Source organism: Semicossyphus pulcher, unplaced genomic scaffold (assembly GCF_022749685.1).
Source record: "Semicossyphus pulcher isolate SPU_LCO1_2020_fin unplaced genomic scaffold, fSemPul1.0.p SCAF_19, whole genome shotgun sequence".
NCBI classification, from domain to species: Eukaryota; Metazoa; Chordata; class Actinopteri; order Labriformes; family Labridae; genus Semicossyphus; species Semicossyphus pulcher.
Window position 1 is genome coordinate 18,241,535 of NW_027211692.1, and position 121,735 is coordinate 18,363,269.

A 121,735-nucleotide genomic window follows, 5' to 3' on the forward strand; every position below is an offset into this window, starting at 1 on the left:
GAACGAACTAAAACAATAGTTGCAAGAGACAACCATTATATATGCAGTATAATTGCTATGAAGGCTACTGCTTTGAATGAAACGAATGAAGTCAGTTATGGTATTGGCTTGGTGCGTTGACTGGCAGGGTCAGCAATGCCCAATGCCACATTTTAACACAAATACTGTTATCAGTAATGGAAAAGTCTTGCTAAGACATAAGCCATCCTCAACTACAACACAACAACATCCTATTGATCCATCCTCCTGAAACGCTTTTGAAAAAAACCTTATCTTCAACAAATGTTGAGTCAAAAAGATGTCATGTTTGTTAGTTCTACTGGACCTTGAAAACTGACAGTGATTGTTTGGATCAATAAAAAAGGCTCTGCTATCTGGATCAGTCGTAACTACAATATAAAAATGGGGTTTGATGTCATGTCCATTTAGGTAGTTAACAGCAGGAATGACAGCCACAAAAAAAAAAAACAATAATAAAAGCCAGCCCAGTAATCCAAATCACTGATAACAGGTTTTAGAAGTGACTGTCATAACATGGATTTCCCTGAAGGATTGATGCTCTTATTGCTTTTGAAAGTGATAAAAGATGCTGGCGTACATTAAACCAAGCATCAGTATATTATTGATTTGCACTCTGTGATGACAGTCATTCTCAAATCTGTAATTGAGGCACATAATGACAGTAATGAAACCTGCAGATCTGAAGGAATCTTTATATTTTAATACAAATATGAACTTTGTAATGTCAGCTATTTGTATATCAGCTTTATTTCATGACAGCAAATCCATCTGATCATCAGTGTGTGCTTTAAAAGTGAGAGTTGGTTTGTTAAGGTCGGTTCCTGAAGGAGACGTTGTTCCCATGAAGAAGTGCAGCGGGAGCGTCTGCCAGCCGCTGGCACTCCATCAAAGGTAACAAGGCGGGGACAGAGAGAGAAGAAGACATGAAAGACGGGGCATGCGGGCGAGAGAGGGCTTGTGTTACGAGGCATATGGCCTGTGTGAGGAGACAGATGTTTCTGTGTGGAAGGCAGAGGTGAGCGCACACACACTTCCTGTTGCGCCTGCTATTGCAATCCCCTCATGGGAAGAGCAGACAGATGTGCGGTGAGGCTGCGCTGGCATGCTGGGACTCTCGGAGCTCATCCTACCTCGCTCTAATCATACTCTCTCCTCTGCTTTCCACCATCATCACCTCCTCTTCATCTCCGCATCATGCCTCACTTTCACGAGTCCTCTTGTGTCTTGTTCAATCTTTAAAGGAAGTTTTACAATTTTTATCACGATTCTAAGTTGTGATAAACACCATTTATCCATCTGTTCAGGCTGTCTTTACATCGTCTCCAGTTACAGTGTGGGTTGCTCCATGTGGTTGGCCAGGTTTTAGCACAGGCCTCTGTGCAGACATTACGGTACCCTCACTCCCCTAACAATAAAGTGTTGTTTGTGTTTGCTGAACTATTCCTCTGTGTTTCATCTTTATGGCGTCTCCTATGTGGGAATCACTGGCCATTAAGTTTTTTCCCTCTAGACGAAAGCACCGAGCAGGTCCTAGCAAAGCTGTGTGATGCCTGCGATTATAAAATTCCTTCCCAACTGATGAAGAAAGTATAAAGTCAATTCCTCCACCTACTCCAATGATCCTACAACCAAACACTGCATGAGTAAGGCTTTCAAAGAGTACTTAACATATCATTTTTGTGTATCATAAGGATTTTTTTCACTACAGATTTAAAGACTTAAGTATAGATTTATTTCCTCTCCTCGTGTCGTCGTGTCCTTTCTCTCCTTCCTTTCTGTAAATGTGGACAGATGAGCACGGTGTCAGGTCTCAGGTGCTCGTCCTGTTTTTCCCTCACTCGCTCTCCCAGGGATAGAGGCTGTTGCTAACACAGCTATAAATCAAATTGCGTGTTGTTTTTCTCAGTGTGTGTGAGAGAGAGAGACAGAGAAAAAGAGAGAGAGTTAAATAAGGTGCAGCGAAAGTAAGGCAAAGAGACAGGGATGGTGAGGTAAGATAAGGCAGAACATTTAGTCTTTCTTACAGGAGATTTCAGAGAGGCTGCATTATGGATTATACAGTTTGGACACAGAGAGACAGAGAGTCCCATTGTCAAGAAAAAATTACATTTACGTTGGCTCTGATTTTGAAGACTTTTTATAAGGTTTCTTTTAAAATGCTAACAATTTCTGCAGTAAAGCTGCCATGACATCGTGTCAGTGTGTTGCAAACAGCAAGTCTTGAGGGGAGTATGTTTGTGTCATGTGGTTGAGAGATTTGCCCATTTCTTTTCGAGTTGGTAATGTGTCCACCAAACACCGCTCCCATAAGCATGTGCAGAAATTCCCTTTAGAAGTGAGCATGTAATAAATCAAAGCAATGTAAATTAAACTCATGTAGTGGTAAGGAATAAACTCCAGCACAGTTGAATAATCACAACACAGTGCTGCTTTTAAGAGGCTTATTTAAATGATACCATCTAACATTAATCAACTGATTAATAATCATCCAGTCTATTTAGCGCAGCTGTATATGGCTCACAGATAATGAACCTGACAAAGCCAGTCGAGGTTTAGAGACCAGAGATGCACAGTTCCCCCTCTGCGACAAAAAACAGGTATAATGAAAGATATAAACAGTCTTGAGTGCGATGAGCTCCATCGATGTATTAATCTATGAAAAGATCTGTGTATCATCAGCACCCTGGAGAGGACGTACTGCTGAGCACACAGTATGAATACATTATTGATATATTATAAGAGGTTACCTTTTACTGGAGAGGGATCTGAAAAAAGATCAGCTGACTGGATGTAACTGTTAACATGGCACCAGTGTGTTATGACAGACTGAAGCGTGGAAGAGATTAGGTGTTTAGGCTGGTGTAGGTCACATACCATGACCCTGCATGTGATGTGAAGCATTGAGAAAAATAACCTAATCTGCTCTCAGTGCTGCTGGTGTTACTATAACCACAAGAAGTGGGTCAGGGTTACACACCGCTTTTAGTCATGGGTTTAAAAAAAGCCCATCACACGCAACAACAATCAAACAACCTCTGATGTTAGCGTCATGGCTGCTTTGCTAGCTGATATTTTGACTGTCAGTAGCCCATGCGTAAGAGGTGAATTACTGGTACTTTCTTTAACCACTTGGGGGCAGCGCAGCATTCCGTGAAAGGAACGTCTGACGTTTTCACACATTAGCAAATATTTGGCTATTCACTTGTTAAGCTAGCAGCTGGAAATGAGGCTTCATATGGCTAATGTGTTAGCCGAGAGCAGCCTATTTTTTTCATCTAGCAGCCAAAAAAATTCATCAGGATTTATTTGGAGTAGTGATTCTGTCGACCTAATAAATGCTAGTCCAACATTCACTCATCTTTAAGCTCAGTTTTGGTCTCCACCAGCTCAACCTGAGGCAAATATTTAGCTATTTACTCGCTAAGATAGCTGCTGAAAATGATGCTAAGAGCAGAGGGACTGAGCTAACATTTTTGCTCGTAAAAAGCAAAAGAAAAAAGTAGCTGGGACGCATAACATCTCTGAACTTTTGAGAGGAACTATAAAGTTGTGTGTGTATTTTCTGTGGGTTCAACAACAACCATCACCTTTCACTTAAGGCTATGCATTACCCTTTAGATATTTTAGATATAAGTGCAGCTTTAAATCAATATCAAAAATGAGAATTTATCACACTATTCATTGCTCTTTTACAATGATTGGACAATGTCTTTATCTTTTATAATCATTCATTTAGCTATGAGGCAACTCCCAGCGCCGGTGGGATCCTACAAATGCCTGAGGGTCACAAGCCTGAAATAACAGTTTGTGTGTTTTGAAGCCAAAGCAGTAGAGCTGTGAGTTAATGGGCCGTTTGTGTGTGTAACATTTAATCCAGAGAGAGGAAAAAGAAGGGGAGGTATAGTGAGTTAAAGCCCCCTATGTAGGGATATCCCACCACTGAGGCTGCACAGGTCATTAAAGCGAGAATCCAAACACACGTACACACACATAAATATAAACCTTGGCGGCCTTGCTGCAATTTATTGCCTCTATTTATATCTGTTACAACTGCGGAGGAGTAAGTGAGAGAGGGAAGAGGAGAATGGGGAATTGGAGAATGCAGGGAAATGGGGCACGAGGTAAAAAAAAATGGAGGGAGGGGGGCGGGGTTGTGGTCTTTAGTAAGAAAACAGAATTTGACGAATGGAGAGATAGACCGAGAAAGGCAGAGACAGACGAGAGGAGAGGTCTGTAGGATTCTGGGATAGCTGAGATCTTGCGGAACAAGATGACATCCTCTGTTGCCATGACAACTGCCTCCACATGAGCGATCAGTTGGTCCCATGCTCGCTCGCCCACACAGAGAGGAAAAGGAGACACACACACACACACATATGCAGTAACTCACAGACACAACTCTCGAACATGCCCTCAAACTCCCACGCTGCCTGGAAACATACCTCTCATCCGCCCACCTCCCTCCCCTCCGTCCTCCCACTCTCCAGCCATCCATCCAACCGTCCAATCCATCCATGCAGTCTGCCTCCTAACCCACCAACATCTTTCCTTTGTAGTACTCCGTCTGCCACCCTTCTGTCCAGAGTCATTCCCTTTCTCTTGGGATGTCTTTTTAGTTAGAGTCAACAGCTCAGTCGTAAAAGTGAATAACGAGCTATGCTAATGTTGCTAATTATTATGGAACATTTTGGTATGCAGATGTGCAGAAGTTTTTACAGTCTTCAATCAATTTTTATAAAACTTCCATAGCATTGCTCTTTTTATATCTCCAGTGTAACTTGCAAACATGGTTTCCTATAGATGTCTATGTGCTTAATTATGTCCACTGAGTGTTGGGAGTGCATTTATTGGTATGCAGTGTTTGTGCAATGCTACAAATGCACTGCTACATCGCACTGCAAAGCCCTACAGGGCAGAGTACAGTCCTCTAACTGCATCCGCAGACACTCGACTAACAATGCGTGCACATTTTTAGCACGTGCGTTAAAAAGAACCATGGACACACACGAAACACACAGTGACACTCAGCACAAGGTCACATGAACATGGGTATTCTGCACACATGCTGCCCTGTACACATCCACTAGAGGAGACACAGTTGGCACAGAGGAGAAGGGCATTGCTTACCAATATTCCACAATACCTTTTCCCTGCCAAGTCAAAGAGAGCCAGCAAACAACCTGTCACACACACGCGCACACACACACACACACACACACAGAGCGAGAGAGAGAGAGAGAGAGAGGCTTGCAGTGGCCTTGGCCAAAGGACTCATCCCAGGGACAAACGTTGCAGCAGCAATCGACTTCTTGGGGCAGAGAGACTCTTGTTATAAAGTGGAAACCATTAAATCTATACTGACATAAATTATGCTGTCATCACCCAGCTTCTTTAGCCACAATGGAAAGAGGGTTAATCGCACAGATTGGGTGTAATTGTATGATAATGTGACACAAATAGGACCCTATTGTTTCCGCAGAGGACACAGTGGCATCATGAACATAGAGGATAATATCAGAGCATGAAAGCAGCAATTAACAGCACAATGAAACAGTGAAACAGACAGGTTTTTAACATTCTGGGGGGGAAGTGGGGCACAGTCGCTGTCCACGGTGCTGATCCTGCTGACAGGCAGGGATGCAGAGCCGTCCAGGTTAATCATTGTTATTGATGTATTGGCAGACGCTCAGGTAGCAAAATCTATTGAACCAAACTGATGAACAACATGGATAACTTGGAATATATCTGTCAAAGAAAATATAAAGACTCTGCGAATTTGTGTACAATTATATTGCCCTTAAAATGCAGTCAATGGAGTATTTGCGCTGTTTAATTCACATAGTTCAAACAGAGCATGAAACTGATGTGAGGCAAAATGAAGGTTAAGGTTACTTTATTATCACAGCAAGCAGGACAAACAGCAAGCACAACAAAAGTGGACAATACATTACAATAAAAGAGATAAAAAATAATAAATACATTACATATATTACACACACGTCTTTAAAAGGCTAATGACAAACGAGTTTTTGTGTCTGTTTGTCCTGCTTCTTGGTAAAGTGTATCTGTGGTGAGAGGAAAGCAATGAGAACTCTCTATGCAGGGGGTGACTAGGATCGGCCAGAGTTGACTTGGCCTGACCCTGTTGTGGTCAGGTCTCTTTCTGCTGTCAACGTTAAAACCATGGAGCTTAAGATAAAAGTGCATGCACTGATGAGCTGTCCACATGAGGCTCGAAAGTCATCAATGACTGTGCCCAAATATCCGACTGCTATACCACTTCCACAGCCTGACCATTTATCACCACGGGAGAGATGACATGGGATTCTTCCTAAAATCAATGACCATTTCTTTGGTCTTGGGCACATTCATCTCTAAAAAGGAGGACTTGCACCAGTCAGTAAAATCTGCCACTACGGGGCCATGATCAGGGTCATCAGTGCTTAAAAGAGAATCATCAGCAAACTTTAAAATGAGCCACCTCACATGCTGACTCTGGCATTCGTTTGTGCAGAGGACAAATAAAAGAAGTGAGAGAAATTAGCAGCGCAAGACACATCATATATTAATCCACTAGATGCACTTTCAGATGAAAAGGCCTTAAATGCTGAAAGGTTCGTTTATTTCCTTTGCTCACACCCTTCTTGTTTCCTGCATGCTTGAAGGCTGGCTCTCTCCCAGCAGGCACTGGGGTGAAAGGCAGAGAAACACCCTGAAAAGGTCAACAGTCTACAAGAGTAACACAGACGTACACCCGTGAGATTTTGATGTCAGGTAGAACAGCAGCAGAGGAAACCTGAGGAGAAACAACAAGACGAATGTTAATGTAACCCCTGCACAGAAAGAACAGTGAGTTTTTCTTGCTGGGAGTTGACATGTGTCCCATCATACGTAGTCGATGGCATATATGTGGATACGTTTGCTAAAAAGTGTTGTTTATCTTAAAAACTTGACCATCTTAAAGTTCACAGATGCAAAAGTCAAACTCTAGAAGGAAACTGTACACAAACAATACACCGAATTCTTCAGAGATGCTTCTGTCTTTTATCACAACATCAGATGACAGCATTCATCTCCTTTCCCTTTCATACAGCGCACTGCTCTAACACAAGGAGGCAGATCTTGTAGCTTTGGGATTGTAGCTTTGGGAAGATCTAAGAGAGGTTTTTCTCTCTAAAGCTCAGAGTATTTGTTTATCTGGTAGCTTTATTTGTGTCTTTTAACTGACAGTAATATTAATCAGTGAAAACTAACAATACACTGTTTGTTGTTCTAGATCTACAAAGTGATCTTAACCTTTCAAAGTTGCAAAGTCCCTTTTGTGACTCCTCTATAAAAAGGATTTGGCTACACTTTCTGCAAGAAAAACAACCTGTTTTGTTCTCTCTACCTTTTAGCGGTAGCATTACAAAGAAAGGACTTCTTGTTTTGGAGCTCAGTATGCTGACAGTACAGTGAGAACACTCTATTGATGTCAGGCACAGAGAGAGAGAGAGAAAGAGCGGTGTTCTCTTAAGCCCTCCCAGCACATGTTTTTTTGTGATGTAGACAAAAAGGCCCTGGTGGGCAGTTCTACTCTGTCCGAACAACCTTTCCTCATCAGCCGGGGACTGCTCAGGGAACGTTGTGGTGCTTGTTGGCCCAGCTGGAGGCGCATTACATCTTAAACAGGCTTTTACCATCATACAAAATAGAGATGATGGTTATCTTCATTTACAGCTCTGATTATGTGCATCGTCCTCTTACTGGAGCTTTCTGTTTGTCAAGGTAATCTTCCCATCATTGCACTGAACTTGCTGCCACTTGGTTCAGCAGTAAGTGCAGCAGTGTGTCTCATCGCCAATCGGAAACCTGTTACAGGCCGAGGCTGACTGTGTTTAAATGCTGTTTGAGCCTGTACACAAGCATCCTCCTGAAACGCTTAGTTTAATTATTTGTTTCAATCTAATTTAAAACTAATTAAATACTTGCTTTATTAACATTTTCTAAGGGAGTATCTCCTCGTTTTAATGTCAAATGCGTGACAGCCGTTTTCATCTGTCCCTTGGCAAGAAATTAAATTAGCAATTAAAACAAAAGTTTGCACTGACATATGAATGACCTTATGGGAAGCAAACAAAACACTCATCTCAACATCAAGCGTCTTACTGCCATCTTATCTGAAAGACCAGAGGCAGGTGTGGGTCGAAAAATGTACAAAGACCCACGTGAATTAAAAATACTTAAATAGTAACTGCTGGAAGTGTAAACAAATCTTCAAGTGCAATCAATACAACATTTGTTTGCATTCATGTGTGTGTGTGCGTGTGTGTGCGTGTGTGTGTGACCTGTGTCTGCTATTGAAGTGGGTCCTCTCCGATCTCGCTGGTTGAGAACAATGAGTCATCCCGAGCAGGCCTTTGATATTTCACATAGCACTCCATTTAAAACTCACTGAGACTTCTGCTGCTCTCACACACACACACACACACACATGCACACACACACATGCACACACAGACAAACACTCACACTTATCGATCAAAGTTGGCGGTGCAGCCGCTATTTTCATTCATCCCCTGGTCTCCCCTGGCTCCTGCTATCGATTCCATTTTAGCGGGTGTTTAATTCACAGCCAGAGTCGGCCCGCCTCAGCCTCCACTCCCAACACCTCTTTCGATGTTTATCGACCGTAATAGCACTACGACTCAGCTCAGTGTCTGTATTCTCACCGTTGGCTGTTTTATTGCATGACATTTTATTATTTATACTTAAAGTGAACATCCTTTATCTTCAAAGGGGACATTTTTTCTTTGAAAATGTGAGAACAAGTAGCTCAATTTAAAGTGGATGCACTTATTGGAACCCGAGGGGAAATACAGTATATTCCTCTTGTAAAGTTTGTCTGACTAATATTAAAAACATTTAAAACAACTCAACAATCGTGATGGCTCTGTAAGGTAAAGCTGTGTGCACACGTATTGGTGTGTGTGTGTGTGTGTGTGTGTGTGTGTGTGAGAAAGAGGCAGAGAAAGAAAGACTTTAAGTGTTTGTCCTGAAATCACGTGCAGCTTATTCCCTCCTTATCCTGTATGACTGAGAAGTCTTGTGATTACAGTCCCTTGTTATGGGTCCTCTCTCTCTCTCGCTCTCTCTCTCTCCTTTTTTTCTCCCTCTGTTACATGGAAAAGGAATCAAGGAGAAGTACAAGGACAGGGCCTGTAAGATGTAAAGAGAAACTATGCTCTCTCGCTCTCGCTTGTTGCTGTAGAGACCAGCAGAGAGCGAGCGATAAATCTGTGAAATCTTCTGATCATCTGTGTATGTTTGTGTGTCAGCGTGTGTGTGGGCGTACAGAGGCGGTCAGCTTCTGACACACAACACATGAGAACATTCCCACATTACTCCACAGTCGTATAGCCTCCTCCCCCTCCTCGCCCCCTCTGACCCGTGTGTTTTCACTCACAAATTGCTACATCGATGCAGAAAATCTGATCTAATTATTACAAATTAGAGGGTGACACTGTCTTTCTCCAGCGCGTGCCCTCACCTCTAAACCAATATCCGACTGAGACTCTGATGAACAAAAGATTGTGTCTTTGTCTTGCTCGGATGAAAAGAGAGCACGGTGTTAAACCAGGCACAAAGTGTTATCTTTAGAGGGCGATGAATAGACAGAGAGTTGGTCTAGGGCAGAGGAAATGAGAGGACGGGTGGAAAAGGGATTCACAGTGGCAGAGTAATGTTTTGGTACGGAGTTTGTAGACCTACAAGTAGTTTATTAACCCAAGCAACACCTTTAATTAGTGATTCTATGAGTTAAAAAGCAGGCACAACTAACACAAATGGCCCCGGCCTTGTTTTATTTTGTGTGTGACTGCTTTTATTTGGTTAAAAAAGATGGAGTTGGTGGCTCAAACTAGCTAGCCATCCATCACTATAAAGAAATTCTATGCACAGTATAAGTCGTGACCCTAATAGGTGTGTTTAAAGTTACAGTGCGTCTATAATAATATCCTGCAGTGGTGTCAAGTGTGAAGGTAAAGATGGCTAAAACATGGCTTGTCACAAGTAGGTCACTGAGGAGGGAAAAAACTAACAAGAACTATTCTGCTGGAAGCCGAACTTTTCCTCTGTGAAATCAGATTTTGTGCACATTAGTGGGAGGGAACAGCAAAACACACACACACACACACACACACACACACACACACACACACACACACACACACACACATACACAGAAAAACAGCAGAGAAAACAAAATGCTCCTCTCAGAAGAAGGAAAAAAGTTTTGCCCACAAGGCTGAAGTGTTTCAAAAAAAAGAGACACAGCAAATTAGAAATAGATTCTGTGGTTATGTTTTGACCAAATCTGTGACTTTTTTTATGTAGATTCAGTAAGAATGACGTAACTTTGATCACTAATGATGTTTTCAATGAAAATTGGATCATCTTTCTTTATATCACCTACAAGCTTGATAGTGGTTTAACCCAGAAATAACAGGGAGGTGTCAATCAAGTATCATCTGATCACAATCCAGAAACAAACCACTTGGATGGAGATTTGAAAACCCTCAAATGGATTTTCTTTGCACCAGGGATCCCTTTAAGAAACACTAGAGCCTAATATTTGTTGTTAAAACTGTGTATGGGACTTAAAAAACATCCATCAATTATCTATACTGCGTATCCTGTTCAGGATTGCAGGGGGGGCTGGAGCAATCTCAGCTGTCATTGGGCGAGAGGCGGGGTACACTCTGGACTGATTGCTAGTCAATCACAGGGCTGACACACAGAGACAGACAACCTTTCATGCTCACAAATTTAGAGTCACCAGTGAACCTAATGAGTCGATCGACTGTGGGAGGAAGCAGGAGAACCGGAGGGAACCCACGCATGCACGGGGATAACATGCAAACTCCACACGGCAAGGCCCATTTAGTCCGAAACGGGATTTAACCGAGGAATCGTCTAGCTGTGAGGCGACAGCACGAACCACTTCACCACCGTGCAGCAGGACTTAAAACAAATACACTGTATATAAGAGGACACAGATAAGATAGACGGTGAAACCCGCTTTCTTTCTTGACAAAAAAGTTAAAGAACAATCTAGTGCACTTTTTATGTTAGAAAATGACCACTGAAATGTTTGCCCTTAACAGCCAATGGGAGTGCTCCTCATTCCCTTTACTTGGTTCGTAGTAAAGTACTTCTTTGATGATGGTTAAATGGTCAAAGTTCACCTGTTAGCAGGGGGCATTACTTAATCAGAGTTGGATTACGTCACAGTAACTAAAACCACCCGAGTGTGCAGAGCATGAAAACACAGACTCACATCCAGGCACAGGTCAGTAAAGCTATGGTTTATTCATATGAACATGTTGAAAATTGGATACATCTTTGGTTCTATAATCTGTCACAATATACTGTAAATAATATGTACATGTTTGTATACATATACTGCATATATATATGCATTTATCCCATAATTACAAATATTACAAGTATTGAACGGTGGAGTATAAATTTAATATAAAACCATTGAATTAAGAGATATAAATGCGCTTTTTGCCCACCTAGAAGTCCAGAGTGACGTGTGAGAAACTAAAAGATGCTGTCGGGGAGGGAGGAGGAGAGCGAGAAAAAGGATAAAAGAGTGGGTAAGAGAATAAAGGAGGAGAAAGAGGGAGATGAAGGGACCAAAAGAAGGAGAAGAACAGAGAAAGACAGACAGATAACATGATTTGTTAACAGAGATTGCCTCCGCGGACTTTAGGTGGTTATACTGTGATTTGCTGCAATCTTTCTGAGCATGTGTTCATTAACTCTGGTCTCCATGGTAACAGAAGTGGCAGTGTCAAGGCTTGATGTCGCCCAGAGGGTGACCTTGCCTTTGACAAGCGCAACACAGCTGCATCCATCCCTCTTTCTCTCTTTCTGTCTCTGCTTCAATCAATCCATTTATGGGCAGGATGTCATCCACCTCCCCCCTACCCCCCCACCCCCCCACCCCACAGCAAAGACAACAGGAGAAGAGCCGGCACCCACACATCGGTTACAAAAACAGCAGAGGTGGTTCTCCCTCGGCCTCCTGCGCACAGACAATCTGGACTCTGTTGTAATGGGACATAAAAATAGGTGTTACTGGGCTCTGAAGCAGGAGGAGCATGTCCCGCCTTTGTCCTTCTCTAGCTGGGGGGTGATGGTGTCGGGCACCTCTGACTGGAGCATGTCGTTTTCGCTGGCGATGATGTGTTTCACCAGGCAGTTCGCTGCTTCATCGATGTTGATGTTTTCCTGGAGAAGAAAGGAAGCAAATAAAGAGGTGGAGAGGGAAAGAGACAAGGAGGGAGAAATCGATTAATGCAAACACTCTTATAGAAGAGACAACATAAGTGCAGAAAGAAAAGCATGTGAGAGCAGGTGAGTGAACCAGACAGAGCATTTCTAAAGTAAGTGGATGGATGAGGTCTCAGCCAGCAGCCATGATGTGAACACAAAGTGAGAAGGCACTTCTCATCCATTCTTTACACACACACAATACTAGAAATACTAGAAGAAAAACACAGAATGTGATGAGTGAGCAAACAAATGCAGTGAAATATCTGTATTAAAATGATTTTCATTTAAAATAAATGTCTGTTAAGTGGCAGCAGTGGCTGGTCTGGTCTCTGCAAGTGTTGTGATAGTAATCTACTATGGCTGAACAAACAAAGAAAAGATCAATAACTACAGATAAAACTTCAAAAATAAGTGGAAATCCAAAGAAAAAGAAACAAAGTCGATGCTCAGATGAAGGCAAACAGTCTTAAAAAGAATAGGACCGTCAGCAACCGTGGACGTCACACATGCAACACTGTTTGGATATCTGGGCAATTACCGTTTATGGCCATAGGTGCCGCCAAAGAGAACCAAACTAAGATCTTCGAGATTACCACTTTATCGTTTGTAGTCAGTAGTGAGTTTGCAAAAATGACGATGACGGTTACAGCTGGCTCGCGAAGTGGTTGCCATAGGTTACACATAATGATATGCATAGCGTCACCCCGTCCATTAACGGGATTGGCTCCTTAGGTTTGTGACATCTCAAACCTGCCAATCTGAAAACGTGTTGTTCAGCCTGTCCTTGGTACACTGCAGTTTATAAGCAGACAGGCCCAGCCATGGAGATGACTGCTTATGTTGTCCCTGATATGTCTTGTAGCACATGAAAAACACCACATGGAGATGTTTACAAGGTTAAAATCTTGATTTTCACTGGAGGGGGTCTTTAAATCTTCGATCTTTACAGGCTTTTGCAGACAGTAAAATATATTTATCCTCATTTTGGGCAGGGGTGGTTATAATCTATACCCCAAAGTGCTACGCTCAAAGACAAATACTCATGTTTACTCTTTACAGATTCAAATTGGAACCCAAATTAAATTTAATGATAAAATATTTTCAGTGATGTCCTCTGTAACTTAGATCAAGAGAAAAAAATATTTGTGCCTTTTCTGTGACAGATGAAAGCTTTGATTTGATATTAACAGGAGAGAATGAACGCCGTGCCAGTAAAATAGAGTTAATGTGATGTTTTAAATAAAAAGTACTCACAACAGAAAAGTTTTGTGAACAAAACAGAGGGGAAATGTTTCAAGTGCTGCTCATTTTGCTATAAAATAAATTTCTAATAAGGTGCACTGCTGCAAGTATTGTTTTTATCGTGTTTTTGAGAGCACTTTGCCTTCATTGGACACAGACAGGAAGTGAGCACAGAGACGGGGGATTACATGCAGCACAGGTCAGGAAACCAGGCATAGTTATATGGTTGTGCCTCTTACACAACTCTGACAAAATGAAAAGCTATCGTGTATTATGAAATTAACACATCCAGCATTATACAGCTGAGAGATAATCCTAAAAACACTTGTCCTGCCTGATTCACAGACCTATTCCACCCTTCAAAATAAAACCCAAAAGCAACCATTCTCTTCACCGCAGCCACACAAAGGATTTAGAGCCACTTGGACCAGAGCTGAAGGCTGAATAAACTTGATGAATGGCCCTGGGTGGTAAAGTCAGGTTCACATGAGGAGAGGAGCAGCACAGAGTACTGATAAGAGACATGCACACACTTTCTTTATATGTGAGGCGTGATGCAGGAGCAGCTGAAACACTGAATATTCATTAGATCTAACAATGTGCTCAGTGGGATGTTACACAGTGCTGTCTTCTCCACACACAAACCCTTCTGTGCCACGTCAGGATCTATCAGTATCTTAACCTAGGTATATGTGTAAGAACTGGAACAAAAGACTCTTTCAAAATAAAACAAACAAAACACATTTTCTACTATCTGCCAGCTTCATTTCTCTCCTTGTGTTTTCTTGTGCATGCAGAGCGTGCCCAGTGGATATTCTTCTGGCAGGTTATTTAGCAGCGGGCTCACAGTATGTCACATATATAACTAGCTGCGACTCTTGCTGTACAATAGCTGCACGGATGCTGCTGTATTTTGGCAGCTTTTCATAAACACAAAACAAAGGCCTTCTTGTGCTCACTTCAGAATCTGCAGTGTAAACCAGGTTGTTACACACATACCAGGTCAAGTTAAGTCTCAAAATACTTCCACTGGTTTACTGCCTTGATTTGAACAGCCTAAATCCTGAGGTAATCCTGGCCGCCTTAATTGTTCCTTCACTGCAGTTTGTTGGTCTGTTTATGAGTTTGTTATTCAGAAGGACACTTGGTTGATGTATTTCACGATAATTTTGGCGCAAAACTAGGGAATGAGCCAAGGAATAAATAAATAGATTGGGTTGTTCATCTTGGTTGTTTTGAATGTTTTCAATTTGTACATCCAATTGTCAAAGGAATCAAACAAAACAGGAGTGAGTAGAATACTATTTTGTGTCTCCCCTTCTCATCCAGCTGTGAGATTCCTGCTCCACATCAGCTGCTATAAACAGGCTTGTGCTGGTGCGTCTCTGTGTTAGTGTATAAGTGGGTGAGTCCTCACAGTCAGAATTCACCCACCACATTCTTCCGCTCCAGTCTGCATCACTGAGTCTTGAGTCACACTGAACTTTAAATTGTTAAAGTTTTGTAAAGTTTTCATCAAGTTTGTGTTTATGTTTCTGCTGCTGCTTTGGGTCCAATAAAGACTGTATATGTTACATGGTGTTTTTAGATTAACTGAAACACACTAAAACTGGCAACATACTGTAAGTTTAACATTAATATTGCGATGTTTCATTCATAAGTGGCATCCATCTCTTGTTACTTTATCCAATGTATTAATTAGGGGTGGGACAAAGCGATATTTTAATTTACAAACGTACAGCGCTCTCAACAGATTTCTCTGCCATTTTGACTCACCGTTTCACTACTTCACGACTCCTCGCTGTGCTCCTTATGACATGAATGAGGGTTACATGAACAGAAATTAATTGGCCGAATAAGAAGTTAATCAGATATCGTGAGCGTATCATATCGCGCATCGTATCGCGTATAGTAAGCTATCCTGCGATTCCCACCCCTAGTACTGATTCTCTTTTGTTCTTTGTCTTGTTTTTGCATCAAATACCAGCTAAACGTTTGTCAATATTATAACAAAAGCACTGGTGTGCTTATAACCTTAAGATAACGGCAAGCTAGCTGTCCCCGTTTTCTTTCTTTATGCTAAGCTAAGCTAACCGTCTCCTGGCTCAAGCTTCAAATTTACCACAAGGACATGAGAGTGGTATCACTCTTCTTATCTAACTCTCAGGAAAGGTTTGAATCATCTTTCCAAATATTTCACACTATTCCTTTAATATCTGTTTCAGTCAGAAAGAAAAAAGTTGACTGACATCTTCCCTGCACGTTCCTTGGCTTCCTGTCTGGATGAAGGAGCACCTGATGCAGATACAGCTGAAAATCACAGCAGCAAATCTGCGAAAAAGCAGCAGAGCGCACTGACTGAGGCCTCTTATTCATATGCAAATACAGAGCAGAGTGAGAGACAGTTAAACTCAGCACTTTAAAAAGATTTCAGAGTGTGCCTCTGTGGTGGCATCTCCACGGGGTAATAAGATGCCAGGTCGTATATAGTGGAGCTGCTAAGGAGTCAGCTGCTTCTCAAAGACATTTGAACAGGAAGTACACGCCCAGAGAGGCTCCTGCTGAAAGCTGCTCTTCACAGCATCATCCTGCTCGCTGAGTACCGCTTTATATGTGTTTGTGTGCGTTTCTCACCTTAGCTGACGTCTCGTACCATCCCACAAAGCCGTTCTCCTGGCAGAACTGCTCCATCTTTATTCCGTTATTGGTCAGTACTTCCCGACCCTGGTCACATTTGTTAGCCAAAAGCACAGTGGCTACATTTTTCCCATTGGCTAGTGTCAGTTTGGAATCCAAGTCCTCCTTCCATTTGGTGATGGCCTCAAAGGAGGCGGGCCTCGTGACGTCGAACACGATGAAGGCGCCCATGGCCTCGCGGTAGTACACACGGGTCATGTTGCCAAACCTCTCCTGACCTGGAAGACACACAGGGACAGGAAACATAGATGTATGAACACATAGAAACTGATTTGGAGCCAGTGTGGAAGTATGCTAATGTTAATTAATGCACACTTTAATTTGAATCGTCTGATTTATCCTAGTTATCACACTCGTCTCATATGTGCTACCATGCAAGCATTCCCAACAAACCTCTCCAGCTCTCTCAAACACACACTCAGATACACACACGCAGAATTAAATGCATGTTTGTAGCGGTAAGCGAGCTGAAAAGGGAGAGCGAAAAGATTTAGTCACCGATAAAGACAGGATTTGAGGAGGAGAAAGGTGTCTTTGGTATGCGTCTAGGCGCCTGCTTGTGAACTTGCCTGTAAAACATTCCTGAGGGTAAAATTAATTCGATAAGCTCTGCTGGAATGTTGTATCCACACTGATTTTCCCATCCATAGCTTCTGCTGGAGCACCATCAGTACCAGTCTCACACATACAGGATACAATCAGCAGGTCGGCAAGACATCCTCATACTGTGGGCTTATAACAAAAACTGATAATGTGATCCTAACAGAAGCAGTTTGCATTGTGGTGAAGATATCTGTGAATCTGCTGCTTTGCACAGGTGGATGAGAGCACAGGGTCAGCAGCAGAGCAGCTGGGAGGAGGTGTGACTTCTCCAAGGACATGCAGTATCAGAAGGACAAGCTTGCATCATATTAAGAAGTGTTATACTATAATTACTTTATCCCAAGTGTTTGTACCTCTGTGTGAAAGCCACCGCAAACATACTCTTGTTTCCGGGGCGCTGACTTTACAGCAGATGAATAACAGCCGATTAAAAAGATGGTTACACAACAAAAGTATATCTCCGAAATCAAAGTTAAGGTCTTGTGTATTATAAATCATGAGAGTTACAGTTAAAACTTGTGTTCATGTGCTTTATCAGGACTGCGTGGGGTTTTTGATTCAGATGTTGTCTTGGTGCCAGCTGCTCTTGACAGAAAAAAAGGAGATATAAGCCATACTTTGTGTATTAGGACCAAATGCTCACAGTAAGAAGTAGATAGAGAAAGTAGGTACATTAGTTTCCTAATGTAAAGAGTCATTGGGTTCATAAGCAGCGATTTAATGTGGCAAAAATGAGCTTTAATGAAGTAGAGCAGAGGCCCAAAACATCTGGAGTCAAACCTGGTTTGTAAGCACAGACTTCCACAGCCCAACATGTACATCTATACTATTTCAAAAGTCAGAGCAGCCCCCCAAATGAGCCCTCTATCAGCGTCATTCATCTTCTTGGGGTTAGCTTCAGCAGCTAACCTTGGCTGTAGAAAAATGGCAGCTAAATATAGAGCGGTTGATGTCATTATGTGTCTTGGGAAATGTCAACAGATTTATTACATCAGTGGCATGAGAAACTTTAGGCCATCACCAAACCCTCCAAACATAACTAAATGGAGAAGCCTGCATGATCCTGTAATGGACACAGCTCACCTAAACTATGCAGAACTAACATTAAAGTGTCTTTCCCACCTCGAGGCATCCACATCTAAAGGGCGAGCGAATTAGGCGCATACAGCGCAGACCAATGGCAGTTTTCCTCCGAGGGAGCCACTCATCTTTAGTTCACAATAAAAGCTTTCTGTATACACCAGCTCGGGCCTCAAATCTCCCTCACATGAGTTTGAGACACATGACTGCCTGCGCCTACTGGAGAGGGCGCACAGGAGGGGAGAGAGCAGCAGGTCAGAGGATTCCTCTAAACCTCAGCCGACACTCATGTGAGATGAGACCTCTGTAGCCTTTAGATCTGTTATCACACCCAGCAGCATCCCACTCAAAGGCCTGTATTATATCTGCTTTATGTGTTCGTATGAGGAAAGCACATCTTTAAATACTGGCTGAGAAAAAGATGTCAGAAGTTCCAATTTCCTTATACTTGTATTTTCCTTATCAAACAGCCAGTTTGACTAAATAAATGTTCATATAAAGAGCTGAAAATACAAAATATGAGCAGGAGAATTTAAAGATATCTAAGTATGTATGGATGTGTAATGTAATTACTCGGTTGTTTAGGTAGTGAGAGATCCTTTAAGGTGTATCAAAGGAGTTTTATAGCAGGAAAACTACAGTAGTTGTTGGTGAAGAGGTAACAGAAACTCTGGCAATGCTAGCTGCTAATCCAGAAGAAAAATGCCTTAAAAAAGATTCATGGTTTTGTGATAAGCTTGAATCTGTGTTACTATTGTGCTCTGGTTGTAGAGAAAAAACTAAATGTTTAGGCTCAACCTTCCAGCTGATAACTCGGTTCATAGAAACGACAAGAAACAATCCTAATGGCCAACAGTTGCCATGGTTTCCGTTGCATCACGTGGGCTCATGATGCCCTAAAAAGGTCATTGAGGTTTATTAATGCTCTAAATGGTGATTAAAGCTGCAGTAAAGCAGGCTAAGGTGTGTTATTATGAATTTAAATGAAGAGAAACATTTAATTGTACTTGTAATCTGTGATCTGAAGGTCAGCTGGTACACATGAGGAACATTAACCCTGAATAACCTTTTATATCATCCCTCCAACTGTGACGAAATGGTCTCATGCTCTAGTGTGGATCACTGTCTTTTTATGATTAACCCCCAAACTATCTGTACATCTTAAATCCTTTGAAAGGGCCTCAATTTCCTCTGAATAGAAGAAAAAGTATGGTCTAACCTTCAGGAAAACGGATTTAGTTCCCATTTAAACAGCTCATAAAAACTCTATTTATTACTTAGAAAGCTTTAACCGAAAATGACTGGACTTTTGATTCATTGTTACATATATAATTGCCACCACATTTGTGAATGTGAAGTAGCTTCATTAAACCAGTTAATGTTTGAAAAAGAAAACACATAATTATAAACTTAATTTCCGCATTCGTTGATCTCTAAAGTAGCCTGAAGCTAATTGGATTTAAAACGGAGTTCTCAATAGATGATGTGCATTTGTGCAATTGTCAAACAAATTATGTTCCATTTTCCACATTCCTCAATTAAAAAATGTAAATACAGCTTTCCTCCATCTTTTATTTTAACTACCTACAAATTTCGACTATTTTAATTCTTCCAAAATGCTCTCCCAGGACTCACTCCAAAAACGCTTGAAAAGTTTGTGTCAAAGAATGTAAGTCCCGTATAACTTAAGTGGGGAAGGTCTACTTTCTTTTTCAAGAAATTGGCACATTTCTCAACAATGTCCCATATCCGTTTGCCCACCTGCTCCTACTTCTTCATATGAGCCGTGCGTAAAAGTTGGAGCGTACCTGCGATGTCCCACAGCTGTAGGCGCACCGTCTCCTGGTCCCAGTTGAGCACTTTGAGAGCGAAGTCCACCCCGATGGTGGCTCGGTAGTTGGGGCTGAAGTTGTGATGGACATAGCGCTTGATGATGCTGGTCTTGCCGACTCCGAGGTCCCCTATCACAAGAATCTTATAGAGATGCTCCTTTTGGTGGTTGTTCTGCATGGCGACCGAGGAGGGCGAGAGCTGAGCATGAATCCTCCGTAATGGAAAGGACCGAAGGGGAGGAAAGGGGAGCAAGCACAGGACAGCGCACAGAGAACTACAGAGAGCTGGGAGAAGAGAGAAGGGGAGGTGAGGTACGCCCTGGTCCACGCAGGGAAGTGGAGCACAAACGTCTGGACCTTGTGACTGACGCAGGGCAGCTGAGTGCTGGTGTGTGACGGTAGATTTCCAACCTCCAAATCTGAGAGGAGAAAAACTTTTAGATAACTCCCTTAATAGTGATACTCCATTAAAAGTGATGCATTTTAAATTAACTGAAATAAAAGTTTTTGTCAAAATAAAAGAAGGAAAAGTAGTCATTATAAAACAGAAAGGATATCTTGTTAAAGCTTGTTTGTTTTTTTAGATAAATTAACGTCAAAATTTGGGCTTAGTTGGTTCTGAAGTTTTTTGAACAACTTGTAACACTCTAGTTAAATTCAGAAAAAGCACTTAAGATTGGTTTTTGTGTCAAATCTGAAGCGTTCAGAAGTGTGGGAGAAAAAATATTTTCCTCACAGATATACTCAAGTGTGCACACTTAGAATTAATGATAAATTTATTAAAACTAAGTTTACTCACGTAAATGTTCACACTTTTGGTTGGGAACTCTTCCTGTTCATTTTATGTCGTCGGAGAGACAACTACTAATAAGCACAAGTAAAGAAGAAAAGAAAAAAGATCCCAGGAAAGGCTTTTATTCTGTCACAAAAAGAGTGCAAATCTCACAACACAATAAAATAACATCCTTCTTACACTGAACAAGCAACAGAATAAAAGGCACTACTGTGAGTTTGATCCCTTTATTGATAAAGAAATCCCTTTAAATTGCTCCACAGAAAAACATGGCAGACGTGGATTCAAAATGATGCAATAATATCACAGCTGTGCTTCCCTGAGACAAAGAATCAAGGTGACAAACAAACTCTTCAGCTGTCAGTTCCCTTTAAATGTTACAATTTAAATTTACTACCCATCTTTTTGTGGCAGTATGTACCAATCCCTTTGCTTGTGTTGGCAGTTAAAGCTTCAAGAAAATCATTCAGAGGCAGCTAATGAGAGATAGTTTGCCTTCAATTTTAGGTGCTGTAGAAAAGTTGTGCCATCGGTTTTAGAGATTAAACAGTTTCCTGTGACATATGCCACTTGGTGTGAAAAATTACAGATTCTAGGTTCATTTCCATGCAGACATTGAAAACAGCAGAGCTACACAGGGATTCAATCCAAGTGTCACTATTGAGACTCATGGCGTCACCCTCTCCTCCCATACAGTTTCCTCTTCTACAGTTTGGGGATGGGGTTTGCTGCGACTGCGATGCTCTCAATGGCACACTCGTCACTGCCCCGGCGGATTCGGAAGAAGCCATCCTCGCCCCACTTGGTGCCCCAGCTGTTCTTGACAATCCAGTACTTCTGCCCGGTCACGTGGCAGCTGCCGTACCCGACCAGCAGCACGGCGTGGTTGGTCAGCTCGAAGGGATTGAAGGGGTCTGCGAGGCCGGTGTGGTGGTAGATGCCCTCCTTATAGTGCATGAAGTCAGGGTAGACCTGTGGAAAGATACAGACAGTTTACGATTAATGTTTCAACTGTGTCAAATTAAAGTTTAACCTATGACACAGAAAGCTTTACCAAGCTGCATGACTTTATTGTTCCTATTAAAAACAAGCACTACAATGCCAGTGAACACATGCTGGATGTAAAGAAAAAGCAGCCATTGTACCTCAAAGGCGACCCCCATGGGTCCATTTTTAACTAGATCCAGCATCATAGCCATCTCACTGCAGCCGCCATAAAACCCGCCGACGTAGTTGTATTGTGCCGTGTATACACGGACGCAGTTTTGAGGAACGCCACATGGGGAGTCCTTTCCAATATACGGAAAGCACGACTCGTCGACAATGCCGAAATCCTGTGCATACTTCCCTATCAGGTACGGGAACCCACCATCACAGCCTGGAAGAGGAGAGAAGAATGTTTACTTGGTTTGAATTTGAGGAAGTTTTTAGGAGGTAAAATGTCTCGTGTGGTCAAAGATGGAAAAAGTCAAACGAGGCATTTAACAGAACTCTTCAAAATAATTAGAGAAAATGCACTAATCAAGGGCAGTTCTAAAATGCTTGACTTTTTAAACAAAAAACAAAAAACACTTCAGCGCTACTTGTTCTGATTGGGGAGGAAGGCAGCTGTAGGTTTTTAATAAGATTTATTAAGCAGAATAAATAATGTAAGACATTATAATCATGGAATTCTACTCTACATATGCAATACTCTTATGGAACAATTTTCATGTAAAATAAATTGATACCGTCAGGAAGCAGAGATGGGTCTCAGATTGAGTGTTAGTTTACCTTGAGAGTACTCAGAGCAGGAGACCACCTGTTGCGGGCTGAGGATGGGGTTCTCTGTGTTGTTGGTGAGGATACGTATGCGGGCTTCCAGCATTCCCATGGAGGCGAAGGAGTAGCAGCTACCACATGATGCTGAAACACAACAGCACACAGTTCAATCAAACTGCTGCTCAGCACTGGAATAATTTAGCTCACGTAGTTTTTGTTTACAGTCAGAGTCAACTCTAGACCTTTCATAGTCAGTAGTTAGTGGTGATATTTTTCTAAAATAGTGTTGTATTACAAGGATCTTTTGGTACCGTCTTAAAAAAAAAGCAGAAAAAAAAGCAACAACTTTTAATATAATCCAATGATGCAAATAGACGTGAAAGGTTCCCCTGCACAACCTGATGCAGATAAGTAATTGGCAAATTGTAGATAAGTGTACTGCAGCAAGGGTATTACATAATTTTCATTAGTGCCTGAAATGGTATCGAACAGATGCTACTAAAGTGCATTAGTTGTAATGCATAGTGTCGAAGCAAGGCACAGAGGCAGTTACACTGATTAAAGCCACTGGTTGCCATCCACACTGTGAGACACCAGGCTCTTAGTAAAAGGCTCTGCAGAGACAAATTAGGTCAAAGAACAGAGGCTGTGGGGATTTGCAGGGACTTTAATTGTAGTAATGATTCAAGTCAGGGCGACTATGACCAGTTTTTTTTGGTTCCAGGACCTGAAGTCTCTTTACACAAAGATGGTGTATCCATCATGAATGTATTTTAAATTTATGCCTGTAAAAGATTTTGTAATAAGATGTCATGAGTGCGAGATGATTCTTGTAAAATAGGCGTGATGACTGATGGACTGATGAAGCTTCAGTGCCCTCCCCACTTTCATCCACTGGGCTGCATGCAAAGTAAAGAAACAGTCCTACCAGACCAACTTACCCTCCATCCTACCAATTTTTGTGGACTGAATTGGAACCTACCAAACCCACCTGCCTGGTAACATTGAAGGAAAATAAGCTGCACATCACTGCAGTGGCTTAGAGGACTCCTATTGAAACACTTCAGCCCTCTCCAGATCCTTAAACCCGGCCCTACAGAGGCCCTCTCAGACACTCAAACTACTCAGCACGAATAATCTCTCTACTCACACAGCAGGCTGTGCAGAAACACAGGAGCAGCAGAAAGCAGACCCAGGCCTGCCAAGAGGGAGCAAAGTAGCTGTGGAGCTGCTGTTCAGTGTCTGCTCTTACCAACAGCTGCTCCAGTGCAAAAGGTATGGATTTGTCTATTTCAGGTCCTGCAAGTCTTATATAGATTTATATTGTGTGCATTTTCTAATTCAAGTACTCATATCATATTTGTGTATAGGTAATGAGAACTCTTTGGCCCTTTAAAATAGATTCCTGGGTATAAAAAAAAAAGCAACAATGTTTCAAGTTTTTTGCAGTACAATCACTGCATGGTACCTTGGTTTCGCACAGGGCTGAGAAAGTTAACACCGTCAACATTTCTCCAGTCCCAGCGCTCAGGCAGAGCTGCCGCCATCTTGGCTACTTCTGCTGTTACAGGCATGGGACGAACACGCCTGGGGTAGAAAGAAAGAATCACAACAACAGTTTGCATGAACAGTTTAACAGAGATCCTGATACTATGGGAATGAAATGCACGAGTTTAGAGCAAACAGATGATTATGCAGAGGTGTGGTGCAAAACATTCAGCTGTACTCGGAGCCCTCACAGCCCATTAAAAGAAGGGGTCATATTATAATTTTGGTTTATGAAAAGAATCAAATCCGTTTAGGGACAGAGAAGCACTGGTACTCTGAAAACGAGCAGTTCAATGCACCTCCCAACCTAATGAATAACACATACCTGCAGGATTCAAAGAAAAATAGATTATGGTTATATGAAACCTTTCAGCACACTACTTATTAATTTAGAAAGATCCTATTTTCAATTTATGCCGAGTAATTTTCACCCTCCTTGACCCCTGAGGTGGTCTGTGACAGTGTGTTGGAAAATGCTAAATAAATGCTCACATGGGGATCCGGGAGGCAGGCCCCCCTGATCTGTAGTGCAGCTCCTGCAGAGTGTACATCTCGTGCTCGGGGTAGGCCACGGCCTTCCAGGATTTCTGAGCCAAGTTGATGGAATCAATGAAGTCCAGGTTGTGTTTGTACGGCTTCTGGAGCAGCCTGGAGGGTAAAAATAAATAAATGGAAAAGCTCGTCTGATCACAAACAGAGAAAAATTGCAACAAAATGTTGCTGGTGAGTTACAGAATTAAATCAATGTTAGTCGCTTAGCATGTACATTTTAGATGGAATACACACCTGACAGTTGTTGCTACAGTAAGAATGGTAATGCTTACTGCTAGTTAGTTAGATTTCTCTCCAAGGCTAAAGACAATTCCAGTCAGAAACTGCACCCTATTGTTAGTATATAGGAGTTAGTTAAACTCCCAACTCAATGCAATTGCTTCTTATCCAATTAAAGGCAGTGACCACACCAACAGCCACATAATGTGCAGACAGATCGTACTGCAGTTTGTAAAAGTCCAGATAAGAGACAACCAGCAACTCCAGTCTTAATGGGAGTGTTGCAGTTTTGAATCCACTTACTATGAAACTAAAGTGTAAATAATAACCATGGTTGCAAATGTTCACATTTCATAGTGGAGGAATGTGTTGCCTACAGATAAAAATAAGTATAAACTTTCAGTTGAAGTTGTGAGCTTCATGTATGCAAGTAAAATAGGGCGTGATAAAGTCTAAAGGTGTGAAGATGCAGAGTCACCATTTCCGACTTTGTGACTTTCACAGTTCTAAAGATAAAACTGACCGAGAAATACCTCTTTTGTTCTACTTAATGCACGCTAGTTATGTGGGGAAAATATTTTTCCAGCAGGATGTTGAGCATAAAAGCACACTAATTGTTTGCAATGGCTATCTGAAGAGCATGTACTAAAAACAAGGGTAATTTAATCCTTTCATCAATATAGTAACAAACACTGTAAATGTTAGGACACTGCAGCATACTCTGGAGAACTTGAAGAATATATATTCTTTTCAATTTAATCTGTGCTAAAGAGCAGCTGGGGCAAAGACTAAGAAAATTCTGAAAACCATTTACTTATCATACAACAGTGGGCGAAAAGAAACTCCATTTTGTCCAGACTTTTGTGTTTAAGACAACAAAAAAAATCAAATCTGCATAAACCTCTGATTATCCATTACAACAAACTGGTATAAATCAAGCTATGAGATTCCTCGGTTGTAAAATCTGGTTTGAGGGCCGTTTCCAAGCATCACTAGTGCAACTGAGGTCAATTCTGTTCATGTCAGAGGAGGAAAAACTGAGGAAAACTAAGTGTTGATTAAAGCAGAGATGTCAAGAGTGCACTGAAAGCAAGGATCAACACTGCCTGCAGCAAGATTCTGTGTGCAACAAGCTGTGCATTTGCCAAAGTCCACCAGTGTTTCGATCATTATTTTGTGTTTCTCAACTTTGCCTGTACCAGGCTATGGTTATCTACATACCTGCTGCTGAAGACTGGTTTGTAGTGCGTCTGGGGTGGTAGTGATTTCACTTTCTTCCCGACGAAGCAGGCCCAGTTGTTACCCAGGACATCGTGCACCCACCCTGGCATGGTCTGGTCACAGTAGCTCGTCACCTTAGGGCCATCCTGTGTGTACTGAAAGCGGACAGTTTGACCTTCAGGCTTGTTGTGGGTATGCAATTCAGTAATGTAATATTAAACAAACAACTACTAATTCATTAACCTTAAATTATAGACACTTTGGGCAGGGTGTTGTAGACTTATCTGGTTATTCTTTCTCAGTCTGCTAATAATGCTATGTTAAGCTAAATCAAGTCCACACAAGGGGGAAGTCCAACTAGACGTGGATAAGTCATAATGTAGTTTTGACAGACAGGCTACAGCACTTCCTTCAACTCAGTGTCATGTGAGTAACACATGACTTCTTGTTAACCTAGTACACAGCTGCCTTAAATAGTGCATATGGCCCGTACCTTTTAGCCTGGTGTTGGTATAAAGAAGACAATTTCCAGATAGCATCGTATCAGATAAAAGGCAAAGAAAGGAAATTGAGCAAAAGAAATACTTATCTAATGTCAAGGCAAATGTTAACCCACAGTGCTACTTCCTGGACACATTATTTCCAGTAAACAGACACGTATTGCTTAGAATGATGAGCGTTGACTAGATTATGTTTGTGGTCAGCTGCTACTTCAAGGAGTAACAAAAATGCATGACATAAGCTGAGTAAAAGATTTAAAAAATGGGAACTGAACTAAATTGAAGCAAACATTTTCAGTAAATTGCAGTGTAAGCTAAACTGGAAAGAAAATTCCTTTTGTGATTTAGAGCTTCGATGGCGAAATGCAGAAGTTATCATTCAGAAAGAATGAGCTGTGTGTGTGCATCTTTTACCTTGAAGAAGGCGAACCATTTGTATCCGTTAATGACCACCTCAAAGCCCTGGTTGTAGATGAGGGTGAAGAAGCCGGTGTTGCCCAGCTCGTCTGTGGCTACAGACAGTTTTTCGAGGGTCACAGTCACCGTGCTCTCACCCGTAGCTGAGGAGGAACATATAAAATGTCATTATAAAAGGAATGTACAACTTCTGTTTCTAGTAACTTGTTTTTATTTTCCCCCATTGAACATTTATAAATTTCAGAGTTTTTGAAGTTTTCTTTGAGTAAAATCAAACAGATTATAGGCCTAGATAATATGTTTTGATAGTTGAGGGAAACTTCAATAAATCAGCACTTGTATGTAACTATGGACACAGTGCCAACACAGCTGTCGACAATGCTGCAATTATGGGCTGTATTCAAGCACTGCCATTTCACTGTCAGGCCTCAAGAAATTTCCTTGTGACTGAAACTTGCACCTTTTTTAAACAAATCAATGAAAAGTGTGGTGAAATTGACCGTTTTCTATGGCAACATAATTTACACAAAAAGTACTTTTCATTCTTAGACCAGTGGCAGGGGGCAGTTAAGACACTGAAGTCCATTACACAAACACACCATGTCAGCAACGAGAGTGTCTTGGATACATTAAAAGTAGGAAATAGATTGATTATAAAGCTTCGAAGTTCTCATTCAAACCAGACCAGTGCTATTTTCACCAACAGGAAGTGATAAGTGAATCACCTGGTACATTCTGTCTCTGCTGCTGCTGAATAGGTACAGACTGTCACAGGCCCAAACATGTCACATGCTTTCCAAATTACGAAACTATTATTGTCGTCCCTTGTGTTGTGTGACCATGTGACCGTGTAGCAGTTTCAAACTACAATGGTGGGTGCTTCGCTTTACCTTGAGCAGAGCAGTTGATGGTCTTGTCCTGTCCTCCTTTGGACACCTGGAACACCCATGTCCCCAGCAGGTCCTCATAGGTGCAGTTGGCCGGTGTGTCACCCCACGACCCCTCAACCCAGAGCAGGAACACACACACTAGCACACCGCTCAGCCTCATCTTCAGACACAGCTAGCTTACCTGCTAACAACACCTGATGAATTATGAAGCCAGATCTGCGGTTTCTGAGAAAAGCCCAAAAGTTTAACCCTGTTTAGTTCCTGCCCCACTTTGTCTTCTCTGTTAACCCCTGTCCGCTATTTAAGCAAACTGAAACTTTTTACAAAGATCAATTTACAACCTCTACGGTCAAGATAGCTCACTGATGACCCACAGTACAACGCACATGCGCACAATTTACTATCAAAATAGCTCGCTAGCTAACTTTCCCGGCATTTAAAACAGAGAGTATTCCGACTGAAGTGTATTGATTAACTGAGAAAAAAATATACGAGGTCACAGCCCGTTAAAAGAAGCTCATCGTGACTTTTACACTCTTCCACTTCGACAATGTCTTCCGAGTTTTCAGCGAACAAGGAAGCACACACCGGCACCTCTCACTCTCGACTGTCCTTTGTTCCCCTTTTTGGTTTCGTTTTCCTGGTCATGTGACTTTCCAGCTGGGACGCATGCGCAGTACACTTTATTAAGGAAAGTGCAGCTGGGGACGCAGAGACAAATCAGGAAAAAACAAAAACAAAGGTTTTAATGGACATTTTTTACTGAAGCAAATTATGTTCGCTTTACTTATATTTGTAGTTTAATTTCAGGAAAAATGGAAATAATATATGTAAGATTCTTACACTGACATCACAAATATTTTTGAGCTAAACAAACAATAAAACATAAATATTAAAGGAAATTCTTGACCATTTATTTATTGTTACACTTATATGTATTAATATCCTTAAGGATATGTTCTGTGTTTTTAAAACTGGGTTTTACTTTTCTGGAAGAAATTTTCAACAGCACCCAATACAGTAATGAGGAGTCTCCAAAGCATAGAGTGTAAAGATTCAAGATGTTTATCGTCACTCCAGTTATACAAGTACAACTTGAGTGGAATTCTTAAGCTGGGAGAGCCTCAATTTGTGCCAGTCTCTTCAAAAATTCCCACAATGGAAACATGTTTTTCTTCATAAATCCCACAATGTAGTGTGTCATATTTTATTGATGGAGAAACTTGTAGTGTAGTGTAGTCAGTGGGTCCCCCTTAAAGACAAGTCCACATTAAGTGAACCTGATCTGGTTCCAATGGGCACCCAAGAAGGGCTAATTTTTCTTATTTAATCTTTCTTGCATGACTTCTGCTTTCCAGCTTGTACCTTTATTTATTTTTTCATATGAATAGTACATGTAGTAAACGTATCTATTTTCCATCTGCTCACTGTAAATATTTCTTCTGTGTACTAGTCCTGAAGTGAAAAGGGGGACTTGGGCCTGTTCGAGCCAGGGCCCCGTGCACAGAATAACTACTCCTTCTTGATGAAGATAAATGGGCCCAAATTTTTCTCTGTTTTCGGACAATGTCGAGGGGTTTAAGGAAGTATTTGCTTAAGTGGGGAGGGTATATTACTTTTATAAATACTCAAGAGTAGAGTAAGGTGGAAGCCATTGAATCACAAGTACTTTAAGGTGGATATGGTGTTTGTATGTTGTTGTTGTTGTTTTTTAAAGTCTTCACCTGTACTGATAATGTATTTATTTGCTATTTGAGTTTTTTTTTCTTTATATTTATAACTCCTATTACAATTTGCTGTCTTTTCACCTTGTTCCGTTTTTCTAGTGTTGTGTGCTCTTGTCAGGTTTTCCAAACCCCTGACTAGCAGTTTTCTCGTTTTTGATCTTTGGCTGCAGGTCCTCCCGACAGTGATTTAAATTATTTGTGCCATGTATAGTAATATTAGTGTAACAATTTTCTGTAAATACTATATATAAGTATAATTGTTGTTAACCTTGGAAACCTTGTGTCTGCAGTCTTGTTTGTGTTGTATCGATAACAAGCAGTGTGTATGGTTCCACTTGTACTGGCTGATTTTCAGGACCCTTATCCTAAATGCTTCTCAAAGTGGTTCATTCAGCCTTAGTGGTTTGTATAATAAATTCTTATTCATGCAGATGTGCTGTGCAGACGTTATAACCTTATAACTGACTTATATTGATAATCATGGTCATGCCAGTGCAGTAAGCTGTCGCAGTTGCCTCTACTGTCCAAGACTCCTCCTCCTGGTGTTTTGTTTTATTGATTTAACTATGATTTAGTGTTCATTAATGTGTTTACTTGCTCTCTCAAACAGCAGGGCTTATTCAATTACACCATAACAGTATCACTGAATATCAATCTTGAAGATTCTGTAACTAAAAAACTGTTTACACCTGGTATCAACATGCCTCCTGAGTGATCGAATCATAAGTGGGCAGCCTTTATTACAGGTGTAAACACACCCAGGGCCCACTGAGAATGCATTAATAACCAATCACTCACATTCAGAGGAGCTAAGTGACGTGCAACGTCTATACCTAAATAGGTATCAGTAAATAGGCAAAATGATGATTAATAAGGTTCAAGAACATCAATAATCTGCTAGCTATAGACAAGTCTAAGTCTGTTGGGGAGAAACAGTCAATCAGTAAAAAACAATGATTTCACACTCTGCTAAAATTTGTACAATAAAACAGGCATATTGGTTACATTTTTTTTTCTAGTTTCCTAGTTTTATTGCTGACATTTCAGGATGCACCATGTCTGCCCAACCATGTTATTTTCTATTCATACTTAAAAAAAAAACATTGTGTGACCTGAGCTGTGAAAAGGTTAGGGGTATCTACAGTAATAGTTGTTTTGAAAAGAGAGTTTGGTTATAAAGATCAGTATTAGTAATTTGGTCATGCACCAAATTTGAAAAAACAAAGGGTCTGTAGTTTTGTGTGATGAGCTACAAAGACCAAAGGACATCACATCAGGAGGTAGCGCTGAGTGGAGCAGCAGGGGCAAATTGCCCGACACATTGAGGTGATTACCCAGGGGTGATATGAGGTTGATCTTCGAACACGTTGAGCCCTAAAAGTGACCTTTTCTGTTAGTTAGTGTAAAAAGGGCACTAAGGTCGTATTGATCTCTCTTTTGCTGTTTAGTGATTGTTTTCAATTTGTTACTTTGTGGGAGAATTTCTTTTCATTTGTCTCCTTTTTGGGGTGTGTGTGTGTGTGTGTGTGTGTGTGTGTGTCATTATATCCTGATAGGTCTGTAGTTAGAGGGGTTAAAGAGCTTATTTTAGCCAGCGGGCACTTAAGGGAAGTGCTGGTGGCTTTGATCACCATAGTAACCATGACATAGACTGACTCATCTCCTTGACAGACCATAATAAGCACTCATCTGAAGAAGGGGCTGAAGAGGTATTAGTCATGCAGTCTCATTAGTGCCATTACATTGTGTTTGTGTGGAAGTGTGTGTGTACGCATTAGTGTGGGCACATGTGTATGTAACTGCCTTTATGTGACTGTGTGTGCGCATGTGCGCATGTGTGTGTGCAATAATGCAAAGTCGAGGATCCAGGGAGCAGAGAGACGAAGATGGAGGGGTGATGTTATGAATGTTAACAGCCTAAGCCCACTGAGCTCCCTGTAAGAGTGACTCATTGAAACTCGTGTTTCAATCTTGATATTGTTCTCGCTTCCACTGGCAGGAAATTAAAACTCAAGTGACTTTCAGTTCTGCTATATTAGCACCCACAGATTTGTTCCCTGCTTGCCTGGTTTCCTAACTTTCTCTTCATCACACTTTCTTTGTCTCTTTTTCTGCTTTTTTGGTTCCTTTCCTCTCTGCTTAGTCTATTGTTCTCTTGGCTTTACCGCTCTCCATACTTCCAACTGTCAATTTATGGAGCATAACTCCCCAACACACACCAACAGTGACACACATGCTGAGATGCTGCTTCTTTTGCGCACTAACAGACATTATACAACACACAACCTGTCTGTGAATCTGTGTGCAGGTCCATTTAATTATTGTGAGTGCTAAAGGATTGTCTTGGTCTATAAATGTCTTAGAAATGTAAAGCAATGTCCATCACAGTCCAAACAACAAATGATGAAGAGAAAATGAGTAAATCCTCACATTTAAAAAGATTGAACTTAAATATTTGTTAATTCTGCTTGAAAATTGTTAATAAAGTGTAATGTGTAAGATATTTAAGTTCAGATTGGTTTATTCATTATCAAAGCCTTTTAATCCCAACATCTGGGACAAAAAGTTAATTTGTATTCATTATACTTTAAGTATCAACATAAATCCATTATTATTCGTCAGCCTATAGCAGTGTTACTCATTGCGCGGCTCATGCGGCTCGTCAGGCCTCAATTGGTGGCTCGCATGGCAGGAAAAATAATAGTTATGATAGTGCATCTAATACAAACAAGTCATCAAAGTACTATGAACAGCTATGATTTCATTACACTAGATGGCAGTATTGCCAAAACCTGCTCAGACCTAGCTACTCTACACTGCAGTGTTGCCAGTTTTGGTGGCCTTTGGCAACTAAGTAAATAAATCGGGGGCTCGTATGGCCACTTTTATGTTGCCAAAAGGTGGGTATTGTCACTAATCTGGCAACACTACAAACTTGTGGAGTGACGTCAGTCTGGCAAGCTCATTATCCCGTTATCACTCTACGGCCCGTCGGCGGGCCGTCATGGCGATTACTGCAACATATGCCCTGCAACGACGATGATAACTATATGTCGCCACTCATGTGTCACATCGTTGGAAAGCTACGATTCTCAAGATTCTATTGGTATAAACCATTAAAAGGTCCAATGACCACAGCGGGTGCAATCAACGGCAACAGTACATAAACAAACATTTACAAAATTGATGATGCATATTATTTTCATAAATTCACTCCTGGCACATTGCTTCAGGTCCAGATGATATAATCCAAAAAAAGTATTTAGTCAAAAAGCATTATTCCATCAATACGTGTCCATGGATCGCCGTTCGTCGTTACTAATCGGCCGTCTGAAATGCTGCATTTCCTCGTGTGTTTACTGTAATAAATTCATATTCCCTTTGAATTACCGCTCCGTTCCAACGAGAGTCGGCGTTGAAGGAAGGTGCCTGTCCCTTTTGAGTGAAGGCAGAGTCGGCCAATAGCAACCGAACAAAGTGTGATTGAATTCAGCTGAAAGCCAATGAAATTCTGAACACGGCAATATATGCTGTGTCTGGGTAACTCTAGATGCTAGCCAAGGAGGGGGGAGCGTAAAGGGAACAGTGGTCAGGCTGAGCTGGCTGCGTCTTTGCGCATTAGCTGCGTAAACAGAGAGACCGGTCTTAGAGCCGTTGTTTTGGACTCTATGCACAAGTTTAGTTTGAAAAGGATAAAAGTGCACTAAAAAGTTCCTTATGCTTCAATAATTCTGTGGTAGAAGTACTGACAGTGAATCTAGGGTACCTCTAGGTGTCACCTTTCATTAGAGCCCTGAACCATGTCTGTAGCTTGAAGCATTCAAAAATTATAACCGTTTTATCCTCAGTATGTGGCCTTGGTTACCATGGGTCCTTTGGGGTCTCCAAATGGTCCATTTTGGAAAATGCATGGAAATACCTTTAGAAAAACAGGTGTAATAAATTATTTTTTTGTGTTATTCTCATCTTCTTTGGACTGAGACAAGTTTATAACTTTTGCGAAAATAAAAATATCATTTCTGTGGAGTTCCAAATTAAATAACTCAATGCTAGAAGCACTGACAGTGTTACTGACTGCTTGCGGAAGATATTCAGAGTCTTACCTTTTAAATAAGCCCTACACCATGCATATACTCCAAATGGTTCAAAAACAGACCTTTATTTTTTTAAATGCGATTTCTAGGCCTTTTAGGCGAAAATAACAGGAGTGGTAAGGGGTCATCTCATGCTAGCTAGCTGTGGTACACGGACGTTTAAAATGGAACGATTTCTTGTCAAACAAAGTCACAAATCAGTTGAACAGAAAAAAAGTGTTGGAAATGAGGAAAATGACGACTCAGAGCACGCAAATCAAAATGAAGACGCACTCCTTGGCCAGACGAGAGGTGAGGACATAATGAATGCACTTCTGATATTTTTTGATTTTTTTTGAGGGCAAGCACGAACCAGAGTTGGAAGAGCCACACTGGATATTACAGCTGGCCTTTCTGACTGACATCACCAGTCACATGAACACTCTGAACTTGCAGCTTCGAGGAAGAGATAAACTACCAAGCAACATGCTCAACGCAATCAGAGCATTCCAGAACAAAATAACTGCTCTGTATATACCTGACAGAGAATTCATTCACTTCCCAAAACTTAGAGCTGTCACCACAGATGACCCATCCCTGCAACAGCACTTTAGCCACAGAGGTTTTGTTGATGTTTTGGAGGAGCTGAGGGGGGAAGTTGAATCCAGATGTATTGATGTGAATGAGCACCAGGAGATATTCAACTTTATTGAAAGCCCCTTCCATGTGGATGTATCCTCTCTCACTCCATCTATCACACAGCTCTGCCCTTCTAACCGTGCTGTTCTGGAAAGTGAAATAGAAGAGTTGCAGACAAACAACATTCTCAAAGCTGAACTCAAAGCAGGTACTGCTCACTTTTGGAGTTTGGTGTCTGAAGCAGATTTTCCAACTTTGAAACCATGTAAAAAAAAAAGTGATGTCCTTCTTTGTGAGCACATACACATGTGAGTCAACATTCTCAAGCATGCACACTATCAAGGGGAAACAGAGAAACAAACTCACCAATGCACATCTTGAGTGCCTCACAAGGATTGCAACAACAAACTACAAATATAACATAAAGAAAGTCAAGGAAATGCATGCCTGCTTCCGCTCATCCCAGTATTAAGGTAAGCCTGATTTAAATTAGGATTGTATTGGCTGCATTACTGTGTGTTAAGTGGGATGACAAATGAGTAGGCAGCAGGGGCGGATCCAGACTTTTTTGACTGGGGTGGTCCAACTGGGGCACTGACTTATGCAGGGGTGGCATGAAGTATGTATCCACACACACACACACAAATGAATAGCATTTAATTAATCCTTCCTTCTAAGCTTAATTCTTTAAGGACTCAAGCAGAAGACGTGTGGTCAGAGTAACAACTTAAAGTACTAAAGGAAAGGTGCCACATTGAAATGGAAAGAAAGCAGCCTGTTGCAACACAGCCCAAATAATTGATTTTAACACAAGTCCCGCCTCTGACAAGGCAAATAGCCAATCCTAGTTTAGGATTTTGGGGTGGCCAATCAGATTTCAAGGGGGGCCCAGGCCACCCATCTGGATCTGCCCCTGAACAGGAAGTCATGAGTTACAGTTTAACAAAGCCTACTTTCACTCGTCTAGGCTTTCAGGTGTCCTGTACTTTCAGGTTTGTGGAGGGTTAATGCAGGAAATGTTTGATTTTATTTCACAACCTTTATTATCACAGCAGACTCCAATATTTCACCGTCACCCCTGGAATCATTTCGTAAGATAAAAGACTTTCCATAACCGTTCATAACAGGTTTTTATTGAAATCACTTCAGAGTTTTTGAAGTATCTTTTGGGGGAAATTTGTCGCAGACCTTTACATCAGACTAACAGTGACTGTTTGTACGCAGGAAGCGTACAACCGATGAGGGAACCGTTCCACCTCCTACAGCCCCTCCATCCCGGGTGATCCAGGTCCGGCCTGCAGCAGCCGAGAACACGCTACAGCTGGAAGATGAGGAGAGAGCCGACAGGTAAGGCACTTTTACTTTCTTAACTGCTTCCACTTAAACATCAGAGAACTTCTACCATCTCTGTGTTTATGTGTTCATGACAATCACAGGAACAAAACTCTAACCGCGCACATGTGTGTTTAGTTTGCAGGACGGGCCCAATGAGACATTCGAGGTCTCATGTGACACATCACCAACTCACTCACCAGCGTGGGTTTCCACCGGGGGCTCCGGTTTCCTCCCACAGTCCAAAAACAAGCAGCTTGTAGGTCAATCGGACACTTTAAATTGCCCCTTAATCTGGTCAGAGAAGAAAAAATAGAAAGTGAATTAACAATTTAAAAAATAATTTAAACTCTGTGTTGTGACTTTGATTCAAAATAAGTGAAGAAATAAATGCTTTTGAACTGACTGACTGTGTGCTGGTCATTGTAACAAGTTATTTCACTGTTTGGTAATTGAATCAATAATAATGCATCATATTTAATAAAAAGCTGATATCATTTGTGTATATAAACTTCAGGTGTTTTTATGTTTCCTTGTTGGACCTCCTCTCAGGTCTGTGGGGGCGTGAACAAAACGTGCTTGACTGACAGCTCTCTCATCCTTCTGCTGACTTTGTTTTACTTTCTTTGTACAAATTGGTGAAGTCACATCCTGCCTTTAACCCCTGACCAGAGGCCTCTTTTGAAGACGCTTAACCTGCACAAATGAGACAACAGAAACTGACTGAAAAGAGATGCACCCCTGACTGTGATGCAGGTGAAACAGCATCTCTGTTGGATTTATAGTCACTTTGTCTTATTTAAGCATTTAATATTATTTTCTATTGAAATAACTCATCATGCAGACATTTGAGCATCATGGCAATAAAAAACCAAACACCAGCGCTAACAGCCGTCTGCAGAGAGCTGGTGGAAACTGCAGTGGCGTATTTATAAGAGGTGTCACGCTCAGACTTTCCAACCATCATGGGAACAATTCCACCTCTGTGTGACTTAGGAATCACAATCCTGTGTAAATAATAGTTTGACATTATTATATGTAAAATCAGGGGTTACACTCGCCCCGGACAGTCACACTTTGCCTGATGCTTGGAGCCAATATGGAGCCGTTACAAAGGAGCCGTTACAAAGAGTCCTAGTTTCCGACAGGCAGCCCCGCGTCCAGTGTCAAGGTGCAAGGAGGAGCGTCATGCCATCATCTTGTGTTGCATTTACTTGCACTCGGACATTGGAGTTTCACTCTTCTGAATTTCCAACCAGCCTCAAATACATGCATATATACATTTGTTTTGGATGATGTTTAATGTGACCATTCAAAATTGGGGTGGCAGCTGGGGTGGCAAGGCGTTTTTCAAGGGTGGCAGCTGCCACCCCATGCCACCTTGGTAGATCCGCCCCTGGTGGGCAGGTATGCTTAATAGTTGGAGATGGCTGTTGGTATTTTGCGGTCAGTGTGGCTCTCATGGAAAAAATAGTGAAGATGACTGCCCTATAGGCATGATTTAGTCCCTCTTGATTGAAACTGCTCAGGGTTTAACTGTTCACACTGTGTCCAAAAACAACGTCACTCACCTATACTGACTTCATTGCCTTTTACTGCCATTTCTGTCCTTTGTTTCATCCCCGATCAGTTGAAAAAACAGGATGCAAGAGTAGCATTTCATTAAGTTGGAAGTGTGGGTGAAGCCACTCCATCACGGAGTGGGGTTGGCCACTCCAGCCTTGTGGTGTTAATGTAACATCCTTCACATTTAAATTAAGTCCCCTGGAGTGGCTTCACGGTCAGTTACCTCAGCCGTATGCATATGGGGAAACACCTACACACATCAGAGCCGCATGCTGTGAAATGAAATGTTTTCACCTTCCTCATACATATGTCCAGGCCCACACATGCATACTATATATACACACGGCAAAATATATCCACACACATGCATGCACAGCCTGACATTCACTGTTAACTACATGTTACCATGACAGCCCTTTCCTACACAGTCTTTTTAAATAGGGTCCATCTGACTACACTGAAGTCACAACATGAATATTACATAAGAACAAACAACACTAAATACTGATTACAGTTAATGTTAGGTACACTGCAGGGCGATTACTTAATATGTTACCTAGTTTATTCTATTAGATATTTTTTTAGCCATGCTCTCAGGACAAAGTACACTCACTGATTTTCTTGCAGTAGCAAACACACAGAACAGTTCACAGCTGAATATACAAGGGTGAAGATGTAGGGGCTCTCATGGTACTATAATATTATATCATATCTGAAGCTTGGTTCTCTGGATCTTTATTTTTGAGATTGAAATCATCTTTATTGTTTTCTTGCCAGGAGTCAGATGAAAAGATTTCAGCCAGTTAGCTTAACTGAGAATAAAGATAGAAACAGAGAGAAACAGCTTGCTTCCTTTCTTGTTGCCAAAGAAACAGGGGCCTTCAAAAAGTCACTGCAACAACCCCCCCAAAAAGGTCCACATATCACCCATCTTAAAACAAGAGTTATCAATTGTGGATTTTGTACAAATTAAATGAAAGGTAAGTGTCAACTGCAGCAGCTGAAAGGCCACGGGTGGCTAGGAGTGCTGTGCCTTCTGTGGTTGCGGAAGCAAACACCCAGGAGTGAAAGGAGTTTGGGGAGGCTACGAAGACGGGACTCTACGTTGGCCTCAGGGAAGTTCTGGCCAACTGTTTGACGACTCAGAAGGGAAAAGCAAGGCTTGGCTCAGTCTTCAGCAGTGGAGGAGAACTGCTGATCCAGAATGGGGATATGGTTGAGTAGTGAAAGGAACACTTTCAGGAACTCATGAACCCAACAAACTCGTCCTCTCATGTGGAGGCAGAATTCAAAGATCCAGGGGAAGCCTTACCAATATCGTTGGCAGAGTTCGCTGAGGTAGTCAGGAAGCTCATCAGTGGCAGGGTGCCAGGTGTAAATGAGACTAGCCCTTGAGATGCTGAAGGCTTTGGACATTGTTGGGCTTCCTTGGCTGACATGCCCCTTCAATGTCACTTGGAGGTCTGGGGTAATGCCTGAAGAATTGCAGAGTGGGGATTCTCATTAATAAAAAAGGAGTCTAGAGATAGTTTTCCAGCAATCAGTCATATCATCAATCAATCATAATCCTGAGAAAAGTTTATTCATGGGTGCTGGAATAAATGCTGGTCAATAAATGCTTGTCAAACTTCAGATAGAAGAGAAATAATGCAGATTCCATCCTGGCTGTTGGAACAGTGGACCCAGGTATAGAGTGGTCACTACATCTGAATTGTGGACTTGGAGTTGGCCTACGATCATGTCCCCCACTGACGAAATATGGGGTATTGGGGCCATCTCAAGAAGCCATCAGATCCTTGTATAACCAAACTGAAAACTGTGTCTGTATCCTCTGCACAAAGCCAAACGCTCCTTCCTGGTGGGTGTTTGCCTATGCGAGCGTTTTCCCTTGTCACCAATTTTGTTTGGGATTTCCATGGAAAGGATCTCAAGGTCAAGCCAGGGGGAAGGAGAGTGTCCTGTTTGGCTCCCTAAGAATTGCAACTCTGCTTTTTGCAGATGATGTGGTTCTGCTGGCTTCAAGAAACTGTGACCTCTAGCAGGCACTGGGGCAGTTTGCAGCATAGTGCGTAACCATGGCCATGGAAAATGGTGGATGGCTCCCTCAGGGTCAGGAGAGAGTAACTGCCTCAAGGAAATGAATCCTAGTATCTTGGGGTCTTGTTCATGAGCGGGTGTAAATGGAACACGAGATAGACAGACAGGTTTGTGCATTGTTAGCGGTAATGGAGGCGTTGTACCGAACCATTGTGGTAAAGAGGGAGCTGACCCAGAGCTTTGGGTAGTGAGGTTTAAGAATATAAGCGGCCAAAATAAGTTTTCCCCACAGTATGGCTGGGATCCGTGTAAGAAATAGGGCAAGGAGTTCAGTCTGCTGGAGAGAGCTCGGAGTAGAGCCTCTGTTCCTTTACTTTGTAAGGAGCCAGTTGAGTTGGTCCGGGCAGTAAATTTGGATGCCTCCTGGGAGCGTCCCTCACTGGAGGGACTGTATATCCCAATTGGCCTGGAAACTCCTTGGGATCCCAAAGGAGGACCTTGAAAATGTTGCTGGGGAGAGGAATGTCCATGGTAAATTGGTGACAAGGTGAGGTATGATTATCTTTACCCATGAATTAATACATAACCAACGGAGACATACACACACTTTGGGTATATATTGATTCACCTACTGCACATTCTTGAAGAAACCCATCAATGAATGAGCAGAGTTCATGAATGTTTGTCAATATATTGAGTGGACTTACCGATGTCCATTTTGTCTCCTTTGTAATAACATAGCAGTTCCTGCCTGATTGTCTTTAATTTCTTTTTCTCCCTACTTCTTGTAGGCAATTTGGAGATATTATTTTGAAGAGAGTAATGATAGATGGAGAAATATAAAGAAAAGGACAGTAGAAATGAGTGGCAGCGGGAAGAAATAAAGGGTGAATACAGGAGACCAGGAGGAGACAAGGAGAGAGAGGAGAGAGAATGAAAGACGGCAGTAATTTTATTGTCTTGACCTTTATACCTTTGGTTAAATAAATGAAACGTTTTTAGCAGTGTCACTCTGTCATACTGGCCACAGTTTCACAGTGACACTGAAGGAGATACAGGAGGAAGAATATATCACAGGAGCTGCCAAGGTGCTGTCTAGCAGCTTCCACTGACTGGGTTCAGTGTGTAGGCCAGCGACTCACAGACTGTTGAGTTCATGTTCGTGGGCGATAAAACTGGGATTTTATCCAACTACGGGAGAAAATAAAACCAATTGAGACTGGAAGCGAAAGGTGTGAAAAAACCTTCTTTTGTCCAGACCTGAATGGAGGAGTAAGCTATACATGGTGCCATGTCCAATTTCTGAAATTGAATTTGAATTAACAAAGGAACATGGTGGCTTTAGGATCGTGGTTGCAGGCCAATCTGCTGATACAATAACCCATACCAGTGTGTCATTTTTTCCCCAAATCTCTGGTCAGACAATTCTTTACTTGTACCATCAGCCATGTTGAATTGTTCAGTGTTCTGTATACGCAGTTACATGTATAGCAAACATGAGTTAGCAGCATGTTCTTGATACTCCGTCTTTGTATCCTTTGATTGTGTTACAAGTTTGTGATAATCAACTAAAAAGATAGGAAAGACAAGGAGGTCAATCATAGTTTTTTTTAATAATGATTTCAATAATGATTCAAATGTACTTTGTAGTACACGTACACAATGATTTATCAATGGCAAACAACAAAAAAAACACTTTCTTTGTATGTCAGTTTTCCCCCACAGCCTATCTCCTGCTTTATGGTGGTCACACATACTGGAGGATCCCAGCATCACTGGGTACATCCCAGTAAGAAAAAAACATGAAGAGAACCATGTCATCATAAAGAGCTGTACGTTGGAGTTAATGATTGCCCTTTGACTTTTTATGTATATAAAGAAGGCTACCATAGCTCTTTTGTTGGTTCTTAGTGGGAGAGTCAAACCCCCTCTTAATGCCAAAGGTCTGTGGTAGCACAGTGTCTCTGAACTGACAAACAAAAGATTGAATTCACTACATCCCTCACCCAACACAGTTATAAAATCACAGAGTTAACTTGGTATGTTGTCATGCAGCAAGTTAGAGCTGCCCCGTGCTCAATTATCCGATCCCTTTGATGCACTTAAGCCTAACAGTTTAGCGTGTTTGATCTAGTATAAGCAGATTTCTAATTTTCTAACCTCTGAACAGACCGATCACCTTCATTATAAACATATTTATGGATATGTGCATCTGCAATTGTGCAAGATGGTTTTGGGAAATGTCATAAAAGATAAAATTGTTTTTTTTTTTGGCTGGTGCTTTAATCTTAACAGTGTTAAATTAGTTTTTATTGCTCCACAGAAGAAGTTAAAATAAAACACATCCACAAAGGATGTATCTGTGAACCTTGCTTTGATGAACAAAACACTGTAGGGTTATATTTAGAGTGCAGGGAGCATCCTGTTAATACTGCCCACTCTTTTGTGTTCCAAGTGGCCACGGATCAAACCACAGAGGTGCCTTCACAGGCATCACCGTGGGCCAATTTGCAGCAAGGAGATAAAGAATCATTAATTAGGAGATGAGAAGAGCTCCGTTTGGCCAAAACTGCTCTTGTTCTTACTGCCAGGTCTGTTGGGAGCCTCCGAAAAGCTTGTGAACGGTACCCAAGTGTCTGTGACAAACAATGTGGCCCGGCACAATCTGAAGCAATTCATTTAGATATCAAACACTTCTGGGAGTTAACCATCTTTTCTCGATTTGAAAAGACCCAGGCTAATCAAAAGCTTTTGTGGGGAAAAAGCAGTAATCGGACATAAACATCTGCCTGAAGTAGACACGGACAACCCCCGACTCACCCGTCATCAACCCCCACTAAAAAGCCACTTAGAAACAAACTGTATTTTCCGAACAGCTACAGCCATATATTCTCACATTGCACACTTCACAAAGCTGCGTGAAAATACTAAATAGAGAAATATCCAAATATAAAACCATCCCTTATTATCACACCATTATAAAGCATCGAATTACATTCTAAAGTTCTGAACATCAGAGGGAGAAAGAAAGCTAAACAACAAAGCTTTAAAAAGTCATATCAACTATCAAAAGTCCCCATGTGGATAAACACTACAAGGCGTCCTTAAGAAAATCATGGATTTAATCTTGTTTACAAAATGTTTGCATTGTTAAACAGCTCTTGGAAAAAATGAATGTTTCACCCCAGAATCTCATTCAGATTTAATTCCAGTTTAATTACATTTCTGTAGTGTTTATCCAACCGAGCTAAAAAATCCGGCAGCACTTGAAATAAAAAGATGAGAGAAAGTTGGCACTGAGTGGAGGAGCTTATGCTAACAACGGCGCGATGAAACACCACTGGAGTCTGGGGATACACTGCCTGACTTTGCAGATATTTTTGAAACAAATAACTAGTTTACATTTATCATAAACTTCCATTTCCAATATAGTCATTTTCTGCCTGAAGCGAATAAATACTACAAATCTAAAATATATATATTACATTCTACAATGAGTATGAAAAATCAGCTCATTTCACGTCCCTTCAGTTATATTTATAGCATCCCATCATCATTTTCTTTTATCAAACTGAAGCCCGAGCTTGCCGCTCCAATTAGCTTTTGATAAATCTGGGTTGTAAACACACTGGGACATGACACAGCACAATATTTTATATGCAGATGAGCTGCTTTTGTTATAAATAAATTAAATAAATTTGTCTTATAAGCATGTAAAATGTCTCAACAACTGAAGTGAGTGATTAAACATAAAAATCCTGATCATCTCAAGTGATCAGTAAGAATGTAAACATCGATTCTATAGGCAACATTCATCTCCTTATTGGTATCTCGAACACACTACTGTCATTGCTCCCATCAGAGTTTGAAGCAGGGGTATAATTGGGGATTTTGCTTGTATTTGTTCCCAAAGCAGAAAATGTTGATGTGTCTTTAACACCCATCACACTCTGCAGGGATACCTCTGTGTTACATGGTGATACCACAGCTCAGTTCTCTTAGTAATAGAAACACAGGATGAGTTTGTTTACCTGAATATATATCACAAACCATCAATACATAATACTTAAATTCTGCAACTTGCCAGCTTTGTATTCAAAACAATAATGCTCTACAGAAGCACACAGACCTGCTTAATACGTTATTTCTCTTCCCCCTGAACCCTGAAGCCAAATAAATGCAAACACAGAGTCCTCTCTTACTTCTAATCGATATAATACAGAACCTATTTCTTATCCCGCAACTCCATCTCCTCCGCACACTATAACTTAGACGTCATTTAACTCTATAGGCTGAGGAAACAACCACATATTAAAACACATGCTCTTTACTCTGTTATAAAAAGCAACATTCAAATCAGCAGCTTCAGACAAACGTACAAAAATACTGTTGATGATTTTTAAGACATCTACTTTTAACCCCCCACCATGCCATGGGTTTCATTAAACTGGCTGCAGCAAAAGTGGACTCATCCAAAGCAACTCAATATTTAGAGAATGGATACGCAGTCTTCTTAGAAATTCTCTGTACAACAAAGTTGAGAGTCTAAATGCCTTCTTTGTAAGTGGAAAAGCCTGTAGAGTCTGCACATGAAGTGCATCAGTTGATATGTATTTCAGTCTTATAAGGAATGTGTCTTTCACAAAAGGGATGGGTGTGCTTCCAAAATTATAAGTATTGATAAATCTTTTTTTCATATTTAATCCAATATAATAATCTGCCGTTCATTTAAATTAAGCGTTTTTACAAAATTGCATGATGCAATATTCTTAGGGACAGGTATTTTAAGCATTTTATCCATACTGCTTATCAGTATCTTTTGAATAATGTGCAACAAAATAACAAACAAATAGCAGATTTAAAGCTCCTGTGAGGAACTTTCGGTTTGTGTTGATTTTGGCGCCCCCTGTGGACAAAGTCGTACCTCTTATCTCTTTGCTGATTTTGTCCTGTACATGCTTAAGTGGTGATTTAAAAAAAAAATCTCATCCTGCTTTCTTAAACAGTCATATGTATCACTCACTTTAAATTTTTGCTCTGGAAAATGTAAACAAAGGCAGCGTGCAGTTAACCACTTCATCTGACACCTACCCCCCGCCAGCAGTTTCAGGCATTAAAAATAACTATATAGAAATAATCAATCTTGTTGCTGATGGTCTGGTTTGCTTTTGTAGCTCATATAGAGTAATTAGAATTAATTTCAGTCTGTTTCATAACCAGCGAAAAACTCTGTTTTGTAGATAAAAGGAAAATGATCTTAAAGAATTTCACTAGCCCCCCTTAAACAAAAAAGGTGTCCATCATAACACCATATTTTAAAATAACTATGTGAGAGCCTGCCCTGACAGTGTATATGACCATGTATCCATGTGGTGTTTACACAGTAAACATAGCTCTGGATTCTGTGTCAAATCAAACATAATAAACAGGCAGGGCAGCGGCAGAGGCTGCTCCATCACACAGCACTCTCACTGCCAGTCAGACTGATAGAGCCCTCAATTAATGTTTTTTGTGAAGGTTTTTCCATGAAACATCTACGTCAACAATCTGCCTCCAACTGGTGAAACTAAATGATATTGCAGCCTGAAAGTCCATGCCTGTTTAAAACAGTTATAAATAACACGGAGGACGTGGAGCCTCGTGATGACGTACATGTGATTCTGAGACATGGTTAAAGGATCGGGAGGCTTCAAGGATCTCGTGTGCTGTTTGAATATATTCATTCCAAAGGTATAAAATAAACGACCTTGTGTCTTTTTTTCTCTCTGATCAGCAGATGAGTGTGTCCAGATTAAAAGTATTTTTGAACGCAGGGATTATAGATCCAATTCTTTAGAGTGCTTTTATAAAATAAGTCAGCCAACACTATTTTGGGTAGAGACATCATCGGGAGATCATCTACCTGCCGAGCAACTCGAATATCTATAACTGAGATCAAACCAGATTAATATGCGCGTTAGCTCGGTGTGATCCTTGAGGTAGGGCTGAAACGTGGAGCAGTGGTATTAGTAGGAAGCGAGCGTTAAAATGTTCTCTCTGCACACTGTAGCTAATTTCCATACAGGGGGATAACTACCCATTTGTCATGGAAAATTGTGGGTAGAATTCTGCTGATTTTACTTCTGTACTTCTGCTGTATTCTTCCAACATATACCCCATTTAATGACTTGTTTTTGATTCTAATACGAGATGATGTCACAGAACTGAGCCCTTAAAGAGAATAAGACAGCAGCAGATGAAAGCGCTGATCCTGCCTTTTTCTGCAGAGGTAGCACAGAACTGTCGAGCCTCACCCGGGGGGCTGATAACACGCGGCTCAAGTGCTGAATCAAGCTCCCCGTTACTCTCTCAGCGTGTTTTAAACACTGTCAGTGACAGCAGCAGATAAACCAGCTCCTCCCCACTACAAGCAACAATAGCGCAGGTCAGGGCCCAGATTGTTCAGATTAGACGAGTTGATGTCGAGGTAATGATGCACAGACAGCGATTAGAGACAGGGACCGGTTATGTCAACACTTATGACCGACAGTTCTCATTAAATGCTTTATCGTTTTGTGCAAATGTTTATCCCTATGATAAGTACAAGTCTTATTCCAACCATCTCCTATGTGTGCATACCCACTACCCACAAACCAGACTAGGTTTGCAACTTAATTTAAAGCACAGCAAAATGGAAAAAAAAAAGATTAATGACTCACAAATGATCTCCCTTAATACTTCAAACTGCAGCTTTGTTATCAGTGGACTGACTACAAGTTTAAATAAGGGACTGAACCAGGACTACCAACACGTTCTCATCTCCTATCATCCAAGATCGTTAATTTTCACGGGCCGAAGCATCTCATAAGGTAAAGTGTGAAAAAGAAGAATGACAGGCCCAAATTCAGAAGATAAAACTGCAAAAATAGAGACTCAAACCTTTGATAATAGATAATACTAAATGTGTCCTTCCCATTATATTAAAGAAGGGGTATTATACTAATGTTAAGCTTCATATTTCACTCTGTGATACCTGTGGAGTAGCTTAGCATAATTGACACACTGGTGCTCTGTGCAGGCCCTCATACAGCCTCTGCCTGAAACAACTCAGTCAGGTCTGTACCTTTAAGAAACCCCGCCCCTACAAGCCAGCTTTCTTCTGATTGGCCAGCAAGTGCAGCGTGTAGAAAAAAACAGTGTGAAACCTGGCATTCACAGCAGCCTGCAGACTGAGCTGAGAAGCCTGGGGATTACTCCAACATACTTTTACCTACAGATTTGAAACTCATATATATGTCTTAAAATGTGAAACAGCATAATACCCCCTCTTTAAGATTTAGCAAAGAAAAATGTCAACTTATCTACCCACCATCCTCCTCATTGAATGGTCCACCAAACATTACAGAAAGATGGGAATTAACCCCTCAGATGTGCACCTTGTATACGTATGGATAATATTGCTTTAACACTGGAAAAATGTAGAATATTTATATAGAAAATATCCAAAACAATAGAAACAGTTTAACATTTACATTTTTTTCTTTTTTTATGAAACCACGGATTTACCCACGAGCTAGTAAGCTAAACCCTCCCTCACCCCTTTGGCACAATAATCATATTAATATCAATTCTTATTATATTGTTGAATTACAAGACATTTGAATAGGAATGCTCACTCACACATTCAGCGTAGTAACACAGTTTCTGTAGTCTTAACACATATTGGTACTTTATGATTTCATAACATAGTTCAAAAACATCTTTTTTTCTTTTTTTCACCTTTGTTGATATGTAAAGAAAATGACTCTCATCTGGAACGAAACAGAACTGTCTTTGCATGCCCTTAGTATTTACAGAATCACGTTGTCTGAGTTTTGTTCTTGCTGGCTACTGTAGAGCAGAAATACAACACTCACGAGGAGAAGTCAGACCGTGGACTGCATCGGCATCAGTCAGCTGTCACAGCAGACCGATGCATATGCTGCGGAAAATATGGAGACCGTTATGGACGATAATACACAGGCAACATTTTGAAGTACTGATTGTTGTTGTGACATTAACAGCCCAATTATCTGTAATAAGGTCAAATGTAGCATTTCCTGTTTTGATAAACATTCCTCATTTAAAATGTCTAAAAATGTGTGCGTTGTATTTCACAACCTTCTGACTCTGTCTTTCTCATCTCTTTGCTGAGTGTTTTCCTTTGGGGAGGGAGCTAACTCAAAGCCAAGGCCCCATTTCTCAAAAGCATCTTAGTGAATGCATCCATCGGCACATTTTACTCTTATACCAGTACTTCTGTAGGTACCCACAAGGTGTTGGCACATGTAAGGACAATACTTAATTCATAAGATATGTTTTTAAATAGCAGATTGAGATGTTTTTGCCTTCTCTTGCAGGTTTAGTTCTGCTTCTGTACACTCACAGTTATGACTGGAATATTAAGATGCACACACATCTTGTATTGATTTGACATTCATGCCTCTCTCTCCACATAAAATCTAATCCTGTCTCCTACAAAACTTGCCCTTGCAACATTTTCCCATTTCAGGACGCTTGACATTTGGGATTAGTCTCATGTGGCCAGACGTTACTTTAAAAGTAAAAGATTGACATTCTGACATTTCTGAAGAGAAGATCGATACGGCTCTCATGTCTGTCCACTTCAATATGAACTTCTTTTGTGGTTCTGCCCCTCTTTGTCTGAAGAGTGGCGAAGTTTGAAAAGGTCTGAGCACCTGTAACAGATGATCATGGTGGAGGCTTAGGAGGAGGAGGAGGAGGCTCTCTCCCAGCATGCATCAATCAATCTGTGTCCACTAACATGAGATTATTGTTATTCCAGTTAATCTAATTCAAAGCACTGTGTTTAATAAATCAGGGAGACACTTGTGTCCTGCTGACTCTCTGTATGAAGGAAATGTCATAACTGGCATCCAGCTAAGCCTCCCATATTTCTCTGTTGTCACTTTTTGCCAATGACTGTATATATAGATGGACGATACGAAGCCAAATTGAAGCCAAAAAAGCCCCCATGACGGGCGCTGCCATCTTGCGATGGTGACGTCATTTGGAGCCAGAACTGCGCAGTCGAGACCCCCCGCTGTAGCCACTTCCGCTAACCAAAACACAAAAATAAATTTACGAAAATAACGTCAAAGATCCCGAACGTCTGCGTATTAAACAGCAGAACAGCTCCATGTGTTGGTCTGAAGCAGACATTCACAGATATGGAAACTTCAATGACTGTAGTGACTCCTCTACTCTGCTAATCCTGAACAGATCGGCTGTCAATCATCCTTTTTACAGCATCAAATAACTAATTAAAAATAAACTTGTCAGAAAAATGAACACTTGGACGTGAATCAGCATGATAATAACTAGCTATAATGACAGAAACCATGTTTGAGAAAAATGTATCGGGTGTGTATTTTGATTTTATAGTTTGACTCATGTCCCATCTGTTAACATGGAGGAGGCGGGCTTTATGACCTATACTGCAGCCAGTCAGCAGGGGGCGCTCGAAATGTTTTGGCTTCACTTTGAGGGAGCTGTCATGTCGTCCATCTTTTTATACAGTCTATGGTTTCTGCCAGGAATCCACCTGAACTAAGATGTTTAAGGTAAAACAAGGCCCGGGTCTTGTCAATCCCTCCTTTCTCTGTTTCTCAGGTCTCAGACTGAGAGGTACAAAAGGTTTGGTCCCAACTACTTCAGGAATCATGTAGAAAATATACATTCAAACTTCTGAGAAAAAAAAACTGGAAGAATAGAAAATACTGGCAGGTAAAAGAAAGCAGCAAGAGAAAGAGGGACTGAGAAAAAGAAAGCCATGTGGAGGGAACAAAGAGGAGCGAATAAAAAGATTTCTTCGGAGTAACATACAGCGTGGTATGTTAACACAATGCACTTTAGTCAGAAGCATGATGGATTTCATCACAAAAGAAAAATCCAGAACCTCTCATATATTTACAGTTTGTTTGTTTGTGTGTGCTCACACCTAGGTGTGTATATGTGTGTAATCGAATATATATATGTGCCCTTGATAGCCTTTGTTTAGTCCGTACAGGCTTTAGGTCTTAGCTCTTCAATAATCTTCACTTTCATGTTGCCATTACTTTTCTTTAACTAAGCAAAACACATTCATGCACGCTAACACACACGCACACACGCACACAAACACGCACACACACGTTCACCATCTCTAATTAGTTGATAGCCATGTTACCTTAAGGCCACTACCCGAACCTAAATTATACACAGCTCTAGACCTCCGAGAACGATATCCGGCCTTACAGACACCAAAACACTGCAGTTAAAGTGGCATTTTTTTGCAGTCCGTCATGGTCCACTTGTGTGAAACAGCTCTAAGAAAACACAACGTGAGCAAGCTTCTTACACTTGCATCTCACTGCAAACATGTAAACACGAACACAGCAGACTGTTGCAGCTTGGCGTCTTCACCGACCCGCCCTCCATGACTCCATCATTTCAGGTTTTAACTCCACGCAGGGAGTCCTCCCATAACTCTTTTCTCATGTTGACCGAGTTGTTCTTAGGTGCTCTTCATTTCTGCATTTTCTGCCCTTCAGCTCACAGTGAGGATGAACTCTGGCTGTAGTTTCTGAGCGTCAGTCTGCTGTACCTGGGCGAAGGAGGGGAAGGGGGAGGATGGGAGGGGACAGGGGGGAGAAACAGACCCGTCTCTGAGACGGGTGAGCCACTACTGGACGCCAGGGAATCACGGAAAGGTGAGGGTGGAGTTAAAGCAATAAGTTCCTCCTCCAGCTCCCCCCTCCTCAGAGGGGAGGAGCTAATTAGGCCTCCTCGCATGGGGGAGAGAGAGGGGGAAGCTTGGGGGTGAGGAGGCGGCAGGGGGTAAGGCGAATGAGGAATAGAGTGAATTGGACAGCCACCTCGGCCTCCTAAGCTGGACTCTACAGGCGGAAGGGGCTGCACGTCGGCGTAGGTGGTGAGGGTGGGGGGCATTGGGATCTCACGTGGCAGCAGATACGGGTCGGGGGGGTGAGGAGAAGGAGGGCTGTGTTTGTGCGTGTGTGAGTGTGTCGGAGAGGGCGCCAACATCATGCTGTTGAGCTCGGAGATGTTTGCAGTGAAGCGGTTCACGACACAGCTTATCTGATCCATCAGCGAACTCGGCGGTACTCCTGGGTGATCGTCCACGGCAACTAAGTGACCGTCACTCCCTGCGACGAGAGAGCCGCTGCTGGCAGGACCACAACTGCTGCCGCTGCCGCCGCTGCAAATGCTGCTCGGGTACTTTGGGATACCAGTCATCTGAGGCTCCTCGACTAATCCCGCCCCCAGCCTCTGGCTGACCGTGCTGATTGGCGAAGGCGTCTGCGGCCGGTATGTGATGGAGTAGCGCTCCTCGGCTTCGGAGAGGTCGTACAGCGTTTTGTCTGTGACAGAGTCGGGGCGAGGCAGGGAGGACATGGAGGGGAGGGAGGGCAGAGGGACGTGTGGGGGCAGGTCCCCCCCTCCGCAGTAACGCTCCTCAGAGGTTTTGGAGAAGGGCTTGATGACGGCTGTCTGATTGTTCTCCTTCTTCTTGATGTGGAAGGACAGCCGCTGCCACAGGTGGTTTCCACGAGAGCTGCTGCGCTCCGTCTGCGCCCAAGACACTGATTTACCGTTGGAGCTGGAGGACAGGAAGGAAGTGAAAGAGAGAAAAGAAAGAAGGTGTTGTTTTCAGTGCTTAGAGGTCGATTCACCACCTTCAGTTAAATAGTAGTTTATTACTTTATTTCTGTTGGAGGTGGAAAACACATTTTTAAAACTAGTTTAGGCCTAAAATAAACATTTATTAAATTATTCCAACAGCAGACTTGACTTCCTGGCTTTGAATTTGAGCATTATGAACATTATTTGCATTTTCAGTGTTTTTTCATGAGGAAGAAGTAGCTTGTTTCTAACTAATCTAACTAATATTTTGTGCTGTTTATCATTTCAAGTCGTTCTTCCCTCCTTGTTTAAGTATGCATTAAATAGCATTTTCTACATAATTAAATGCTAGTGTTGCAAAGAAAAGACAATTAAACTTTTTCTTTGGAGCATATCTAACTGCACTTGTAAGAAGTCAATTAGCATTATGAGCCAAAACACCGGAAAAAAACACATTAACTGTGCCTGCTCTGCATAAGATCAGATGCTAAATTAGTAATGTCATGTTATAGATACAAACATATTCAGATGCAGCTTTGAATCCACCCCAGAAATACTTTACAAATTGTATAATTCCATCACAATTAATTTCCTGTTCTATTTTTCCCCCGACTTCATTTTTCTTTGTCAGGTTACTTTTCCTCTTTATTACAATTTTTTTCCTCTTTTCTCTGCATCAGTCACAGCGCTCTGTCCCCTGCTCCCTCCTTCTCCTTCTCTCATCCTTTTGTCAGGTTAATTAGTGTGATTAATCTTTAGCTGAAGTCCTGATTAAACCTCACACCACAGTGGCTGGTGGTGAAGAGAACTCAACACACACACACACATCCGCACATACATAGACATACACACACACTAGCTGTCCAAAAAAACACATGTACCTATGCTGCACATGTCGACCTGCACCTACGAAAACACATGTTGCACTACACTAAAGGAGTGCTTGATTGATCTTACCTTACATATATATTCTCCAGCTCTGACTTTAATGTCTGGTGAAGGTAAATCATGCACTCCTTAGTAGTTCAAACATGTGATTCAAACATCAGTGAAATATTTCTTTTTTTCCCCTCCTGGTCTGCCGGTTTCATGTCTGTCTGCGTCTGTTCAGACTACACAATGACAGCAGCTCAAAGGCAACAGCTTCCAGCGCTGCACCGAGGAGACAGACAGCCCTGCCAATTACCACCACCCACAGAGGAAGATAGGAGCGAAGGAGAAGAGGGGGGGAAAGAGAGGAATAAAAGGAACAAAGACAGAAACACTCCTGACATTTCTCATAAGAGTGTGATTGAAATCTTGCTTGCCGAGCAGGGTGAGCTGGAGTAACCTGCTGACAAACCAAAATGTGTTTTTGGGTTTTTCCCCCTCTCTTTTCATTCTGGCCAAGTGGCTGTGCATCACTCCCTTTGTGCCTTTTGATCGCTTCCTTGTCACTGTAGATGACTTGTGGATGGCCTTAAGCCGGGTGTGAAAATTATTATGTCTTTCCTTTTCACACCATCCCGTTAGCCTTTTCTTCTCTTTCTTAGCCATGATTCTGCTTTTCATCTCTCTGTCCATTCTCTCCATCTTCTCTCCTCTCTGTGTATTGAAATTTCTCCCTTCTCTCCCTTTCTTGGTAAACTCCTCCCTCTCTCCATCTTTGCCATGTCTCCATTAGGCAATTGTCTGCAGTTCATGTTAGGGTCAGAGGAACAGTCAAGCAGACTCAAGGGAGTTCAGAGAATCAATCTCTCGGAGAGCCACACACACACACGCACCATAAATAGTCTCTGAGTGGGGCCATTACAGAAATGGTGCCTTGGACTGTAACTGAGGAGTAACCTGGAATTAACCTAGCCAATAAGCCTCCAGTGAACACACACACAGACACACACACACACAGACACAGACAGGTACCTGAGTGTCTCTCCAGTGGAGCCTCTGCGTTTCCACAGGTTAACCAGACTGGAAGAACGGCTGGCGGCTGACGACGATTTTCCGTCTCCCACGTGCATGCGCACCACTGTGCTCGTGGTAAAGGCACTGCGCACGTTACGCTCTGGTTTGGCCAGAATAATGTACACCTAGGGTGAAAAAAACATAATGTATTCAGTCAAATGCAGCATTTCTTAAATAAGAAGAGCGCTCACTTTTATAATGCAGAGAAAGAGCAAAAACCTATGTTTGTTTTAGAAAATATTTTGCTTTCTCAAACACACAAACTGTCCTCTCATAAATGTTCTTTTTAGAGCAGTGATTGAGGCTGTCACCTCTCAATGAAAAGCGCTAATGAAAAGGGAACTCTGAAAAAGAAACAGCAAATTGTTTTTATTGATTGCATGTCTGCTGTTTTAAAGTGCAAACGCTCTCCTTGAAGCACCGCAGGGAATATCTGGCTGTTACTGTATAAGCAGGAGAAAACATGAGGATATTTTAAATGAGCTGTTTTTGCTTCAATGCAGGTATTAAATGAAAATGTAACCTTAAAGTAATAATCTCGAAGATTTTCATTTAAATAAATGTCTGTTAAGTCTCTATCTATCGCAGAATGAGGTAACACAATGGTGATTGAGCCTATGGCCCGCTGATGAAAGCCTTTACATTTGCAGTATTATGGACTGGGTGTCTGTGGTGAAAAAATCACAAGCGGTGCCCAGTTAGTGTTGCGCTTTCCATCAGCCAGCACTGGTTTGTCTGCCAGAGTGGGTAGGCGGAGCTAAGTGGCTGCTTTTCCGGTCTCTGCAAGTGTTGCAAGTAAACAGTAATCTACTTTGGCTGAACAAACAAAGAAAAGATCGATGACTACAGATACAACTTCAAAAATAAGAGAAAATCCAAAGAAAAAGAAGCAAATTCGATGCTCAGATGAAGGCAAACAGTCTAAAAAGGAAAGCGACTGTCGGCGAGGAAAATCAAGAGTTACAACTGGAGCCAACCGTGGACGTCACACATGCAACACTGTCTGGATATCTGGCAAGTGTGCTCCCGCAATTACCGTTTATCTCCATAGGTGCCGCCAAAGAGAAAGAAACTGAGATCTTCGAGATTATGTCTTTAAGTTTATTAATATTTACACTCACTTCCAATTACATTGTGTTTTACTCAATTCCATTTAATTTGATATTTTATTTTAGTGCTATATAAGTTGCTACAGAAACACTATTTAATTTGAATTTTGTATGTCATGCAACTGTGACAAAAACTTTTCAGATTTGGAATTTTAATATTTTGATTTCAGATACATTTTGAACATATGTGAATATATCGGCCGATATATCAATATCGGAATTTTTTTCCTCCCTAATATCGGAAGCGGCATCGGCCCCAAAAATCCAATATCGGTCAGGCTCTAGTGTTTACTGGGAGTGCTGCCTGTGTAAACCACTCTAACAACAGGGATACCTGCAGACTGATACATTTGTCACAAATGACATATTTTAACACGTAAATAACACATTTTGGTGTATTAGTAACAGCACGAGCATGATAAATAAACTTCTGCATTGAAATAAAATAAATGTTCTTGGTTTTGGAAGGAAGGACAAACTGTTCTCATACAAATAACACAGATTGAGTGTCCTGATGTGTTAAAATAAACTCATCATTTTGGACACCTACCACATCCAAAGGATTGTAGAGAATTTACAAAGTTAGGTATGTTTACACAGGGAGATATTTTCCTGGTAATAAAGCATAAAGATTTAGTGCAGTTGCTATGGTAACCGGCAGTTTAATATACCCTGTGAGACGCTTTGGAATGATTTCAACCAGAGTACCTTTCCAAATATACACTTTTAATGGATCTCTGACAGGCACTCAGAAAATGGTATTTTCAGAGGTTTAAGCAGAAGCTTAGTGTTTAGAGGGACTGAAAAATGTGAAGAAAATATATAGATCAAAGCAGCGAATGAGCGAGAAGCGGAAACGGTGGATTTTCAGCCTTACCTTGGGTACGAACATGCAGCACAGAGCCACCGTGGCGCTCAGGCTGACGCTGAAGCACATGGTGATAATTTTGTAGTTGGAGCCAAAGTAGATGGGTACAAAGGCCAGCCAGATAATACAGGTGGTGTACATGGTGAAGGCGATGTACTTCGCTTCATTGAAATTAGCCGGGACGTTGCGGGTCTGGGAGGGAGAGAGAGAAAGAGTGTAAGCGAAAAAACATGCATTTCTTCTAAGCAGTTGAATTATTCTGTGGTGTCTGCCTTTAATTTGGAAGATAAAACAAAGAAGGACACTATTTTGCTTTACAGAACCACAATAAACACTGCTAACCCACTGCCTTTTCATTACTACTGTAATTCTTATTCTAACCTTATTATGTGTATTAGTGAATTAGGTGACACATGGGTTTGTAACCCTGCACAGGCAGAGCTGTATTTTGTCTGTTCACAAACACAGTTAATTTATTTGTGAAGTATATTTCAGCTTTTGTCTCAATTATGTTCTCACAATTCACAGATAATTGTTGGCTGCAGGCCACCAATAATAACGTTGACTTAATAACGTCTTTGCTATAATTGATTTTCATTTACTGCTGCTGAAAGGCTGTAGAGCACCAAACACAAACAGTGGTGCAATCTGTGCTTTTCATATTAGGTCTGAGTGACTGTTCTCTCCTACAGGAGCTTGTATTGAGACATGAACTGTCTATACAACGTTTATGTCTCCAACAATATGTGTCCTTTTAGTACCAACTTAAAGGTGGGGTATTATGCTAATTCTAAGCTTCATATTTCACTCCGTGATACCTGTGGAGTACCTTAGTATAATTTACAGTTTAAAAAAACTCAGCATTTTTCTCACACTGTTGCTTTGTGCACGCCCTCATACAGCCTCTGTTTGAAACAACTCAGTCAGCTCTGTCTCTTTAAGAAACCCAGCCCCTACAAGCCTACTTTCTTCCGACGCCTGTCAAGGGGCAGAACTCTGTGTTTGAGGCACATCTCCTACCCTGTGGCAGTGAGTTGTCGGCAAAGAGTAAACGTCACTTTTTCAATTTGAAATAACTGTCTGATGCGCTTGTCCTTTGGAAAAGTAAACACTCTTTTCTTCACAGCCAAAGAAACACTTTCTCCAAGACGTTCTTAAACAACTTGTCAGGTGAAACAGCATAATACACCCTCTTTAAAATCGAAAAACTGGCAAGCCATCACAATCTTAGATTTCTTGGTAGTGATGTACACAGCTACAGACGGCTAGTACCAAATCGAGCTAGTACCTTAAAGGCATAGAAGGTGCAGCTGAGGATGAGGAGGCCATTGTATCCTAGTGGGGCAACCACACCCAGGTTAGTGGTGTTGCAAATGAGGTTGACCTGGCGGATGCTGGGGTAGTCATGGATCACCTGTAGAGAGAGAGAAAACATGAAAATCATTATTTATTTGTTCCAGAAAACAGAGTGATGTTTGCTAACATGTACAAATGGTGGCACTATATGAGACTGGAGACACAGCCAACTTGAGATGCCCGTTATGTTAAGTCTGTTTGTAAATAATAGCATGATTGTAACTGCATGATACATGTTGAAGGTGTAATTACTCTACAACTGTGTGTTTAAAATGGTCTTCTTAAAACCATCTTATGTAATAGCGATTAAAGGCCTCATTACAACTCTTCTTTATGTTTCTCTCTCTGGTAAATTGTCTGTGAATGAGCCACTCTCCCACTCACACTGAAAAATGGCACAGGGACATGCAGAGCTTACCTCAGGTGGCTCCATGAGGAAGAGAGCCACGATGATGCCCAGCTGCAGCAGTATGAGGAGGAAGGCAATGATGAGCTGAGCGCAGGCTGACATGAAGCGAGGTTTCTTTGTGCAGATCTTCTTCTTGCTTCCCGCGAGGATCCGGGCAATTCGGTTCGTCTAGGGGTCAGATCAACACCATCGCCATCAGGACCTTTTTATAAACTGTATCTATATTATGGATCTCTGCTTCTTGTATTTCTGCACTACAGCCACTGCTCCTATGGTGATATTTAGTGGAAAAAACACTTACTGCACAGAGTCTAAATCTAGCGCAATAAGCTCAAGGTAATTTTTAATTGCAGTTTCCTGGGTTTAATCCTACCTCCCTGTTTAATCCTACCTCCCTTAGAGAAAGGGGTAGGATAGAACTAAGCTCAAGATTTCTGTGGCTTTTCTCTACAGACCATCGATAATCAAAGCCAGATAAGCATTGATTTAATTACAGGGGGTATTTCCAGGACTTTCGAGGTAACACCTTTAACCCTACGTCCCTCACACTGCCATGCATCTCAGAACTACTCCACAAATCCCTCACTCAGTCCTCACCTTGGTGACAAGTGCAGAGTAGCTCATGGCAGGTGACAGGCCTATTCCCAGCCGCTGGAGGTAGCAGTGGATGACATGAGGTTTTGTTATGAGGCTGAAGGTACACAGGTACCCCAGGCAGATCCCTGCCAGTATTATGTAGCACAACTCCCTACTGGAAGATTTCACGACTGGGGTGTCTCGGAACCTGTACACGGGCACATTGTGAGAAACATGATGAGACTTAAAACACACAGTGTGAACATCGAGGAAAGAGAAGAAATGTGCAAAGTGGATATATAGAAGCATTTTGTTGCTCCTTTGAGTTCATATATTTTGTAAGAAAGATTGGTTACCTGATGAAGACTGCAGTGACAAAGAATGTGAACATGAGACCGAGGCAGGCGAAGACAACAGCAGCAATGGGTTCAGGGTCTCCCCAGCGCAGATACTCCACTGGGATTGGGTCACAGCCTGGGGATATAATGTGGAGAGTGAGAATGTTGAGAGAACAATATTAATCAAGGACTTTAATCAGACACGTGTGTAGCCCAGAAACTGGAAACTATTTAGCTTAAGGTGAATTTTTTCTTCATTCTTCATATTTTCCCTTTGTTTGTGTACCCTTCAGCATCAAGTTTTGACCTACATATGATGCAGATGAAGCTTCATAGAAACAAACGCTTGTCCTAGTGACCAGCAACCTCCAAAGGTCAGGGTCGGAGCTGTGCATGTTGAACCCACGTGGAAAGTCTGAACAAGCCTGCATCTTATGAAAATAGCCTGAAGTGGAGATTCTTTGTGAGGTTCAGGACTTCATGCACCGGTTGCAATTGTTCTTGATCTCTTAATACACATGTCTTTGTTATCCACGCTTTCTTTCTCATCTCTCCCTTCATCTCATTCCTCTGTCATTCAATCTCCGTATCTGCTTCCTGTCACTCTATTTTCTTTCTAATGCCCCATCCATCACTCCATCCCTCTCTTATCCCACTAATATCTCCCCTATTTATCTTCATCCTCATCCCTCCGACCTTTTACACCTAATTCTCTTCCATCTTTCCTCTCTCCCTCTCTGTCTTCATGCTAGGCAGGGAGATAAAGTGTCATTAATTAAAGGGACAGGTCTAATTACGATCTGTCTTAACGCTTGCTGAAATTATCTTGCTGGTTGGTGTAGACATACTGCTGCAAGTATACTCTTTTTGTCCCCTATACATCTCCACTTGCTTCCTTTTCAAGTCTTCCTATATCTTTCTCTTCATCTGCATTGCAAACACACACACCTGTTCGTACAGTGCTGCAAATCTTCGAGGGAGGCAGAGAAAGAGAAGTCATTAAAAAAGACTGGATTCATTTAATGACTTTGTCTTTTACACGGTCAATAGAGTTTATCAAATCGGAGATTCGGTTAGGTCTAGGGGCATAAACAAAAGCTTAATTGCTGAGTGGGAGTAAATGGGATTCTAACAAACAGACAGAAAATAAGTATTCTGCAGAGGATGTGGCTCATTTGCATCCTTATATCACTGAAAAGCTCAAAGTGCCATTTCAGCTCCAATCTAATAAAATTTAAATTATAATCTCAAACAGTGCGAGGGATCCACACATAAATAAGCCGCAGCTCCACACTTCTTTCTAACAGACAAGGACTACAGTAACTGTCCTGCCTGGCATCGATGTGGTGCGGACCACCCACCTGTGAAAATGTAAGTCTCGAGGAAACCAACCTGCTGTGAATTTCACTCCAATTAATCTTGCCAACACACATCTCGATGCTGGGGCCGAAAAATCGCAGATCAGTGAATTTCTCACTTCTTTTCCCAGAGCAGTGGGAAAAACATCGGCTACGTCTGCATTTTAATGCTTAATTAGTTCACGGATCCTGCAGGAGATCGCGTCGTTTTGACCCTAAGCAAAACTGCGGCATTAAGGGGAGGAGGACCGCTTGGGGGGTTCAGTCAATATAAAGTTTGGAGACAAACTCCTTTAAACACTCTCACAGTCAGACTGTGGAACTTTACCGATCAGTGGAGAGGCTCAAATCCAAAAGCTAATCCTCCCTTTTTCTGCTCTTTTCACTCTCCCTGGCTGCGGCTTCAGTCAGAGTCTTTTTTCATCTTCATCTCTCTATCTTTCAGAGCCACTTCTTCCCTTCTTCCCTCTTTCTCTAAGTCACTTTTCTCTCACCCTCTTCTTCTTTTTTGTGCTATTGCTGTCTCAAAAACTCTCCTATTGCTTTCTAAGGTTTTTACACCCACTGTACCTCTGTCCCTGCCAGCTGAGACCTTCCTCTGTCTCCTCTGTTCCCTCGCTTAATCTCTCATACTCATTCTCTCTTTCTCTGGCCTGAGGGAGAGTGATCAAGATGTCTGCTGGTGTAACAGGGTACAGCAGTTTGTTTACACCTCATTATTACTGTTCTATAGCCCCGCTGGGGGACAGGCAGCACTTATTGTTGATGAAATGAGTCACTTAACGTGCTAACACACATGAGCATGATCGACAAACCGACACAAAAACACATGGGCTACCCTGATCACGCCTTGAGTTCATGGTCTTTTTCCACTCTCAACTGTCTCTTTGTCCTTATCTCACTGGCTCGCTTTAAGGACGCTTCTCTCTTTGGCAGGGAAGTTCAATCTGAATTTTCAGCAGGGCTCGATTCATGTTTTAATCATTGAGCATGGTGAGGAGCTAGCAAGCAGTATAATGAGCAGCTGAGAGCATAACAAGGCAATATCCAACCGCTTCAAACGCAATGTAGGGGAAATACATTTTCATTGCAACAGAAACTTATTTGCATTGAAAGCTGTTCTTGATGCAGAATAATTAAAACATTGGTGACCATGCTGGTGACAAATTAAAAGGATGAGAGAGAGGGACTGGAGGGGAGGGAAGGGGAGGGGAGGGGGAGGAAGGGAGGATGAAACAGAGGAATCGTTTCCCAGTTTCTTTCTCTTATGTACCTGGTGCAGGACTGACTGTATATAAATATGCAACTATCTCATCCTACTAAACATCCTTTATCCTATGACCCACATACATGCACATGCATACATACATGCATTTTCTTAAAGGAGCAATTCACTCGCTGTCAGTCAAAGCTGGTGTTCTCTGTGATCAATAGAAGCAATAATATTTCAAAATGACGCCATAGCTGTGGATAAAGTTGTACAAACAGCTCGTGGTTTCGCCCATTCTACATGCCTACAACACCCAGTGTGCATTGCACCCCTCCCTCTAAAGGAATCGACCCAGAGAGATGCTGGAGTGAAATCCTTCTGTTTCGCTGCAGGCAACGGGTCAGAGCGGTACAGAATCCGAAATACTATGAGAATATACCGGTGGATCGTCTAAAAAATCTTCAGGTCTGCAGTCTACATTTCAAACCTGATGATTTTGAACGAGACATGACATCGGAGGCCGGCGTCCTAGATTGAGGAAGTGTAGTTTAGCAAGCTCCCTGGCCTCTGCCAGATGACGTGTTTTATGTAGTCTGGCGGAGGTTTTCCAGCGCTAGTTGGAGAAGCGGATAGCGTCCTCCAAAGGCACAGAGCGAAATTGCAATTGCATTTTTATTCCTACCATAATGGCATTTGCTCCCCATAATAGCATGATAGGACTGAGGTTGAAAATCGGCGAACTGGCCCTTTAACAAATCGGAAATTTCTCTGAGATTGCACCTACATGTTAGAAATGCAAACACAGACACAAACATAAAAACATCCAGTGACTGACCTGTGAGGTCATCGGTAGGCCAGGAGCCCAGTTCACAGGCTCTGCAGGTGTACTCGTCAAACACAAACTCGTTTTCTTTGCAGGGAGTGCACGTCCAGCAGCAGCTCACCTCCCCTTTACGGATCACCTGGAAGGGAAGTAATGAACAATGTCTGTGTGCACCAGCCACTGTATTGTGTGGAAACTATTTTCCACTTATAATCAGAAGAACAATATCTCATCCATCTTACTCAGAATGTACTGGCTTGTTTGACTTACTAACGTATGTAAACCTGACTCTATTTACTTCCTTATGTATTCTACGTAGCATGTAAACTGTGAAAAAAGGATTATGTAGCCAGATATGTATCCTTGCTTGTCATCTTACCTTAATCTGTCCTTTGGCACACGGATCACTGCAGACTGACTTGATAATTGCATCTTTGTTTGGCCAGATTTCATCATCATCTATCTTCAAGCCTCTGTTGTCCCAGCTGCCAACATTGATGTAGTCATAGTAGTCCTTCCCCATCTTTTTGAAGTTCATTATTTCATATCTGTGGTATAAGTTAAGCATTCGGTAAAATCATCCAACATACACAAAGTCATGTCACATGACTGGGCCACACAAAAACGAAAAATTCCTGAGGGCAATGTCAAGCTGCGGTGCGTACCTGCCAGGTGAGTCCCCGTTCTCATCAAATAAGATGCCTTCGCCTGACACGCCTGTGAAGTTGGTTTTCATCAGGAAGTCCAGCAGTGTAGCGCCATCTATTGGTCTCATGGCATCACAAAGACCCTTCAAAAGCATTAACAGTGAGAAACATCAGAACATCTGAAAAAGTTGAGCAGCTCTGATGTATTTCCTGTCTTGCACTTGAATGTAAAGTAACAGTGTATATGGCCCTTCATCTCCCTCCTAGTATGTCCCTTCATTCATCCATCAGAGCAGGGCCTACCTGATAGCCTGGGCACAGTGCCCGTTGCATGTTATGCAGGCCGTATGCCATGGAGTAGATGGCATTGATGACAAAGCCCATCTTGGTGTCCTGTGCGTACTGCTGCCGAAGCGACTCTCGCTCTGCAGAGAGGTGGGTGGGGAGAGTCAGGGGGAAGGGGAGAATTGGTTTGGTGAGGCGGGATGGAAAGAGAAAGGCAGGTATATCAGAGAAACTCTTAATTTCTCTTTGAGTTTTATGACACGCAGAGCGCTTTTTTCCCCCCCAACATCAAAGACCACGCTCTCTCCTCTCATTTCTTCTCATCAGCCACTTCCCACCTCCACATCTCATTTCTTTCTGCCTCTTTTTGTGTCCTGTTCATTTGTATTTCATGTCCCATTTCATTAGAATACATGAGACATGACTCCCTTTGATGCTGCTCTCACACAACGCTTTGCGTATGAATGGAGAGAATGAGACAGGAAGCTGGAGATGGGGAGAAACGAATACAAAGAAATAAAGGGAGGGTTCACGCACAGCCACAAGGGATATCTCCCAATGAACCGGAAAGCTATGTGTATCCATATGGTGTGTGTGTAGGTGTGTGGGAGATGCTAAGTCTGTTTGTGAGTGCATGTTATTTGCATTATTAGAGGCCTGTCAATAAAATGCAGATTGTTTTTGTAGCCTTTTTTGTTGACCCAAAATAATGCAACCTCTTCCTCTGTGTACCCCAGATGGCCACTGTAGAAACAGAAGCACTTTACAGCTGTAACTCAGACACCCTGTGTTGTCTACGTCCGTATTCACTCCTACAGGTGCTCAAAATGTCCGGTATTATCAATCAATCGACAACTAAGTACACAAAATTGTATATTATCAAGCAGTCATGAAAGAAAATGATGTAAAGGTAGAGAATAATCTGTTTTCATTGTCTTGTATGTTTCTTTGTGTTGTTACTCACTGCTACAGCTGCGGTTGTATTTGCTGCTCTCCTGCGGGTGGCCTTTGAGTTTACAGTGGAAACGATGCTGCCAGAACTCTGGGAACCAGGGGTTCCTGAGGTTGTTTTCAGGGCGAAGTTTAAGGTAGTACTCATCATACCACTTCACATCAGCCGACTGGAGCTTGATGGTGATACCACCGGCAGCTTCCCTCACAAAGCCATCTGTTACATCATACCTGTCTGCCCAGCCGTCGCTGCAGAGAAACACAAGGAAAGAGAACAGAAAAGTGAAGCAAACTCCAAGACTGCATATGTTAATCTGTGGGAATTAACATTTTTTTTACAATCTAAACAAAATTTGCATTGTCTTTTCTAGAGTGCAGAATCATTTCATCATACTCACATTCTTAAGTTGATTATGCAACACAGGCTCTTAATTAGACATTTAAAGAGGGTGTATTCTGCTGTTTCTCATTTCAAGACATATATACAATGTTGAATGTCCATACTAAACGTGGGTGAAGTTTCAAATCTGTAGGTAAAAGTATGTTGGGGTCAGGGTTGTAGTACTCGAGTCTGACACGAGTCCTGATTTTCATTTCGATTATTCACCGTCTTGTTCAGCAACTGTTCCGGCTCCACAAATAGTGCGTTTTGCTTTCAAATGTTAGAAAGCTACCTAGATATTTTGTGAGTGCAAGTGCACAAAAAGAATATCCGCATATTTAATGTGTGATTTTAGTAAAATCAAAGTTTAATGTACCTCTATGTTACTGTCACAGTGATTTTGTAGATATGTGTATGCAGCATGACGTGTGTTGAAGTGATGCATGGATTGCAGTCTTGTCAATGTAGATTGGCTAACACGGTCTTAAAAACTTTTGTTAATAGCTGGTGGGTTGCAGGTATTTTTAAGTTTATTAGACACCTGAACATGTGTTTTCTACACATCCAAAAGGTCCCACAGTCAGTTGAGTTTACAGTGAAATAGTTTGGAGTGAAACAGCGGTCCTCATAAATCCTGAGCTCCATCAGAGCTGTCTTCAGATTGTTATTGTAAGATGCTAAAAGTCTATTACAGTTTCCTCTGTCCTGTCAATTTATAACAGTTTAAATCAGTTTTTAGTTTTGCTGCTTAAATGTCCCACCATATTTGCTGCAGTGACATCACTGCACACATGGAAACAATTATAACTGCTGTAAACAGCTTCTCTAATCTTTGAAAGTAAATATTTGAAGAAGACATACATACATCAACACAACACAATAAAGAAATCACCTGAAAGCTGCTCAGCTATTGATCATTTGGCTCTGTGTTTTAACAAAATAACACCCTCTAAGAACTGAATACATGAATACAGTGTGATCATGGACTCACAGATGATGGAGAGTTATAGCTCAGCTTAGTTTTATCATAATTAAACCGTGAGGACTCGACTCGGACTTGACTTAGATTCTTCTTTGGTGACTAGGACTCGACTCAAACTTGAACACTGGGGACTCGAGACTCGACTCTGACACGAGGTTTGGTGACTCGGCTACAACACTGGTTGGAGTAATCCCCAGGCTTCTCAGCCCAGTCTGCAGGCTGCTGTAAACGCCAGGTTTCACACAGTGTTTTCTACATGCTGCACTTTGTGACGTCATAAAGGGCAGCCTCAGCAGAAAAAATCAGAAGAAAATTGGCTTGTAGGGGCGGGGTTTCTTAAAGAGACAGAGCTGACTGAGTCGTTTCAGTTTTTTTAACTGTAAATTATGCTACGCTAAACTTATGAAATTAGCATAATACCACACCTTTAATGCTTTTTTGTTGGTCGAACCATCATAACGGAAGGTTGAAATAATTCGGCCTCCATTACAGTTTGGACAAATAGCCAACATTTACACCTTAACTGTTCTCCATTACTGTTTACCTCTGCAACTCTTTTGCAGGTGTGCTGCTGGTTATGTCAAGAGTTTAATCAGCCATAGGGAGCTGTGGACCTTGTATAGGCCCAGCCTCTATAGGATTTAATGCTGCTACTTAAAATAATCATATTGATATGTAGAGCCTGTAGAGTACATGACATGATGATGTGTATGTGTGTGTGTGCACGCAGTGAACAGCTAACATGCCTGTTATTGGATGAAAATAATGTTTGGGTTGAGAGGTGAAGTGCAGGCGCACCGATATGTCACCATTAAAATAACAGCTATTTCACACACACTCACACAATACCTTTACCACACACACAGACAAAGACATCTAATTGTTCAGAGCTCCAGTTTCCTCAGAGAAAGGGACAAATCGAGAGGATGAGACACAGAAAGACAAGCTGGCAGCCCGAGAGTCAGAAGCAGGAATAGAAAATCGGGGAGAAACACAGTGAAAGGAGGCGCTAACAGAATGATGAGCAGAGAGTCAGAGGACATGTGGGAGGGAGCTCTTACATCATTATGGGCAGTGTCCAAAATGCTTCATATCGCTGACAAATAGGCATTAACACTACACACACACACATACACACACACACACACACACACACACACACCAGCCGGGTGCTGCGATGATCTAGGTCAAATGGAGTGTTTTGGCTGCAGCTCAGCAGCCATGCCCCGTCAGACACCAGCAAGACGAATATAACCACCCTACAATCCACACACACACACACACACACACACACACACACACACACACACACACACACACACACTCACACACACTCATAAACAGTGGAAGGGTTTCGCTGTAGTTTGCATTTTTGGGAGGAGAATTTGGGTTTTCTTCTCCTCAAGGAAGCACAGATGGCACAGTGTGTGTATGTGTGTGTGTGTTTGTGTGTGTGTGTGTGTGAGGAAGAGATAAAGAAAGGACGAAAAGGCGAGAGAAGTGGATGTGAATGACAAATCTTCTCTCCCCCTTTCATGACTGCTGCCAACACTACTTGCCTCAAGCAAGACAATGATCCTGAGCTCTTCCAATGGAAACTCTCGTTTCTCCCCGTCTTTCTTTCTCTCTTTCTTTCTTTCTTTCTCCTTCTCTCCGAGCCCCCAGAGAACAAAACTCATTTTCTCCTACAGCAGTCCTCCCAGCCCCAGTCTGATTGGAGACCCACAGTGTTTGTGTGTAAACTGCCTTCTCTGTCTGCCACCATTTGTGCCTCTCTAACTGACTCTCTTTTTCTTCCTTCTCTCCGTCGTTCCTCTTGTCACCCCATCGCCTCAGAGCCAGGGTCATAAATCAGGGTGGAAGCTGTCCTCGATGGCTAACCGTTACATGACAGACCAGGCCTGTAACCATCCACATAAATGTCTGTGTTAGTGTGTGATGTGTTTGGATGTATAGTCCCATATGTGTGTGTTGTCATATATAAGACAAGAGCACTGGAGTATCTCTGTTTATATCAGCTTCCACAGAGTCAAATCACTTTAGGTGCACGACTTTAATACAAGCCAGAATCTTATTTCTCTTATAAGTGCATTCAGAACTACTTCAATAACAGTATTGAATGAATTGGGTACATTACTTTGCTGCTTGAATGATTCTTAGCCTATATTGTGCTGTATCACACTTGCCTTGACTTAAAGCCATCTCTCTGTAAAGCAAGTCTTTCAGATAAAAAGTAAATCAATGGGGCTTGAAATAGTTTCGAGTATGACTATCGACTGTTGTAACTTTAAGAGATCCACACGGCTGCTCAATCCATTGACCGTTGTAGTCTCTGGTGTCACGCTGAGGACGCTGTCGTTATCGAAGTGTTGTTATTGACGTTACGAGGCTGACTGAGAGGAATAGTTAGACAGAAAGAAACTAAGGATAAGGAGCATGGAGAAAAAATACAGACAAAACCCAAAGAGATTGACAGGCAGAGGCGGCCAAAAGCGATTCAGAGGTAAACAATCAATGATCATTAATCAGCGCTCTCATCCTGTCAATGGATTTCTTCTTTTTTCCTCCCCTGCAGTTTTCTCTCTCCATCTGTCTCTTTCGCCCTCTCTCATTAACACCTTCAGCCTTCCCTTGAGCCCCTTTCGCTCTGTTTTTCCATCGTCCTCTTGTCCCCATCCTCCAGCTCTGTCACATTCTACTGCACTCCATCTGTCAATACATCCTCCTCCTTTTTTCCCCTGCAAACAACACATACTTCCGATCCATGTTATCTCTCACAGTCACAAATGCACGGTATGTTTTGCCTCTCTTGTACTGCATCTGTTCACTTTCACTTGTCGTCTCCCACTCATCCCTCTCTTTCTTTCTTTTCACTCGTCACCTGTTTGGCAAGCAACCAAGCAGGTCACACCTGCTGCTCCTCAGAGGCCAGAATGACAAGCAACACTGCCAACATACACACAAACACACGCTCACAGCGACACATGCATTAATCATCACCTGAGAGTTATAAATTAGTTCTAGAAACTTCATTCAAATGAGCGACTCTGCTTGTGCTGAGTTTTAAACCCAATCCGTGACCCACAGCCTGTTCATTTTTCTTCATCCTCTCGGTTATCATATCAGATCAGAAGAAGTAAATGCACTTATCACCAGCGCAAAAATATGCAGTGTTTCATCAACATTTGTCTAATTTTCCAAACAGGAAGTAGTGTTTGGTTTGCTCTCCAGTACAATCAAAGAAAATCACGTTGGCTCTGCTCTCGGTCTCACACAAATAGCGAAAGAGATGTGATTTCCCCGTTAGCACAATGACTCCCACACATGTTGGAACAACACAAGTAACAACAATACAATTTGTTCTGAATCCCACATATTTATCTCATAATTGAAACCTTCTTCACATTGTTGAACATGTAAATCAATGACTGGTCCCGTGGTCTCAGGTTTCTCCTAAGCAGTGCTGTGTTTATTTAGACAATGCATCATAGTGACTTCTGTTTTTAGAGGATTGACAGAGGTGCCCAAACTTGTTCTGCAGACCCCCCCTTTGGTAGACGAAAATATTTTCAAGCTCCCTCTCCCCCTCACCATACTCATCGACACATAAACACACATCCATATACACTAACACACGCTATCAGACACGCACTGCTATAGTGTGCGGCTTTTTACACTAAGCATCTCTGTAAGCGACTTTATAAGAGGCCAGTTGAGCATTTGATGGCACAAATGCAACTTTAGTAAAGCCACTCTGGCACGACAGTGATAGTGATAGTGAGGCAAATGAAACATGGAAAGCTGCTACTTTATTGTAGCTTAGCACAAAACGAAGAGTTGCCATTATCTGGTTCTCCACGATTTATCTACAGGGAAAGTCTGTCTTTATCATATAAGTGCAGCTCTTTTACAGAGCACACCAGTGATGTGGACTTGAGACTTGGTGACTTGGACTCGAGTCGACTTGAGTCACTGTTTTGATGACTTGCGACTTGACTTGACAAAAAATAAATGACTTGAGACTTGTAAGTTAATGAATTGAGACTTGACTTAACTTGAGGCATGATGACTTGGACGACTTGTGTGTGTTCATAAGTTTGAATGTTAGCTGTTAAATCTAAAATGATATAATTCAATGTTGGACCAGGTGTTAGATGTTTTCTCTCTAACTATCAAGTATGTATGCAGCGCAAACTGGGAATCTTGATTGGACGACTCAAAAAGCTCCCAAGTATGTCATTGTCACGATTGGATGACTGGCTGTCAGTCAAACTCCTCATTATGGCAACACGCAAAGACCCCCGCTGTTTGACGTTGTAGTCTAGCTGTCGCTGTATTAAAAGTGATGGGGAGGGAATATTAAATCCATCCATCCATCCATCCATCCATCCATTAGCTACACCGCTTATCCTGTTCAGGGTCGCTGGGGGTCTGGAGCCTATCCCAGCTGTCATTGGGCGAAGGGCGGGGTACACCCTGGACTGGTCGCCAGTCAATCTCAGGGCCGACACAGGTGCTGTGTCTGAAACCGCATACTAACGTACTGCCTGCTACATACTCAAACAGTATGTACTGCATACTGCCTACTAACCTGACTATTAGGATGCCAGTGGCATCATACTCAGAGCCGTCTTCTCCGTATCACGTGACTTAATTGTTTACGTATGTCCGGTCTGATATCCGGTCCATCTTCGCCATAGTAGAAGCTGAATAGCCGCAATGCATTTTGGGGCGGTTGAGTACAACCAGTGAGCTCCCGTCTCATGCTCAAATATCCGGGCCGATCTAGTATACATCCGGGCATTTCTGGCATACACAAAATTGCATACTAGGAGATGGGAACGCATGACATACTCAATTTTACGTCACTGTTAGTATGATTAGTATGATTAGTATGATAGTATGCGGTTTCGGACACACCGATACAGACAGACAACCTCTCGCACTCACACCCACAGAGTCACCAATTAACTTTTCAAGCATGTCTTTGGACTGTGGGAGGAAGCCGGAGAGCCCGGAGGGAACCCACGCATGCACAAACCAGGGTTTGAACCGGTGACCTTCTAGCTGTGAGGCAACAGCGCTAACCACTGCACCACCATGCAGCCTGGGAATATTAAATAAATAAGCTATTTGTTTTTGCTTTGATTACATTTATTTAACTGAAAATCAATAATTATAATAAATACAATTCATTGTCATACTTTTTGAACAGGCAAATAATATCATTATTAGACGGGCTACTAACACCTTGTCTTTTCTCTTTATAAAGACAGGATACTACAGGTTAGAGTGCTGTATCTTTGGTGGAAAAAAAGTGACTTGACTTGGGACTTGACTTGTCTTAACTAAGGACTCAACTTGACTTAACTTGACATAACCTGTGACTTGCTTGAGACTTGGACCAAATAACTTGAGACATACTTGGGACTTGAGCAAAGATGACTCACAACACTGGAGCACACAGAGAACTGACCGTGCCGGTCGTGCCGTGTTTACTTTTAGCGGCAGCACACAGAAATATATGAATTATGTGTCCACACAACGTTAGTGGGGGAACGTGTGGTATAGATTCATCGTCAACCTTATGTTTACCTGGCAGTCCTTTCACAATTGCCCATGCTTTGCTGGCAGTGCAGAACTGTGTGCATTGTTTTTATAGAGCCTTGCCCCCCAGTTTAGGAATCCCTGCCCTAACAGCTGAATGAACCGGTACATTTGTACTTCTACCAGCCTGAGGTATTGTAAGACAATGAGAGAATCTTTTTTAAAGCAGAGTGAAGTCACCTACAACTGTTTAGCGTCTTGGTGACTTGCCTTGCGTCAGAGTGGGCGGTGAGAAACAGCAGGGGTTGACTGTTGGTGTCTTTCACAGGGAAAAACTGCAATTTTGGTGTCAAGCCTGAACACAAAGCTTGAAATAGGTCTTGTTCAACAGTAACTGCACATTTAGTTTAAAAGCCCTTCAAAATAAAACAACTCATCTCAAAACATCTGCACAAAAATCATTTAACTTAAAGGTGTATCCCCGTCTCTTGTCAGTGTGTGTGTGGTGCAATTATTTCATAATGAGTTGCATAATATTAAGCAGAAGCTCTGCACCTCGTGGACAGGAGAGTTAGTATCCTCTTAGGAGGCTGGACTCTTTTTTTAATTACAAAGTGTCAGAACATGAAGGTGGGGAGTGCATTGCTTTAAAAGAGATGACAGGCAGCTAATGTGATTGATGATGATGTGATATCTGATGACTTACAGCTCAACACCATTTTGCAGCATTTAGCACAAAGCAAACTAGCAAACAATCGGCTTGCATTTGAGGCTGAATAGATTTTGTACAGAACACCATATACATACACAACAATACACATACATACTGTATGTACTGATCAACAATTACAGTATGTAACAGTGTGGGTGGTGCTTTTAAAAGAAGAGGGCTTTGTAAGACGTCTGTATTTATGAGAGCACAAAGTGCCTGCGTGTGAGCATCTGTGTATGTATAGAAGGGTGTAAATGGATGTGTGTGTCATCATGAATCAGGCTGATCAATCTCTCTATTCTTGGTCAAAATAACTGTTCTCAATGACATCCTGCTACTCTCTCTCTTTCTCTCTCTCTCCAGTGTCTAGGTGCCCAAGGCCGTTGCCATGGTTTCCAGCCCACGCTCAACCTGCTGTCTGTACTTTGTGTCTCATTAGAGCACACTGGATTTTAAGTGTATGCACACACACACCCACATTTCTCTCACTCACACACACACACACACTTACTGTTCTATCCACAATTCAATTAACAGTAGACGTCTTTACCAATATTGGAAATGCTATTAGCATAATTGTACAGTATGCCAGTGTTATAGGCCACTGCGTTACCTTAAGCACAACTTTAACAAGCCAGTTCTGCACACTTGTGGCCGGGGGCTACCGCCTTCTTGCTCTGTTCATTTAAGTATAAATAGAAAGTGGAACTCATTTGCGGATGATTATTAATCTTCAGCTGGTTCTTTCTTGGTTATGGAGTCTATCTTAAGGAGAAGTTTAAGGCTCTTTGAATCCTAGCAAAGGTCTGACAGGTGGATTCGGTTACAGGAATACTCGTGAAACTTGATGATATAATTGCCGATCTTTCTTTCTTTACAAGGACGGTTGCAACTGAACAAAGATGTTAATAAAATATTGTGACATGATTCTTTGCAAAAAGGTGATAATATATATCATAAAGCTGAATCACAGTATCACCCCTCTGTGTGAGCAAGGCAAAGAACAATGAGAGTGCTATGGCCAAATATAGACAAGCAGCGAATCTGCGTGAATCTCTGATTATCTTCCAGATTCCTTTCCAGTGTTCATGTCTGTACAGTTATGGAGCAATACATTTTTAAATGTAATTTGGTAACAGTTTTATTTGAAGCATTCATGCCTTTGTTGCATTTAGAGCTCATCTACTTCTACTTGTTGCGTTGACTTTGCTTGCTTTTATGCCTCATTTAAATGTTGTTGTGTATTGCAGAACAAACTGACTGGAAACCTTAACCTAACGTGCATTTGCTGCAGATTTGGTTCTTGTGGCAAACTAGGGTGTTTGCATCATGTTAGCATCATAAAGTATGTACTTTCTTTTGGTCTGTTCTTTGTTTATTTTTATTTTTGTTGTATGAAAATATGGATTTTAGAAGGGAATTTAAAAATAGGAAAGTGTAGAAAAACAACTATAAGAACAGTGAAGTGTGTTTTCTAGTCTGTTATGTCTCAGTAGTATGTAAATAGGCATTTTCTATGGTTGCAAGATCTTACAATCAAGTCAATACCAATCTCGGATCCCATCGGCTATAGTCTGAGGCGATAAAACCTCTGGAGACACCGGTGAAGGTGCCGGGCGGTAAGCGATAAACGGCTTCCAGTCAAGACTTCCTTTTCCGCGCGCTGCAATGTTACAGAAAGAGAAACCGTTTTCTTGTGATTGACTTGTTATTAACGGGTCTTACCTTTGCTGAAATTTCAACATCATGATGCAGATTTGTAAGAAGTAAAAATTAAAGCTTTGTCAGGTCTGTCCTCGAGAGGAGAAGAAAACATTTAAAATGCCGGTTCGTTGAACAGAGGTCGGATCGATCTGATGCATTTGAGGAAGTCGGGAAATCTGAACGCTGAACGGCTTTCGTGACACAGCGTCAAGGGAATTCATCTCGAGTAAAATTTTAGATCTAGAACTTAAAATTTTAAGATCTAGCTGAACTTAAATACAGATGTCCGTTCATAGAGATTAATAAGAAGCTAAATTGTCAGATCGCGCTGATGGGAGTCGGGATGGCATTACGGCGGATTACACTCCGCCTACTTTTGCTCTCCACAAGGACTGTTTTTCTTGCATACGCCGCAGCCTGCTGCTACGTGATTGGTTAATATTACTCAGACTACAAGCGTGGTTCAAACAGAAACCAGAACCCTTGCCTTCCCGGAAATCCACGTCCCTGCCTACAGATTCTACTGTGTAGGATCTGTAAGTAGAGATTAAGTCAATACAAATAATCAATAATTACCTGCTTCTCTTTGCAATACATAAGACATGATAACCTAAATTTCAAATTTTTTGTTCATGCATCTTATGCACCCCTGAGAGTCGGAAAGGCCAAGATATTGTTGGCAAAGATAGATTATTTAATATTTCAAAGCTCTTGTAACCCCACTGCAAAGCAAATGTATTGTAAATTGCAATCATGCTATCTTCCTCTGCTACTGGAAAAATGAATAAAACAACCTGATATATATCATGTAAGCCCAAAATGTAGGACTATATGTTTGAGACAAAAATGTGAACCTGGTAAAGGTTTAAAATACAAGTATCGTGACTGTTTCAAACTGTGAGCTTTGTATTGTAAATCAAACCAAAGGAAGACGTGGCAGTGTATTAGCGACCATAGCTACACAAGGCCATCCCTGTTGAACCCTTCTTGTGAATTAAAGTAAGTTTATGAAATTTGATCAGTGAAAAAAACTACAGTGTTTGTGGATTAGAGTAAATGTTCATTTGTATTATTGTTTCCCTTTGACCTCAGTCGTGCAGTGCCTGGTCACGATACAGTTTTAGATCCTTAGGCAAATAAACGCTTGCAAACGTTTGATGATAGAGAAGAGAGTGGAGGCATGCGTTTCAGTTTCACAGCTGTCACATGAGGGTACACATTTGGGCGTTTCTGTAATCATTGTAGATTGGTTTCGCTGCAGAGAACAGGGTCACAGACTCTGTATTGCCTAAATATTTGAATCTGATATGAAGCTGCCAATAGGTCACTTTAGAAATTAATGTGGGGTTCAATAACAACATGCCACCCGACCCCAACCCACCCACTCTCTGGCTGCCATGGCAACCTGGCAGAGATTCGAGATGAGCATCTGCTGCTTACAAACAAACACACACACAAACACACACACCAGCAGACCACCAACTAAACCTGACAGCATTAATTAGCTGGACAGACAACAAAAGTGGGGACAGTGAGCGCAGAGAACACACAGGGTGGGACAGTTGCAATCTGAAAGAGCGGGAAAATATGACAAATTGAAGTAAAAACTAAAGAATGAAAGATCTGCACGTCCCCACACATTAAAAACTCTAACAGATCAACTGTACATGCAAAAGCTGTCAAAATTCAAACCCTGGAAAAATCAAACAATGAAGAAAAACCATAAGAAGACATTGGACAAAGGGTCGTGTGAATTTGGTAGCTGTTCACAAGCCCACATTTAAGGGGTTGAAGTTGAAGGCTCCCAAAGCACCAAAACATGGCATCAAGTGAGGATTTGAAAACAACCAAATAGAAGAATGCATGTACAGCACTGGCAATGTATTGTTAATCCAACAATATGCAGTGGAGTGCATGTGAGGGAGTGAGCTCTCAAGTTGGGATATTTTACTGTAGGTCACCTTTTCTTCGTGATGGATGGTGAAAAAGTTATGTTCAGTTTTCCGGATTTTAATGATGTAATGGATCACTTTGAGGGGGAACATGATCTAAACTGAGACAGCACATTAAGTTAAAATGCAATGTATGTAATAATTGTCTTAGCTCTATGATTAGCAGTTTATTTAGCACCTCTGCTCATCCCTCACTGTTTACAGTTTCAGTGTGAAGCTATCAGATTTAGATTCAGGATTTACCCTGGTGGCAGATTTATGGTTTGGGATGGGATTTGTAGTCATTTTATTAGCAGAGGAAAAACACAAAAAGATGTATACTCGAAAATTATTCAGTAGTAAAGCCTTATAAAGCCAAATTAGATGCATTGCTTCTGCCATTCACACATTGGGGCGGCTGTGGCTCAGCAGTAGAGTCGGTTGTCTTTCAATCGGGCGGTTGGTGGTTCAAGTGGTTGGTGGGTAAGACACTGACGCCTGTATTGCTCCTGGTGGCACAGCCAGTAGTGTGTGAATGTGATGACTGCTTGACAGTTGGGCACTTTATGTAGCAGCCTCTGCCATCAGTGTGTGAATGAATGGGTGAATGGGTGAATGTGACATTGTATTGACAAGCAGCAGTTATTGTATTGTAAAGCAGCTTTGAGTGATCTCAAGACTAGAAAAAACGCCTGCATTCTGCCGGAACTCAGGATTTGGATTTGCATGAATTTTGTAAACCAATACATGAATATTTGTAATGGAGAGAGGCCTTTACAGAGCACAATGTTGGAATTTAAAATGTATACTACTTATACTTTTTCAGACAACTTGGCAAACTCCCTGCAGAGTCATGCAGTCACCTTTTTCTTCGTCTATTTAGCGCAATGACAAGTCATATTAGTGACAAAGAGAAATAAAAAACTATTCACGGAGAGTTTCAGAATGAAGCTTCAGGAAGAGTACGAGCGCTGACATTTCTTTTACAAACTGTAATTCAAACGGAAAGTGTCAACAAGTCCTAAACCTGGAAACCGCATCTATCAACAGCCTTGGCCAAACAAGGTCAAAGTTCTCCATGACAACAGCAAAACTCATTAAGCCAAATGTCAGAACTGTCTCACACACAAACACAGCGGCACTTAACTCTGACTGTGCGTGTGTTCGACAGAGAGAGAGAGAGAGACGGATGCAAGGCCTGAGTCCATGTGTGTACCCAACTGTGTAATTATGTGAGTGATCGGACCACTTTACACACCTGTCATTCAATAACACGCACACACACAGAGCAAAGCAGCCCACGCCTGCTTACCTCGACAGCAGGTTCACGTTTACTCATCCATCGATGCCACACTTCATTACCCTCTTTCTCATTTTTGTCTCTCACCTCTCATCTTTATCCCCGTCTCTCCACATATCTGGATCCTCACTCTTTTGTTGCTCTCTCGCGCTCTCTTCCACTTCATTCCTCCCTATTTATCGGCTTCATTCAAGCTGATTTCCTCCTTTCCTTACCCTTTACTTCTTCTTTTGCCGCTCTTAGGCAAAATAAAGAAAGAACTGAAGGACGTATTTGTGCACATAAGTGTCCTTTTTCTAATTTGAAGAACAATTTGAACTTCGAACAAACACTAACCTTAGAAATGTCCTCATTTCCTCAACTGTCTGTAGATAAGTCATACAAACAGAAGTGCACACTCCCTCGTCTGCTAACAGTCACCCACACACACTTTGCTCCAGCTAGTTTAGGCATACAGAGTGTGTTTTTTACATTTTGGCAACTTTGCTTATTTCCCCCGGGCAGCAGACACTGCTTTGATATGTGACAGGGACACAGAAACAAAGCTGTCAGTGCAGAAGAGAGAGAAACAGTGATGCAAAAAGTTACAGCCACCAAAGTGGCAAGGGAGGCAGGAAGAGAGGGGGAGGAAGAGGAGAGATAAGAAAGAACAACAAAGAAAGAAAAGTAGATCATTCATGGAGCAGAACTGGTAAAACATTTTCTTTTGGATTACTGTTATCCCCTTTATATTATACACATACAGCAGAGAGTGATGTTCAGACAACCCATTCTTATTCATGTTGTACTGACTCACTGAAGCACACTTTAGCTCAGTGAAGGTCACTTCGGAAGGAGGAGGAGGCAAAAGAAGAAAAATACCTGTTTTGGTTTTAGCATGCTTCGTTCAAAATGTCTCTAAAACAATTCTTTCTAAACATAAGTTGCTGCAAAAACATCACTAGGAGACAACAGCGTGGTTTAGGAGTTATCCACAAGGACGTACTATGATCGAGTAGTGTTGGAGGCAGCGCATTGGAAATTATCCAATCCAATTTGTTTTCATTACTGAACAAATTCACTTTCAGTCAATGGAAGTGTGGAGTAGATAAAGATAGAAGGAGGAAGGTTAGGAGGCGAAAAGTAGTAATTAGTCATGGCTTACACAAAGACAGAGCAGAAAAAAAGCAAAGAGAAAGACGGAGGGATAATAAATAAACACACAATGACTGAACCACGACTGTATTCCAATTATTGGACACTTTCTCGCTCAGGCATGTCTCTGTTCCCAGCACTACGACTGTATATATTTTGATCAGTGTGTCCCCAGTGCACGCTGAAGCACAAACCTCCCATGCTCTTCCGACTAAAAGCATAATTGGAAACATTTTATGTCTGTTGTTGTGTGCAGAAAGCATGGCATTCAACTCCTATTGTGTGCTTTATTGCTAACTGTTTTGTAATTTACATAATTTTGTAAATTAACGACTTTGTTGACACAGAAACAAAATTTCCCCACACTGATCAGCTATAACATTATGACCGTTATGACCTGCCTAATATTGTGTAGGACCCCCTTTTTCCGCCAAATCAGCCGTGACCGGTCGAGTCATGGACTCCACCAGACCTCTGAAGGTGTGCTGAGGTATCTGGCACCAACATGTTAGCAGCAGATCCTTTAGGTCCTGCAACTTGCGAGGTGGGGCCTCCATGGATCAGACTTGTTTGTCCACCCCACAGATGCTCAGCTGGATTGAGATCTGGGGAATTTTGAGGCAGAGTCAACATCTTGAACTCGTTGTCGTGTTCCTCAAACAATTCCTGAACCATTTTGCAGTGTGGCAGGGCGCATCATCCTGCTGAAAGAGGCAACTGCCATTAGGGAATACCGTTTCCATGAAGGGGTGTAACAATGTTTAGGTAGGTGGTACGTGTCAAAGTAATGTCCACGTGGATGGCAGGACCCAACGTTTCCCAGCAGAACATTGCCCAAATCATCATACTGCCTTGCCTTCTTCCTATAGTGCATCGTGGTGTCGTGTCTTCCCCAGGCAAGCGACGCACACGCACCCGGCCATCCACATGATGTAAAAGAAAACGTGATTCATCAGACCAGGCCTCCTTTCATTGCTCCGTGGTCCACTTTTGATGCTCATGTGCCCATTGTAGGCACTTTTGGCGGTGGACAGGGGTCTGCACTTTTCAGCAGTTTGAGCTACAGTAGCTCTTCTGTTGGATCGGAACAACACTGGACAGTCTTTGCTCACTTTTGGTCGGTACTGACCACTTTCAGTGGTCATAATGTTATGGCTGATTGTTGTATATTCTGGCAACATAATCCCCTTTTACGCTGCCACTTCAAGGTGGGATTATTACATCTCTGTTACGTCTATCCTTCAATGTAAGAAACGTATGGAGGCGTGAAGTCTTTTTGCCTCTAAACCGACATTGTAGGGTCGGAACAGCGCCAAGTGTGTGTGTATGTGAAGCACGCGCAATTGTCAGGTTGTATTTTCATTGAAGAACACCTCTTCACTCTACCAATAGATGTAAAGAAGGAAGGAATATAAACAAAAGAGAAAGCAGGAGATGGGCTAAAATTAGGAGCAGTAAAGAGGAATATGAGGAGTGAAAATAACTTGAGATGGAGGGATGTAATGGTGGGGAATGAAAAGGAAGATGGATGAGTGTGGATAACAGACATTACTCCCCTCCAGCTGGGGTCTTTGTCTGGAAGCAGTCAGCTGTGAGAGAAACTCAAACACACAGAGTTATTTAGAAGACATCTATCTAGACACAAAGACAAACACATACATTAGTTCAACAAAAGTATGCTCTTTTGTTAAATAGTGCGTGAGTATAAGAGTAAAAAAAAGCTGGGTATCACCGCAGAAGCCTTCAACGAAAGAAAATAAAATAAAGCTACAGAAAAAGAACCACAAAAGGGAAGCTGAGCAGTAGTGGTGATGATTAAAGGGAAAGGAGCGGAACAGCAGAGAACGAAAGTCGAGAAAAGACACCGTAAAGAAGGGGAGAGGTTAAAGACAAGTAAATCCACAGAGATAAGGAAGGATTGAGAGAGTCAGACGGAGAGCGGATAAAGTGACACAGATATCATCTCTGGGGGGGAGATAGACTGACTGACAGAGAAAGAGAGAGGAGGATCAAAAACAAGATGGCAGTGTTTTGTAAGGCTGGATATCCTTGTTTTCTTTGCGAGGTCGGGAAAGAGTTCGAGGTGAAGAGGCGAGTTGAGCAACGGAGAAGAGATAGAACCATAAAGAGGAATGATGTCAGGGGGAATGAGTTAGAGAGAGATAGAGGCTGTATATTTATGTGTCTATTCCTCCTGGTCTGGCCTCATCTCTTTTTATTGCTCCACACATAAAAGTGTCATCTCTCATATTCAGCACAGCGGACATTGTAATATCACCTGCTGAGGTAATGCACCACCAATGCAGCATTACTCTCTCGCTCCCTGTCTCTATTGTTTCTGCTTTATCTTTATCACCAGGGCGGCCTTATGGTCTCTCGTCCTCTTACTCCATCTCTGCTTTTTCAACCTCCTCTTTGTCATTCTTTTATTCTCCGTGCGCTCGCTCACTTTCTATATTCAAAGACCAATGTGCAAAGCTAAGTCGTTTAACCGACTTTTAAAGGCAATGTCCCAGCCTGGAGCTGAAGTGTAAAGTGAGAATGAAGTTATGGCATCATTACCTTGACACAAAAAGTGGGAAAGGGAACATATTCTCCAATGTAAAGTCACCAGGTACATGTTCAAACCCTCACACACACACATACATACATCCCACACACTCCTCTCTGCACACATGCAAACACACAGCCATTAATGGACAATCTTGTGTAACCTAATGATGGCCCGATGGCTTAGAAGCAGCAGTTAGAGCTATTCCCTGCTTTACACAACGGCGATAATTATACTGGTTGGACTGCGAGCACACACGCATGCACACGCTAACACACATACCACCAGCCTGTCTGTGTGACAGCAGCAGGGATTAGCAAGGAGAGGTGCAGCTAATGCCCAGTAACGAGACATCCAGCTTATCGCCCACAGAATCATGTGTCCGTGCGTGCATGTGTGTGTGTGTGTGATCAGTAGAAGACATAGCGCAGTAGACGGAGCTACAGTAAATGTGCTGCATGTTATTTTGCTTTCCCAAATATAAATAATGATAATAATAATAATATGTATGAAAATGTATAACTAATTTACAATGTGAACAGTGTATATGCACATTCATATGGATTTACAAGGGTATCATTGAACAGATGTTTTCACTCTAATGATGGTGGTGTGGTGATGTAATCTGCAGATGCATGTGGTTTGACATATTTTTTACCGCACAGCTTAACTCAACTTTGGTATTCTTTCAGCAAACAGTGGGAAATGTAGTTCTCTAGTTTGTACGTATTCTGAGCAAATGCTGCTTGTCCTCTGTGTGTCATATTTAACTATGTTAGTATTCTGAAGCAGTCATTCTCTGTGGCCAGACTGTGCCCCTGGAACCTGTGCATGCTTTCGTTTGCTTAAACTAATGAATGTCAGTGAGAAATCATGGTGCTGACATCTTTATCTGTATTTACAATTTGTCAATTTGTTATCTTACAATGTTATTTGTTTTACTTTCATTTCATTTTGTTTCGTCAAAATGTTCAAACTCAGATTACTTTCACTGGTTTTTGTGAATAAGGCTGGTAAAGATTGTAGCTGGTGTGTGAGAGCAGGGAAGTGGCTACAGACTTTAATGTAAATGGTAAATGGACTGTACTTATATAGCTCTTTTCTAGTCTTCCAATAACTTAAAGCACTTTTACACTTACTGTCACACTCACCCATTCACACACTCGTGGCAAAGGCCTAAGTGCCAATCTCCAATCAGGAGCAATTTGGGATTCAGCGTCTTGCCCAAGGACACTTTGACATATGACTGTAGCAGTCAGGGGTTGAATCCACAACTTTACCATTAAAAGATGACCACTGAGTAAAGAGACATCCAGCTTACCGCCCCAAAGTAACTATAGTAATTAAAGTAGCATCAGATAGATTTCTAGTTCCTCTGCAGGCAACATTTGTCGACTCTGAGGATGGTTTCGGTTTTCCCAAACATCTAATCTATTGAGACAGCATGACATGACCAATGAATTTATTATACTGTATGTGTGATTTTATAATATTGTTCCTTATGAGCCAAGGTGATACAGATGTACAGTAAATGGTGAAAATGAGATAATGAGCGGAACAAACTTATCTCGACTAACCAAAGCTCTGGTTAGGAAGCTTCAGTTTAACGCTGAATAGCTTTAGATTGAATTGGATGGAATCAGCTGAATCAGCTGAGGTTTGTTCCACAATAACGTGGCCATTTGCAGTACACGCCCAGACATAAACACATTGACTTGACAGTGTAATGACTGTTGTTTAAAGGCGTAACATTTGCCTGTAATCATTCATCTCTGACAGGTACACACGTGTCTGAATGTCTCCATCTGGATTGAGATAATCTGCTCCAGCCTCCAATCGCATCCAAAGCAAAGGATGTGAGTGAAGAATTTGGAAATGGCCCTCATTACGGTAAGGGGACACAGATGGAGGCATTTAAATAGCACACAAGCAAACATCCTGATCTCTCGCTCCCAAACTTCCCTCTCTCACTTGCTCCCGCTCACTGAATCTCTGACTTTCTATAATTTGCTGGCTCTCTGTCTCCTGTGTTGCTATGGTAACAAGCTGTGCGGGGGCTGTGATGCGGCACACATCACACCCGTCTCGCTGAGCTCCCCGGAAGAGAGTGAAAGCGAGGGAGACAGAGACGAATGGGCGACTCGCGTTTGGGGTGTGTGTTTTTACTGGAGTCGGGGAGGACGTCCTTAAAGGCTAACTTTAGGTGACATTTGAAAACAAGTTGGAGAGATTTATCACAATTTATAGTTAATCAAGCCAATGGCCTGCAAAGAATGGAGATCTGCAGTCTTAAAGTTCTAACCAAAGTATCTTTTATATCAGTTTTAAAAGGGTTTACAGGTTATTGGTTGGGCTGATCACAACCTGGCACTTGCTGGTTGATCAGCTAGTCTGACACTTTTTTAAAGTTACCCAACACAGGTGTAATTACTAATTGCAGAATAATAGCTCATAAGTCAGGATCATATGTGTTAAATGTTGAATCGTAAGCTGCCAGTTCTTGGTTTCTCTCTATGGATACGGAGATGCTATAGAAAGATATACGAGTAATTCTGAAGAGTGAGGCTATAAACAAAAGCTACAACCACGTCCACTTAGAGTGGTATGAAATAAAGCTTCAATCGCTCACTGGCCACCACTGGAACACTGAATGAACACTGAAGGAGAATCTGTGGCTCATCAAAACACAACAAAGTGGTCGCATACAATTTTGCATCAAGGCCCTCCACTTCCTCGCCACCCATCTGTGAACGACCTCTTCAGCAACCACCAGAGACACTTCTGCAGTGTATTGGAGAGCAGTTAAACATATGCAGCAGCAGGGCCATCAGTCAGCCAAGTTTCAGACAGGAAAATCAAACTCTCAGTCCACATTAAAATACAGTCACTGACATCTCATCTATTTAGTTGCACAACTTTCCCTAAAGGATTTGAATCAGCGGGCTATGAACCCGGTTTCACCTCGCTCTCTTTAGAGGTTTTATCTCATTTGTAAATCAAGGTTAAACCACTAATGCCAGAATAGAGAACCTGGGATGAGAAAAAAGTCTGTTACTAATATTTGCTTAATTCTGAAAAAAGAATTATGACCCAAAAGGCCAAGAGGCTTTTGGATATTAAACCCATCATCATGCTTAAAGCACAAAATAGGCTGCAGAATGCCTTTAAGACAAAAAGCCTGTTTGTGTCACGTTCGAGATAAAAACAAAGACAGAGGATCCAATTGGAAAACATCGACTGTTTTGTGACCCCCTAAACCGTGCCTTTTAAGCCTTTTTTTTGTCTCTGTACAATCAGTCATCTGCATACACCACGATCAGCCTTAACATTATGACCACTGATAGCTGAAGTTAATAACAATGATTACCTCATTACAATGGCACCCGTCAGGGTAAGCGTGTGTGTGCATCCCCACCTGGGGAAGACATGCCAGAAGGATGCACTATGGGAAAAAGGCAAGCCAGCAGAGGAAGTCCTGCCATTCATGTGGATGTTACTTTGACACGTACCACCTACCTAAACATTGTTGCAGACCAAGTACACCCCTTCATGGAAACAGTTTTCCTAATGGCAGTGGCCTCTTTCAGCAGGATGATGCGCCCTACCACACTACAAAAATGTTTCAGGAATGGTTTAAGGAACATGACAACGAATTCAAGATGTTGACTCTGCCTCCAAATTCCCCAGATCTCAATCCAATCGAGCATCTGTGGGATGGACAAACAAGTCCGATCCATGGAGGCCCCACCTCGCAAGTTGCAGGACCTAAAGGATCTGCTGCTAACGTGTTGGAGCCAGACCTTCAGAGAGTCTAGTGGTGTCCATGCCTCGATTGGTCAGGGCTGTTTTGGTAGGAAAAGGGAGACCTACACAATATTAGGCTGGTGGTCATAATGTTATAGCTGATTGGTGTAAGTACCTAAAAAAAACCTGGTCGTTGACATTGTCTCTCAAGTCAAACTTAATTTTCGTGTCTGAAATTCCTGGTCTGGGTGTAATCAATGATGAGCTCAAAGGAAAGGAAGCCTTGGAGCAGATATCCTTCATCCCTTATCTAAGTAACCTCTGGCTACAACAGGAGGGTAAAGAGATTGTATCTGTTGTAATAGGTACAAACTCATTTGTTTAACTTCATTGTGTATTTCAGTTTACATGGTTATGGACGATTTGTATGGGTATTGACGATGATGACCAGGCTTTCTAAATACCAACAAGCATACTCAAAAGCAAACACCTTACAATTTTTTCATGACAGAGGTGTTCATTTTAACAGAACAATATCAGTCAACCTATTTTCAGTTGATATTTAATTCAATTTAATAACCCACTTCTTGCTTTAACCCATTAACACATCAGGCAACTGAACGAAATGCCTGATGAATCATTATAAGCGTCTGTTTTATCAGGACGAGCTGATTTCCTAAAACTCAATTAGACAAAAGAAGATCTGTTCATTAAATACTGAGGATTATTTAAATTCTTGTCTCAGTCTTAGCTGAGTTACATCTCTTCTGCTTTTATGTTAGGAGCTCATTAGATTGAAAAACAAATTGAAAACTACTTCAAAATACGGTATCTGAAAAAACACTCTCAAGCTTCAATTTTTGCGTATATTCACATCTTTTGTGGTCTGCCATTTCTCAGAGGCCTCACAGTTCATATTTCTCTTAATTACCTTTGCCCGGTTCAGAGTCGGAGCTAAATTAAGGGCCAATTCATTTCCTGTCCGTACACTTCAGGAGACAGCGGGGCAACTCTTTATAGATAGCCTTTCAAATGTGTGATGGATGAGAAGCAAGTGTATTTCCAAGAAGAAAGAGGCTGAAAAGGTGCTGCCGATTATTGAGATTAAGTAGAGAGATAGAGAAAATGAAGGGTGGAAATGGAAACAGTGGGAGGGCATGAAGAGTGCTGAGAACAAACATAAGAGGTTATTTGTGTCCTGATGAGATCTTTTATTGTAATCAATTCATGTCAAACCGATAGCAGCGTAAGAAAAGCACAGCTATATTAAATGAAAGAAAAAACCAAGGGGAAACCTTTGTATTCCTGTGTGATTATTATATCAAGGACTGTAAAAAGGATTACGTTTGTGTGCATCTCTTTCTGTGTGTGTGTGTGTGTTTGTGTTTGTGTGTATTTGAGTCTGCTGAGCCACTAGGCTGACTGACGTAACAGTCGGTTTAATCCCACAGTGTAAGTCTCAGAAAATGAGCAGCAAAATGCCGAACTGAGAACTTGCAACAGACTTACTGCGCAAACAACACAGTTTGTTGTACCAACACACAGATTGAGAAACACACATTCACACAAGCACAGATAGATATTTACTCTGGATAACCTCCTTTTTCTACTGTTGCTGTGTCCCCGTCTCTTCTGCCTGTCTGCCTGTCTGTCTGTCTCCACCTCCTATCCCCTCTAATTCGCAGCACTTTTCCCATTGGAGAGCTGTAAGAGGATGAGGCCATTCCCTGTGAGAGCAATAAGAGGATGAATATGTGTTTGTAGATGTGTTTGTGTGTCCGCCTGTGCATACATGTTTGTGTGTGTGTGTGTATGCATGCATATGCATTTGTTGTATGCTGCATATGTCGGGAACCAAATGTGCAACATAATACAGGTGTATACAGTGTGTTTGAGTTTGTGTCTGTGCGTGAATGTGTACTGTAAGTGTATTTGTGTGCAGTATGTGTGTGTGCCTACATGCCCACAGGTCTGCCCTACATATGGAAAACCTCTTAATTCCCTGTCAAGAGACTGTGAGAGTTGGAATTCCATTAAAAATTCCTGTGAATTCTTCTTTTGTTCTTGAATCACCCAGTGTTTTCCTCCTCTAAAGCTGCAGAGAGCACAGGTCGTCATTAATCAGCCTGTCTCATACAGTGGGAAAAGAGAGGAAAGAAAGATGGAGGATATGTGTAGCAGCAGAGCTGCCAAATGGTTTGATTGCAGTCTTTTAAAGGTTGAATGATGAGTTTAAAGTCAAAGTCCACATTCCTTAAATACGCTGTCTAACACTGAAACACTGCACATTGAATTATGTAAGCAAGACCATTGCAATGACTATTTTCTGTGACTTTAGAGATGTTTTATACGCTGCTGTTTACTGAGCCTTCAAACCCAAAGGAACGGATTGATGCCTTTTCTCTTAAAGTGATCATAATAACAGTAGATGAGATCACTTTATGTTGCTTTTCCCTGACGGTAAGAAAAGGAAAATTCAACAGTCATTGGTATTTTTGTCATATTGCAACAGTTAGTTCCAACCAAGTAATCTAATTGGACAAGAGGCATTCCATGAGTGCTGATATTACAACATCACTGGGACTTTTCACTCTGCCTCAGCCACATGTTATGAATACTGTTAATTAACATTACAGCAGACCGTGTTTGTCTACATTAATCGAGCCGGTACATCACAGCAGACTCTTATTTTATGAGTGCAGGAGAATGTTTGGGTTGCTTGGCAACAAAAGTCCAGTTTCAGTTCAGTTGTGGAACTAGCTGAGTTGGTGGAGCAAAAAATAATCTGTTGCTGATTATTACTGTTTACTACTATTTGCCGCTTGTGTATAAAAGCAATATCACACTTGAGAAGGAGTGCTGATATTCAGTACAGCATCACTCCCTTTCATGTGATATTGCTTAATCATGTTACTTGCTGTAACCAAGAGACGGTTGGGTTAGATAAAAGAGCTCAAAGAGTTTGAATAAAGTTGCTAAAAACAACAACCCATATACTAATGGTACAAGGCCAATGCAGCATTAGACTTACCATACGTTTTTGGTGCTGTAGGATGTAACGCTATTTCAGTAGCTGAAACATCCCATTAACAGCTAGAGTCCTACTGCAGGCACAGACCTGGAGGGACTGGACGCAATAACCTTATCCCGCAGCACTAATACGTCTCTGAGAATATATGATCACATATGAATTCATCACTATTGTTGGAGAGAGGAAAATACTTTATTTTATGACAGGCGCTCCTGTTATTCTGTATATCCCCTTTGCAACCATTTGGACGAATGCAAACCTCAGCATAAAATACTTACACACAAACTGATGAATATGCACATTGCTAAGGGGAAATGCTTACATAAAGTCCATAATGGACTCTCTTTTACGTATTATAATGTCGTTAAACACAGACACCAGAAAGGAAAGAATGAAAAGTCAGTAAATGTAAAATGTCACAAAGAAAAGAACAGGAGGAGAAGAGACAGAGGGGTAAAAGACAGACAGATCCTGACAGTGAAAGTATTAAAATGTCTTTGATATCGGCTAGTTTCAGTTCAGCAGCCTTTTGATCGGCTGTCTTCGAGGACTTCACCCAAACTGACGACAGAAAATGAAAGTCAAGGTAGGTTTCATTGGGGTTTCAAATGTGAAGACATACATCTGTTGACAGAGTTCTTTGATATGTGGTTGACACTTTTGACACCAAGGAAGAAAGACATCCAAAGCACTCGGCTTAATAAATCTCTTCCTTTGTCAACAAAAGAATGTCAATAACAATGACAAACCACAGTTTTCTAAAATATAAAGAAATCTCACAAAAGGTAATAACTACAGAGCTGTGAGCATTTTGTTTAGTATTTACTCAACAGGCTTTTGTAGATTTAGGATACACTTTCTGTCAAGAATTCAACTGATCTGCAGTTTGTGTACAAATCATTAAATTCGTCACATTCCATTTCAAAAAGGACAAAAGGTGAGGATCTTGACAAAAAAGACCAAGATCAGGAGTCAGAGGTTCAACAGAAAACGGGTTAAACAGAATAGCCACCACTGAAACACTTAAGAAAAAACAGTAAGTTTCAAAGTGCAACTTTAAATGGACATAACAGAACTTTTCTAGTCGTTACAAAGCGCCAGATAACATTATCCCCTCCATCGTGGTCTGAATCGGACCCGTGGAGACGAACCCAAGAAATTCTTTACCTGAAAGGTATAAAAAGTAGGATTTTTTCTTGCATTTTGTCAACAACACATTCAAACTGGGCCCCTCCTCCTGGGCTCTTCGTCACCAGAAGCTCACTCTGTCATGCAAGAACACGCCCATCCCGCCGAGCTAACACCGACAGCATCACAGTTAACTTTGCGCTAGCATGCTAACTTCTGGTTACTGTTGCGCTAGCATGCAAACCGCCAGCTACCTTTGGGCTAGCATGTTAACCGCCGGTTAGCTTGTCCTACCCGGTTTGAGGCACCTACCTGTTCAACAGGAAGAAGGCCAACTCTGCATCGCTCTTTCGCCATGTTCGCCGGTCTGAATGGGGCCCAGTTGCTAATTTGAACCACTCCCACTCTCACAGGGTTTTGTTCCAGGAATAAGCAAAACTCATTTAAACTGTGTAAGAACGTATATAACAAAAAGCCTGGCATTGAAAATTAGTTACTACTCAACTGGAAGTTTTTACCCTTTATGTAAGATTAGGATGCTATTTAAAAAACAATCTATTATCACTGCGTATCTAATACTTTTTCATTAAACACTATTTATAAGCCCTAGATGACCAATAGTTACCAGTAATTGATCAACAGAGGTGGTGGGTCCATTTGCAAATGGAGGGGTGTGGCTAGTTGGGACATGTCTGTACTGTACCAGAGGACAGAGAGGAACAAAACAGCATAGTTGATTTTGGAGAGCAGAGACTACAGTTACAAGTTGGGAAATTACTTTAGAAGAAAATGTTTTGACGACATAATTTTATGCTCTGGTGCGCTGGCAATGTTTTGTGGGAGGTGTAGGTATCCTTCAAACTCATAGTAGGAGAGATTGATAGAGTTACAAAGCTTTCTGTAATAAATAATAAAACAGTGTAAGCTGAAAAACAAACAAAAAGATTGTTGGATATGAACTCAGTCATTGCCCAAAGGGAACAAAAATCTTAAGTATGTAAGTGTCCGCTAGTTGAGCAACAACACTTCCAAAAACCCATGATTATCCTGAAAACACATTCATTCCGTCAGATGCCTTGGTTCAGAGAGAAGCCACAGACCTGGACCATGTACTGATCTCCAATTACATATGAGACTGCACTAGATTGAACACACTGTGTATCACATGTAAATAATACATGTGAAGTAAAATACACTAACTGGTTATGTAGGCAAATAAAAATTAACAATGCATGATCACACATGTACTCATATACATGTAACACACATTTCTCTGATCTCACATGTCTCCCTCTCTCTCTCCCTTTTAACTGTCCATCATTCTTCCCTCCATATTCCCCTGTGTTTAATTACCTGCAGTGTTTTATTGCAAAGCTATGAAAAGCAGAATTAATTTCCATCAATTCGCCAATTAAATGACACAAAGCTTCTCTTGTTTTAATCAAGGGTTAATTAACATGATACTAGCAGACCTATTACAGCCCCATGTTACTCACAGACTGGAGGAGACCCTGTTGTTGTGTGCATGCACGGAGCATGTCGGTGTGTGTACAGGACCTCTGTGTGTTTGCAAGAGCAGATATACATTCCAAACACAGCAGTGAGGCGTAAATTACTCTCCTTCTGTGTGGGATTTGCTTTCATGTCTGACATTAAATCTTTTATTAGCTTGATATCTGAATGCCCCACACACACACAAACACACCACACCTGTCTTGTCTGCTCTCCGCTCTGCCTCTCAACTGCTAATATCTCCTCTTTTCAATGATCGTCTCTCTTCTTTCCCATTCCTCGCCTCTCTGCAGCTTTCCCTCCCCTCCCCGCTCTGTTTCCCCCGCTCTGCCCTCACCACGTCTTTGATCTCCGCTCACTACCATGCAGGTGTACAAACCAGTAAAAATCAATTTTAAAGGCGTGCAGCTTTTAGACATCTTGAGTCGCCTCAGATGTTTTGCTACGAGATGCCGTTTAACCTCTCTCTTTCCAATTCTTTCAATTTCAGGAAGTGCAGCTTTAACAGACAGCTGTGGTGTGAAGTGGGACACTGCGGGGGTCCGACCTCCGTTAAACGATCAGTTCAGGATCTCTGTTCTCTTTCCTAACACTCTTACACTCTGATAAAATGCAAGCAGAATGTCATTGATGGCACTCTGAATATGACAGAAAACTCAGCATACAGTTCACATTCCCTGACAGTCACACACAGATGCACCCACGCCTGCACACAGCCATTCACATAAACTCATGCGCATGCGCCACATTTAACCACAGCTGCTATGCTGGATTCATCCAAATATGGCCGGGGATATTTCCATGGCAACAGCAGGCAGAAGGGGTGCAGACTTGTGCTGGATGATCTCAAGAGAGAGTCTGCTTTTTTGACTTTTGATTCAAACTATTCTCTTTCAGTTCATTCAGTCGTTTCTTCTGCACAGTCAGAATATGTGCCTTCACACAGCCAAGCCTTACATACTGGCTGCAACTAAATTACATGACCTGTAAGGCTGCAAAAGTTTATATTTACAGTTTATATTCGTATATTTTCTGACCAATGTTTCAGCTGTTTTTCTCACAACTGGGGTCTCCTCATTTAAGGCTGTCACAGTCAAGAGAATGTCGTCCTGAAATCTGTTGCAAATAAGAAAAACCAGCCATTCATGAATAGCACTGATAGAGTTTACAGTAAGAGGTTAAAGGCAGACAGTGCTTGTGAGATAATCATATTTCAAACTGTAATGGCTGACCATAAAATACAGAGATGCTGTTGCTGTAAAGTAAACTACATGATAAGTCAGCTTCTGTATTGCCACTGGCTGCCCTTGTATTGTCTGGATTAAAATTTATAGCAAGGAGGGACAGTGCATCAGCTCATTTTTCTACAAATACATTATGTATTTATAGGCAGGGGTTCTTATGAATGCAGGAGGGAACGGAACATTTTATGGGCCACAGCTGAAACAGATGTATTTGTGTCCTTCATTGATAAGACCTGATTTGAGAGAGGAGTGGATGTTTAATTTGGAGACAGATTAAAGAGGTTATTAAGTTGATTTAGGGAAAAACTAATGGCATAAGAGCATGTGGATTTGTGCTCTTAAGTCTGTGTGTGTGTGTGTAGATGTGTAAGTGTGGGGCGTGTTTGTGTGTCCCAGGAGGCTATAGATATTTATCTCAGCCCAGCTATTCATTAATGGGTCTGTAGCCTGCTGGCACCATGAGGAATTATAGGACAGAAGCAATCAATACACTCGGCTCCGAATCCAGACTGTGTGCGTGCGTGTGTGTGTGTGTGTGTGTGAGACTGACATAGTTTTCTTGTGATGTGGTAGTTAGCCCCAGGACCTGGGTTTTTAGGATTATTTCTAGAGGAAGAACATAAAAGATCTAAAACAAGAGACACATTATAACCGACTGCCTTCTGAGCTTTTTAAAAATGTCAAATGTAAAGGACATCTTCATGTAAATAATCAGCACTGGCAGTATGCCTGATGTCACCATTAAGTCTTCACTTAACTAAATAAACTTTCATCTTTATGTTGTGTTTATTATATCAGCTGTGGGTCCGTATACAACATGCATAAATGACAACATCGGACCGTATATTGTTAAACTACTGTATATTCAAAGAGCAAGCCTGTTGAATTGATCGGTTCATTGAGAGTAAATGTCACTGCAATGTAAACATCAATATTTCAAAAAGGCAAATAGTGAAGGCGCTTCTTTATGTAGGATCACAGTCTAAAGATCGAGCAGGCATAGATTAAAAAGAGATAGTTTAGACCATCATTTCGGGGAGTCGCCAGATGGTTGTGGAGAAAAAACATATTTTCACCTTTCACCTTTGACAGTTATATAATTTGCCTGAGAATTGATTATATATTTAGTGCGTTTGTGAAGGTCAGTGGGCCCTATTTATGGCTTGATACTAAGCGATTTAGGGCGTACAAGCCGTGCATTGTCTGGGTGCAAAGTAAGGCACAAGGCACAAAGAGGTTGGCTAGAGTCCTTTTGATTATTAATCGGTGTGTTTTGGGCATAACATGATCAAACAGAATGTCAGCTCTCATTCCCTTTAAGAGCCAGGTGCGCCTGCAGGCCGGCGTGTTGGAGGATTTCAGTCTTTGTGAGAGGTATCAACATCAGAGGAAAGAACTGACAAACTGAGGATTAGTGCTGCAAGACTATGGCCAAAATCATAATCACGATCACAATTATATTTTTATTTTAGAGATATTTTTTTAATGTACTTGACATCAACATTTTATATAAACAGAGCATCAATTTCAGCTCCATTTTGTGCTCCATTCCTGCTAATATTAAAATCTTTGCATCAAACTAAGACTTACAATACAGTTCTTTACCTGCATTCAGTGCATCTCCTAATTAATAATAAAATTGGATGGTAATAGAATGTGATTGAATTGGTCATTTTAATCTGTCTTTGTGAGTTAGGTGGATAGGGTGTCTCGCTATATAGTGTTGCTGTTAGGGATGTCTGACTTGACGCTGGAGGACAGGGAGTAGCGACGTTATTCCTCTTGGCCTCAACTCTCATCATGCTGCACTTTGTGCTGTTTTTTCAGGTGGTTAAACATGTTGTGTTGCTTTGCAGCACAGACACAGGTTTCATGCACGCTGCATAATATTTTTCCTTGCTTAACATCACTTGCCCTAAACCTGAAATACGTCTAAACAACAGATGACAATCGAATTCAGTTGCAGACATTAGACTTTTGTTTCTCCCGAGATCTCTGTTGATTACTCTTTTACTTTTAACTGCTGCTGCAAGTTAGGCACTTATGACATAACATACCAGCACCCCCAAAAGAGAAGCCAAAACCTCTCGATCGCCCCCTGGGGGAGTGGCTGTTAGTTTAAGAGGATACTGATTTAATATGCAGCAGAGTTTTCTACAGGCGGAGCACGCATTTTAAATGTCAATATCGCTGCAATCATGTTTATTTAATCGTGGGAAGCCAACATTATGATCGGGATTAACGTTCGATTACTTGAGCAGCCCTTCTGAGGATTCATCAAACAGTGGTTTGACAAATTGGAAAAAGATTTGAAGCCACAAAATCAATTCAAACACTGTTACAGACAATACATAGGGGATTATACAGACCGACAGGATATCAAACATTCATGTTAAATCATTGCACAGCATCCAGCACACAGCCCATCTCAACAGTAAGGAACTACAATCTGGACATCTGGAGATGATTTGATATTCTACTCTTTTAATGATTATACTTATCTGCCCTCGGTAACTAAATCATCCGTGTGCTCTTCTGCTAATGTAATTATCCTGGTGTTAAACGAGTGTCTGACCAACTGGTCTAATCAGAAGCTCTTATCACAGACCTCCAGTGAGCAGGGCTCCCACCCGTGACCATCTCCAATTTACAATGACGCTCCATTTATGATACTGACACTAACGAAGGCTGATTTTCAATTAACCTGCCTAATCAAAACAGACTGGCAGAAGACTGCGAGATGAGCTGAGAAAATAGAAAACTGTTTTCTTCACATATGTGGAAAGCCAGTGATGAGAAAGCTTTGTTAGATTTGAGTGTGTTTCACTTAGTTTAAGATATTTCAATGTGAACTTACAGAAATGTGAATTTACAGTATGAAATGAGAGTTCTAATGGTATCAAGATGGAGCTGCAAGAAGTAATTTCAGCTTCTTTTTTATTTAGTATCTTTATGTATTTATTCAATTATGTTTTCATCTTTTACTTCCTAAGCGGGAATGTCCAGTTCCCTCTGACCTGCAGTGGTTGTCACTGCAAATTTTACTGTTGTCCTTGGGATGAGTTAGGTCCCAATCAAACAGAGCGCATTTTGCAGGCTGTAAAACGCGAGGCGAACCGCACTGCCTTGGCTGTTGAAGCCTACGGTTAAAAAAAGAGCAGCTCGCTGCACCTTTTTTTTAACTGTTGTTAAGGCAACCACCGAATCATTAGCTGTCATTAACCTACCCGTTATATTGTAAACTGACAGAAGGCTCACCTCTACATTCATCCACTTGGACAATGAGAAAAAACGCCAATGACGTCGGGTGCTTTTCTGCTTTGAGTTGAAGTTTTTTCAACTCGAGGCGCTCAGAGCGTTTCTTCAGAAAACGCGAGGCGCACAGAGCAGAAAAACACGAGGCGCTCTGCAACGCAAAAGCGGCGCACAAAAAGCGGCCCTCTCGCTGAAAACAATGACAAAAAAGCCGCCCCCAGCTGCTAAAACGCGTTCTGTCTGATCGGGCCCTTAAGCAGCCATGTGCTACCCAGCTACTTCTCTTTACCCACGATCCCACTCTCCTCCATAACAATGAGAAACCAGCTACAAGGATGAGAATGCTCAACCCGCTTCTGACATGCATAAACCACAAACATGGCATTAATTGATAAGCACGGAATGCCTTGTGGAGTTACAGCTATCTATGCTAAGAAACTAGCCCCAGGCTTCTGCAGGGGTGGGAGTTTTGCTCACCTTTTCCTCTGGCTAAGAATGATGATTTGTTTATCTGTCCACTCTGACTTTTATCCATTCCACATTTTCACATTTGGGGGCCTACACTTATTTCCAATGGTAACTACTGAGCAGCTCCTCTGGACCAGTTGGAGGTTAAGTGTTTTGCTCAAAGGCAGAATTCACAGTAATTGTTAGCAGAGGGGAGAGAACTGTTGTGGGCTTTTCCTCTGTTTTGTAGCCTCAGGCAAGAACTCAAAATAGATGTGCTGCTGTGCAATATTATTTGAACTGACACTATCCATCAAACCCTCTGTATTAGAAAAAGGTATAACAAAAACAGCTTCAGCCATGGGAAGAAATCAAAGTTATTACTATAGCTGATCCATACTTTTGATTCTTATGTTTTTGTAGCTGTGCAGCATTTTGATGAGGGTTAACACTTTACCTTACTCTCAGCAGGATGACGATGATGATGTAGATGAAGATGATGATGAGCATGATGAAAATGAGGATCATGGTGGCGATGACAACAAAAATGATGCTGGCTACCATTTATCTACACAGCGTAGATCACTGTGGGAAAAGTAGAACAGAATTACATTTGTGGCATTTAATGGTAAGCACGTGTTGAAATTTATTCAAAGTCTGTTTTGTTCTCTGCACATTGGCTGGCATTGATGCTAAAATCATTTTTCATCAGTTGGCATGGCAACCAAAACTCAAAACGCTTCAGAGAAACTTATTATATACACTCATGCACACACACACACATGCAGATAGATACAGATAAAAACAGTTTTAGATTATTTTTGCAAGTGATTTGTAGGAGGAATTCATCTAAGTGAGAACAAAGCTTAATGTGAAAACCACCTCCAAAATTCAAAGCAGCATGTGTGTGCTTGTGTGTGTGTGTTTTTGTATAATGCATAAAGGGCAACAATGTCTCTTGTTGCACAGTTTGGATGTGTTTTTGGACTATTATTCACCACTCAGTAGGCTTCTCTGTGTTTGTGATACAAAGACTAATACTTCACCATTTTACAAAAGCATGGTAGCAACGCGTAGCTCTTCCACTATCGAGTCATAGAGATCAAAATAATTACCAGCCACAGTATTAACTCTGCTTGTTACTCAGTGCTATTGTCTAGCCCTGACTACTTCTGTACCAGGGTTGGGCCCTCGTGTAGCAGTAGCCACCATTACTCAATTACTGACTTCCTGGACTAAAAGTGTGTGATCACAAAAAGATTATCTGAAACTCAGCTCAGCTTATTACAGAGATTTGATTATAAGGCTTGATTAATTTGCTGAATGTTTTTTAATTAAAAACACAATATGTCACCAAAAGATACAATGACTCTTGCCTTGTTTTTAGTTTGGAAATGTTTGAGGCAAATGGCTCAATCAGTCTCAGTTATCTGAGGATGTGTTTGGAATAACCTAAAAAATGAGAAAAGCCTGCAGCACTGCTGGACAAAGCCCAGGTTGAAGTTACTTGAAGATTCATAATCACCAGCTGGATGCAGATTTTATGCGAATAATTTGGTCTGAAGTAGATATTTACCAGCTTGGCCCTTGTTTAAATGTGAATTGCTCTGTGTTCATAATCCTAAATAGGCCTTATAAGAGGGATATTTGAAAGTGGCGCAGAGATACAGCTTTGCTTCTCCATCTGCCCTGCAAAACATCCAGTGGCTGAAATCCCCAATGGATCACACAGTTTGAGTACAGCTGCCTGGCTATTTAATGTGGAACACACTAGATGGAAAAATGATCCTCCAATGGGTTTTTACTGTTTTCACTGATTAAAATTATACTCAAATGCCTTAAACTGCAAAAGCAAGCAAGGAGAAATCTAGAATAAACAGAAGAAGCCAAGAGTCCATTCACGCTTCTCTTTATATTATCATTAAGTAAGAAATATTCCCAAAGTAAGGCATTATACTTCTGCTCAACATTACACTGTACAACTGGACTTAATGTCTTCACTGACCTGCCGATGAGTAGGAACTCTCCCACCAGTCCCTGGCGTCTCATGGCCATGAGGATGTTGCGCACAGTCATGCCTTCACAGAAACATGCCACCACTCTGGCCTTGGGCAGGTGGCCCCTCAGTCTCTCCAGCAGGCGGTCAAAGCTCTGCTCTCCAGCATTGCTCCAGATTTTGCCTGGAAGAAAACATGTCAGACAAATGCAAATAAGGTCAGTGATGGCTGTTATGTTTGTTTCTTTATCAGTTGTGTAGAGCTTCTTTTGTTTGTCTGTGCCCCAGTTTCTTTATTAGAAGATTTCATTGATGTCAAAAGTGTGTCATAAGTCTTTAAGAGGGATTTAAAAACATGCCATCTTTCCTTGTTCAGTGGTGTCTCTATTGAACAAAAAGTCACAGGTGCTGTAAAATCCGGTGTATAAGACGCACTTTTAATACATTTCATCTATAAAGTGGGCTGCGTCCTATATACCGGTATAAAATGTCATTGTGTTACGGCATTTTACCAAGACGATGGCGCTATAATCTAGCTAAAGTTATGGGTTGTTAAGTGGTGACGTCACACCTCCGCATTAAAAAGTGTCCGGGTCCAAGCTGTTAAGTTTTTCACGCTTCATCACGGACATGCACCTCACAACAATGAACGTTACCATAGGCTACCAGCTACCGCTAACTAGCAGAAATGCAGACTCAACGTGGCAAAAACAGACGGTATGCCTGTGATTTGTGTATTTTTTGAATGTGTTTTTAATTAAAATAAATTGTAATAGTGTTGAAATAACTTGTATACACTTTTTATTAATAAATAGCTATAGAAAACCTTTTCCCCCCGGGATACCCCAAAAAACAGACTGCGTTTTATTTTCCGGTGCTACTTATATTCCAGATTTTACGGTAATTAATTGTGTGGAAATGCTCATGTATTAAATGGTATTAAGTTTCTGATTTGACTTCAGATTTATTGTTTGGGATTAATGTTGCTTAGATTGCTGCGGTTCTCTTGACCCGATTATCTTACCAGAGTGCGCGATACAGATGCCCTCCTTGGCCGCCATGTCTTTGAATGCTTCCATCCCACTTTCGCCATAGTTGCCTGGAAAGAAAGAGGATGGGGGGTATTTCATTAAATCAAATTTGTTTTAAAATGACTCAAACAGTTTTGTCAAAAGCAGAGAAACATGGATTGATGTGAGTAAAGAGATAGACAGAAAGAAAGACGTGCATAATTACAATGAACATTACTTTAATTCCCCCTGATAGACAATTATGTTGAGTGAAAACGATCACAGTTACACCTGTTTCATTCTGATTCTCAAAACAATGCCCACTTCAGTAACCCGCCTGCTACTCCACTACTCATAAAAGCTCAAATTTATGTCAGAGAAAGCGTCTCCCCACTGTGGCACCCATTTCTTTGCCAGAGAAAGTGGGTGACCTGGAATTTATGCTAATGAAGGGTTGTACACACTGGCAAAGAACATGATAGGATTCCCCTCTTTAATTTCTCTTCCTCTCCCTTTTATCTCTTTCCCTTCTGCATGTTGATTGAAGAAAAGATCAAAAACTCATTCTCACTGTTTTAACCAGTGTTTCTCTCCTTTTCAAAGAGGTCGATGTGTCTTCTAATGTTTCCTCCTTTATACTAAGAGCGTTATCCACAATAGAACGAGGTCTAATTAGGCGCCATTGATCCGTGCTCTACTTAAGCTGGAGGAAAAAGAAGAGGTCAAAGGAGAAAAGGTCGCAGATAAGGGAAAACAGAGAGAGATGGCAAATCATTTTGGGATAAGAGAGTGTACAGAGAAACATAGAGGGAAAAGAGAGGGAGAGGAAATGTACACGAAAAAGTAGAAGAAGTCCCACAATCCCTGACCGCTGCTGCATCTTAGTGTGTGTGCATGTGTGTGTGTGTGTAGTCAGGCCAATGATGAGTGTGGTGGAGCGAAGTGTAAAGTCCTGTAATTAGTGTCTCAGTGAGAGGATTGGGAGACAGATGGTACAGACCATCCTTCCCTTGCGCACACACACACACACACACACACACACACACACACACACACACATTCATACTGTTACCATCATCAAAATCGATAAAGCTTGTAACCTACTTCACTCTGGTCTCTACAGGGATTTATGTGCGAGACGTCTCTCTCTCTCTCTCTCTAACTCAGTAAGCCTGTCATGTGTCTCTTTATCACTCGGTTTCAAACGCACACGCACGCTCTCCGTGCTACTTTACATTACGAGCACACTCTCACACAAATACAAATACACACTTGTGCTCCAATCTCTCCAAAACAAAAAGCCACCCACGCACACTCACACACATTCAGCTAGACAGAATAGATGTCAGTCTGTCCTCCCTTCCTCAATACTACACCCCAAATTAACTTGACTTTACAGAATGCTTTCCAGCAAACAATCCTATAGGCCTAGAGGCATACACATACAGATTAAAGCACACAGACCTATTCGCTTAATTTGATAATAAATATTCACCTCCTATCTCGAGCATGTCACTAGAAGGGCTGTGTATTTGCAAGAGCCTAGGTATCAAGCTACAGGGGTTACGATTCAATACATTGCCATATATTGTGCCCTTTATAACTAATATATTCTTACTTCCTCCTGCTCCAGAGTACATTGTAATATTGGAGTGGAGAGTCAAATGGCTGAGGATGGATTATAACACTGTTATGTATTGGTCAAGAACTTTAAACAGACACAGAATTAATCACAGTTCAAATCTTTGCATAAAAATGATCAATCTCGGAACCCAGCGGCTATAGTCTGTTGACGATATAGCCTCTGGGAGCAATGGGGAACACGATGAAACGATCATTTCTGATGCATTCCAGGGAGTTGGGAAATCTGAAAGCTGAACGGCTTTCGTGACACCGCGTCAAGGGAATTTATCTCAAGTTAAATGTTATATCTAGAACGGATTGTTAGCTGAACTTGCTGCAGATGTCTGTTTATACAGATTAATAAGAACTTAAATTGTTGTCAGATGATGGGAGCTGGGATGTCATCACGGCGGATTACGTTCTGCTTGCTTTTGCTCTCCACACAGACTGTTTTTCCTGCATACGCCGCAGCCTGCTGGTGCGTGATTGGTCAATATTACTCGGACTACAAACATACCACAAATGGAAACCCGAGCACCTTCCGTACTAAACTCAGACGTGTGCCTACATTTTTATGTAGAATCTGTAAGTAGAGATTAGTTAAAAGATAAAAAATGTCTTACACTTGGGATAAATAGCTGGTTATTACTGCCCACAGCCAAACAGAAGGTAATCATTTTAATTTCCATCCTCTAAGTTCGGTTTGTACCTTGACACTTGCAACCCTGCTTTATTGAATTAACCCACCTACTCTCCAATGACTTAATAATGTATTTCATCCACTCTCTTTACCCTGTCCTCTATTCCACCTCTCTTTTACACACACAGGCCTCTCCACATGAGTTCAACTACAGAGAACAGCTGAAGTTACCTTCAACTCCACATGGAGCACAACACCTCATCTCACCTCTTCTACAATACTGTGGTTCCATTTTATCTCTGTATTTGAATTTGTCATTTTAAAGATAAACATCCAGAACAAAAAGTGTTTACGGTAAATATATAAAAAAAACCCTGAACGATAAGAAAAGGACAGAAATCCCTGTGCTCCTCACATTTACTCCCCCTCTGCCCTCCTCTTCTTTGATCTCTCCTCCTCATCCGGTATATTGCGATGCTTTACAACACGCAATCATATGCAGAGTTGAAGGGTCCTCTGCGAGCCCTCCGCAGAGCTTCCTCTCATCCTCCTCGAGCTACTTGCCTCTTAAACCCAAGCTCTCATACAAGCAAATACGGCAGTAAAATTGAGCATTAAAAGAAAGCTGGTTCTCTGTCTTTTCTCCCCTCATTTCCCCTCCCTCTCCTCTCCTTCACACCCTTCCTCCATCCTTCTCAATTACCCTCCTCATCCTCTTGTCACTCTTATCAGGTCTAATGCATGCAATTACATGTTCCTGTCTCCCTTTTCCGTCTCCCTTTCTTGCCTGTTTCCTCTTTTTAACCCTCTGGTCACAGCTTCACCCACAGAAATATAACAGTAAAATGTTAACATTATAAAGCTGGGGATGCTCCTCCTGCCTTCTCCTTCTCTTCTTTTCATGTTCTCTCTCATCTCCTTGATTCTCACCAATGACACCACTACCCCATATATCATGCGGGGTGCTAAAACAATGTGCAGTTAACTGACAAATACAGTAATACCCTGGGGAAGACGCTCACTAACACTCAAAATGTGTCAAACACAGAGTTAAACAAGGTAACAGAGGAACATGGCGACTAAAACACTCACATACATAACAGAATGCATTAGCACACAGACATGCTCCGACTAACACACCACTACACTGAAAATACCCATCAGTTTCCTACGGCCCAAATGAAGCACTTGTTTTTTTACAATCAAGTCAGATTTTCAGTGCCCAATTATATTAAACAAAAAATAAAAGCTTGAAATTTCCCAATATAAAATCTGGAAGCAATTAATGTTTGTCTTTTTCGGAAGTAAAAGTGGATTTAATAATGAATCATTTATCATAAAAGCAAAAAACCTACATATATTTGCTGTCGATCAATTGATCAGTTTCGTATATCTCTGTACACATTTGTTTGATTTGTAACCACACAGCTTTAATGCAAGTAAGAAGCTCAGTTCAAACCATTAATTGAGTTGTATTAAGAGAAAATAAAGACCTTAATGGTCCCCGACCATCAGGACTTGCATCAGTAAAAGTTGGATTTGTTTTCATCCTGTCTGTAGCCTCACTCTGCAGATAGGACTCATGTCAGCAGTTTTATAACCATAAACATGGTCTTTCCCCCAAGGGGTAGTTTTCACTCAAACTCTACTTTCACCATGTTTATATCCCCAGAAATCTCTCTCTCTGGACTTCAAACAGGCAAGTAAAAATTCAACATCAAAGTCACTTTCCACCACATATATCTGTAACCAACAATTTTTCACTCCAGGTAAGCAAGACCCAAGTTTAAGTTAGTTTAAACCATAGACTGTATAAAAAGATGGATGACATGTCAGCTCCCTAAAAGTGGAGCCAAAACATTTCGAGGTCATAAAGCCCGCCTCCTCCATGTTAAAGTCGAGGTGAAATGAAAAATGTCATTTAAATCCTTTAAGATCACATCCCCGGTAATATTGTGCATCTATTTGACAATATAGGCCAAAAAAAATACAGAAAATCCATTTCTTCGTATTCTTGTATCAAAATTCGCTCATTTTTTCTTCCGGTAAAACGAAATTTCACGCGTGCTTACGTAAGTTAGCACCAAACAACCAATCAATCTGCAACATTTAGCCGCAGAGCACCAAGAACTCTCGGTCAGTTAGCTAGCTACTGCGCTGAGGAGAACGTCTGTCTACGCCCACTTCTCAACGATCTAATCAAATCCCTCTAATGATATGTCCCGCCTGCTGTTTCACTCGGAAATACTTCACGACACGGAAGCTAGATACTCTCGAAATGCCGTTTCAGCTCGACTTTAACAGATGGGACATGAGTCAATTTATAAAATCAAAATACATGTCAGGTACATTTTTCTCAAATATGGTTTCTGTGATTATAGTTAGTTTAGTAAGATTTTAAAATTAAGAAATTTCATATTTATTCACAAATAATACACACATGTGTATGGCATAAACAATGATTGAGAACTGTAGAAGACTCCATGCTGAATCATAGACAGTTAATTTGAAGTTTGTAGGTAATCTAGTTTAGAAGTTATTGCATTTTTAAATTAACCCCTATGCACTTTGTTGACGGTCCCTTAATCATACAAGCAGCAAGATGGAGATTCTGCTTCATTCGTTCACTAGAATGGGAACTACAGCACTGAACGTGATAAACGTAGGTTCTATTTTGATCTCCGTCATCAGCCGTTTCTGAATACTCCATCCTTTTGATTGTGTGCCGTTCCGTTCAAAAGTTATTGACGTGAAAAGTCTGAATATCCAATATCAAACCAAATTTACCTCACCCGGTCAGCCACTGACATGGATTTTGCAATACCATCATTACCGGGATAAACACGCACGTTTTAGTTTTCGTACACACAAGAGGGAGATTTACTTCCCCCAGACGCTGATGACCCATGTAACACCCATAGAAGTGTTTCCCACACATAGAACAACAGGAAAAGTCCATCTGATATCACATTAGTACAGCTTTTTATGAGATCTGTGTGTCATCCGTCTGTAACTGCAAACATGCACCTGTGGGATGATCGAGGCAAACGGACAGTTACGCGAGGTGGCTAAGTGTGTGTATTCCCATTATCAGCAGCAACTCGTCCCGGTGCACGTTAACACTGTGGCCACATAAACAGACCGTTAACAGAGCGGACATGCCGCGGACTGTTTACTTTTAACGCAGATGCAGGTAATTACATACAGGGTATAATACAAATTGCAATTAAAGTGGTATATCCAAGAGTAAGTATTTTTAACTGGTTTTAACATGATAACAGTTAACATTTTTCCCATTAATGACCTAACTAACATCTTTGCCAATAGAAAATCGCTATTTAATACTCCCTCATAGATACCAGGGATGGCACCGGGGCAGGAGCCATTTATCTATCTTAACAGACACCATTAAATGGATTTCCAGAACATGAGTTCTTAAATCTGAGCCCGAGCCAATCTGAGTAGATGTAATCCTACGACCCAGGCTCATTAAAACACAGAACAGCTCTTGTTAAACGGGGACCCAGCCGAAACTGGCCCATGACCCACTTTGAATCTTCACCCTAAGGCAACACTGCCAGAGACGACAGTAAAAATGTGAGCAGATTCTGTCAATCTCCTCTTCCCCCATTCATTATTCTTTTCTCGACAATTCCCTCCAAATCCATCCCACTTTCCGTCGTCTTCAATCCTGCGAAGGCCAAGGCGGTTAAATAGGCACATGGCACGTCATGCTCCAGATGCACAGAGAGAGACAGACGATGGGAAAAGAGCGGGAGAGAAAAGAGAGAAGCTGGAGGGGAGAGAGAATCGAAGGTGTCAGGATCAAAAGAGCCAATAAAAAAGGAATGGGAGAAAGCGAGACAGGGAAGGCGAGAGTAAAGAGGAAGAGGTGGAGAGAAGGTTGACATCTTGAGTTATTGAGAGATTGATCAATTTCTGTTGGAGCGTGCTCGGGTGACACATGTCAAATTTCATGTCAATAAAACCAATTGAGCTGAATTGAACTGAACAAAACAAAGCGACACAGGGAGGAATGAGAGAGGGAGGCAGAGGAAGAGCCAAACAATGGAATCTAAAACTGCAGTAGAGGGCAACAATGCTGATTCTCTTTAGAGAAATATATACTGAACCAGACTGAATAATGAAAGCCGATTGCAGCCATGTGTGAATGATTGTTAGTTTGTTTATGGTGTGATGAAAAAACATACTGTCAAAAAGTGAGATATTGTACAATATAAGAACAGATTGTATCTACACAATATGGTTCATTGACTCTTAAGCCTGGAAACCAAATAACGCTGCAAAAATGACAAGAGGAACTGATGCTGATTATAGACTTATCCTACTTCTGGTGTGCTGCAATTATCCTTATACTATTTCTGCTTCTGCACTATGAATGGAAATCAGCATTGGAGAAGATACTTATGTATGTATAATGTAAAAGCCTAAGCTAATGTTTCTTTCCGGAAGTGAAGTTAGAAAGCGTTGGTGTTAACTAATGTGGAGAATTGCCATTAAAAACTTCAAATCCAGATGTTCCTGTTAAACTTTTGTTACATAGTGATCCTGTTACTTTGTATTATGGGTTGAAGGGAATTGCTTGGTGAGAGAGACCCTACATTCCTACTGTAGCTCAAACTGCTGGTTCTGATAGAAAGGTGTCCGAACTCACAGTGCATCACAGTTTGTTGTGTCTGTGGCTGCACAGCAGACCGGTCAGGGTGCCCATGTTGACCCCGTCCACCGCTAGGATGCACTATGGGAAAAAGGCAAGCCAGCGGAGGCACTGTGATGCTTTGGGCAATGTTCTGCTGGGAAACCTTGGCCATTCATGTGGATGTTACTTTGACACGTACCACCTACCTAAACATTGCTGCAGACCAAGTACACCCCTTGATGGAAATAGTATTCCCTAATGGTAGTGACCTCTTTCAGCATTATAATGCACCCTGCTACAATGCAAATGATGTGCTGGACACTTAAGTCCGATCAATGGCGGCCCCACCTCGCAACTTACAGGATTTTAAGGATCTGCTGCTAACGTCTTGGTGCCAGATAGCACAGCACACCTTCAGAGGTCTAGTGGAGTCCATGCCTTGACAAGTCAGGGCTGTTTTGGTGGCAAAAGGGGGACCTACTCAATTTATAGGAAAGACACACAGTCCATCCCAGAGAGACTTGTTTATATTCAAGGGGTGTAAAATCCACACATTACACGCATATAATTGAGCATGTACGATACATACTATCTCCCAATAGAAGGTAATATTCACAGAGTTCCTCCCTCCAATGACATTACTTCATTACTTCTGTGTAATTACTATGCTGATACAACATGTATTATTCAGTTTCTTGCGTATCGGTATCTGTCGTCTCTTGCCTCCAGATGCAAAATGTTAATGCAGAGTATTAATGAGCCTCTAGAAACTCCCCCCCACTCCCTCCCATCGTTCTCTGAATCTGCAGCTCCTCTATGCTCTCTTATCTATCCAAAGCACAAGCACATCTATCTCCATCCACAGCCACACACACACACACACACACCTTGAACTCTGTCTTCTGTGGTTTTCTGGCACTTTTATCAATGCTTTCCACATTCTCTCAATCTCTCTCCCTTGTCTCTCATCCCCATTTTTCTTCTTCCTTTTTTCCTCTATAAACCCTTAATTTCCTCCCTCCCTTCTTCGTTTTTCTCCCTGCCCTCCCCTCTCACTCAACCCCCTCTGCTTGTCCTCTCACATAATTCCTCCAATGCCTTCCCTATTCCTTGCCTCTCTTCCTTATCACCCTCTCTTTCTCTCTCTCTATCTCTCTCCCCTTTCTATCCCTCCCTAATTCTTTCCGTCTTCTCTCTGCCACCCTCCCTCTCTGGCTCTCCGTGTTTGATAATGATTGTATTTGAGAAGGCAGCTGCCGACCTTGAAGACCAGTTCCAAGGTGAAACCCGCCTGTCTGATGAAATACAAAGACTAACACTTTCGTGAGAAACACAGACATTTGCACACAGAGGCGCAAACACCTTTTCAAGCCCAAATTCCTATAAACATACAAAACACACACACTCATACACAGCCATACGGAGATCAGTCTCATGAAAATACAAAATTAAATGTCACGCAAAGAAAAATGTTATTTCTGACACAATATTGTTAGAGATATACTGGGTGATACATCTGTGACCCATCATTTATTAACTTATTAAATATTAATATAATTCAACAGGGTTAAATTAACATAAATCAATGTAACACGGATCAATTTGGTTATATGGACAACCTCTCTTGTTTATTCAGAAAACTCACTGGCTTTTTAAAGACTTAGAGGATGGGTGAAAAACGTCAGTAATGGAGTTTAAAGAAAAATGTTATCATTAACAATAGTCATACTTAACAAGTGTAAATACTAGGGGTGGGAATCCAGGATAACTCACAATACGGTACAATACCATACAGTACGATACAATACCATACGATACGATACGACACGACACGAAACGATGCGCTACGGTACGATACGATACGATTTGATATGATTCGATATTGTACTATATGATACGATACGATACGGTACGGTAAGGTGTGATGCAATGCGATACGGTACGATACGATACGATACGTTACGATACGATACAATACGATACGATACGATGCGATGCGATACGGTAAGGTGCGATGCAATGCGATACGGTACGATACAGTACGATACGACACGATACAATACGATACGATACGATACGATACGATACGATGCGGTACTGTATGGTATGGTAAGGTGCGATGCAATACGATACGGTACAATACCATACAGTACGATACAGTACGATACAATAAGATATGCGATACATATCCCATGATAACAATAAAATCACAATACAGCGAATCTGTGATAATTGATCTATTGCAAGACAATCATATAATAATACATCACGACATGTGATTAACTTCTTCTTCAGCCAATTAATTTCGGTTCTCATTTCAAAACTCATTGTCTTTCGTCGTGCCGTAAGCTGCAAAGGTACTGGTACAATGTGCTATTTGATGGACCCAGTGTCCCTCATCCTGGGCCTCCCAAGCAGATATGTAACATTAAAAAACCATAAGACACTGTACTGTATTCTTACTTATGCTCCAGGGAAGAACATTTTATGACAGGGGTTTAATCAAAAAGCACCAACTGTTAAAGGCTGGCAGAGAGTGCTCTTTGATTTGGTGCCATTAGAGTACCTTACATTCATTCTACAATCAAAAACAGACCAATTTGGGAACCCTACCCTAAGAGCCTGGTGTCTCTGCCATTATGCTGGAGTGATTTTCTTGATTGTCCTTATTGCACATTATCATTGTAACCCCTGGTATTGCCTGTATGAATCTGAGCTGGTGTTCTGTTGTTGTTTTGTTTCTACGGTTTGGTCTTTTGTTTTTGTTTCCTCTCCTGTGGATTTCATAATGTATCCATCTTTTACTTGTTGTAAAAGTGAAAACTAATAAATATATTGTTTTTAAAAAAACAAGCTTTACTGCCTCGCGATTGTATGCCTCCGCCAACCAGTCAAGTTGGCAGAGGCAGTTTACATCCATGTCTGTCCAGACTCTTACAGTGAAGACTTTGAAGGAATTTAATAAAAGGTATTAAGTATATTTCTTGGCGAAACGTGGATGATTCACACACATCTTCAACCCAGCAGCTCAGAAGATCTATACAATCACCACAGTTTCAAGGTGGGCACCAAAGATTAGTGTCACTAATTCAGTATCTGACCAAATGTGAAATATGGTCACAATCTCGCCTTCTGTTCCTGAGTTATGCATTGACACACACACACACACACACACACACACACACACACACATAATTTAAGCAAACTCACTTTGCAGATTTTATACACACCCACATGCAAATGCACACTGCTTACACACCATTCATACCTACATTCAAATGCTGCTGTAATGCCTTCAGGCAATGCCAGAGGCCAGGATCCAGAGTCCTCAACGTGTGTGTACGTGTGTGTTTATCGCTCCATACCACACACTCTCAGGTGCGACAAGCCTTTTCTCAGTGGACACAAGCACACACACACACACGGACACAGTGACTGCATTGTCCTCCAGTTCCTGTAGCTGTCACACTACCTCCCAGCGGTAAACCCACTGACTCAACTCACTACCAACTTCAGAGTGAGTAAATGAATGAGTGAGTATGTGGGTGTGTAGAGTGGATCTCCATGCCTACATCAAAAACACATAATTTATTCCACTCTAAACTATTTTCTTTGCCTATAGTACACCTTCTTCCAGATAGATTAAGATAAATATTTTGAGGAGACTTTGAGGTCAGCTGACACTCCATCTTCTTTTGCCTATCCTCACTGCCATAACGTCCGTCTCCCTACACGACCCCCAGATACTCTGGCAGTGTAGCCACCACCTGTTTTGTGACCCCATACATCCTTGTATCCTCTAACAACCTGCTGATCCACACTGCTGTTTTTTGGACACTGCTGCTTCATCAACTTCTTGGCTTCTCGCTAGCTTCAACCTGGCTACAATAAATCCTTTTTTAGATCGCGATTGCCAAAGGGAGCTGAAAACTCTCTTTTTATCTCTTTAAAAAACACTTATCCCTCCCTCTCTCTCCTTCACTATTGCTACAAACGTTCTTGTCAGTTACATTCTCTCTCTTGTCCTCCTCCTTTTCTACTTGTCCTTGCATCAGAAATAGTCCTTTGTTTGTTTGGCTCTAATTTCTCAATAAGTTCCTTTTTGTGACGCATCACAAATGACTTCTTAATTCAACATTTTGAGCAATCAAAGACTTTGTAGTTAGACTGCTGTTGCATTTATTTAAAGTCAGTCTTGATAAGATTCGGGTAAATACATGTAAAGCCAAGAATGCAGTATAATGAGACAGAGGCTGTGAGAGGGTGAGCGTGTCTAACATGGAAGAGAAGTGAGAGACAGAGTGTGTGGGTGGTTGTACCTTCAGTGTGTATAGCAGACACATAGCTCCAGTTGTATCTCTTGACAATGTCCACCATGGCTCTTGCCTGCTGGGCATCTGAAGGCACCACCCGCATAAAGTACTTATAAAGGCTCTGAAAGAACAGAAATAAAATCAAGTCAATTCTACCAAACTAAATGATACTAACATTAAAGCAGCAATAATACATTCTTTCATCTATAGACTTGAATAAAGTAGAACATTGTCTACATGTAAATGGCCCCACCTTATCACTGAGGTCCATACTGGTGGCAGAGTAGGCAATCTGTGGTATGTTGAACAGCTGTAGAAGGTTCTGGACCTGGATGGCCACTGAGCTTGACCCCGGTCCAATCAAACCCACGATTGGTTTCTTCCCTCTCATTGGAGTGGCAGAGGGGTCTGAGCACTTCAACGTCGATCCTCCTCCACCTCCTCCACCTCCCCAGGGACCTCCTCCACCCCACTCCTCCGCCTCGTCGGAGGAGACCAGCGAATCCCTTATGAACTCGATGCTCTGCTCCAGAGCGACAGCTGAGTGCCAGCAGGAGTCCCGGATCTCGCAGCCCAGGGTGATGTTGGGAAGGATGTGCGGGTCGATGTTGATGCGGTCCAGTGTGTGCATCATGGCCTCCACCCTCTGGATGCCATACTGCTCTCGCACAGCACCACACTTGCGCTCGTGTACCTGTGCAGGGAGTAGAAGGTGGAGGGAAGAAATCCAATCTAGTCAAATTGAACTGACATTTAGATAATAATGTTGTCTAAACGATGCCATTACTAATAATGGCATTAACATTTTCATTTTTGAGCAGACTGGATGAAAACATTTAAAAAAATTATGCATTTAAAACATAGGGCTTCACTGTTGGACTAATATTAGTTTTATATTCATGGCTGCCATGTTAAAAGAGTGGTTCTTTCCTGTGTGCAATTATCTATAATGAGATGGGAAAAAATCATAAATGTCAGTGGGTGACTGCGGGTTCCTGGGGCAGCTAATGGAGGTTGTAGGTTCATGGACCCATTCTACAAATTGAATGTGGTCTTTGGGTCTTAATGAGCAGAGCAACATTATGTCTCCTTGTCTGATAGATGGAGATTTTAATATTCTTTTCTTAACTTCTGCAATATTTCCAAAGTGCTTCTTACAGGCAGCATTACACAAGAGGGTCACAAAAACGCCTATCACTTTCACACACTTCGTCCTGCTGATAAAAATCCCCAAATTACCTTATCAGCAGGGGGCTGGTGATGGACGGAGAACAGCGCTCCGATGATGATGTCACCAGGTATGTGTGCTACAACTCGCCGTTCATTGGCCGCAGAGTCAGTCGGATCAGGCCGCATCCAAAGGGACAGGACTAGCAGCAGCCGAAGAATCATCTTGGTCCGTCGAGGTAACAAAGCAGAAGCAGATCTTGAAATTGCTGTGTTGAGCCGTCACAGGAAACCACTTGTCCGAGAATCACTTTTCCTGGCCATGGCAAGAGCTCCTGGCACGGAAGACTTTGTGAAAACCGATGATTTGAATGTATTCCTTTCTTCTGATTTCCTTTCCTTCAGATTTCAAGGTCGGACCATCACTGCAACAGCTGAGGCAGGTGCAGCAGTGCAACCTGGGAAATTCAAAAGAAAATCTGGGCTAAGTCTCATTGGCTGAGATAACTTCAGGCTCCCCCAATTATAAGGTAGAGTTGGTCTCCACAGTAACAGGTGACAGACAGACATGTTCAAACAGACCTGTGAGCAGAAAAAAAACTATGTTAGAATACGAGCATCTTAGCTGGTGCTGAAGTTCCCAAGCGTGCTTAGTACACAGGCTTGTCTGAAGATTCACAGTTGGATCTATTTGCCTCTACTTAACCACTACAGACACAGTCACCTATCTTTACTTAAGCTTAACAGACATTCAACGTAACATTACATATATGCAATTCAGACCTTTGATTAAATACGCTTCTGCTTTTTATCAGCTCCCAGTTTTATATGGGAATATCCCTTGGTATTCGGAAGGAGGGAGTCCTATAAATGTACATGTTTCATTATATTGAACACTGCATAGCAAAATGGGGAAACAGGTTAGAAAGTATGTGGTTGAACACAAGCATCTTGGGTAAATCAAACCTTCCGTGTAGTATTATATGAAATCACATTTACATAAGCATGATCCATAGACTTAATTTCCTCGACAACCCATTTCCGTTCGCACCTCGTCTTTCCAGCTACTATTAAGTAAGGAAAACTGTGACAATTAAAGCCAGAGCCTATATCCACCCACTCTCACAAGTTAAAGCGTTTGCGTGCACCCCTTTCACTGTCAATGTAAATCTCAGCAGCACACTTTATATTTAATTGAAATGGGAATGCTGTGAAGATGAAATCAACATAATGATGACTGCAGAAGCTTTTATAGTGACCAACATAATGAGCAGTAACTGTTTGTTCTCTAATGAAGCTTAATGCGATGACTGGAGTTCTGGCTCTAAAATCACCACCACCACTGTGTCAACATAACAGCGGTAACACAAACGCAACATCATGTCACACCTCGCAGCTGCAGTGAGGAATCATTGGTTGTCTGACAAGTTTTTTTACAACACCCCCGTGTAAAACTGTGACACCACTCCAGGCCACATAAAACCACTTACAGTCACATTTTCACTTAAATTTCTATTAGTTTTAAACCAAGATTAATTCCACAACTACAAAAGAATTCATCAGAATACCATCTGTCATTCCTCAAGTGTCTGTCCCTCGACTCTACCCAAAACAAACTGGGTGTGTTATATCCTATTATCCTGCTGCTTTAATGGTATTACTTTAATACTGGCTTCTGGATGTTCTCTCCAAATTGGCACCCCGTGCATCCTTCTCATTAGAATTTAAATTGTTTTCAAGGCTGAGACAAAGACTAGGATACATCCTTTGGCAGGAAAAAATGCATTCAGGGGTATTTTGTATTCCTTTTGTTCTAGGAAAGAAGGTAGGCAATCGCATGTGCATTGTTATGATAAATTATAGATTGCATCTATTTAATGAAGTGCAAACTGTAACATAACAATGAAGAATCACCTTTGCAATGTGTGGGCAGGTCAATAACTAAGTGGATGATTCAAACACACACAGGACACAACTTAGCTACAAGGAAATACTCAAAGCATGGTGTTTAACAGTCAGCCGAACAAGGGGGGGACATCGGTTTCCTCCTCCGAGTGAAGTTTCAAGTAGCCATCCTTCCGCATTAATGGGTTAGTCTTATAATTTGTTTAACCTCAGAGCTTCACAAATACTTAAGTTTACTGCAATGGAGCAATTTAATTGACCGTAAACAGCAGGGGACAGTTTAGACAGCAGAGGGTGGCATCCACTGCTTATGCAAAACAGGATCAAGGTCGTGACGGGGGAGCTGGTGGTTAGCTGAGCGGGGGGAGAGAAGGTGGAGTGGAGTGAAATATTAAAAAAAAAGAGAGAGAGAGGGTGAGAGGGAAACGAAGGAAGGGAAGGAAACAGATCACACTGGATGAAAAGACAGGAGAGATGATAGAGAGAGAAGAAGAAAGAGGGATGGGAAAAAAGAGAAAGGGTGAGTGTATAAAGAAAGAGGTAGAGGAGGAGAGAAAAAGATGGAGGAAGAGATAAGACAGGAAAGAGAAGAAGGAGACAGAGGCATCCAGGGACAGAAAGTCTCACTGAACATAATTAACATGGCAGTGTCAGGATGGCAACAGGGCTAACTGCTGCTCCAGTAATGAACAAATCAAACCAAACTCAGCTCCCTCCAACACACACACACACAGACACACTCTGTGATGCCACTTTGTCCCTTTCACCGTCTCTATTTTCTCTCTATGTAAAGTTACAAATATGCAATCATTCATCGCTTAAATTTCACTGCACTTTCCCACTTACCAAACATCTATATCTCCAAGTTTCTATCTCCCCGACATCAGCCACTGTTTCATTTGCAGCCCACCAGTATGTCTCCCTATCACACTCTCAGTCACATACATGCTGTGTCTCTGTGTCACGCTTCCCCTTGTTGCGTAGGCCTAACTCTCGCTGTAAGAAAAAAGAAAATCAAATCCTCATTCCCTGAGCAAACATCTCACACACGCCATTAGGCATTAATATCTCTGGATCCGTCCAAACTAGACACAAGGGCTTTACAAAACCTTCCAAATCAACTTTTATACAGACATTAACACACAACATGGGCAGAGGCAAACATTCAGCCTCCCTCTCTGTCTTACTTTTATTCAGTCAGTTTCATTAGCGCTGACAGACTGTTTAATGTGTTGTGAAAGCCTTTAATTTACTGCGCATTAAAAAGGGACAGTAACAATTAAAATCTATCTAAAAGAGTCCCTGTGGTGCCAACACACCCATTTTCTCTATCTTGACATTTGTATTTACAATTAATAACAGGGCAGGGCATAATAGATCGTCGTTGCTCATTTTGATCATCTGAACAGCTGGAAACACCTTACTTACTACATAGTTTGACTGGTTAAATGACGGCAGAGGAAAATATATATGTCAGGACACACACTGACCACAATCAATGGCCACACACATGTTCACACACAGATGTATTAAACATACAAACAGAAAATGCAGGCTGCATGCAACAGAGGCGCATTCACACATATAAGACACAATGTCCTCTGTCACCCCTTGATAGAGTACCGGCATTACAGTTTTGACATTTACGATAGGCTATCTAACTGCTAACATAATAGAGTATGTCTGTGTCTTTCCGTGACATACAACCTTCCGATCAGAGCAGGAAACTCAGGGGCTTCAATGTTCAACAAAAACACAGAGCAAACAGGCATCATCTGGCGATCTCATATCATAGTGTTTTTCAAATCATTTGCTGGCAGATAAAATGGGTCAAACGGCTTTATGTTGTTTACCCAATTTAAGAAGGTAGCCAGATTTTGGCAATGCTTTTGTGGAGTGATCATTCAACATCAGTCAGTGGTTCTCTACAGTGGTACATTTTGCTCCTGAGCCCCAGGACAACAGGTTTCAACATCTTTGAATGAGTTAAATGATTTAATTTCATCACTAATTGCCTCGTGTGTTTGTGCCAGTAGGAGCAGATCCCCTTGCAGGGATGAAGGATATCACTTAGACTAGAAGACTCACAATATTCAGTTTAAAAATCTCTCAATAAACAAATAAGATATGATACTGAATGACCTTATCAAACAGTAAAGGGCATAATGATGTCAAACACCATCAGAATCTCTCCGAAAACATATAACTGTAAAGACAAAGCGTATACCCACATCAGACGGCCAACAAGTATGTCACTGCAAACATGCTGCTGGGGACTGACACTGTCAGCTATGCACCTATAGTTATTGCAGCCAGGGAGTGCCAACACAGTAACGACTCTACCTGCTGCAGCAGCACATCAGACAAGGTGTGACAAAGCCTGCAGAAGTCCCTCAAACAAGCTCTGACCTTAAACCACTTCATCCTGCAATGTTTCAACAGGGACTCGCTGCCTGCACTGGTACCTGGTACACCCTTGTCAATAGTAGGTTTTCAGCGACCTCATTGTACTTGACATGTTTTATCTATTGTGGTTATTATGATGCACCTATAGTGTAAGATGTTTTCTAGATACCTTAAATGAATGACATGCACGTACGGCGTCTGGTCACACCGGCTCTCTCCAAGGAGAAATACAATCCGGAGATAACAACAATGACTGGCGCATCTCTGCATCCGTCAACCGCAATGGGAGATCAGAGTCTATCATTTGCAACGAAATAAACCAGCGACTGCTGCAAAGCATGACAGAGACACTGTCTGAAATGAACATGGCTAAAGCATGCACGGATGTAAACCGCGTTTCTGATACCTCTCTGTCTTACTGGCACGACTGTATCTATCCTATACATCTATGCAACTGGCTGCTTCCCTCTAACTAGGTTACACAGTTACGGGATATAACCTTACCCTATAATTCAAGGATAACTAGTCCAGATGTAACTGCATACAAGTCCCTGTGGGGATCTTGCAAGAACAAAAGAGAATAAAGTGCGACAAAATCATTGATAACGGTTGAAAGTACTAGTCTCCGAGGTGTATTGAAATATTTGAATTGATTACGATGATCTTTCATTGAACGTATAATTCCTCAAATTTGAACAGTGAGCCTTACCTTATAGGAACCTACATATCTCTCTGACGTCACCGCCACGATCCCGCTTGATAATTAGGTTGCAAGTTACTATCAGAAAAAAAGACACTGCCGATGCTGTGTGGTCCAATGTCAAACACATCGGAGCTGCATCTGATTGCTGTGCAGCTTCCGAGCCCCTTCCTCCGTTTTCCAGTCACGCACACCTGAGCCTCTCTCCAAACACCTCTCTCCTTCATCCCACCCCCTTGTCCTCTCCTCTGCTCCTCCTCTGCTCAGCCCCTCTCCCCGCTTTCCCTGCGCTCATCTCTGTCTCTCCACGTACCCCCATCCAATCCCACCCACCCCCTCTTTTTCACCACACTCCATCTTTGTAAATGTATCCTCTAGCCCCCTTCCTCCTTCTTTTCCCCTTAATTTCTTCTCCAATACCCATCATGTCTTTTTACCCCTAACTCTCTTCTCCTCTTGTCTCTCCGGTTTCATTGGGCTGTTGTGTTACGCTCTATGGGTAGTTTAGCATGTTGTTAAAACAGTTATTTCGTCTCGTACAGCTTGCTTTATTATCCTTTCCTTCTCCTTACTTGTTCCTATCTGATTAAGAGAGGAGAGGACAAACTAGAAAACCTTGCTCGAAAGGATAAACAAGCTAGCAGCATGTCGGAACACTACAAATTAAAGAGAACATGTCACCGACAACAGAGCTGTTTTGTGTTTAGCATTAGCTAGTCAAATTATCTTGCCTTTAGCTATTTAGCTAGCCTAAACGAAGGGTTCGACAAAGTTAATCTGTAAACTTGTAAATGTTGTCTGTTTATAATTTAAACAATAAGTAAAATGACTTTAGCAAAAAAATTCCAGCCTAACCTTGTCTATGATATGTAGCCTAGCTTATCTGGGGCTTAACTACGTTGCTACGCTACCCACACCTCAACAGTGCGGAACAGGTGTTGTGCCAAAGTTCGTTTCCCAAGCCATGTCATGTTTCTCCTCCCTCGAACCCAAAATGTGCCCTACCTACTCTTAACCCCACTTGGTCCTCTTCTGGTGCTTATCCGTAACTTAATTTTTCCATTCCAACAACAACAAATAGGTTACCTAACGCAGCGAAAAAGCTACGCTAATACTACGACAGGTAGCCTAAGTAAGGTAAGGAGGCACTATTTGATGGGGGAGCAGATTTCGACAAACATCTGTACCGGTTTCGAGTGTGATTTAGCCAGTCGTAGCAAAGGACCTGTTTTATGTCTCTTTCCCTCTCATTTAAAAAAATACATTTTTCAGATTTTTCAATTAAAGCGTGATGGACGGCCCATAATGACGTTTAGTAGGGGTTCTCCAAAATGTGCACAATATAAATAAACACCCATGTGACCAGTGCATGTCTCTGTCCTCCATTCACAAAAACCTTTCATTTAAATTGCCTACTGATATGCTTGATCAGAAAAATACACGCCAAGCTCGTAAATAGCCTTCTGTATCAGTAGCTCTTCTTGCATGAGTTATTGCCCCCCCACCCCAGATCAAATAGACATCAGAGGTGACACTGTGTGCTGGGATAACGAGGCAGAGGATAGAGATCGATAACATTTGAAGTTTCATAGCGGTCACAGGAGTGAGAGCCATTAACCTATAAAGCTTCGCCTGGCGTCCAACTTAAAGAGCCACAGAGATCAAATCATTAAAGATTAAAAATCAATATAAATCTAATAGAAACATCCTGCTCCACCAGCAAACGTTTCCAGCCATATGAGACGGACACTGACTGCCACTTGAAGCAAACATGGTCTATTTTATTTATTTATTTATTTATTATAAAAATAGACTTATTTGACTTAAAATTTAATCAATTCAAGTTTTACATTTATTTTATTTGTCTTAAAAATAGCATATATTTTTTATTATTAATGTAGCAATAAAGACGCCTCCCAACATATACAAGAATACAGAATTACATGTTATAATAGTGAAAATGTTGCCTCTTCTTTCATGTGCTTACCTCAGGGGAATTTGTTAGGGAATGTGACACGACTTTCGTGATACAATACCATGTCAGGTTGCATAAATCTTCCGCGAGAAGCAGTTATAGCCTACATAAAAATATCAGATTAAGACACGATCAGATTTCACACATACAGAAGTGATTGTTTTTAATTGGTTTACTCCTCCATAGATCTATAAAACATAAATGCTCGTGTCTGGAGAAGCGTCCCCTTGTTGCAGTCACAATGAGATGCATACCAAAACACGAACTTGGCTGGTTAAGGGGGGGAATTAATGCACGAGGATTTGTATTCACCACCCGGACGCCACTATATCCATTGCTACCAAGAATATAAAAGAACCAGAAGAGTGACATACCTTTGCATGCAGGACAGGTGAACGCTCCTGGAGAACCACAGCATCCCTCACGCGTCCATCAGGGCATCACGCTGGCGGCGGGTAATCTACTTTTTCACTATGGCAACAAATAAACCCCCTGTCCTCTCTCTCTCTCCGCCGCGCCACGCGCTCCAATGAGGAGGCTCCGTTCGCGTCACAGGTCAGCCACCCTCTCTCTACCTCTCTCTCTCTCTCTCTCTCTCTCTTTCCTTCTCTCTCTCTCGAAATCACACCTACCTCCAAGATACCATCTGGAGACAGATACTGATCGAGTAGCCCGCGAGGAAGACTGAGAGATGGAGAGCGAGACAGGGAGCATGCAGGCTTTGGGATAGAAGGGGGGTTTAGAGCTTGGCTATGACAAGGCTTGGATTAATTTGCCAGCCAAATGCATTTGGGATTAGCAGACCATTAAAAGAGCATAGACATACCCAGGCACGCACTCACATACACAACTACACAAATTCACACACCCTCTTCCTCGCACACATGCGGCTTTAGCTGATAGCCTTACTAACCCTGACCTCTATATCTCTCACTCTCTGTCGATCTGGTTCACTTTTCTGAGCCAGTTTTGACACAAACACACAGAGGAACAGGCAAACGTACCAGTGCACCTGCACACATAAACACACACACACAGTTTCACAAAGGTGTGTGTAAATGTGAATGTCCTATAGTCAAAATAAGAAGTGTAAGGTACATGACAGACCAATATCCTCCTTTTATACTCCAAAGAGCGATAACAGGGCTGATTGAGTAAAAATCCCCAAAGCAGGCCCCAAAGACCCCAGGCTGACAATGATTATTGACTTTATTAACATGTCATTAGAAATTTAAATAATGTAATTGTTAAACACATCCATATAAATGTTTAAATATATCCATATAACTTACACTTGTTGTCAATGTCTTTCATTGGCATCATATGAAGCCTGCAAGAGCACTGGAATTTATGACTGATTTCCATTTCATGAATACGATTTATGTCATGTCCTGTATTTATCACTGACTGATGACCACTGGGGCAAAAATATGATGCATACAACACAGTCAATGGTCACGCACCATTAAACAGTTATATGGATTATGGGATTCTTATGTGAGCAATATATTTAGGAACATTAAGTCGGCATTTCTTGGATGGGACAGCTTTTTGATGTATTGTGACACATTTGGTGATCAATAACAGGCTTTAAAAGCTTCTTCCACCCCGTATGTCACAGCTTTAAGCCTAAATGACACTTGTTATAAACTTAGAGGTTAGACCTTACAGATATTTATATCAAAATAGATCGGTGTTAGTGGTAAATTGTCCATCAGAGTATCTCCTTCAACACAGAATGCCCTTAATCATTGTCACAGCCATCAACAGTACATAGAGGAAGTTTCTGTCTGCTGTCATATCACATCATGTCCTTGATTTTCTAAATAGAGCTTTTTAGTACGAATGAAATGTCAAAATGATCCGGGGTCACATTTTCATGGCGACGGCTTCACTGTTGAAACAGAAAATCAACAAGCAGCCAACAAATCAGCTCAATTCATCATCTGATGCGAGTCCAACTCTCTCTCATAAACACACAAATATGACACATCAATCACTAAGAAGGACTCTGAAGCTTGATTTATGCAAACTAGGATCAATAATTGAATTAATATTGAAACATGTGATAGAGCAGAGCGTGTCGAATCGTGCAGAATTGGATTTAGAGGTATGAGAGATGAATATCATCCAGTTAGCACACTGTACTGTATGTGCGTAATCTGACACTGTTGAGCAGAGTGTGTGGGCTGCAGTGGAGTTCATCACAGAGCGACAGGTCTCCTGGTTGGAAGAAAATAAGATTATAACGAACCAACAACTGCTCCAAGGAGAAACATACCTTTACTAAGTGTGTAGTTGTGTATAACTGGTGTGCAACCACATAAGCATGTGAAGCACGCGCATTCAAGCATCTATAGGATAAAATTCTCTTTCCACCACACTCCTCCGCAAATCACAAACACAACAGAGTCAGTGTCACAGTCGGCAAATCAATTATTCACTGGTTTTTCAAAATAACAGTGGATACCCATGGTTGCCATAGACGCATGGCTGATTTACAGGGTTGTCATTTGACTGTGATTTTCCCACTCTAAGTAGGACAAATAGAGGAAGAAAAACACTACAACTGCATCACGCCAAAAGAGGAACCGTTATGAAACGTTCACTGTCATGTGACGTGAGTCCTGATTCATGAACAAGTGTAGATTGGGGTTTTATTGTCTCGTATATTTGCTTGAATCATCATCAGATGTCAAATATTTCCATGATTTAGTCAAAGGCCACAAATGCATCATAAAATATCTCAAATACATCTTGAAAAAGTTGAATGTCACTTCCAACCATTAAAAAAGCGATTTTCAAATGACATTAGAACACAAAAGGCCGATCTGTCCACCTAACATTATGCAATGATGCAGCAAAAACAGTGAAAGAAGTTGGAACGCATAATAATCAGGTGAAAGAGGCAGATTCATACCTTATCATCAAATAGTTGCCAGGACAAATTACACAAATCTCCCTCAAACGAGAAACCTACTAGAACAGGTGTGGGTTTAGCGTGTAATATAACACAACACTGTGTTTATTTATCACATTTTGAGAGAGAGAAATGCAAATTCAGTGCACTTTAAAGAGAGAGAGAGAATGTCCTCACATCCTCCAGCAGGCTGTTCCAGACTCTGGTTGCATACAAACTAAAAGCCGCCTCAGTGTCGATGTTAACTGTCAGCACAGGTTGACAAGCTGCCATGCTGTCTCGAGACGCCTGATAACAGGGACAGCACACAGACCGAGGATGCTGCTGCAATGTTACCCTGCAGAAGAGCAAGGAAGACACTGTTAAAATATCTTAGCGCTGCAGCTAAGGATTAGATCAACGATTAATCTGTTCATGGTTTAATTGATTATACATTTGGTCTATAAAATATCACAAGCAACAGTTGATACTCAGTTTACGATCTTAGAAGGCTAACAAACCAGACATTTTCCACATTTTGAAATTTGTAAAATTAAGCCATTTTGCATCTTAAACAAATAATAAATTATCAAAAAAGGTTGCTAAAAGAATAACTATCCATCAACTATTCGAATAATCTGATTGTTATCTATATGCCTGCCTGACTCTGTCCAGAGGCAGATGAGGAGTATCAAGTTAGAGGTCAGGAGGTCGTACCCTCTGACCGCCTTTGATCCTGATTTGATCGCCTTTGACACAAACACACATTATGCACACAGGCACACACACATACACACACACACACACCTGTGATCATCACTTCTCGCAACACTTTTCTCCTTGAATTACTCCTGTGAGCCAGCTGCTGACTTGATTTTCACAAAACCAGTGAGGTACAGATGCACCTGTTTCAAGACTTGGCTGAAAAGCAATTTTCAAGCTGATTTTCTTGCCCTGAGACAAATTATCTCCTAAGGCAACAAGGTGCAAATTATATTTCTTCCCCGTGGTAAAAAGAAATTACCTTTCATCTGTGCAGGGCTGCGGGGTGGATTTTAATATGAATCAGCTTCCTGAGATAAGAAACAAGTGAAGTAACCATAAAGAACCACCACCAGCTGGTCAGATCAGCAGAGTTCTCCCTCCTCCTCTGTCTTATTACAGCTGATGATGAAACTCCAACTGCGTGCTCTTGCCATGCTGTAACAGGCAGTCACCCTGTTTGGGGTAATACACGTGTTATGCTGCCCTCTAGTGGCTGATTCGGACAAAAGAAGAAGAGAGTTATTGTGCTTACTTGATGTCACGTGGTTGTTGAACTACTCAGGAGTTTCTCGGATGAACTGCTGCAACTTGGGAGGTTTAGAGAAGGTAACATTGTCAGTCGGTTAAAGGAAAAAGCTCATTTTCCGTCACGCGCGCTGTCTGTGTAGAGGAGCCCTGCGGACAGGTTCATCCTGTGATGGTCATTCCTGTGCGCTCTACTGCGTTCCTGCAGCGGGATAAGCTGCATCCCGTGCCTGGCAACGGCAGCATGTGACCGGCTTGTGATCCCAAGGATTGCGCAGCTGACTGTCTGTCTCTGAGCCCGACTGTACGAGCCTGCAGAACCTGAGGAGACAAAGCGCATGGGAAAGAACAATTCTCTCTCTCTCTGTTGGAAGTTTCCACATGTTGAACATTCCTGCTTGGTGCGGATGATGGTCACGCTGTATCACAGCTGAGGACACTTAGACATATTGCATAGTCCAGTATTTTGTAGTACAGAGCCAACTTTATTATTTTCTTAAAACATTTTATGTTATTATATACAACTTTATAAACTGTACTTATTACACAAAGCATCATTATTGCCACCGTTTAAAATGTAAAAGTTAGCTGCAGTTAGTACAGTTTAAAACACTGTATAATTTAAGAACAATTTTAAGGTTCTCCTATTCTAATATTTTCATATAATGCAGCTTTGCACTTCTGCTTCACTTTTACTTTATTTTTTACTTTACTTTAAAAGCTACAGTAACTATTAAGGTTTGTGTCAGTTTATAGAAAATGCTGCTTTTCATAGACTTAACTACCAACAGCCTATAAATGAGGAGCTTTCCTTCCATCAGTCTCTCATGAAAATACAGATTACAGAGTAATACATCAGAGATCAAAATCACAATATAATCATTCTACTTATTGGCGCCAAATCACAACAAAGTTATCTCATGAAACACTACATATAGAGAATACTATACTTTTGGTAGCCTTATAGTATTAACAGAGACCCAATATTAATCTGCCAATGAGCAAGCACTTGGTCATACTAGCAAAGAAGAACTTCCCTTAACACGCAGAAAGCTCAAGCAGGACCAAAATTATTGGTAAAAAGTCATCTACCATGACTGGCTGAGCTGAGAATGTGGGATAAAGGGAGAGACACAAAGAGATGGATAAAGACAAACAGACAGGGGACAGACAGAAACAAAGCTCACAACAGATAATACAGACTGCTTGTAACAATGGCAATGATTATAACAGAAATATGACTAATATTAGGGAAGGAACACTAAAAGATGATAAAAGTGTGAATGGTAAAAAAAATAATTGTAGCAGTTAGAGTCAAGCAGGTCCACGGCAGCAGATGGTCTGCAACAACTGTCTGCAGGCACCTACGAGACAAGGGAGTATAGACGATTAATGGATAATACATACATACAGATAACATGAATGCATATTGATAGAGAGAAGAGAAGACAGGAGCTCGGTGTATCAAGTCCCCCAGCAGTCGAAGCCTATAGCAGCATGGAGCTTGAGCCTGAGCCAGGTTTATCAAAAATGAAAGTTTTATTTATTTAAAGTAGAGAGGGTGTCTGCCTCCCGGACCCTGACTGGTAGATGATTCCACAGGAGGGGGGCCTGATAAGTGAAGGCTCTACCTCCCATACTACTCTTACCACAAGCAGGCCTGTTGGCAAGTGCAATGAGGGGTAGTAGGGCACTATGAGCTCTTATGATAGATAGTGCCTGACCATTAAGAGCTTTGTAAGTGAGAAGAAGGATTTTCAATTCTATTGAAGCCAATGCAGAGACGCTAATACAGGAGAGACATGATCTCTTTTCCTTCTTCTTGTCAGTACATGGCAGTAGCATTTTGGACCAGCGGAAGGGTCATTAGAAACTTATTAGAACCACTGATAAAAAGTGAATCCAAAATTATAATATATGATATAGTATTCTACT

At 41.6% G+C, this 121,735-nt stretch overlaps 3 protein-coding genes across 4 annotated transcripts; all 3 read right to left on the bottom strand.

The window, feature by feature from the left end:
* Nucleotides 1-12,144: 12,144 nt before the first annotated feature.
* rab38a (RAB38a, member RAS oncogene family) lies at nt 12,145-19,977 on the bottom strand. Its single transcript, XM_069668773.1, has 3 exons — nt 19,776-19,977; nt 16,222-16,502; nt 12,145-12,300 (listed from the first exon to the last, which is right to left on the bottom strand). Exons 1-3 carry the CDS (start codon nt 19,975-19,977, stop codon nt 12,145-12,147), a joined length of 639 nt encoding a protein of 212 aa, XP_069524874.1.
* A 721-nt stretch (nt 19,978-20,698) lies between these two features.
* Nucleotides 20,699-28,045, bottom strand: ctsc (cathepsin C). Its single transcript, XM_069669095.1, has 8 exons — nt 27,701-28,045; nt 26,808-26,953; nt 25,894-26,048; nt 24,394-24,549; nt 23,822-23,940; nt 22,366-22,497; nt 21,738-21,970; nt 20,699-21,564 (listed from the first exon to the last, which is right to left on the bottom strand). The coding sequence occupies exons 1-8, from the start codon at nt 27,858-27,860 to the stop codon at nt 21,298-21,300; spliced, it is 1,368 nt and encodes a 455-aa protein (XP_069525196.1). The 5' UTR covers nt 27,861-28,045; the 3' UTR covers nt 20,699-21,297.
* Nucleotides 28,046-48,485: 20,440 nt separating this feature from the next.
* On the bottom strand, nt 48,486-108,850 carry grm5b (glutamate receptor, metabotropic 5b). 2 transcript variants are annotated; one of them, XM_069668161.1, is made up of 18 exons: nt 108,698-108,850; nt 107,712-108,152; nt 107,465-107,579; nt 96,237-96,311; nt 95,222-95,396; nt 62,626-62,861; nt 61,680-61,801; nt 61,395-61,519; nt 61,109-61,277; nt 60,742-60,868; nt 57,357-57,474; nt 57,022-57,208; nt 56,434-56,592; nt 55,948-56,073; nt 54,669-54,851; nt 52,641-52,807; nt 50,297-50,715; nt 48,486-50,218 (listed from the first exon to the last, which is right to left on the bottom strand). In XM_069668161.1, the coding sequence occupies exons 1-18, from the start codon at nt 108,848-108,850 to the stop codon at nt 49,647-49,649; spliced, it is 3,669 nt and encodes a 1,222-aa protein (XP_069524262.1). In that variant the 3' UTR covers nt 48,486-49,646. The 2 variants fall into 2 exon arrangements, with proteins under 2 accessions (XP_069524262.1, XP_069524261.1); XM_069668160.1 differs by having other exon boundaries at nt 48,486-50,715.
* Between the last annotated feature and the right edge of the window lie 12,885 nt (nt 108,851-121,735).

Excerpts from the sequence above, each read along its gene's own strand:
- rab38a (XM_069668773.1), bottom strand. The coding sequence starts at position 19,977 with ATGCAGAACAACCACCAAAAGGAGCATCTCTATAAGATTCTTGTGATA. Across the intron at positions 16,503-19,775 it reads ACAGCTGTGGGACATCGCAG|GTCAGGAGAGGTTTGGCAAC; the intron begins GTACGCTCCAAC and ends TGTGTCTTCCAG. Across the intron at positions 12,301-16,221 it reads GGTACGAGACGTCAGCTAAG|GAAAACATCAACATCGATGA; the intron begins GTGAGAAACGCA and ends TTTCTTCTCCAG.
- ctsc (XM_069669095.1), bottom strand. The coding sequence starts at position 27,860 with ATGAGGCTGAGCGGTGTGCTAGTGTGTGTGTTCCTGCTCTGGGTTGAG. Across the intron at positions 21,971-22,365 it reads CTGCTCTGAGTACTCTCAAG|GCTGTGATGGTGGGTTCCCG; the intron begins GTAAACTAACAC and ends CTCCTCTTCCAG. Across the intron at positions 21,565-21,737 it reads CCATGGGGGTCGCCTTTGAG|GTCTACCCTGACTTCATGCA; the intron begins GTACAATGGCTG and ends ATCTTTCCACAG.
- grm5b (XM_069668160.1), bottom strand. The coding sequence starts at position 108,850 with ATGATTCTTCGGCTGCTGCTAGTCCTGTCCCTTTGGATGCGGCCTGAT. Across the intron at positions 96,312-107,464 it reads GTCTGCTATACACACTGAAG|GCAACTATGGCGAAAGTGGG; the intron begins GTACAACCACCC and ends CTTTCTTTCCAG. Across the intron at positions 56,593-57,021 it reads ACTCTGCACTTGTCACCAAG|ACGAACCGAATTGCCCGGAT; the intron begins GTGAGGACTGAG and ends TCTGACCCCTAG.